Source organism: Staurois parvus, unplaced genomic scaffold, assembly GCF_062004578.1.
Source record: "Staurois parvus isolate SC_StPar_1 unplaced genomic scaffold, SC_StPar_1.0 ptg000634l, whole genome shotgun sequence".
NCBI classification, from domain to species: domain Eukaryota; kingdom Metazoa; phylum Chordata; class Amphibia; order Anura; family Ranidae; genus Staurois; species Staurois parvus.
This window is the reverse complement of record NW_028318430.1, coordinates 10,814,752-10,958,930: the sequence shown is the minus strand read 5'-3', so window position 1 is coordinate 10,958,930 and position 144,179 is coordinate 10,814,752. Positions and strand designations below refer to the sequence as shown.

Here is a 144,179-nt window from a genome sequence, read left to right as displayed (position 1 = left end):
AGTGACATAAAAGACACTCATTAATGACATGAAATACACTATGCACAAGATAGATGCTAAGACACAATAGCATCAGGAGAGTAGGTCTTCCTCAGCGGGCTAAGGGTACTGACCCTTCTGAATTTTCTGAACATTGACTAGTAGAAACACTTAACAGAGAACACCTCTCTCCCTTCTTTGCTATTGAACAGGCATTTACCCATCTACCCTCTACCCCCAGGAAACCCTCTGAAACCATTTCTCATTTGCCCACTGAACTACAGAGATAAAAAAAATATTCTTCGGATGGCCAGGGAACTGAAGGTACTTCAATGGAACTAAAGTCATGTGCTTGCCAGATTTTTCCCCTGAAGTTCAAAAGACAACTGAATTGTTCAGGCACGGTTACACCACTGCTTGTGAGGCCTCTGGTGGATGCAGACTCCCTAGCAAGCAGGCGCCCTGAGCAAAAAGCTGTCACCTTCAGCAGTGGTAGCAGTGAGTGGTTTGCCTTGGCCAAACACCCTTTTAATTTGGTCTTTCATTGAACCTCTGCAGAAGTAAAATATGGTATGGAGAACTGGTACATCATGTCTGCATGTAAAACAACATGCAAAGTGTTTGGGCTTTTGCAAGAAAATAAATTAATTAATTTTTAAAAATCAAGCTATGCGATATTCATCAAAATATCTGTTCCTGGATTCAATCACATTTTAATAATGTTTATGCCAGTATGTAATTGAGGATATTAGGCCAAAAATCCAATTCACAGAGCATCAACGTACAGCAAATATGTGCAGCCACAAGCAATTCACTGATCAAAACAGTGAGGGACATCAGAATGTATGTATATTGTAAATAAAATGAAATGGGAAATCCATTGAAGTGGGAAAAAGACTTGATTAAAGGAGTTTAGGGCAAATTCATTCATATGCTTTAAATTCCATAGAAATATTGGATGGGCATATAGCGGTGAATGAAGAGCAAATTTATCATTCTAGTTATTATCTACTAAAGAGTCTAAAGGGTACATCATAATATGTAGGATATATGGAAAGGGCACTCGTACACAGGGTGATCTTTGTTAGTGATACAACAGATTTGAGATGGTTATATTCAGAAAATGTTGATGAACTTGCTCCTGAGAACATCAAAGGGGCTTGAGATAAAGGTTAACATAAATTTTAATATTGAAAACTGTGCAGTAAATTAGAATAAAAAGAATACTTACATTTTTTCTAATATTAGGCCTGAGAGCAAAATTCAGTTTTCACAACTGCAAAAATAAAAGCAAATCTAATTGCAAAAAAAAAGTGCAAAAAAGGAATTTTAACTGCTGTTATGCAAAAGTTTTCAGTAGGCTGATATTAAACTGAACCAGGTTATGCACACTAACATTCTTATATGTTATACTGATATACTGTTATATGATATACTGCTATAGGGTGGCAGGGGTGCGCAAAATCACGGGTAGGGGGCGCCGCTATTCGCGGCCTTGGCTATCAATCACCAGGTCCCAGCTGGTGATTATTCGCTGGCACCCGATAATTGAGGAACATTACCGACTGAGGGAGAGAACTGTATGTAAACAATACAGTTCTCTTCCCGGTCAGCTCCTGCACACTGTTTTGCATGGCTCTGCATAGCATCGCAGAGCCATGCAAAACAGTGTGCTTACATTGAAGCACACACACAGCACACAGTAAAACAGCACACAGTTAACCCTTTGATTGCCCCAGATGTTAACCCCTTCCTGCCCAGTGCCATTAGTACAGTGTCAGTGCTTTTTATTAGCACTGATCACTGTATTGGTGTCACAGGGAATGTCAATGACACCAGGTCAGATCCCCCCCAGTATCAGAATGGCCGTCGCAATCCTGCGACGCTGTAAGTCACTGAGCGCCGCCATTACTAGTATAAATAAAAAATTAAAGCAAAAAAATCCCAGAATATATACTGCAATTTGTAAATGCTATAATTTGCACGTAAATCAATTACTTTACACATTTTTTTTAACAAAGACGTAGCAGAATACATTTTGGCCTATATTTATGATGAAATTTGTTTTTAAAAATTTTTTTACTGGACATGTTTAATAGCAAAATCTCAAAAATATTGTTTTTTTCTGAAAATTGTTGGACTTTTTTTTTTATAGCGCAAAAAATATAAAAACTCACAGGTGATCAAATATCACCAAAAAAGTTCTATTTGTGGGGAAAAAAAGGATGTAAATTTAATTTGGGTGCAGTGTTGCGTGACTGCGAAATTGTTAGCTAAAGTAACGCAGTGCCGTAACGCAAAAAATGGTCTGGTCAGGAAGGGGGGTAAATCCTCTGGAGGGCAAGTTAGAATCCAAATGAAATCCAACTTAAAGCCCCATTCAGACCTCTCGCAGTGAGAAAGAATGTTACAGCTTGCGAATTTTAAATCATGATTAGCACACAGAAACGTGTTGCGCATAGGGCAGCACATTCACTTCAATGGGCTTCCCTTTGCATGCTTGTCACCCAAATGAAGCTCCCGCTCTTTTTTGTGTGGCAAAGCACAATTTTTAACCACGTGTTCTGCCTCAATGGCTGTGCGACAATCATGGCAGAATCGCGCTGTGTTTGGAATGCCATTAAAGAATAATGGCACCCAAACGTGCATCACGCATTCTTGTGTGATTTGGAATCGTGGGCAGAACCGCAGCAATTCTGTCCATGATTTCAAATCTCCTTATGTGAATGGGGCCCTAGAGCCTCTTTTGTGATCTTTGAGCATCTTTGAAAATGAAAGTATTCAAATTACAAGCAGCTATAGAGATAGGTGAGGAGTTTTTTTTGTTATTTGTTAAGAATATGCTAATAGTGTTACTGGGATTAGGTACACTTTAAACTAGGTGCGGTTGCTTTTGCTTGTTTAATCTGAATATATATTTCATAATATATAACTAAGTTATGTTTTATGTCTGCCTAGAGTTCTGCTTTAACATCTACGGGATGACAAAAATATATGCATGCTTCACTAGAAAATATATGCAGCACATAAATATTGGTAGCATAAGGCCAAGTTAGGAAACAGCTCCAATGTATAACCCTCAGCTTGTTGGACAAGCCATATGTAAACTGTCCTGCTATTTCAGCTTTTAAATGCATCAAATTCCCTCTATACACTTAAAGCCCTTTGAATATTACCTTGGTATTTGAATTTCATAGTAAAGCACCATGAAATTGTTATTGTATTTAGCTTAGCAGGTACTTAGCTTAGATGGCACTGCCCTTAAAGCATTAACCATCAGAACAATTTCTACTGCTTATTATAAGCTTGGTAGCAGAGAACGTCGCATCCAAGTAATTTCAGCAACAAATACCACTAGACAGAGCTAGGATCATGCTGGAAAAATTGATTGTGCCAATGGTCACTTTTCAAATTCACAGCATTTTTGCACATTACTTGCCAAAGGAAATACAACGATATTTCAGAGGCTCTGCAGCTTGAAATTAACCTGGAACTATAGGCAACGGCATTATAGATGACATTGTTGACATCTCCTTTTAAAAATCATAGTTGCCTGGATGCCCTGGTACCCCTTTGTCTCAAAACTTTGAGGTTTGTTTAGTAAGGCAAATAGGCTGTTCATTTTGCAAGGGAACTTGCACTTTGAAAGGCGTTATTATCCACAGAGCTTAGTGCAGTGTTTCTGAACTTTTTATCAGCTGAGGCACCCTTTAAAATTATCGACAACCTCAAGGCACCGCATTCTAAACTTTAAAAAACTATTCTAATAGTTTTACATATTGTAGCAACATCCACACACAAAGGACATCCAACATTAGAGGTGGTTTATTCTTCCAAAGAAAATACACCTCTACACATCGGTACAGGCTAGTATTCTTTTCTCTCAATTTCTCTCTCTCACTCAGCTAATGTGATCCCAATGCTGGCAGATAGGGGCATGGAAGGACCAAACAAGGATGCTGTGCAGCAGCCTGATGTCCTCCTTATCAACCAACGACATCCTTGGTTGTTAGGACGCCGGCAGCTAGGAGGTTGCTATGGTGCACAATGAAAACCTGTGGCTTTGTGTGATTAAAAGGCAGACTTGATCCACCTGCTGGCTTTTATACAAATTGTGGGCACTTTTTAGGCATTTTGCCAAGGCGCCCCTGAAGAGATCTAAAGGCACCCCAGGGTGCCTGAGCACCCTGTTTGAAAAAGGCTGGCTTAGTGAACGCAGTGAAGTCTCAGTATGCAAAGAAAAAAAAAAAATGTTTGCTCACACATGATTGGATGACAGAATTCACCATTGTGTTACCACATTCACTAAGCTCTAGGGAACAAAATTCTTGTAAAGTGCAACTTTCCTTGCAGTGAACAGTCTATCTGACTTTATTAAATCAGCCATTGTGTGTCGCAGAATTAGAAAAAGTATGCATATTAGAACTGATATTTCTCCTATATTAATGACTTCAGAAATAATTAAAGTCATTGGGTCAGCATTTTGAGGTTAGCAGTGGCATGGCAGGTTTATTTTATAGAAAAAACTGCACCAAACCATTTGTATTCAACATGGTAGCAGAGGATAAATCAGTTATAATATTACAATAAATTATTAATATTAAATGTTTGGTTAAAACCAGCAAAAAATTGTGCTCCAGTAATGCAGCACAAGGATAGGCATAGAGAATAGTTTCAAGTTATTTTGTTGTATACAGGTGAAACTCGAAAAATTTGAATATCGTGCAAAAGTTCATTTATTTCAGTAATGCAACTTAAAAGGTGAAACTAATATATGAGTTAGACTCATTACATGCAAAGCAAGATAGTTCAAGCCGTGATTTGCCATAATTGTGATGATTATGGCTTACAGCTCATAAAAACCACAAATCCACAATCTCAGAAAATTAGAATATTGTGAAAAGGTGCAATATTCTAGGCTCAAAGTGTCCCACTCTAATCAGCTAATTAAGCCATAACACCTGCAAAGGGTTCCTGAGCCTTTAACTGGTCTCTCAGTCTGGTTCAGTAGGAATCACAATCATGGGAAAGACTGCTGACCTGACAGTTGTGCAGAAAACCATCATTGACACCCTCCATAAGGAGGGAAAGCCTCAAAAGGTAATTGCAAAAGAAGCTGGATGTTCCCAAAGTGCTGTATCAAAGCACATTAATAGAAAGTTATGTGGAAGGGAAAAGTGTGGAAGAAAAAGGTGCACAAGCAGCAGGGATGACCGCAGCCTGGAGAGGATTGTCAGGAAAAGGCCATTCAAAAGTGTTGGGGACTTTCACAAGGAGTGGACTGAGGCTGGAGTCAGTGCATCAAGAGCCACCACACACAGACGGATCCTGGACCTGGGCTTCAAATGTCGTATTCCTCTTGTCAAGCTGCTCCTGAACAACAAACAACGTCAAAAGCGTCTTACCTGGGCTAAAGAAAAACAGACCTGGTCTGTTGCTCAGTGGTCCAAAGTCCTCTTTTCTGATGAGAGCAACTTTTGCATCTCATTTGGAAACCAAGGACCCAGAGTATGGAGGAAGAATGGAGAGGCACACACTGCAAGATGCTTGAAGTCCAGTGTGAAGTTTCCACAGTCTGTGTTGATTTGGGGAGCCATGTCATCTGCTGGTGTTGGTCCACTGTGCTTCATTAAGTCCAGATTCAACGCAGCCGTCTACCAGGAGATTTTGGAGCACTTCATGCTTCCTTCCGCAGACGAGCTTTATGGGGATGCTGACTTCATTTTCCAGCAGGACTTGGCAGCTGCCCACACTGCCAAAAGCACCAAAACCTGGTTCAATGACTGTGGGATTACTGTGCTTGATTGGCCAGCAAACTCGCCTGACCTGAACCCCATAGAGAATCTATGGGGCATTGCCAAGAGAAAGATGAGAGACATGAGATCGAACAATGCAGAAGAGCTGAAGGCCGATATTGAAGCATCCTGGTCTTCCATAACACCTCAGCAGTGCCACAGGCTGATAGCTTTCATGCCACACCGCATTGAGGCAGTAATTGCTGCAAAAGGGGCCCAAACCAAGTACTGAGTACAGATGCATGCTTATACTTTTCAGAGGTCTGATATTGTTCTATGTACAATCCTTGTTTTATTGATTGCATGTAATATTCTAATTTTCTGAGATTGTGGATTTGGGGTTTTCATGAGCTGTAAGCCATAATCATCACAATTATGACAAATCACAGCTTGAACTATCTTGCTTTGCATGTAATAAGTCTATCTCATATATTAGTTTCACCTTTTAAGTTGCATAACTGAAATAAATGAACTTTTGCACGATATTCTAATTTTTCGAGTTTCACCTGTATAATGATTTTTAATCTTTTTCCAGTTTTTATACAATGAATTATTCTCTTTACTTGAACTAAAGTAATCAAAGTAACAGGGATCTTGTACACCTGGCACAAAAAGTTCAATTGCCATGTTTCAACTACCTTAAAGTCAAAATTTGCTCACTATGCATCACTATGCATTCCTCCATTGTGACAGGACCTGACTTGGATGACTGGCCATGACTGCATGGCAATTGCAGAAAAACTTAATGCAGCAGTATATTGCACTTGTATTGCTGGGTTTATATACACCTTAAAGTGCGTTCCTAAGTACAGCATCTTTTTAAAGTAGAATAATTAATATAACATAAGCTAACAGGAGTTTTGTTAAAAACGATCATTTAATGTAGTTTTTACAAACCTGTATTGCTCAGCAGTACCTACATGAGATTTAAATGGAATATTGTAAAAAAAATATTCTTTTAAAGTAGTCTTAGGGTAACAGATTTGGAAATCTGTAAATGTATGCATCGTAAATGTCACAATAAATTCATGCTAATAATCATTGTAATCTAGTTTAATATCTGAAGTTAAAAAGCGTAAATACCATAAAATTACTTTTGCCTTTAAAAGTTCACGCAACCAAAGCTGAAAGTCTGAAAGCTTTGAGCCCCACACTAAATTTTCAAAAAGTTCTCTTTTTACTTTTCCTGATATTAAAAAGTGAATTGGACTGAATATTGTGGTCAGTTAATGCTTTCAGAATATACCACTTATTTCAACAGGAAATCGAGGAAGCCAAAACTAAATTATAATGTGTCATTAAAGACAGGGTCAGGGAGGTCAGGACAGCGTGGGAGCTACATCTAGTGGAACGTGGGTCAAGAATCCCCAAGGTAACACATTGCTTTTATGTGTACTAACCAAAGGTGTTGGTTGGAATTTTACTGTAAATACTTCTGAAGAAATAACAGTGTTCTTATTATTTCGCTCAACTGACGACCAGCTTTACAGCATTTTGACCTTTATGTACTCCTTTATCTAAGATTCAGTTAATTGACGCACAGCTACTAGTCAAATCAGAAACTATTTTTCCTTGTTATAAGGAAAGTTTACATATCAATGGTTGCTTTGGGTTACTGCACATTATTGGTAGCTTCAAACACCAACTGATTGGACACTATTGTTGGGTTGAAGATGATAATTTATCAGTGCAAGTTGTTTCTCATATATTTTCAGTAAGCGATCATCTTGGAATCAGAATAGAGTTCATTTGGAGTTCATAATTACATTTTAGAATAAAAACCCAAAAACAGATAAGTACAGATAAGTACTGTTACAGCAAAACAATGTCTAGCAGATGCTAATCAGCTTTTTCAATGTGAGCGGTTGGCACATAAAGAGACGTAAGACTTTAATAGACACTGAGGATGCCACGTTTGGTATTTCTAATTGAATTATTCTGATCCACTTGAACATTCCAGCTATTGTAAAATGTGCTAAGTTTATTTTGTCTTCTGCAAATAGTCAGGGAATATATGCTTGTAGTAGCCTGACTTCACTCTCCTTTGTAATTATATGGTTTATACTACCCATAATATGAAAATGGTGAATGAACGACAAAGTCAGAGTTTTTTAGGATGCAGAAAAAACATTTTCCACTTTTAAATATTGCTTCAATTTTATTTAAAGCTAAACCCTAAGAAGATATGAAAGGCACAAACTGATGCAGTTATTTAAGCATTAATACATCATTAAATGGATGTTTTTAGTTGCAAGTAGTTTAAGTACCTGAATTTGGCATCAGCTGCTTACAGTCTCAGTTGTGCTCCAGTAAAGAAGCATGTTGATAGATCAGAGATCAGAGTGGCAGAGAGATATGCTCATTAATGTGTTGCTTCTCCTTTCACCATCCAGTCAAAGAGTGGGGGTGAGGAGCAAGCCTGAAACCTGTGGCATATTAAAAGTTATAGCAGCTCTGGTGGCTGCTATAGCTCCTGGGGGTGGAAAGGGCTTCTTTAGGGGGGGGTGCATGGGCAATTTAAATATAGAAAATCAGTGTGCATTATTATTAAGGATTAAAGAGGTTGCCGTAGACACTGGCCTTGCACCCTGTCACGTACCTGATAGGAGAATGAAATGATGAGGTCGGTCTCACTTGTGTCACTAGCCCTGACCCCGCTGGAAGTGGAACAGAGGGTGCCAAGGGACCAGGGGAACAAGAGTGCCAGCAAGTGTTGCCTGAAGAGCTTGCAGTTGTAGTACTGAAGAGACTGGCGAACTACAGGTTCAGGAATGGTAGCGATGTTTCAGAATCTCACCTGGGTTAAAAGGGCACTCCACTTGCACAACAGGTTCAGGATAAGTGACGTGTCAGATCTCCCAGGCGGGCACTCGAGCAGGACAGGAAGCTGGGATCGGAGACAGGAGCAAGGTCACAGGAATAGCTAAGGTCATCAACGGGCGGGCAGCGAGGTACCAAATCACGAGCAAGCCAAAGTCAGGAACAGAGCCAGGAACAGGAACTAGCAACAAGGCAGGAGTGGAATCAGAGTTCAGGTCAGGAACAAGCTGGGTCAGCAACAAGGGGATCATACAAGAATATAGCAGGACACAGGGAAACAGCTGAAGACCAGTCAGCACTAAGCACAGGCAGAAGCATCCTTTAAATAGTCTATCTGTTGTGTTTCTGTGCGCATGCGCACGTCTGGTCACTATTATGCAGAGGTTGCTGTGCGCATGCATACTTTTATTAGCCAGCTGTCTCACAGGAATTCCCTTATACACCCCTTGTGACATTTCCAATCAAGAAGAGCTGATGTCAGACTCAGAAGAGACTTTCAAATTCTTGTAGCTAGTCAGATATTCCCCATCGTAGGCTGTGTAGTAAAGGGAATTTGTTTAGCTATCTTATAAGTGTAGATTTATTGCCTATTTCCTACAGCTTTGAAAATCAAAGATATAAGTTGATTGGTTGATGTGCACGGCTGCTTCAGGCTGTAGCTGCTCCAGTCTTAGTAAATACCCCTGTGGCACCCTCCTAGCTAGGCTGCTAGGTAAATTTAGCTTTTGGATTCTTCTTTAGTCAAGGATTTTTTTTGCTCTGGTCTGTTCAGGATTTCACAGGCTGAGAGTTTGAAGGCTGGAAGAAGTTCCTAGAGCTTAGGGAGGGAAAATTCAAATAACCAGTCTGACTATTGATCAGGGCTTAGATAATCCCTGGGGAGGTTCGCCCAGATTGTGGTTGGGGAAGCTGATAGATAGTCTGAAGCCCTGGAAAGATTGTTTTCCCCAGCAAAGAGAGGTTCCCAGCTTTATAGGGGCTGTTGCCCCACTGAGCAAACCTTCAATGGTGCTACTGTTTTCTGAGGTCTCAAAGCAGGAGACTCAGAAGGGACTTGGAACTGGCTGCAGGACTGCACAAAAAGGATCTGCTCTTGAGAAAGATTTTTCTCACTCACAGGAAGGTGTCTGGTGAAACTGAAAGGCTACAGCTGTCTTGGGGACTTGTGAGTAATGGCCCTGTACTGATTCCTTGTGACTGTTTGCTTTTGAGATATAAATGCCTGATGTTTCTCCGACTGAGACTGCTCTCATATGGTCTAAGATAGTGGCCATTACCCTGTCCCCAGCAGGGGAAGAGTGCTTTTCCTGTACTGTAGAGTGTTCCTGAAGTTTCACTTATTACCTACAACTGTTCAAATGTGCAGGGATCCAGGTGCTAAAAAGACTTGCCTCATGGTTCCCAGCTATGAGGCCTTTAGACTGCTCAGTGTCCACAATTACTAAATAGAAAATTGCCTGTTAAAGAGACTGGCCTCATGGTCTTCAGCTGTAGTGCTTTAGACCACTCTGAGATTTTCCTTATGGTCTTTAGCTGTGAGGCCTTAAACTGTCCGATTTCTCAACAAGTGCTAAGGAGAAGATTGCATATAGCAAAGAGACTTTCCTTATGGTCCTCAGGTGCTCAGAAAGTTACCTCATGGTCTTCAGATGTGGGGAGTTCAGACTCAGGGAAAAAATAGTTCTTTAACTGTTATGTATTAAACATTTTGGAGTACCCCATGCCCACAACCAAGGGGGAAGTGCTACACCTCTCACTGTGTGCAGAATTACTAACAATTGTGTCATAAAATATTGTAAGGATCATTATTTTTGCTACTACAGATCTTGCTTTAGTTAACTTTATACTAGACCACCTCTTCCAGCACTTGCTTGCTGTGATGGTGGAAGAGATAGAAGGAATTAAAAATCACACTGAGTCTCTGAGATTTGACATACTGAACAATATTGGCAAACTACTGAAGACAAAGTAGTTAGCTGGAAAATGAAGGCCAAAGTTAATCACCTTACATGCTGCTCTTCTCAGACAACTTCTATCCAGAGCACTGCCTCCCAGTAGGATACTCACTTTGCAGACAGTATATCTTTTGAAAGTTTTCTTTTTGTCACATTTTTATTAGTGTCTGTGTCCTCATTGGGACAATTTACCATACTGTTTGTCATGGTCACCCTTGTGACTTAGAAAAAAAGGTTATCCCCAGAATAAGGTGAGTGAAAATCCTCTAATGGGAATATATGCTCTGTGGACAACTGTCTAATAGGTGAATACCCCTTACTTTTGGAGATTTTCTCTAGTTTCATGTTGTGTCTCTGGGACAAGACGTTAAGGGAAATTTAATGAATAGTACAGACACAGCACAAAATAAAGAATCAGGAGTTGTGCCTTTTTTGACTCCATCCAAAACAAAAGTTTTTGCTATACATAAGCTTTAAGATCAATAACAGCAGAGAGGTCACCAGGGGGACCCATCGAAATTTTGCTATGGAGCCTCATGAACTGCTGTTACACCCCTTCCAGTACGTGAAAGTGAATGTGCTGTAGAGAAAAAAATTGGTTCCCACCTCACCAGACAGAACTGTGCTGTGTGGAAGTTGTGTAAATATCAGGACTGAGTGGAGAGAAATGGAAATCCTTTGGCAGGTAGAACAGCTTTCATACATGTACAGTATTTTATCTGCGTATTTAGAGGCTTGTCTGGAATTTAGTTTTAAAGGGAAAATGTATAGAGTAAATTTGTGTGCCTGCAGGCAAAATCTGCAAAGCACGTAACCACTGTACAACTGATTTCAGAGAAAAAGAAGGTTCTTTGATAAAAAAAGGAATTTTGTGACTAAGATATCACATCTTTAAAGTCTCAAGAGTGTTTTCTTAGCAAATGTAAAAATATTGTATTTGTTCTTTTTTTTATTTACCTTGCTTGTGATTGGGTATTCTTTGCTAAGTGAATTTTCACCACATTCCCCAAGTTAAGGGAAAATTCCCTTGCAACGTGAAAATTCCATTGTAAAGTGAACAGCCTATTTGCCTTTGGTAAATAAACCCCAATGTGTTAATCCACTGATCTTTCTAAACTTCAACAAGTTATTTTTTTTCTACACACCAGTGATACTCAGGGGCGTATTTACCACAAGGCAAACAAGGGACTTGCCTAGGGTGACATTTTTAAGGGGTGCAGCACCTCCCCCCAGAAGAAGGGATGGAAGAAGGGACACGCGCACTATGGAAACCAGGTGGGATCCGAGAGAGGCTGCGGGCTGCTTGATGGTGTATGTAGAGCCTGACTCTCATTCCAGGGGATGTCTGGAGCTGTGAAGATAGATGGCTTTCTCTCTAGCGCCGGGGGTAGTGGAAGGTTCTCCCAGGTAGGTGGCAGGGGTGTTATTGGTCAATGTCAGGATCTCTCCGTGGGAGGGGGTGGGGGGGTGTTGATCATGTCCGTGGGGGCAGACAATTTTTGTGTTGCCTAGGGCAGCACAAAACCTAAATACACCACTGGTGATACTTGGATGCAAAATACTCTACTTACCAGAGAGATGTAGCCATAGAAATGCTATACACCAGGAAAACTTGGCACAAACACACTAGAGGATGGGAAAAAGTTTAATTATGTCAACCAAAAGCCAATGAGACTGGGAGGTCCTCCTGTCAGCTACTTAAAGCATATTGGGAATAGTCTAAACCATATCTCAATCTACAGTTAGCTACAATCAGTGTAGCCTGAGGACAGATTGGAAAATCTTTCACAAAAGAAATAGCAAACTCTACCATAAAAGCCCATTAGGGGTTGGAATATATCAGAGAAAGCTATCAGGTGGAGTGTCCTTTCTACTTGTTTCAATAAAGTTCAGTTGAGGAATTTGCAAAGTAGCGGTATGCAACCAAACTACTTAGAGTTAAGCATGCCATTCATAGTTATGCCATTTATCCTCATACAGCCCCTTACTTCACTAACCACATCCATATGCATATATTATAAATTACAGAATCACAGAGCTCTCATAAACATCCTTTTTCATTAAATTTACAAGACTGCCTAAGTCAATTCTTCATCAAAATCATTATATATATATATAGTATGTATAATTTTTACGTTTTACCATATACCATTAAAAATCTTTTATCTATTGGTAAGAGAGTTTGTCTATATTGCAATGCTGTTATCAGTCTGTTACAGGCCGGAGAAAGCATTTTATCACTTTCTTGTACACCTTTATTCAGAATGCAACATTATAACTCTTGTAAGGGGAAAACTCAACTTGTAGTGGCAACAGTAAAGCAGGCAGAAGACAGGAACAGTCTAAGCAGGTTTGTCAACAAACAAGCACACGTTCTGTACAGGGGGGCTTTGTACAGCAAGTCAACAGCATAATTAACAAAACATCTGCTTGTCTGAACTATCACTTAAACTAAGGTTAGTTCCACCCTCAGGGGCGGACTGACCATTTGGAAACTCGGGCACTGCCCGAGGGCCCAGGGTCAGTAGGGGGCCCCATGAGATGCCCCTGGTACCTTTTTCATAGGCTTTTTTGAGTTTGGGCAAGGACACAGGGGCCCCATGATCCCCTATTGCCTGGGGGCCCCATGAGTTGTCAGTCCGCCCCTGTCCACCCTTTTAGTGTTCCTTCAGCATTCAGCCTTTTCACACAGCAGTAGGATCCCACAGCAGAGAGAGAAAGCAAGAGTAACCTGAGGATCAATCACTTCACATATATATGCTCAGCCTTGTGCAGAACTAGAACTAATAACAAGGTCTAGCTACCAAGTAAGATGGAATGGTGGGATATTTCTACCCAAAACTCTTCTTTTCCAGTCTTAAATCTTGCTTTAGGAACTGTTCAGCACCTGCATAGTGAATTGTTTCGGTCTGTCCTGGAAGTGCTGCACAGAGATGAGCAAAATCTCCGTACTGCTTGCCTGGCTGTGTGGGCACTAACAGCTCCATATCCCCAGAGGTAAGTAGAGTGAGGCCCTGGAGAGGAGGAGAAGATGTATGGTGTTAGTTCACCTTTTCATTTTTTCTGAAAAGGTGGACTAATACTTTGAGTGCCTCTTCTCTAGATTGAATAAATGTAATCTTTGTAATCGTTCCCCATAACTGAGGTCCCTCAACATCTTTTTTAATTTTGTTGCCCTTCTCTTAATCCATTCTAGTTCCAGGATATTCTTTCTGTGGATTGGTGACCAAAACTGAACTGCCTATTAAAGATGAGGTTAAACCAGTTTTATAAAATGGCAGAATTATGGAGTTACCTCTTGAATATGTACCCCTTTTAATACTAATAGTATTTTGATAGTTTTGTTACCTGAAGATTTGCATTGTATGCTGTTGTTATGTCTGTGATCTACAAGGACCTCAAATCCTTTTCCATTACAGTTTCACCCAGAGGAGTCCCTCCCAAAAAGTATGTTGCATGCATATTTTTGGCCCTAAGTCCATAATGTTTTTCACAATAAACCTCATGCACCTACATACCCCCCTATATTTATCTATATCTTCCTGTAACAATGCTACATCTTTTGCAGAATGCATTTCTCTGCATGATATCACCATAAAAACTGAAAGTGAGCTTCTACTTTCAACCTAACCTTTAATATCATTAATAGACAAGTTAAATAGTATCAGCCCCAAGACAGATGCCTGGAGCACACGACTCACATCCTTAGTCCTTTAGTAAATGAATCATTGATCACCACTCTCTGGACATGTTCCTGTAACCAGATCTCTACCCATTTACATAGGATAGCACAAAGGAGATACAGTAACAACTAAATAAACAGACAAACACTCTGATCATTTTAATTCTTTAACCACTTCAATACCTAGCACTTACACCCCCTTAATGCCCAGGGCAATTTTCAGCTTTCAGCGCTGTCTCAATTTGAATGACAACTGTGCGTTCAAGCAATACTGTACCTATATGACATTTTCATAATTATTATCACACAAATAGAGCTTTTTTTTGGTGGTATTTAATCACTGCTGGGTTTTTTTTATTTTTTGCTAAATAAATGAAAAAAACATTTTGAAAAAAAAATTTTTTTCTTCATTTCTGGTATAAAATTTTGCAAATAAATAATTGTTCTTCATAAATTTAGGCTAAAATGCATTCTGTTACATTTCATTGGTGAAAATAACCAAAATCAGTGTTTATTATTTAGTCTGTAGGAAAGTCATAGAGTTCACAAACTATGGGATATACAGTATAACTGAAAATTGGTCAATCCTGATGTACTGAAATTTAAAAAATGTTTTTCACAATAGTTTTTTTTTTTGGTACTGTCACCAGTGCAGTACAGCAGCATTATTAAACTGGTGTGACAGTGATCAGGGACACTGGTGACAGTATGTAAAAAAAAACATATTTTTTTTTTGCAGGTTTAAATTTTTTTTAAAATATATTGTTTTCCTTTTTTAATTATTTTTATTAACACACTGTGACCAGAGCAATAAAGTGTTACCAAAGTAACATTGTACAACGTTTTTTTTTTTTTTTTTTAACGCATTATAATTCATATACCAGTGAATTTCACTGGTATAAGCAACCATTTTTACCAAATGAAATTGATTCACTGGATGTATATTGTTGTGATTAGCTGTGTTTGGCACCAGCTGATCACAGGGTACTGATGGACTGCTGTTGGCCCTGTCTGTACGATGTGATCACTGTGACCAATCACAGCTAGCAACACAATTGTACACAAAGAATGGCATGAGTCGAAGCCATTCATTGTTTACAATTGTCATGTGGTGTGCTGTGATTGGTCACAGCAATCAAATGGTACCAGCAGCTGCACGGTACGGTGATCTGTCATCAGCTGTGTCCAGTGGACCAATTGCGCTGCAGCATGGTCGTATGGCCACGTGTGCGGTGCGTTCCGGGAGATTGTCATATGATGCCCACCCGGAAAAACGAAAGTCACGCCCAACTGTCATTTTACAATAGGCTGGACAAGAAGTGGTTAATAATAAATTTCCTAGACCACAATGTTAATTTAAGGATACACCTCAAATAAAGGTAAACCTTAAATAAACCTTAATAAAAGGGTATCTTAAATAAAACATCAACACAAATAATCATTTAAATAATGATTGTATCCATATTGGCTCAAACCAATAAATAAACAAATCCATAAAAACAGTCATGTCCATTCAGATTGAGCTGCTTGACTAAACCCCCACTAAATCAACTCCATGATATAAACTTTTAATGCAAATGGGAAGGTGGGAGGGAGCCACGGACTGGTCCCCTTAGGGGTGCTGACTGAGTGGGATGCAGCTGGGTTTAAATAGAAGTGCCAGCACGGGAAGAGCAGAGCCCACTGAAACACACCAATCCCTAGCTGTTACTAAGCATTAATCATTCGAACAGTAGCCAGTAGCAACCTGTAACAGAGAGAGGGAGAGAGAGGAGAAGCACAAAAGTTCTTTAAGCCATCCCATGTGGGTCCCGAAGATGCTAGAGACCCTGTCATACTGTTTCTTCTACATTAAAAGATTTTATTTTGTAAATTATACATTAATGGTGTAGTGTTGAACACTTTAGCAAAATACAGATATAATACATCCGCTTAATCTATCTAAATTCTAATCACTTTCTCATAGAGAATCCAAGACAACAAACTCCAGGGCACTCTTGGCATATCATTCTTCTTTACAAAACAAAAGTGGCCTTGACTTTGTTTTTTTGGATTGCTGTATATGGCTACTTACTTAATTGGAGCACCAAAACTTGCTGCTGTGATTTCATAGAGGTCAGAAGTGTGGAATCCACAAGGGCAAACTTTTAATATGCACTTGTCTATGCTTACTTCAGCATTAAGGTGCTATGTAGATACATGCTATGCATCTACTTTACTCACTTCCTCATAGAATGATAAAAGGTTGGTCTGAAAAGAATGGTCCTTCATACATTATCACAAGTCTTTAGTGACACCTTTTAAATGCCATGAGGGCTTGTATATCTAGTCTGTGGAAACAACAAAGCTCTCCCGCAGTCATTCAATGAACAAAACTATGGACAGAACAACTAACTTCCACCATGAAAGATAAAATGAAGCTCATAAAGCAAGATGACACTATTGGGAACAGTTCTGACAATCTATTGAATATTTATAATACTAAAAACATTGGCTGCTATCTTGTCCTACATTTCCTTGGGCAAACTCCTGTGGACATTCTCTCTGTCCCGTTTTTTCCCTTTCCCATCCCCTATCCTACTAACCTCTTACATATAACTCTCCTTCTCTTATTATAGTTACTTCCCTCTCCTTATTTTGACCTTTAACCCATTTATAAATACTAAAATTTGGCTCCTAATGGAGTTACCTTTTTGCCTTTGTAGTGATCAAACTATGGCGCTTGATATTTAACATCATTTTCTATACCAAATGATATTTTTTCTGCCTATTGTTGCTACTTACCTTAAATACTTTTTCTATTTACATTATGAAAGCACCTCATTGTTATGCAAAGTTCTGATGTGAACTTCTAAATAAAGAATTGAAAAAAAAAATGTTCTTTCATAATCCATGTTGCTGTTTTACTAATGATACCATAATCACTAACACATTCTGAAATATAATTTCTTACTGGACCTTCAAACTTTTGTAATTATTTTTAATTAAAGCTGAATGGTCTTTAATTTTCTGGCATTTGTCTCAGTCCTGTTTTAATATTGGTACCACGTTTCCTTTATGCCAATCAGTTCGTACCATTCCAGACAGTAAGGTGTCCTTAAAAGCTATACTTTTTCTATGGATCACAGGATTTCAGTTTGTTCTGCAAACTCAGACTCTGGAAAGAACCCGCTGAGAGCCTGAGCCCGATGATCCCCCTTGAGTGAGCACTGGAGGGGCAGTGCAGAGAGCTGGTAACTAAAGTCACTGAAGTTAGAATTGGCGGGAGTCAGATGCAGCTTAAGGCTCACGGGTGTAAGCCATCCAGTTATAGCAATTTAGGCTCCATTCACACACACACATGGCATTTTTGCTGCGTTCGTGGAACATTTTTCCGCGTGGCAAACGTGCCGCGATTGTGCCAGCAAAATTGAGGGACGCGCGATGCCCAAAAAAGGTTCCAGAACCTTCCAGAACCTTTTTTGGGCATTGCGTGTCCCACGATTTTGCTTGTTGGCGGGATCGCGGCACCTTTGCCAGGTGGAAAAATGCAGCACGGGGCAAACACACCCTGTGTTTTTCGGTGCCATTGAATTGAATGGCACCTGAAAACACGATCACGCGCTTTCACACTTTTGCAGAGCATTTTCAAATCACAGGCAGAATCAGCCCATGATTTGAAAAACCCTAGTGTGACTGGAGCCTTATTCTCATTTAGTTTGTCTAATGTGGTTTGAACCTGGATTTCTGTCAGCTACAGAGGAACATCCAGCACATTGTTATTAGAAACACCATACTGACTATCAAATCTGACTTTTTCTTCTGTATAAAAACTGTTAATAATATATTTGAAGGACTTTTGGGGGATTTATTTTAATGAATGTAGCAGCATGTTCTTTGTATTCTATTTTAGCTGCCCTGTTTATTTAGCTATTTTTGCATCTCTTGTTGCATTTCATTGTAGCACTGAAATGAGAAGGGTGCCTCTTCCATTTTTCATTTTTTAAAGCCAGCCTTTTCTCCTTAATTTGCCTTTTTACACTAGAATTGAGTTACATATGCTTTAATTTTATTTTTGTTGGCCATTGGAATTCACTAGCAAATGCAGTTATTTAAAACACCCTTAAAATGCTTCTACATGCCTTCTGTGTTCTTTGTTAGGAATATTTGATCCCCATGCAGTAAAGAACGCAGTTTGGTAAAGTTAGCCTTTTTCAAATTTAGAGTTCTTGTTATACCATACTTATCGTAAGGCAAATTTATTTACATTACGATCACTATTATCCAAACTTGCACATCCGTAATGAGCTTTATGTTATTTGAAACAAATAGATTGAATATAGCATTTTTTTAGTTGGGGCTTCCACCATCTGACACATGCAATTGTCCTGCCTAAAGGTCAAGAAATAGTTATCCTTTGCTGAATGAGCAGTTCCATCAGCCCAATCAATATCAGGGTAATTGAAATGCACCATAATGATAACATTGCCCTATTTCCAAACCATTTCAGTCCATGGAAGGAGATGAATCTCTTCCTCATCTTTAATGTTAGGGTTCTTTTAACATACCCCCACATCACAACTCTCTTTAGTATAATGAGAGTATAAAGACAGTGTAAAGTATAATCACAACTCGATTCTTACTTTCAAATCACTCCTAGCATACAGACATATGTACCACCATTTTTTATTAATGCTTAAACCAAAGAAAAACACAAAATAGGCTCAAGGGACATTAGTTACCTTCAGTGTGATGTGTCCCCTGTGCTTCTGCTTTCTAGTAAGCTTCTTCCTCTGTCCCTCCCCCCATCACCCCAGCACCTCCATCTTTCAGTGCAGCAGGGGTTATTAGAACTCAGGCGCTGTATATAGGCCAAGAGTGCCCCACTATGCCTGCCCTTTATGATCAGTTCCTCTATTCATGGAAGCTGTACTAAAGCTTCATTGAATGAAGCACAATCTTTGATGGAGGGGGATCCTTCCAATCATCTGCCCATCTTCCATTCATAGATCATGTTTTCAGGTAAGCTTTAATCCTGTCCTTCACAAAGTCGATGTGATCCTCAAGTAACATGAGTTCTAAGTCTGCCAGCTCTTTTTTTAGTTTGGAGTAGAGAGGGACTAGAACAGCTCTCAATTTTTTTTTGCTGTCTGTGTCCCCATTAGGGAGATTCACCCTCTCTATTTGTCCTTAAATTCCACTCAACTATATATCTAGTGTCCTCTCTAACAACTGAAATTTTGTATCTGTATCTAAGCACCAAGTTGTTGGGGAGGCAGACTCAAATGGTAGTGGCAGAGGCATACCATGCACAAGGCAATGAAACTAAGGAATAGTCCAAACAGGTCTGACCTACACTTTTACTGAGCAAGACAGAAACCCATTTTTCATGATTTGTCATACCTGATCCAGAATCTCAGCCCAGGAAGCAGATGGATGATGGCTTAACAAAGCTAACAATGTCATTCTGAGATATCCATGAGAGATAATAACTATCTCTTAGCACCCACCTAGCACTGAGCATGAAAAAAATGATCTGCTACTGGGTGGGCACATAATTAGCTTGAGAAAGAAAATTTGCTCTTTCTTGCTAGTAAAAAAAAAGCTGAGCCCGATGTCCCAACATAAAAAGTTTAGAGAATATATTTAATAATGCTGATATAGGCCTTAATGATTCATCTGAAGTGTGAATTGAAATGATAGATCCACTTTAGGTAAACTGTTATGGTAAACTTTACAATCAGTGGAGGTACGTACAACAAAACACAAGGATAATACACAGACTGTGCTCAGCTTATTGTAAGCTATATCATTACCTTGTATTGTAATGTAAAAAAAAAATCTTTTTATAGTAAATGTACTGTACATATGTACTTATGGCAATCATGTCTGTAGGCATGCTATGTTTCCAGTTTAGAAGAAGCATAGCATAGTGTTTACGCCTAACTCCTACTGTGACCGTTAAATTTTGTGATTAGCTCCAAATTCATTTAAAGTCTCACTCTGGGCAGCAGAAAAAAATAACCTTGCAGAGGGGCCTCTCCACGTGGCAAGAGTTAAATGCTTGTTAAGTCTGGGGTTAGTGGAATAATCTGTAATACTTATCTTATTCCTCACTCCAGCAGGCTTCCATCACATTGTATAACTCGGTTTATTTTTTTCCTATTTCTTTCTTTCTTTCTTTCTTTCTTTCTTTCTTTCTTTCTTTCTTTCTTTCTTTCTTTCTTTCTTTCTTTCTTTCTTTCTTTCTTTCTTTCCTTTCTCCTTTTCTTCAAGATTGTTTGAATTAAATTATTGAAGTGTTCCTCCTTATACATTTGTTCCCTAGACCTATCACTATTTGTGTTGCTCATCTCTGGCCTTGTCAATATCTTTTTGTGAATGTGTTCTCCAGAATTGGCCACAGCATTTTAAATGAGGTCTAACTAAAAATCTATATAGAGGAATCAGGACCTTCTTCCTCATGCTGGTGACCATTATAGTAATGCAGTTGAGAATTCAATTTACCTTCCCCACTGCCAGGCCATGCAGTTTGCTCATTTATAATCATCTGAAATAAGTATCTCCAACATTGTTTTCTTTATAGCTCTGGCCAACACTTTACCCCGAATAATGTACTCTATTAGATAATTATTTCCCCTAAGTGCATTATTGTTCATTTAAAAATATTGAACTACAGTTTCCACTGCTTTAACCAATCTACTATCAATGCTAAATCATGCCAAACTCAATGCTCAATGTGTGAATGGGGTCTAAGATAGCATTGGAATGGCTAAGGGGTTATTGCTGTCTGTGTCACCACTAGGGAGATGCAATACTCTGTTTTTCCTAAAGAAGATTGTAACCAATATGGAAAAAGGGGAGACCCCAAAATTTTAGAGCTGTCTTGAGAAATCTGTTTCAGGAACAACTGTCTTAGAGGGAGATTTACTCTAACCTCCTGCTTCATCTCTGGGACAGAAAGTGAAGGGAAATTTCCACAAACAACCAGTAATAACAGTAATAACTGGCAGGTGTTTTAATCCTTACCTACTCAAGAGAAAACAAAACAATGTTTGGCTCTATTTATATACTTGGTTTGCAGTTTACAGTTCGCACATGATCATGAGCACTGAAGAAGCCTGCATGTAGCACTGAGGTTGAGCTCTGCAGTCACTTTTGCTCAAGGAGCTTAAAATTGAATGTCCCTAACTCTCATTCATGCATACACATACTAGGACCAATTTATCTACCAGCATGTATTTGGCTTAAGCCCCTGCAGTCATAGAGAGAACATCCAGGCAGGTAGAGTCATGGTTGGGATTTGAACTGACAGCCCTAGTGCTGCTAGGTGGACATGCTAAACACTTAGCCACTGTTTTGCCCAAGTAAGCCAGGTTTTCTGTCATACTATAATAATATAGTGCATGCATGCTTATATACCATATATACTGTAACATTAGATGTATTGTATATGCTTAGTAAGGATAAGTAAGTAATCATGGTATGTGAATTTTTTTATGCGATCATGCACTTGTTCAGTAATATATTTATTGAACGCAAGTACTTTGTGTGCATCTTACAATTTTCTTATTCTAGTTGTGTCCCATTTCAGGGCTGCAGTTCCTGAACCTTAGCAACTTTGATTAGTGAAGACATGAGCATATATGCATTGACCCATAAACACAGAAGCCATTGCATACATCCAGATAAGTGTCTTACCACGCAACTCTTGCTCTTTGTAAAGAACAACAAAGCACCCTCATTTTTTTTTCAGAATGCTAGGCCTCTAGCAGTTAGGAAGCTATAGCTAGTATTAGAAAAAGCATTTCTCTAAAGTCTAATGGTAAATTTACTAAAGAATTAGAGTGAAGGCTGGTGCATCGATTGTATGTGAACAAATACCACATGCTCACAGAATTCACTATGCACGTCATGAGCAATGCAAACAATCTGCAACTTTAATATGCAGAATTCACTAACAAGGTTGGTTTCTTATAGATTGTATGCTCCAGCATCCAAATATTTGCCAGCTAACACATGGTGTGCCAAAAATAGAATTGTGGCCTTCAATAATGTTTTTGGGTCCCACTGTTAGCATTTTACAACACCGTGTGTTGTGGTGTATATTACACAGCATTCTGTGAATTGACAATGGGAGAGAGGGGAGACTAAATAAGTATTGCTTCCCTGGCAGGGGACAAAAGGTCAGTGATAGATGTAACATCCGATGTTAATACAAGTGCCATTTTTTTTATATTATACATTTTTATTCAAAAGTTCAATACTTTCACTGAGGATAGGGAATAGGATAGGTATGGACAGAAGGGCTATCTGAGGGGGCCTCCAGGAAAGTTACAGAGGTCACTCCGGTGTAAATGGTAAAAATCTTGTCCCCAAAAGGCCTCAAATCAGGTCAGTCCCACCAAACATGGTTCATCGTACCCTGGTGGGTATACCAGCAACGGTCTGAGATGTTGGGGAAAAATTTGGGGAAGAAATGTAGACAGCAGAATCAACTGGTGAGTATTTTGTAATTGCGTTCCCGAGTAATGCTAGCTATGGAAAGTTTACATATTAAGATACATTACTTGGATTTGTCTTCCTCTGTGAAAGTGCCTCCCCCCCCCAGTTCCCTCCTCCAATCAGTGAAGTAGGGGGGAGTTTTCAGTAGATTGTAAATACGGTAGATCGTATATCATAGACACTGTATAAAATGGGGGTTCAGATTGTAGGCATAGGAATTCAAAGGAAAAGAGAAGCCGGTGTAATTCACATTGATGATGCAAGGAGGGATAAAATTCATGCAGATAAAAATACATTATCTGCTGATCTGTAGAATGTGATATGTCCTCAGAGAGTAAGGTCTGAGGATGCAGCCGGAGATGGTCTAGTAATATGAGATATTGCATATATGTAAGTGTTTTGTGTGTATTATTTATGAATAAAGCTAATATGGTTTTATGCTATGAGAGATTTTTCCTTCTTCAGACCTGGTGTTTTTAATTGGATGGTTATTGATGGGGAGTGCCAGTGTGTGACAGTTCTGGAGAGAAACCCGCTAAACTTGGATAAGTTGTGATTCCTGCAATCTGTACCCATATACACTTTTGCTGTTTTTTCACATTACCAGCAAGAGTGATTTAGTAGATTTGGTGATGGCAATTGCAATTGAAAGTGGAGCATGAAAAGAAGTGGGACTTTTTTGCACTGCAATTACAGAATTAAGAATTTTCCTTAATTTCCACTTAATTGAATTGAATTAGAGTAATATACATGTTTACTGATTCCTTAAATAATAGATGAATCTTATGAAAGGAAATACTGTATATCCTGAAAACTGTCACTGGGGGTGATATTGTTTAAATGGAAATGTAATAAAAGCAATCCCTGTCAATCCCTCCTCTGGCTTCCGCTCACCCAAGAAATTAAATTCGAAATACTAGCAATAACTTACAAAGCCATCCACAACTCTGCCCCGAATTACATCACTAATCTACTCTCCAAATACCAACCTAATTATTATCTACATTTCTCCCAAGACCTCCTGCTCTCTAGCTCCCTTGTCACCTTCCCCAATGCTCGCCTCCAAGACTTCTCCAGAGCCTCTCACATCCCATGGAACTCTCTACCCCAATCTGTCCGACTGTCTCCTGCTCTGTCCGCTTTTAGACGATCCCTGAAAATCCTTCTCTTGAGGGAAGCCTATCCTGCCCCCACCTAACAACTGTACCTTTATTCTCTCCATCAGGTCATCCCACACAGTTATTATCTTTTGTATCCCTTGACCCTTCCTTTTAGAAGCTAAACTCTAACAAGCGTGGCCCTCTGATTCTTCCTGTATAGAATTGTATTGTAACTGTGCTGTCTGCCCTCATCTTGTAAAGTGCTGTGCAAACTGTTGGCACTATATAAATCCTGTAAAATAATAAAAATAGTAAAATCACATCTTATATACGACAGCATTTGCTGGTGGACAAAGTCTGGCATATAGATATGTTTCATGAATGTATATTTAGTTGCTATTAGAAGAGAACAATAAATGCAGTATCACTGCAAACACCAATATTAGGTAACTTATATGAAAAATATAGAAAAAAAAAGACTTTTTGCTTTCCTAGATCGAAATAACTTCACAGCATACACTACATATATTTTATAGTCTTGAATAAAGGACTTTGGGCTCAATTCACTAACAGATTTTGTAAGCGATTTTTGTGTTTTTTGTGTTTTTTTAAATACTGTATGAGATAATAAAATAGCCAAATCATAAAAGTGAAATACTGAATACCAGGCAACTATTGCACATTTGTTATAATTGTCAGGTAAATACCACAAAAAAAAATATCATTAAAGCCAATTCAATAAAAAAATGCATTTGTTATTGATTGCATGTGTAGGCAGTCGAGATTTTTAAGTGTATGTGCTTAAATATATATATATATATTAATTCATCAAATATGAACCCCAATAAATGAATAGAAAAAAAATATAGATAAAAAATAAAATAAGAACAATCAATGTCAACATGCAATCATTTGCAATAAATAAATAAATATAAAGTGGTGCAATCAATATCAATGTGTTATCCTGTGCAATAAATTGTTACAATGTTGTGCCATCAATATCAATAAACAATCTTGTGCAAACAAAAATGTGTAAATCAGTCCATAAATAATCAATAGTCTCTCCACATGAAATTGCAGACCAATGTCCTTCTTTTGGTAAGTTAAATCTCTTATCTTCCACCCCAAACATGGATATACACCCAGTGGGACCTTCCACCAAAGTGCACTCACCAGATGGGATGGACCCCTTTCATTAAAAAGAAGGTCATTATGGGTGCTAGCAGCATTGCACAGGATCACTAGCTCCCCCAACATATCTTTATTTTATTGTAGTGTATACACACCACATAAGGGTTGGTAGCTTGAGACACACATTTTTGGGGGCATGTTTATTTTGGCACGGAGATTCTTTCTTTGCACAAAGTTGATATCTTAGGAATGTACAAAATAACAGTGAGGGGATCTCTGTGCTGGCCAGTAAGGTTCAATGGGGAAATGTTCTGCCCTGAGCTTAGGAACGTAAATAAGTTGTAACTGTGATAAAAAGTGATTGTAAAAGTATTTTGTTTTACTTTAAAATAAAAAAAGATGTTATAGTTACCTGCTCTGTGCAATGGTATTGCAAGCCAGCTTCTGAGGGGACACCTGTGCGGCCGTACTCCTGAGCTAGGCAGTGTGCTTCCATAGATACACACAGTGCAGCTCAACCACACCCCCTCTCTCCCCCCCAGGATTTGACTGACAGCATCAGAAGCCAACGGCTCCTCTCAGAGCCTTCTGTGAGAAGAGGAAGAGAGAACAGTCCTGCTGAAGATGGGATAGCACTGGATGGGTGGAGGCGTTAGGTAAATGTTTAGGGATGGGGGAGGGGAAACGGGCAGTGCAGCATTTTCTACCTTAAAGTGATACTAAAATCTTGTTTTTTTTAAACAAAACCTAAACATTTTATACTTACCTGCTGTGTCCAGCCTGGATCCTCCTCTTCTGGGTCCCCTGCCAGTGCTCCTGGACCATCCCTCCTGTCAGATGCCACCATAGCAAGCAGTTTGCTCTGGGGGCACTCGAGCAGGTGAGTCCCCGAGCCACGATTCTGTTTGTCCAGTCATACACAGAGCTGTGGCTTGGCCCCGCCCCTCCCTCTCTTGATTGGCTCACTAGCTGTGCCAGTGAGCCCCCACTGCTGCCTCAGCCAATCAGGAGTGAGAGTCCCTGGAGAACCGAGGCTCTTGTGAAAATGCTGGATAGGGATAGGGTTCAGGTAAGTGTGTGGGGGGGTGCTACACACAGATTGTTTACCTTCATACATACAATGCATAAAGGTAAAAAACCTTGAGCCTTTAGAATCACTTAAATGCATAGAATGCAAAAAAAAAAGTGTTAGATGTTAGAACCACTTGAAGACACACAAAGGATGTTTTAATAATAGTTTCTGAATATTTCTATTCATTGATTTACAGAATAATTTTCCTCTGGTACTGTGTTAGTCTGAAAAACAGACTTAAAAACATTAAATTTTGGTGCTAAATATTGTGAAACATAAATATTTAATAATTTGTTAAAAAATGCATGTCTTTTTAGCAAATTGACTACTTTTAAGATAAGTACCATATGAGTTATTTTAACACACAAATTTATGTAGGATTTATCTCTGAATGAATTGAGTCATTTATCTCTAGTCACATGGATCCATTGGGGCTGTTTGGCGGGTGCTTACAGGTTTGGTCTAATAAAGTACATGTTTAATTGCTTGTTTTTGAAATAATCGTATAGGGATACTCAGAATCAACGCTTTGATTTTTATTTTTTTTTATTACACTTAGATATAAAATAAAATATTGAGAACTGAAACAAATATCGATGGAGAGATGTTTAGTAACTTGCCCTATTTATGGAGATTTATAGTGGTTTAGAATAAATTAATTGCATTTTTTTTTATAAAAGATATATCGGAAAGCCACTATGTACATATAGCTCTTCTTATTGGCTTTTGTTTTTTTATTAGCTGGGTCACAAGACTAGCTGTGCAGAATCATAAATATGTCAGTTCATATTATTTCATCTTTAAGGCTTGGTTCACATATATGTATCTTGCCTTTGATGCTTTCTCCAGTGCCTTTTGCAGTTTGTTTTGCATTTTTCTACACACGTTTTTACCATGTTTTTGCCCCGTTTTGTATTTTATTCAGCTCTTTTTTTTTTGTTAAAGTTAATTTTTTTTTGTTGTTCGGCAGAATAAAAATGCATACACAAAACGCGGCAAAAATGCAGCAAAAACGCACTACCATACATTTCAGCAGCTACTCCATTCAACCTTTTGCTTTTAAAAAAGTCCCTGACCCTTTTCAAAAATGCAACAGCTCAAAAAGGTATAGATGTGAACATGTTTCATTGCAAACCATGTTAAATGGACTGTAGTGCGTTTCTACAAAAAGCACTAAAAATGTATAGGTGTGAACAGAGCCTTATTGTTTGTCTTAAGTTCAGTATATATCAACCAGTTATAAGTATTTATATTCAATAACTAATTGATTATCCCTGTTATTAGCTCCAATAATAAAGATAGGTTTTGCTATTGTGCAGTGAAAGTACAGTAGCTACCCATTAGAAAAGCAAATAGCATGTAAGACTAGGTTAACACTTATGCAGGTTGTGGCTGATGTGTTTTTAATGCTTTTAAAATTATTTTTATGTTTTTTTGAGATGTGCTTAAGCTCTTCCTGTCCAGCCCATTCTGATAAATGGCCGGATGGGAGTGTTGTCGATGGGGGGGGGGACATTTCTAAACATCCCTCCTGCATCCATTGCCTGTGCCGCTCCCCGGGAGCACAGATCAACGTACAGCACTGATGTGTGAGGTCCTGATTCATGTGATCAGTGATTGGCCAATCAGTGATCACATGAACAGTAGTAAACAAGATCTCACTTCCTGACATCATTGTTTACTACTTGTGAAATCTGTGAATGATCACAGAGGTCACATGGTACAAAGCTGTTCACAACAGCCTTGTACCATGTGACAAGCTGTGATCAATCACAGCTCTCACAGTATTTCTCAATGGATGCAGGAATGCAGCCAGAGAGAAGGTGAAATTATGGAATTTATGGGTGTAAAAGCAATCAGTTTAAAAAAAAAAATCTTCATCACCCCCCACACTATGGTGACACTGTACTATTAGGGTGACAGTATGTAAAAAAAAATAACTACATAAATACTGGTATGAAAAAAATTAATAAAAATGTAAAACATTTTTTTGAAAAATTATAAATTTTTTTTATAAACTGATTTGGGTTATTTTTCTTTTTACCAAAATGATAGCTGAATACATTTTGGACAAGATTTATGAAGAAAGATTATTTATTTGCAAAATTGTATAAGAAAAACACTTTTTTTTTACATTTTTGAACTTTTTCATTTATATAGCAAAAAATAAAAATCCCAGTGGTGAATAAATACCACCAAAAGAGAGTTTTATCTGTCTCAAAAATATGCTAACAATTTCATTTAGGTACAGTGTTGCATGACCGCGCAATTGTCATTCAAAATGTGATAGCGTTGAAAGCTGAAAATTGGCCTGGACAGGAAGGGGGTGAAAGTATGCGGACTTGAAGTGGTTAATTTTGCTAGGGGGAGGTATTTTGTGATCATGTACGAAACGCACCAAAACCGCATGTACATGCGTTTTTGATGTTCCATTGAAGTCTATCACACGCAAAACACAATGTGCTGCTGGAAAAAAAGTCCCTGGCTCTTTCAAAAATCCACACAGGCTCAAAATGCACAGATGAGTGAGCTAGATACATACTAAATCATGTTAAATATTATTATTATACAGGATTTATATAGCGCCAACAGTTTGCTCAGCGCTTTACAATATAACGGGAGACAATACAGCAACAATACAGAGGGATAGGAGGGCCCTGCTCCTTGGAGCTTACAATCTAGGAGAGAGGGGAATTGAACTATAGTGCTTTTCTGCCACCTGGAAAACACAACATGTGAACCTAGGGTAAACTAGCATTGTGCCTGGGATGTCCACATTTTGTGTTAGCAGTCTACTAAGTCCTCTTTAATCATATGTGGATTTTACTTAAAAAGGACAAAATTTACAATTAAAGCATCTTTTCGATTGATTGGAAGAGCTGCCATAAAAATGTTATTGAAAGTTAAGCAGCAAATTACATTTTTGATCAACCATCCATCTGGCCAAGAAGGCCACAAAGGACTGTGTTGGAGGATAAACCACCTGTGTACTACTATGAAGAGAAACCAAACACAACAAATAAACTCTCCAACCCTTCAAAGTAATAATCCATTGATCGGGGACTGGCATGAATGGTTCAGTATTCCCTGAATAGTTAATATTTCAGCATTGTTTGCAATATTTGTTATATGAAGTTCATGGCTAGGCATACACAGGCGAGTTTTGCTAGTTCATTCGTCCTGCTAAAATGGCTCCCAGTTGCCATGATTAATCATTAGTGATTGCTATACATGCAGCTGGAACATTTTGCTATCATTAGTGGTCAGTCACTACTACATGCTACACTCAATTGTTCCCAGTGTGTAGCAAGCGCTTGCAATTAATCGCAGGCCAATCATGGGTGATGATCGAACCAGAACAGATGACCTCTGTGAACCCAGCCTTTATCCCATAATTTACTTAATCTGACTCAAAACAGATCTCTTCATACATCATTAGAATGTTGCACTTTGTTGGCTAAGTAAATTAAGACCCACAGAATCATTATGAAAATATGTAGCCATGTTCACTATATTGGGCCTAGAAGCACTGCACATATTTAGCACTCAAAACAGCAAATAAAAACACAAAATACTATTATGTTGCAAACAGGGGCGGACTGACAACTCATGGGCCCCCGGGCAATAGGGGGTCATGGGGCCCCTGTGTCCTTGCCCAAACTCAAAAAAGCCTATGAAAAAGGTACCAGGGGCATCTCATAGGACCCCCTACTGACCCCGGGCCCTCAGGCAGTGCCCAAGTTTCCAAATGGTCAGTCCGCCCCAGTTGCAAAATAAACTAGGGGGAGATAGTATGTAAAGTCTGTGGCATGTAGCAAGCACATTCAAATACTTAGAAAGCCAGTCATACTATTAGTATATTCATTTACCTTCGTGGTGTGCTACAATCTACATGAAATCTGTATTAAACCCAAAATGTATTATATTGCAGCCTATTAATCCTTTAGATGTCGTGACTGTATCAGTTTTCATTTCGTTGGCTTTTTCCCCTCTGTTCTGTCCTGGTGATCTGGCCAGTAACACACCTTCTGTGTTTATTTATTTATTTATTACAGGTACTTATATAGCGCCATCAATTTACGCAGTGCTTTACATATATATTGTACATTCACATCACTCCCTAACCCTCAAGGGGCGTACAATCTAAGGTCCCTAATTCACATTCATACATACACATACTAGGGCCAATTTAGACAGGATCCAATTAACCTACCAGCATGTCTTTGGAGTGTGGGAGGAAACCGAAGTACCCGGAGGAAACCCACGCAGGCACAGGGAGAACATGAAAACTCCAGGCAGAGGGTGTCATGGTTGGGATTACATAGTTAAATAGTTAGTCTAGCTAAAAAAAGACAAATGTCCATCCAGTTCAACCATTAAAAAAAAAGAAGTTATAGTCCTACACCCACAGTTGATCCAGAGGAAGGCAAAAAAACCCCAGCAAAGCATGATCTAATTTGCTCCTGCAGGGGAAAAAATTATTTCCTGATCCCCCGAGAGGCAAGTGGATATTCCCTGGAACAACCTTACCTATAAATGTTAGTATCCAGTTATTTTCTCTATATCCAAGAAACAATCCAGGCCTTTTTTAAAGCAATCCACTGAGCTGGCCAGCACCAACTCTTGAGGGAGTCTACACCACATTTTCACAGCTCTCACTGTGAAGAAACCTTTTCCGTGTTTGGAGATTCAATTTCTTTTCCTCCAGACGTAAAGAGTGCCCCCTTGTTCTCTGTGTTGATCTCAGGGTGAATAAGTAATTCAAACCAACAACCCTAGTACTGCCAGGCGGAAGTGCTAACCATTTAGCCACTGTGTGTTAGTGACACCTCTGGATGAATGATCACAGGAGGCACAGCAGCATTGTCAGTCTGGGGGCAGGGTGTTAAATGGATTAGCAGATTTGAATATAATAACAAATTGAAACCAAACTCCAGATAACACTTTATAATCTGTTACAGCAACAGTTTTTTCCTTTTGGAATAAAGGTTTTTCATAAATAATAAAAGCTGATCATTTTAAGCACCCCTGCCAGGGGTAAATAGATTGTCTCATTCATGTAAACTGATACATTCTGCTGGGGAGCTTGAGCTTCTGAAATAAGGCAAACTTGCTGGCTGGATCACCATATGAAAATACAAGAAAGAAAGCCTAAAAAGGAAACAAATGCAGCCATCACATCTAAGACTCGGTATACTGCAACATAATAAATGTTTGCTTTTGGGTTTCATATTGCTTTAATGATGGCCAACAAGTCTGAAGCAGCTGTTTGACATTTGGAATATATTGCAGTACAATATTAGGGCTCCATCTGTGCTGTAAACCAGCGGTTCTAGAAGCACAGTTGTATATGGTACAAAAACCTTTTTTACATTCGCACCACTCCACCCTCTATACTATGATAACCTAACAATTCTTAAATGTGAAATGGGGTATGAAGATAGATACAATATATTTAAGTGTTCTTGCATGGCAAGACCACTTACTGTTATCTCACATATATATTCTTATTATTATAGCCAAATGTACCACCCTAACTCCTCCCACAGTTTTTACACTACATAGACAGTAATATACCGAAACGTGTGGATTGTTCCCGATTGGTGTGCTATTACTTTGTGGAACGTTTCACCGAATGGTTCACGAAATATCAGCGTTTTTGTGGTGAAATTGGTCCCATAGGAATGAATGGCGGAATGTTCAAAACTAGAGTGGGAGCTGACAAAAGCTAGAGTGTGAGCTAAAAAATCAGGACATGATTTCTAAACTGCCATCACGCCCTCATTTTCAAGCCCACCTACACAAATCTTATATCAGAACGTTCAGCTATCCCTGCTGCCACTAAAAATGTCCACAGCTAAGTCATAGTCCTGATAGTTTTCACAATATAACCATTTGTTTGCAACTCACCCTGCCCATTGACATTCATTGAAACTCCACTCTAGCCACCTCAAATTTGAAGGGCATTTTCTAAACTGCGACTGTGCCTTCATTTTTAATATTTCAGAGACATACCCTGCATCAAAATGTAGGCCTGGGTCTTCTGATTCTCACAATATAAAGCTCTTCACTGTAGGATTTATAGTTTTTAAAACTACGACCATTTGAAGACACCAGTGAAGTGAGCAATTTGGAGCAGTTTGTTTTTAACTGCTCTTCTCTGCCCTATTTGAAATCTAATTTTGAATATGTGACAGTTTGGCTTCTGGTTAAAGGTTTGGAAATAAGTTTTCTACAGTAGAGAGTATTTGAGGTGATAATGCTGCTAATGTTTTTATAAATGTATGTTTTAATGTAACTGTGAAGCACTTTGGGCAACAACATTGCAATTAAATGTGCTATATAAATAATTAAAAGTTGAAATTCATTTCTCACTCTATCAAGCTTGCCATGTACACTTTTTAATCACACATCAATCAATTGGTTAGTGTAATGTTTACTATCTTTACTCACTCCAAACACTCCACATAGTTACTCTGCCCACTCCATAAAGTTACTCTGCCCAGTCCAACCTTTTCACAGTTACTCCAGCCACTCCAACCACACAACAGTTACTCAAGTCACTCCACCCAGTTACTCCGCCCACTCCAGTTGTAGACTACTGGTGGAGGCCAGAAATTGTAGCTTTTCTAGTCTTCTTTAAAGTGATTGTAAAGTCTCAAGTTTTTTTAAAAGTAATGAACAGGTTTATACCTGCCCTGTACAATGGAACTGCACAGAGCAGCCTCCGAACCTTTTCTTCAGGGGTCCCCCACTGGCGCTCCTGGTTCCTCCTCTTCATGGTGCCACCATAGGACGCCACTTCTTATGGCACACCTGCTCGATTCCAAACCTGTGCCTGCCTGTGTCCATTGATGCAAAGCTTGGCTACTGCTCCACCACTATTTCATCACAGGATTTGACTGACAGCAGCAGGAACCAATGGTCCCGCTGCTCTCAGCAAAGCCTGTGAGAGCAGGGAGAAGAGAAGAGAGCTGCTGCAGATGGGCACTGCACTGGATCGTGTGAGGTACGTATAAGGGGGGTGAGGGGGTGATAGATTAACCTAAACATGTTTTACCCTAATGCAAGGAATGCATTAATGTAAAACATGTTTAGGCTTTACATCCACCTTAACCAGTTTATGACCGCCCACAATGTTCTGCGGACAGGCGGCTGCTGTAGGGAAAGCAACGTATAGGTATGCTTTCGGGCGAGCCATTTGCCAGCAGCTGCTGTGATTGTACACAGCGGGAACCTGTCAGCAAAGCAGGGATAAGAAACGTAGAGATCATTTAATAGAAGCAGTACACTTTACACATAGTTAGGCACAATCTAACCCTTTGATCACCCTAGAAGTTAATCCTTTTCCAGCAACTGTCATTAGTACAGTGACAGTGTATAGTATTATCACTGATAATGTCACTATTGGTGTCAGTGGCAGTTAGTCAGCTCCCCCCGCCCAGCGTCAGTTAGCATCAGATTGCCTGCTGCACTCCTGCAGTCCCATTATAAGTCGCTGATCACTGTCATTAGTAGTATAGAAAAGAATTCCAGTACATATACCATAGTTTGTTGGCGCTATAACTTTCACGCACACCAATCAATATACACCTATTTGGTTTTTTTTCAATCAAAGATATGTAGCAGAAAATTTTTTTGCCAAAATGTATTTGATATTTTATTATATAATGAGAAATTTGATTTTTTTTTATGGGATATGCTTTATAACAGAAAGTAAAAAATATAGTTGTTTTTTCTGTCAAAATATTTGGTCTAAAAACCCAGTGGTGATCAAATGCCACCAAAAGAAAGCTTTGTGCAAAAAAATGATATAAATTGTGTTTGGGTACAGTGTTGGATGACTTGTGCAATTACCAGTTAAAGTACCACAGTGCGGTATAACAAAAAAATGGCCTGGTCATGAAAGGGGTAAAACCTTCCAGAGTTGAAGTGGCTAAAGTAGACTGGTTAATAAAAAAAACACCAATAGTGCTGCAGATCTCAGCACTTAAATGTATGCATGCCTGTTTTGCCTTTTTTTTAATTGCAATTCCTCCTCTTAAAATGACCCCTTCCCTTGTTCCAGTCTTCACGTGGTTCTTTCCTCTTGCAGGGTCCCACGGAGTGACCTTTGTTTGCATGCTCCTAGCTGGATTCCTTGTGTCTATCCTAACACATAGTCCCAACCGCAAACCACTTCCCTGCTCCTTCCCTCCAACCCCTTCCAAGCAAGTGATTGAAGCCTGCACTGTCCCTGCTTCTCTGTGCATGTGAAGGGCACAAGGCATACAGTTCCCTTAATGGAAGTTCAAGTAAGTAGCGCTGTGGGACCTGAAGCCAGGAAAGGTGAGCATGGAAATTATGTAAGTGTTCGGGTGCACATGGATATATACGTACACTAGGCATGGTTGACCAAAGAACTTGAGTGCACGTGCTCAGCGTCATATCCAGAGGTTGTCTTTGAGAAATAGACGTATGAGTGCTGCCAGCATTGCTGCAGAGGTTGAAGGGGTGGGGGGTCAGCCTGTCAGTGCTCAGACCATACACCGCACACTGCATCAAATTGATCTGCATGGCTGTCATCCCAGAAGGAAGCCTCTTCTAAAGATGATGCACAAGAAAGCCCGCAGTTTGCTGAAGACAAGCAGACTAAGGACATGGATTAGTGGAACCATGTACTGTGGTCTGATGAGACCAAGATAAACTTATTTGGTTCAGATGGTGTCAAGCGTGTGCGGCAGCAACCAGGTGAGGAGTACAAAGACAAGTGTGTCTTGCCTACAGTCAAGCATGGTGGTGGGAGTGTCATGGTCTGGGGCTGCATGAGTGCTGCTAGCCCTGGGGAGCTACAGTTCATTGATGGAACCATGAATGCCAACATGTACTGTAACATACTGAAGCAGAGCATGATCCCCTCCCTTCAGAGACTGGGCCGCAGGGCAGTATTCCAACATGATAACGACCCCAAACACACCTCCTAGACTACCACTGCCTTGCTAAAGAAGCTGAGGGTAAAGGTAATGGACTGGCCAAGCATGTCTCCAGACCTAAACCCTATTGAGCATCTGTGGGGCATCCTCAAACAGAAGGTGGAAGAGCGCAAGGTCTCTAACATCCACCAGCTCCGTGATGTCGTCATGGAGGAGTGGAAGAGGACTCCAGTGGCAATCTGTAAAGCTCTGGTGAACTCCATGCCCAAGAGGGTTAAGGCAGTGCTGGAAAATAATGGTGGCCACACAAATATTGACACTTTGGGCCCAGTTTGGACATTTTCACTTAGGGGTGTACTCACTTTTGTTGCCAGCGGTTTAGACATTAATGGCTGTGTGTTGAGTTATTTTTAGGGGACAGCAAATTTACACTGTTATACAAGCTGTACACTCACTACTTTACATTGTAGCAAAGTGTCATTTCTTCAGTGTTGTCACATGAAAGGATATAATAAAATATTTACACAAATTTGAGGGGTGGACTCACTTCTGTGAGATACTGTATCTACTTGCTCGTACATCCCATTCGGTCAAGCAGATATACTGACAGATCTGCAGAAGACCTTCAGTGATCTGCTGGTCACTGGTGCAATGCTTTACAGGCTCCTGCAACAAAAAATAATAACTGCACATTTTTTTAAGTGCAAATAAATTATTTTTTGTCAAAAGGTGAACTTATCCTTTAGGTGGTGGTGATGTGATTCCTAGGGATGCTGAGACTTCCTTAAGAACCAGTGACAGTAGGAAGCTGTCAAATACAGAAGTGGTAAAAATACTGCTTCTGTGTATGATTTTTGGCTACCGTCGAGCAGGAGGTCGAATAGGCAAAAATCAGTTTATCCCTACTTTAGATTTACCTGCAACTCTGTAGAATAAGTATCTACCTAATTTATATACATCAGTAGGCCCTTGCACTACATAGTTGTTGAATAATCAAACAGAGATTATACAATCAAAATCTAATGTGTGTATGTCCAGTTTTAGTCATATTCACCATAGCACCACAGTGAAAACTAGTGGAAATATGAAAGGTAAGCAATCCCAGCAGAATAAACTGTCCACAAACTGGAGAGTTAAAACAGACCAATGCAGTACAGCAATTTAGCAGAGAGTTCTTTGGAAGGTTTAATAAGTTTTTATAAGTTAAACTACATAAATGTACACATTTAAACATCTTTTAATATTCACAACTGACAAACAGAGTTAGCAGTTCATTCCCCTGCTTTTCTGAATTCCAGATGGTACTAATTACTAAATCATTAGTGAATTGTAAAAAATAAAAACAAATCTTAAAATTGTTGCACATTTCAAAAAAATGTAACATGCTTGTATAAAGCAGTGGTTTGTACATCTTTCTCAGCAGAGTATCACTTACTGTACTTATTAGTCTTTGTTTGCATGTCCCCAAGGAACCTATAAAACTGCACAAGGAGATGGTTTGTAGATAATAAGGGATGAGACATTGCTACTAGATGTCAGGGCAGGAGCGGACTGACAACTCATGGGGCCCCCGGGCAATAGGGGATCATGGGGCCCCTGTGTCCTTGCCCAAACTCAAAAAAGCCTATGAAAAAGGTAGCAGGGGCATCTCATGGGGCCCCCTACTGACCCCGGGCCCTCGGGCAGTGCCTGAGTTTCCTGGTCAGTCCGCCCCTGTGTCAGGGTTTAGATATCTGTCAGGCCAAAAGAAAATATCCAAAGTATCATGCTTAACCTCATTGGATGCCTCAAGGTAAGGATAGTTTGTTTGGCAATTAGCCAATAATCTCTTTTTATTATGCTAGTGTTGGCTAAAACTGGACATAGATGGAGCGATTTTCTTTTCTGCAACCATGGGTTGCAGGAAAGGAAATTGCACAATTCTCCCATCAACACAGGCAGTGTTAAAGGAGGAATCCCTTTTTCAAAGCCGTTGTGTTCTCTTGGCGGTGGGGCGCCGGGAGAACATAGTGATTACTGCTAGCGGCTATAATAGCCACTAGCAATAATTGCAGCAAATAAAATCCGATAGGATGGTTGTCAGGGGTGTATTTACCACAAGGTAAACAAGGCAATTGCCTAGGGCAGCATTTTTCAGGGAGGCAGCAGCATTTTTCAAGGGGGCAGCACTGTCGACCTGAAAGAAGGAATGGAACAAGGTACACACGCAGCACGGAGACCAGGTGGGAGCTGAAGGCTGCTTGACAGTGTGTGCAGAGCCTGACTCTTGTTCCTGGGGATATCCGGAGCTGTGAAGGCGAGTGTCTTATCTCTTAGCAGGGTGGGTGGCGTGGGTTGCCAGTGTATGGGGGGCGGTGGTAGTGGAAGGCTCTCTCGGGTGGGGGTGGGGGCTGGGGTGTTGTTGGTCAATGTCAGGCTCTCTTTGTGGGGGAGGGGGGTGTTGGTCGGTGTCAGGGTCAGTGGGGGGGGCAATTTTTGTGTTGCCTAGGGCAGCATGAAACCCAAATACACTGCTGGTTGTACCTAGGTTGATTGATCAATCAACTTGGGTGCATTCAGCCTGCCCATACATGGTTCAAATCTTGGCCGGTCCTTGCTGAACCGACTGAGATTTGAACCGTCTATGGCCAGCTTTAGGTGTATAATAGCTAAAGATTAAATTAAACATGAGAATGTTAACTTCTTTGGGGTGTGAATAACAAAAAGGCTAATCATATAAAGATTTTTGTTCTTAAAATGTGCCAGGGTAAATTAGTTTCACTTTTCAGGAATCATAACTGGTTTCCTTAATTAGATTTCTGTAACTAGGCTGCTCTGTACATGTGTGTGGCTATTCGAAGGAGTCTTATCTTCTGTGTCAGATTTTTTTATTCATTTTACATTATGGAGATTGCAACAGGAGAAGTGAGACACCATTGTGGAAGGACAGCGATTCTGATGGTTGGTGTAACTTGAGTCCCCAGGAAATAACAAAAGCCTATAGGTAACTATGCTCAACTGTGACCAGCCATAAAAAATATCAGATGTGGAAAGGCTATACACACAAACATATTGCAAACAATAAGCAAATTATCCTTTTTTTATTAGTTAGTTCTGGCCAAGATAAAGATAATAGAGAATATAAGGTTAAATTCTTGGGACTGCATATAACAAAATGGCTGAGCCAGATAAAGATTTAACATTTTTTTTTTAGAAACATAGAAGAGTGTCAACATAAAAAAAACCCAAGTGGTTCATTGAGTGTGCTCCATTATTTTTATCTATAGATGTTTTTTTTTTCTTAAAATATACCAAGTCTAGAACAGTTAAAGGCTCATTCCATCCAAAAAGAATTATTCAGTTTTACTTTGCAGGAATCATAGCTATTTCCTTGAATTCAAGATTACTGTACCTAAGTTGCTCTGTACACATGTTGAAGGCATTCTACTTTCATATTGGATGCTGTTCACATTTACATTATGGAAAATGCAACAGGAGAAGAGAGATACCGTGGTCAAAGAACAGTGACTCAGAGGTTGGTGTAACTTGTGTTCCTGGGGAATATGAAAAGCCTATAGGTAAAAATGCTTAGCAGTGACCAGACATAGGAAACAGGGCTGCTGTTAGAATCAACGGGGCCCCATACAGCCAACCTGGCAGGTTCCAATGCAAAAAAACTCACAGTTTACTATGGTTCAGTTACGAATGAACACAGTGAGCGATTGGTACTGATCACTCATTGTGTTCATTCAGGAAAGGAAGGTGTTGGTAAATTTTGCATATTTACCAGACCTTTGCCCCGCTCTCCATCCTGAACGATCCTATTGTGTGATCGCAGCTGGGAAAGGAGTGGAGGCCTAGGAAGCAGGGGGAAACATATGGTTCAAAGGGAAGGTGAAGGGTTCGGCAAGGGGCAATTATTGGAACCGATCCCTGGTAAGGTTCTCTCTGCAGCAGCTGAAAGCCAGCAGGAGGGAGAGGAGAAGAAGCTAGCTTTCAGCTGCTGCAGAGAAAGCCATAAAGGGGATCGGTTCAAGCAATTCCCCCCCCCCTGCCATGCTGATCACCCTCCCACATCAAATTCACCCAGCTGCCTGGGCCCCCCTGCTGGCCTGGGTCTTATACAGGAGGACTGGTGGTAGCCCCTTATCCAAGACCCTGATAGGAAACATCAGGTATGGGAAGGCTGTAAGTACAAACACATTTCAACATTATGCACATGATGGAGTGTGATTTAAATATACTTACCTCCAGGGGCGGACTGACAACTCATGGGGCCCCCGGGCAATAGGGGATCATGGGGCCCCTGTGTCCTTGCCCAAACTCAAAAAATCCTATGAAAAAGGTATCAGGGGCATCTCATGGGGCCCTCTACTGACCACGGGCCCACGGTCAGTGCCTGAGTTTCCAAATGGTCAGTCCGCCCCTGTTTACCACTATTACAACTGTTTTCCTTTATTGCCATTATTAATTACAGAAAGGGTACCATGTATCTGCAGCAGATGTAGCTACAGATGTAAGTTTACAAGTATTATCAATAAGTTCTTCACCCCCCCCATTGGATACAGACTACATTCAAACAGTCACTGCGCAATCATTTTGGGACTGATCCCTCACCTTACATCTGATAATCTGAGCAATTTAAAGGAAATTGCCTATTGCCACAATTATTTGTATCTTATCAAGCGGCTCTATATTACAAGGACTTTTATTGAACGAGCACAAAGGCAAAGAAAGCCGTGGCATGTTGCCAAATAAAAGAGTGATGTTCTGGTGAATTTAGCCGAAATAAATTTACTGCAGTATAAAAGTGGGAAAGTGGGAGGTAAACCCCTTTGACCAATAAATCTCTTCTGCATGTGAAACCCTTATCTTGTCCCCTCCAATATATCCCACACTAGGAAGCCATCATCATTGGCTCTGGTTTGTTATTTGTAAACCTTGATCTTCTGCACTTGGTGTCCTAAATATGGATAATTAGCATCGGTTTATCACGTCTCTGCATATTTCCTCTGCTCTCCAAACATGCAATGCTTCTATTGGCTGCCATTCTGTCACAGAAGATTATGGAGACAGATTGCACAGAATGAATGTGCTAAACGAGATTAGAAAGGAGTAGAAATAGCAACTTGGCCAATAAATACCTCGTGAGAGCCTTATCATACAATTACACGTTGACTTGTTTCACACTCTCCCAGCCTCTTAATCCAGCACCCCACCACGTATGAAAATTCACTAATTTCTGAATTACTGCAGATCCGTGCGACTTGTCACTGAGAATATTTGGAAAAGGCAATATTGACACAAATGGAAAAATATACTATCTAGATTGCCATTCTGCTTAGGCTTTTGTGTGTTTTGAGTTCCACATAGAGGAAAACATTTGCATTTATATAAGTCGATACAGAGAATTACTGGTTAACAGCCTGTGCTGCGACATTGGTAAACAATTCATCACTTTACAAACAAGGCAGGTCTGTAGTACAAATAAACCGATGGCACATAAATAACGGCATTAACTGGATCATTAGTAATAAGCCCTTGAGGGGAAATAATGATATCCATGTACTGTAAAAGCTGGGATGGTAAATGTTCAATATAGCCAGGCTTGTTTAAAAAGCCAGTACAAAGAACAAGCATGTGAAGTAACCCCTAGCAACTATTCAGATTTCACTTTTCATCAGTTCAGAGAAGTTAAAAAGATGACAGACTGTTTAGCAGGTCATTATGGTTTAGTTTTGTACTGCTTGCTGCCTTGTTAAAGTGATATTAAAGGCAGATTTAAATTTTATGTTTAAAAATAACAAATGTCATACTTAGCTGTGCTGTGCAGTGGTTTTGCACAGGGCAGCCCCAATCCTCCTCTTCTCGGGTCTCCCGCTGGCACTCCTTGCCGCTCTTTCCTGCCTAGTGCCCCCATAGCAAGCAGCTTGCTAAGGGGGTACCCAAGCAGGCTCAGTTCTGAGCTGCTGCTCTGTGTGTCAATTTACACATGGAGCATGGCTCAGCTCTGCCACCACTTTCTCCTCTTTGGCTTTCTGGTTGTGATTGAGAGTAGCAGGAGCCAATGAGGAGAGAGAGATCGGGGGGACCTGGAGGAGCCGAGGCTCTTATGCACATTGCTGTATCAAGATGGGGCTCAGGTAAGTTTTAGGGGGGGCTGCTGCACACAGAAGGTTTTTATAGAACGTATAGAATACGTGATGGTAAAAAAGACTTTTACAACCACTTTAAAGCTGAGCACCAGGCATAACATTTTTTCATTTATATGTACTTCTCAATAGTTTTAAAGGATATAAATTGGCTTTGTGTGCACTAAATGCCTTTGAAAACCCTAGATACTACCTTGTAAAAGTAGCAATGACAGCATCACTGCGGTGTACATATTCTGTGCAGAGAGCAGAGATATGAGAGGAATCTAGCAGCTCCATCCTCTACTGGCTGCCTGCAGAAAACAACAAGAGGGGGCGGATACAAGACCTGTCATCCTGTACAAGGAGAGACAGCAGCAGTGATTGGTTTTTATTACAGGAAGTTCTGCACAAAGACAAATTTTCACACTGGATTACTGCATAGATCTGGAAGAAATACACAAAGCACACCAAGATTCAAGTAAGAATACACAGGCCTCTTGTACTTAGATAATATTTGCCTATCCTGGAGTTCAGCTTTAAAGGCATCAGGGCTTAATTAGTAGGCAAATCTTAGAGGGGAAAGTACATTAACCTCCCTAACGGTATTCCCGAGTGTAGCTCGGGGTAAAATGTCAGTACCAAAAGCGGTAACCCCGAGCTACACTCGGGCTTACCATGCGGCGCTGCATAGGGAGTTCCTGCAGCACTTACCTTGTCCTTCGCTCCCGCGATGTGTCCCCTGCAGCGTCCCCGGCCATCTCCTCCAGCTGATGCCGGCATCCGGCTTCTGTGTTCCGGTCCCTGTGACGCCGGGACGTTCGGGTGCCGCCGCCGGCGGCGGGAAATTTGAAAATTTAAAAAAAAATTTTTCAAAACGATTTTACATAGTAAAACATTGCTGTTTCAACCCATTTCACATACATTTTGTCCCTAGTGCTCTGTCCTGTCCCCTGTCTGCATTTTGAATGTTCTTTCTGCCTGGAAACTTAGAAAAGTCCATGGCGTCCAAAAAGCGTCCCTTTAGGTCAAAAGCGGGTTTAGACCAGCTAGAGAACAGCGATAGTAAATCAGAACCACTTGCAGAATTGAGTGATAATGATTCGTGGAGAAATTCGTCATCAGACACTGAAAACAATTTTGAGACTTTGCTCAGCAATGTGCGAACTTGGCGCTATATTTCAAATTTCAGTGTTTTTGGTTTGATTATATTATTGAATTAAATGTAATATTATTATATTATTATTTTTTATGATTATTTATTAAATTATAATTTATGATTTTGTGTTTCAAATTTTATCATACCCGGGGTGTTTAATAGACTCTTGTTCAGACAGATTTCAGTGAGTTATTCCTAAATATTACAGCCTACAATAAAAAACTACATATTTCCATGCAAAAAAATGGTACCGCTTTCAGCACCAAAAATCGGAAATAATCATACCGCTAGGGAGGTTACCTGCAACTGGTCTGAATTAAATTTTTACAGATAAATTCAGAAATTTGGGATCTGATCAGCTGCTACCAATAATTGCCCTGTTTTGTTCTGTACACAAAGTTTTAGAATAAGCTGTTCACAAAAAAAAAAAACTTGCTTTGATGGGGCCATAGACAGATAGATCTAGGATTTGCCCTTCTCCAAACAATGCCCTAGTTTCCACTACCACTACAGCTTTTTTTTTTTTTTCAGCTATATGAATTGCTAAGTTTAAAGTGTGTGAATTGAAAGATAATTGCCTTGTCCAAAGATAATTGATTCACCCAAAAGAAAAGGAAATAATTAAAAATCAGACATGCTGTATGTTTCAGTGTGTTACGAAATCCAAACTGATCCTAATTCTGAGTCAGACATGCAGTGTCCTGTATTTACCGGCTACCAAGAGAGGAGGAGGGACTGTGCTGAAGCAAAGTGGACAGGGCAGGGGCAAGGTTCCCCCAGAATGGGGAAAACATATACGCTGGAGCCACCCTCAGCCAACCTGTCTCTCTTAGTAGAGGCATTTGTTACATTTAGAGTTGTTAATAATGGTGCCTATGGCTAGAGCTAGACAGAAGATTTTTAGTAGCTCAAATATGCAACAAAAAAACATTACTTTTACTCTATAGGACTAGCAGTTAACTCCTAAAGACCATGGAGCAATGGTTCCCTATTGGAGAAACAACACATATAGAATGTAGTAGGGATTAATCTCACATGATTGCGCAATGCTGAAATCATGTTCAATCGATTGCTAATTCTACTGCATACTACTTGTGTATCTTTTTACTTCCAGAACTATATATTTTGCAATCAACTGCTACTCTTAGAGAATAAAAAAAATCACTTAAAATTTTAGCAACATAAAATCTTCAGGTTGGCTCTAGGCTAAGTGCTTATGTCCTGAGATCAACTCCTACTAAGGACTAACTGCATAAACACAGTTGTCCTTATTTGTCCTTCCACAATAAAAACATATAAGTAGAATAGTTAGCTACCTTCTGCCAAAATTAGCCCTATTGTGCCTATGTGCATTTGACTGTGGTAGAAATATTAGGTGTTAAGCACTACGTAAATGAGTAAAACACACAAACTGCATCTGCATTTCACTTGTGTGTGCATTGAGGAGCACCTGTTAGATCAATGCAAGAGAAACCACAACTGCAGTGTTTTTGGCAAAGAAGCACACTAAAACGCATATTATATGTCTTGTTATTCACTTTAGAGCAGACGTGTTGGCAGTACCTGTATGTGTGTCTAAGGCTGGCCAAAGATTATGCAGTTTTCTTTCCTTCAACTAGGGGTTGCAGGAAAGAAAATTGCTCAATTCCCCATCAACACTGACTGTGTTGATGGGGGAATCCCTCCTGCTGTGATATTGTATTCTGACATTGGTAGATTTCCTTGTGATCACTGCTGGCGGCTATAGCGGACAGCAGTGATGCTTGGAAAGAACCTGATGAGCTGGTTGTTCTAAAGTCGATCGAAAAATCAGCTTTAGTACAACCAGTCTGCCCATAGATGCATCGAAAATTAGCCAGCTCCTGCTGAACCGGACAAATTTTGATCCGTCTACGGCTAGCTTTAGTGTACCATTTTAAATGCATGCAACCATAATGCACATAGCACCATTTATTAACATTAATTGTAGTAACATATGATAAAGTGCACATTTTAATGCATATAATTGCAACACAAGAGTGTGAAGCCAGCCTAAAAGTATAGATTAAGGGGTATTCACAAAAGGTAAATAGACTGTTTACTTTACAAGTACAGTTTCACTCAGCTAGGGTATTAACTCCAGAGCTTAGTGAATGGTGAATGCGGTGAAGCTCTGTTGACTTCCATCATCCAATCAAAAAACTATATATTTTTTTCCTTGCACATGATTGGGTATTCTTTGCAAAGTGAAGCTTCATCACATTCACTAAACTCAGGGGCAAATTTCCTTGCAGTGTGCAGCTTCACTTACAAAGTGAACAGTGGTTTTGCCTTTAGTAAATCAACCCCTAATTATATATATAGTAAATGCACCCAGGTGTAATTCTGCCCAATCTGTGTGCACATATGCTTAAAAAAACAATTGATCTTAGTAAGGGTTAGGAAATGAGTCTCAAAAGTGTTCAGGAGCCAGGAAAATCTGTGTCAAAATACTAGAAGATCTCATCAGCTGAATAAAGCTGACCTGTAAGCTAAAGCAGTATAACTGACTAAATTCTGTATTATCTTCCTACTATCCACTAGCCGTGTCAGGCTGAGGATGGCAGGTTACACATGCTGATCCATTCATTGCTCAATTGCAATGCAAGTACTGCTGAGCTTACATGCTGTCAGGCACTGGGAGATGGAGGTGGAGGTGTTTAGGTTAAAAAAAAGCATAGAGAAAGTCTGATAATGTTAAGTTCAATCGGCAGTTAGAAGACCTCCCTGAGTAAGCAAATAATTATTTATTTATTTCAGGTACTTATATAGTGCCGTCAATTTACGCAGCACTTTTACATATATATTGTACATTCACATCAGTCCCTAACCCTCAAGGGGTGTACAGTCTAAGGTCTCTAATTTACATTCATCCATACAAATACTAGGGACAATTTAGACAGGATCCAATTAACCTACCAGCATGTCTTTGGTGTGTAGGAGGAAACCAGAGTACCCGGAGGAAACCCACACAGGCACAGAGAGAACATGCAAACTCCAGGCAGGTGGTGCTGTGGTTGGGATTCAAACCAACAACCCTAGTACTGCCAGGTGGAAGTGCTAACCACTAAGCCACTGTGCCGCCCAATAATAATAAGAGTTTATGGAGAGAACATAAAAGCCATTTGTAGATAAAGCAGTTTACTTATGTGTATTTGAACTGTAAATTTAGTTGTATGACTGGACTTAAAGCAATACCCCCCTTTCCCATAGAAATCAAAATAGCATGAGTTGGGGGAGCATTTCTACAGGTTTGGTCACACAACACTCATTTTGACATGGACAGATCAGAATTTTTTTTATTGAAGAGAGCTACCTGCATATCACCAGCCCTTGCCATAGACTATAAAGATCAATTAGACATAGTTGCACAATTGCAATGTATCAAAATGTCTATTGGGCCAGTCTTCTGTTTAACAGAGTACATCTAGTCATATGGTCACCCCAGGTTTGGACAATGGAGCAAAGAAGGAGAGCCACATGCAGACTGGTAACATTTTATAACCCCAAAAACAAACATTGTGAGATGTCGTGCCCTGTGCAAAAAAACACTAAATAGGCCACATTGGAAGACTATCATCTAATGTCAAATGGACCCCTTTATTTCCATACTGCTGAGTCCAAGACATTTTATCGTGTCATCTACATGTGAACTATTTGTTAGTCCTCACAATATCAAAACATACACAGCAAAATGTATCTTAACCAAAAGATAAAATGGGGTTTTGCAGTCTCTATATACTTGTGAAAGCAATAATCTGTACCATTAACCCTTTCCTCCATATTGTAAAACTATGCACTTTAGCATGACTGATGTCCACACTGAGTTAACAGCTCCAGCCTTTGCATCAGCAATGCAGGTTGATCATTAATATGGGAACCAACTGCTAACCTCAGGGGCTGGTATTTTAGCTTTTCTTTTCTAACTTTTCTTAGTGTGGGGAAGCAATGCAGCTTGTGTGGAGTGATTGTAAGAGTCTCTGCTGGAATTTGGCAGGCCAGAGGCTTGGAGAGCAGCCCCATGCTGACTCCTATTCACAGGGCCAGTTCTGTGTGAGCTTTGCAAGTTTCACTCAGCCGTGCACTCAATAGCCTCACAAAGCTGATTACAAGCTTCAGCGAATTCCTGAAGGAGCCAAAAGCGACGCAGGTGCAAACGAGCCGAGGGAGCCCGTGATCCCAGTGACAGAATGAGACAAGCTGGGAAAAGCTTGGACCACACAAATCCAGGCTTCTGCTCACCAGGCAGCAACAAACCTTGGGAACTTGAGGTCATTATCCATTCCATTCAGTAAGGACCAGCTTGTAAGTATCCAGTCTCTCATTGGGAGCTCCATCAGTTACCTCAACCAAGTGCATCTTGTACTTTGGGAGGAGGGGGGTACAGACTACATTCATTGCACCCAAGTATTGTCCCCCAACTAATCTGTATAACTTAGTTTATTATTTAAAGGTGTAATAGTGAGTAATCAAACATCTACCACATCTCTGTACTCTGAGCTGGTCATGTTTCCTGATATAAAATACAATTAAAAAGTGTCAGTAGTAGTTTAAAATATTCATTTACCTTGTAAAGTATTTAAAACACAAATTAAATTAAAATATATATATAAATCTCTAATTATATATCAGGCAAGGTTCTAAATTTAGTTTACAATACTTGACTGCAATGTTATATCTCTGCAGTATATAGCATATTTGATCACCATCCATTACAATATTATTTACTGATCATGTCATTAAATCCTGTGACCTTATAGTTTACCCCTTGTCATAAAGTTTATAGGCCAATTTACCAGCCCATGTGGACGATGTGAATGTAATTAAGTGCTGACTTCCACTTTGCCTCTGTGCTCTGTTTTCAGGAGAGGACACACTGGTATAAGTTGGGTTTGTCATTAACTGGTAATGTGCTTTGTTCTGCTGTCCAGTCATTGTTGCTCCCTACAGTCCTTCTCTTCTCCTTGGTGATGAATAGAGGAGCATGGGCAGTGGGGTGGTGGTGGGGGGTTACCTCTGTCTGCCCTTTAACTCCTTACAGTTTTCCTACTGAATAAAGTTGATACACTTAATATCAGGTTTGGAATACGAATGATTATATTTTTTCTTCTTGCACGTGATGGCTCTTTAATCTAATCTAAATTAGAAAGGAGGTAACAGTGATTAGTTCAAACAGGTATGACCTGTTGTGTAAGAAAGAAAGAAAGAAAGAAAGAAAGAAAGAAAGAAAGAAAGAAAGAGAAATTTACACAAGTTAATTACTAAAAGATGTATTTCATTGTGCTGTAATTGTGTATAAATTAAGCTTTCCATCTCCTGAAGTTAAATAGAAATTCTTTCTTGTTTTTTCCTGTTACATTGTATACACCATTTCACTGTTCTGTCTTACAATGCAATTAAAATTCTTTTGCCTGCAATTATCTGTTACTGGATAATAATGAAATACTCCTTGCTATATTTCCTTTTTGCATCTGCCACATTTAACCCAGGTCATCCTTTAACTGTATTTTATTTTTTGATTTATTTATTTTATAATAGTTAATTAGTGGAAACACTCATACAGATGAAATCCTGTAGCTAACACAAATTATCTATCTATCTATCTATCTATCTATCTATCTATCTATCTATCTATCTATCCCTCTATTTTTCCATGAAGTATACTGCACATCGGTCCCCAAACTTGCACGTGCCTGCTTTGCATAGTAATGACAGCAAGTATCTTAATCATATGTAAATTATATGCAATGTTAATAGTTTTAGCAGATTGTGAGATCCTCCCAGATCTGCTGCTAAAATGAGCATAATTAATAGAGCATCTCACAAAGACAATCCAATGCCTCCGTGTTTACCTTGGGAGATGACATACTGTGAGCTGCTTACTGTTTTAATCAGTCATACTCAGGCAAAAAACAAACATTATTTTGTTTAATAGCATCTCAAAATGGCTTCATTATGCCGTATCACTGCAATATTTTCTTTTATGCTTAGGAATAGACACAAGCAACAGTTACCTGTTAATGACTCACAGTTTGGTGTAAATATGTTTTTGTGGGACAAGAGTCATATTTATAATTAATTAAAATATGTGTTTGTGAACATGCGTGTGTGTGTAACCATGGCGAGTCCTAATCAAGGCTGAAATTTGGGCACAATACTCTGATGAAATGAAGTATTTATACTTGGTGCAATGATCACATTACATACAGTATTTACCAATGTAGGCAAAGACATTTATATAAATGAATAAAAAAGGGCATTTAACACAGGTCAACCAGAATTTTGAACCCACTATTAGATTTCTAAGTAATGGAATTTGGAAGCTTGTGTCTAACTTTCCTGGTACCTAGGAAGGCAAGAGGCCCTAGGCTCAATTTCCTAAGATGGTTTTAACTTTTATTATCACAAGATCATTTCATTGCATGAACTCTTCAGACTGTTGAAAGTAATATATTCATTTAAAAATAGTTTTTATCTCACAAAGTTATTTTATCGATCAAACTAACAGTTATCACACACCTAAAGCTATTTTTTTTTTAAGTAGTTATAATTTGGGTATTAATAATTTATTACAGGCATTTCAAACTAAGGTCCCTACCCCTCATACATACATACATACATACATACATACACACATACACACATGCACATACTAGGACTAATTTAGACATGAGCCATTTAACTTAACTGCGTGGCTTTGCAGTATGGGAGGAAATTGAAGACACAAGGGAGGGAGAACATGCAAGAGCTGCTAGCAACTAAGTCACTGTGCTGCCCGGGCAATTATTTCACTAGGCAGCAATTGTTTTGTGAATTGTCTTTTACATTGATTGATTGACTTTCTCATAACAGCCATTAACATAATGTTATTATAAAGCAAGTAGTAGTAAAATACATCTTTTTCTAGAACAGGCTAAATAATAAATGTTAAGCAGTTTGTGAATTTATGAGATATAAATCCAGAAAATAACAGATTAAAAAGTTTTGTGAATTAAGCCTCCTTTTTGAAAGAGGAGTTTTACCTTGCAGCCTGTGATTTATAGAATGACTGTAATACTAAATACATTTATAAATACTAATATATGCAATTTGATGATTAACAATAATCTGTTCAGTCATACTTCTGACCCTAAATCACCAATAACAAATTTTGCTTTATGGCTTCATTCACACATTTCCTGTATGTATGCACTTGCCCTCCACCTTATAGCAGAAGTACTGCTACAAGGTGGCAGGGCTGTGCAAAATCACGTATATATATATATATATATATATATATATATATACGTGTTTTGCATTTCTGGGTTGTGGGGTGTGTATTGATTTTGGCAGCTAGAGATGTCAATCATTGGGTCCCAGCCAGACTTGCCAATCATAGCAAAACCGACAGGGGAGAGACCTGTAATTAAACAACACAGGTCTCTCTCCAGTCATCATGGACATGCTGTTTTGTATCTCTCTGCACAGCACGTCTCCCTAGTAAAACACAACACAGTGCACACAGTAAAACACACATCACACAGTTAACCCTTTGATCGCCCCACATGTTAACTAACCCCTTCCTGACCAGTGTCATTAGTACAGAGTCATTTCTTTTATTAGCATTGATCACTGTATTAGGGTCACTGGGGATGTCAGTGGCAGTTAGTCAGTTTCTACCCAGTGTCAGAATGCCCAACACAGTCCTGCTATAAATTTCTGATCGCTGCCATAAAAAAAATAAAATCCAGTATATATTTGTAGATGTTATAACTTTCATGTAAACCAATTAATTTACATGTATTGGGATTTATTTTAGCAAAGACATGTAGCAGAATACATTTTAGCCTAAATTTATGAAGAAATCTGATTTTTAAAATTTTTTATTGAATATGTTTGATAGCAAAAAGTCAAAAATATTGTTTTTTTTTTCCAAAATTGTCGGACCTTTTTTTGTTTATAGCGAAAAAATACAAAAATGCAGAGATGATGAAATACCACCAAAAGAAAGCTCTATTTGTGGGAAAAAATGACATCAATTTAATTTATGTACAGTGTTGCATGAACAAGCAATTGTCAGTTAAAGTAACGCAGCGCCGTATTGCAAAAAATGGCCTGCTTAGGAAAGGGCGTACATCCTCTGGAAGGGAAGTGGTTACTACCTGTTATGCTATGATAGCCTATTCATTTTAATAGGCTGCCAATGCACCACAACAGACTAGAAAGCACACCTGCACCATTTTTCCAGAAGTGGTGCATCAATGGCACCACAGCACACTAACAAGTGCATGGTGCATTGTCATGTGTTGCAGTAATGCATAGGAGTAAAAAGCAGTTATACTTATCCAAAAAATTTTTTTTACAAAAAAGAAAGATTCACAATAGGCAGCATTCCCACCTATATACAGTATTCTGAATGTATAATCACATATACTTTGAATTACGACCCTCAAATTATGATGATCAGAGGACCTGTAGTTTGACTAAATGTTTTTACTTGGGATGGAGACTGTTGGCTCCCCATGAACACATCTTGTAAATATGAGATCAAGTGTATACTGTATACTGTGCACAGCCCTAAAAAAAAGGGTAGTGTGAAGGGGGTAGAGAACATGGCTGTGAGGGCCAGGGGGGGTGTGATGGGGCAGAGATAATTTACGTGTTTAGGGGCTAAATTAGGGGTGGAGTGGGGCAGGGTAGGGTTTAGGTGTGGCAACTCTTAGGGCCTTATTAGTAGCTCAGGACTTGAAATTCTGAGCCCTGTTGTATATATATATATATATATATATATATATATATATATATATATATTGGGATGCCTGCCTTTACACATGAGCTTTAATGGCATCCCAGTCTTAGTCCATAGGGTTCAATATTGCGTTTGCCCACCCATTGCAGCTATAACAGCTTCAACTCTTCTGGGAAGGCTGTCCACAAGGTTTAGGAGTGTGTCTATGGGAATGTTTGACCATTCTTCCAGAAACACATTTGTGAGGTCAGGCACTGATGTCGGATGAGAAGGTCTGGCTCACAGTCTCCGCTCTAATTCATCCCAAAGGTGTTCTGTCAGGTTGAGGTTAGGACTCTTTGAAGGCCAGTCAAGTTCCTCCACCCCAAACTCTCTCATCCATGTCTTTATGGACTTTGCTTTGTGCACTGGTGTGCAGTCATGTTGGAACAGGAAAGGGCCACCCCCAACTGTTCCCACAAAGGTAGGAGCATGAAATTGTCCAAACTGTCTTGGTCTGCTGATGCCTTAAAGTGGAGTTCCACCCAAAATGGGAAGTTCCACTTTAAAGATTCGTCCCCCACTCCCCATTAAAGATTGGCACCTTTGGGGAGTGGAGGGGAAAGGGGTACCCAAATTTGACAGGTAGCAGGACCCACTTCCGCCTAGGCGATCGGAAGCAGAAGTTGTCCTCCTACTACCCTCCCTCCCCGAAGTCTTGTGGGACACGTGACAGGTCCCAGAAGATGATGGGGCCATTAAGGAAGCACGCAGCACTACTCGCGCATGTGCAGTGGGCACCTGACTGTGAAGCCGCAAGCTGTCACAGCTGGGTGCCCACACTGAAGATGCCGGCACCTGGAATACAGGACAGCTGCTGAAATGAGCTGCGGCGGGGGCAACGTGGGATTGTGGGACAGGCGAGTGGCTGTTTTTTAAAAGTCAGCAGCTACAGTTTTTGTAGCTGCTGACTTCTATTTTTTTACAGAGTGAGTGGAACTCCACTTTAAGAGTTCCCTTCACTGGAACTAAGGAGCCAAGTCCAACCCCTGAAAAACAACCCCACACCATAATTCACCCTCCACCAAACTTTACACTTGGCCAAATGCAGTCAGGCAAGTGTCGCTCTCCTGCCAACCGCCAAACCCAGACACATCCATTAAATTGCCAGACAGTGAAGCATGATTCATCACTCCAGAGAACAAGCGGTGACGTGCTTTACACCACTGCATTGCACTTGGTGACTTAAGGCTTGGATGCAGCTGCTCGGCCATGGAAAACCATTCTATAAAGCTCTTTACGCACTGTTGTTGTGTTAATATGAATGCCACATGAAGTTTGGAGGTCTTTATCTATTGACTCTGCAGACAGTTGGCGACTTCTGCGCACTGTGTGCTTCAGCATGCGCTGACCTCGCTGTGTCATTTTATGTGGCCTACCACTTTGTGGCTGAGTTGCTGTTGTTCCCAATGGCATCCACTTTGTTATAATACCACAAACAGTTGACCATGGAATATTTAGTAGCAAAGAAATTTCATGGATGGACTTATTGCACAGGTGGCAACTTGTCATGGTACCACGCTTGATTTCACTGAGCTCCTGAGAGCAACCCATTCTTTCACAAATGTTTGAAGAAGCAGTCTGTATGCCTAGGTGCTTGATTTTCTACACCTGTGGTCATGGAGGTGATTGGAACACCTGAATCCAATGATTTGGAGGGGTGTCCCAATACTAGTATATAGTGTATATATACAGTATATGTACATATATATATACATATATGTACAGTATATATATATATATATATATGCAGTAGTTACAGTCATGTAAAAACAGTAGTCATTTAATGAAAATTGTTGACTTTTTCAACATATCTGAACAGACGTACATTAGATTTTGATTCAAATAGTGCCTACAGGTAAGTGTGATACACTTGGATAAATTACATTTTCATGTTTTTCATGATTTAATGTGTTACTAAACCCACAACAGTAAAATCAGTTTGTATATGTACTAAAGCATGCTTGTTATACTCACGGTGGAACCTAAGGGGCTAATCCTCTGCATTGTGCAAAAAGGCCGTTTGACCCTGTCTTCTCTGATCCTCCCCTTCTTCTACTGTCCCTAGTCCATCTACTGATAGTACAGAGCTCTTGGAGTCACTCTGCACATGCTCAGTTTAGTGCGTATTGCTAGACAGCTTTTTGTTTTCGTTGGAAGAGTGCATGTGATTGGCACAGGGCCAGTCAGCACTGTGCATCCAGAGGGTTAGGGGCCATGCAGCCTCATTTGACAGTCAGAGGAGAATGAAAGCTCCTCTTTCAAGATTAACCAGTGCTCGGCCGAACACTGATAGAAGTCACAAGACTGCTATATGCTATTGCTGAGAAAAGGTATTTAGCAGTTTTTATTTACTACAATAAGTGCATTTCTATGTAGTGTGTACTGTGGGAAACAAGATATAGTGAATGCAGGGTCCTGGGTTTAGTAATATCTTAAATTACATTTGCTGCCACTTCAAATCCATGAAATCAGGTGTTCCCAAATAGGTGCCAATGATTAGAACCTCCATAGGGAGTATGCAGGTGGAACCTGTCTTATTTAAACCTCTAATATCCAGGGTCTGGTGTTCTCTTTGCTATTGATATGTGTTATGTCATCATGCCAAGATCAAAAGAGCTCAATAACACCCTCAGAAAGAAAGCTGTGGATGCCCATGAGTCTAGTATGGGTTTTAAAACGATCACCATATGTTTTGAAATCAATCATTCTCTACTAAGGAAAAACATCTACAAGTGGCATAGATCTCAAATGGCTTAATTTGTCCAGGACTGGCCATCTCCGAAAAAGCAGCCCAAGAGCTGACCCTAAAAGAAGTCTCCAAGAACCCCAACATTTAATTGTGTGGTGTTCAAATAACTGTTGCAACAATTGGGGTCAAAGTGCATATATCTACAATCAGAAAGAGATTGCATTAGAGACTCCTTAGGAAAAAGCCTTGCTGTTCAAAAAGAGTATACGAGCAAGACTACAGTTTTCACTGAACATATAGGCAAAGACCAGCACTTCAGGAACAGAGACTGGTCACATGTTAACAACAAACCAAAGACATCATTTCAGGAGATAAAGCTCACAATAACTGTGAAACATTCCTTAAATTCTTAGGACTGAATCCTTAAATCCTTAGGTCCTAGTCACATCTGTGAGGTGGAATTAAGAAAATTGCTGTAACTTTGATCTGCTGTCATGAAAATGCATGTTATATAGATTTCAATAGTAACATACCTAAAATGCACCTAAAATGCATATAAACTGAACTTTTACTTTGATACAACTATAAACCTATGTTAACAATCTTGATGGTATAGATAGTGTAGAAAGTGTAGATAGAATGAAATACTTACCCTTCTCTCGGTTCCTTCTTTTGCCATTCAAAAAAACGAAGCTTGGGTGCCAATTCCTTCTACTGTCTATTAGCAAAGACAAAGGATGCCTCTTATTATCATTTGATTCTCCACTGCTACAGAGTGAAAAAGCAGCAATATATAGGCCCCCTAGCTGCATATACATTTCGTTTGAACCCCAGCAGAATATACATCTTTCTCTGTCCTCAGAATTATATAAATCATTCCCCATATAGAGCTGTACTCCAAGAACCCCATGGAGGCTGTCATAAGTAAAGTATGTAAGTATGTAAAGTAAGTAAAGCTTACCTATAAGAATGAATACTGCCCTCAGTGCGCATACACAGTATGAAGGGGAGCAAGACTGGGGGAAGATAGTATTTTCACTGGTGAGCTGCAGTTAGGATGATTGTGGATATTTGCTGATGAGGAAGGTGAAATTTATATATATACTGTATATAGAGAGAAACAGAGGATATACAGGTATCATTATTGTTGGAATGCTGTACATGATATACTTTAACAGGTTGTATAATATGTGCAACAAATTTTTGCTAACTGTTGCTGATATCAATGTATCTCTAAATTTGATGTGAATGTACAGTATGTAAAGCACTGTGTAAATTGCTGGCACTTTAAAATAACCTGTTATAATAATAATTTGAACCCTGGCATGGTAACACCCATGATTTGATCGCTTCTATAACTCTTTATTCATCTATCTCAGCAAGATATTTTATACAACTTTGAGGTCCATTTCAAAATAGAAAGTTGTTATAATAAAAAGTAACTTGACTTTCACCACCAAATTTACATGCATATTATATAGTAATACCTATAGGACATTCATTCACAGTGCCTGAATCTTTTTAGGTGCACATGATTGTACGTATCGAAGTATTATTAATATTGCATCATGTGAATGTATTTGTCAGTTGCCTGCTAGTTGCAGCCTTGGCAGTAAGGTGCAGCCCTCTGATGTTCTTTTGTCTGATAACTAATTCAAGTTAATGCGATCTTTATGTAAAACTAACAGCGGATAATTGTCTATTTTCTCGCCAACAATCTCCATCACAATCACTTATCTAGAAACCTGCGGCTGTATTAATCGTTATATTCCCGGAGAGAAGCGTCTCTTGAATTTATCAGTAAACACACACTAAAGGCAAGAGGTTGGAGGAAGCACTGATGTCCCCCTTGTGTCCCCATACTGTGCCAGTAAAGGGATCCTGAGAAAGGATCTGGCAAGCTGCCCAATATACCAGGGGGCTGAGGTGCTGCCAAGACTTAACTGCTGCGTGTCACTGTCTCCTGAGCATTTACTTGTCATTAAACTTTGGGCATATACAAAGTAGTCAGGCACATACACATGTGTATATATATATATATATATAGAGAGAGAGAGAGAGAGAGAGAGAGAGAGAGAGAGAGAGATACCCCTTCTAGAAATATACCTTATAAACGATTATATTTGTGCATCAAAAGACAACAGTATTGGTAATTTCAGGAATCTTTTTGTTGCTTTCCAAAATAGTATATATATATATATATATATATATATATATATACACTCCACTTTATTAGGTACACCTGTTCAATTGCTTGGTAACACAAATCGCTAATCAGCCAATCTCATGACAACTTGCTGAAGTCCAAACCGAGCATCAGAATGAGGAAGAAATAGGATTTAAGTGACTTTGAACATGGCATGGTTGTTGGTGCAGACGGGCTGGTCTGAGTATTTCAAAAACTGCTGATCTACTGGGATTTTCAAGCAAAACCATCTCTAGGGTTTACAGAGAATGGCCCAAAAAAGAGATAATATCCAGTGAGCGGCAGTTGTGTGGACAAAAATGCCTTGTTGATGTCAGAGGTCAGAGGAGAATGGACAGACTGGTTGGTGCAATATTCAGATGGTAGGGTCAGAATTTGACATAAACAACATGAAAGCATGGATCCTTCCTGCCTGATATCAGCGGTGGTGGTGGTGTAATGATGTAGGGCAGGGATGGGCAACTGTGGCCCTCCAGCTGTTGTAGAACTACAAATCCCATGAGACATTGCAAAACTGACAGTTACAAGCATGACTCCCAAAGGCAGAGGCATGATGGGACTTGTAGTTCACCAACAGCTGGAGGGCCACAGTTGCCCACCCCTGGTGTAGGGGATATTTTCTTGGCAATAGCAAGATGCACTTAATAAAGTGGCCAGTGAGTGTACAGTGGGGATCGAAAGTTTGGGTACCCTAGCTAAAAATTTGTATTAATGTGCATAAAGAAGCCAAGGAAAGATGGAAAAATCTCCAAAAGGCATCAAATTACAGATTAGACATTCTTATAATATGTCAACAAAAGTTAGATTTTATTCCCATCATTTACACTTTCAAAATAACAGAAAACAAAAAAATGGCGTCTGCAAAAGTTTGGGCACCCTGCAGAGTTAATATCTTGTACTGCCCCCTTTGGCAAGAATCACAGCTTGTAAACGCTTTTTGTAGCCAGCCAAGTCTTTCAATTCTTGTTTGAGGTATCTTTGCCCATTCTTCCTTACAAAAGTCTTTCAGTTCTTTGAGATTTCTGGGCTGTCTGTCACGCACTGCTCTTTTAAGGTCTATCCATAGATTTTCAATTATGTTGAGGTCAGGAGAACCTTCAGTTTACGCCTCTTGATGTAATCCCCCGTGGATTTCGAGGTGTGTTTAGCATCATTATCCAATTGTAGAAGCCATCCTCTCTTTAACTTCAGCTTTTTCACAGATGGCATCAAGTTACCATCCAAATTTGCTGAAATTTTATTGAATCCATTTTTCCTTCTACTCGTGAGATGTTCCCTGTGCCTTTGGCTGCAACACAACCCCAAAGCATGATTGATCCAACCCCATGCTTAACAGTTGGACAGAGGTTCTTTTCATTAAATTCTGTGCCCCTTCTTCTCCAAACGTACCTTTGCTCATTCCGGCCAAAAAGTTCAATTTTAACCTCATCGGTCCACAGAACTTGTTTCCAAAATGCATCAGGCTTGTCTATATGTTCATTTGCAAAGTTCAAACAATGATTTTTGTGGTGAGGACGTAGAAGAGGTTTTCTTCTGATGACTCTTCCATGAAGACCATATTTGTACAAGTATCTCTTTATAGTGGAATAGTGTACCACAACTCCAGTGTCTGCCAGATCTTTCTAGCGGGATCGTGCAGTCAAACGTGGGTTTTGAATTGTTTTTCTCACAATCCCGCCAGCTGTTCTGTCTGATATTTTTCTTGGTCTTCTAGATCTTGCTTTAACCTCCCTGGCGGTTTTCCCGAGTGTAGCTCGGGGTAGAATTTCTATACCACAAGCGGTAACCCCGAGCTACACTCGGGCTTACCATGCAGCGTTCTCTGGGGGTCCCTGCAGCACTTACCTTGTCCTTCGTTCCCACGAAGGACAAGGCGGCGGGAAATTTAAAAAATTTAAAAAATGTCATTTTTTTTTTTCAATTTTAAATAGTAAAACATTGCTGTTTCATCCCATTTCACATACATATTGTCCCTAGTGCTTTGCCCTGTGCCCTGCCTGCATTTTGTCTGTTCTTTCTGCCTGGAAACTTAGACAAGTCCATGGCGTCCAAAAAGCGTCCCTTTACGTCAAAAGCGGTTTTAGACCGGCTAGAGAACAGCGATAGTAAATCAGAACCACTTACAGAATTGAGTGATAATGATTTGTGGGGAAATTTTCCTAAAAATTACAGCCTACAATAAAAAACTATTTCCATGCGAAAAAATGGTACCGCTTTCAGCACAAAAAATCAGAAGGAATTATACCGCCAAGGAGGTTAACTTCCACTGTTCCTGATGACTGCCATTTCTTAATTACATTCCGAACAGAGGATATTGACATCTGAAAACGCTTTGCTATCTTCTTATAGCCTTCTCCAGCTTTGTGAGCGTCAACTATTTTCAGTTTCAGTTTTCTAGACAACTGCTTAGAAGAACCCATGGTGCTGATTGTTGGGGCAAGGTCAGAGGAGTCTGGGCATTTAAAACCTTTGAGAATGACATCACCCGGTCTTCCCAGACGATGATTGAGAACAATCCATGACACTGGCAGGTCCCAGCTTGGCAAAGGGGGCAGTGCATGCTATAAATTCTGCAGGGTGCCCAAACTTTTGCAGACGCCATTTTTTTGTTTTCTGTTATTTTGAAAGTGTAAATGATGGAAATAAAATCTAACTTTTGTTGACATATTATAAGAATGTCTAATCTGTAATTTGATGCCTTTTGAAGATTTTTCCATCTTTCCTTGGCTTCTTTATGCACATTAATACAATTTTTTAGCTGGGGTGCCCAAACTTTCGATCCCCACTGTATATATACTGCTCAAAAAATTTAAAAAGAGCACTTTGAAACACATCAGATCTCAATGGGGAAAAATTTAATGCTGGATATCTACCGTATTTGCCGGCGTATAAGACGACTTTTTACCCCTTGAAAATCTTCTCAAAAGTCGGGGGTCGTCTTATACGCCGGTATACGGCATACTGACACTTTTTAGGGGGGCGGCGCGTTGCCGCCGCCGCCCCCCCTTCCCCCCAATGGAAGGGACACTAAGTACAGGGGTGGGCAGCGGCTGTTTCTTACCTGGTTCTGGTCCCACGACGATCCGGTCCAGGAAGCGCGGCTGTGCCTTCAGTTCGGCCACTGGATGTTCCTGCGGCTGCTCGGCTCCGCCTCCTCACCAGTGATTGGCCGCCAGAACTGTAGCTCAGGAAAGGCACACAGGCGGCCAATCACCGGCGAGGGGGTGGAGCCGAGCGGCCCCGCGAAAATCGAGTGCAGGACCAGCAGGTAAGTGGTCAGTGTAGATGTGCTGCTGCAACCACATATGCTGGCTGCAGCAGCACCATACGAGAACAGGGTCAGCAAGTGTCAGTGGGAGGAATAGTGCCCCATCATTGGTGTCACTGATACCAATGATGGGGCACTATTCCTCCCACTGACACCAACGATGGGGCACTATTCCTCCCCCCCACTGACATCAACGATGGGGCACTATTCCCCCCCCCCACTGACACCAATGATGGGGCACTATTCCACCCCCCACTGACACCAATGATGGGACACCATTCCTCCCACTGACACCAATGTTGGGACACCATTCCTCCCACTGACACCAATGATGGGGCACTATTCCCCCCACTGATACCAATGATGGGGCACTATTCCCCCCACTGATACTAATGATGGGGCACTATTCCTGCCACTGATACCAATGATGGGGCACTATTCCCCCCACTGATACTAATGATGGGGCACTATTCCTCCCACTGACACCAATGATGGGGCACTATTCCTCCCACTGATACTAATGATGGGGCACTATTCCTGCCACTAATGCCAATGATGGGGCACTATTCCTGCCACTGATACCAATGATGGGGCACTATTCCTGCCACTGATACCAATGATGGGGCACTATTCCTCCCACTGATACCAATGATGGGGCACTATTCCTGCCACTGATACCAATGATGGGGCACTATTCCTGCCACTGATACCAATGATGGGGCACTATTCCTGCCACTGATACCAATGATGGGGCACTATTCCTGCCACTGATACCAATGATGGGGCACTATTCCTGCCACTGGTGTGCATTGGAAGAGGGGTAGTCTTATACGGCGAGTATAGCTCAAACACTAAATTTTAGCAGGAAAAGTAGGGGGGTCGTCTTATACGCCCAGTCGTCTTATACGCCGGCAAATACGGTATACTGTTATGGACTGGGTAATGTGTTAGGAACATAAGGATGCCGCATCACTTGATGGAAATGAAAATGATCAACCTACAGAGGACTGAATTCAAAGACACCCCGAAAATGAAAGTGAAAAATTATGCAGCAGGCTAGCCCATTTTGCTGAAATTTCATTGCAACAACTCAAAATGGTACTCAGTAGCTTTTATGGCCCCCCACATGCTTGCATGTATGCCTGAAAATGTCTGGCCATGCTCCTAATGAGACGACGGATAGGGGTTTATTTACTAAAGCTGGAGTGTCCACAATCAGACTCCCTTCTGCATAGAAACCAATCAGCTTCTAACCTCAGCTTGTTCAATGAAGCTTTGGCAATAAAACCTGGAAGCTGATTGGTTTCTATGCAGAAGGGAGTCTGATTTTGGACTCTCCAGCTTTAGTAAATAAACCCATAGTGTCCTGGGGTATTTCCTTCCAGATCTGGACCAGGGCATTACTGAGCTACTGGACAGTCTGAGGTGCAACCTGGTGGTGTCGGATGGACCAAAACATGATATCCTAGAGGTGTTCTATTGGATGTAGGTCAGGCGAGTGTGGGGGCCATTCGATGGTATCAATTCCTTCATCCTCCAGGAACTGCCTGCATAGTGTCACCACATGAGGCCAGACATTAATGTGCACCAGGAGGAACCCAGGACCCACTGCACCAGTGTAGGGTCTGGCAATGGGTCCAAGGATTTCATCCCCATACCTAATGGCAGTCAGGATTCCATTGTCTAGGCTGTAGAGGTCTGTGTGTCCCACCATGGATATGCCTCCCTAGACCATCACTGACCCACCACCAAAACGATCATGCCAAACGATGTTACAGGCAGCATATGTTCTCCATGGCTTCTTCAGACCCTTCCACCTCTGTCACATGTGCTCAGGGTGAACCTGCTCTCATCTGTGCAAAGCTCAGGGTGCCAGTGGGGGACCTGTCAGTTCTGGTGTTTAATGGCAAATGCCAATTGACCTCTATGGTACAGGGCAGTGAGCACAACACCCACTAGGATGTCGGGCCCTCAGGCCATCCTCATGAAGTCTGTTTCTGATTGGTCAGAAACATTCACATCAGTGGCTTGCTGGAGGTCATTTTGGGCTCTGGTATTGCTCATCCTGTTCCTCCTTGCACAAAGGAGCAGATATCGGTCCCGCTGATGGGTTAAGGACTTTCTACAGCCTGTCCAGCTCTCCTAGAGTAACTGCCTGTCTCCTGGAATCTCCTCCATGCTCTTGAGACTGTTCTGGGAGACACAGTAAACCTTCTGGCAATGGCACGTATTGATGTGCCATCCTGGAGGAGTTGGACTGCCTGTGCAACCTCTGTAAGGTCCAGGTATCACCTCATGCTACAAGTAGTGAAACTGACCCTAGCCAAATCTAGTGAAAAACAGACAGAAAAGATGAGTGGGGAAAAAAATGTCAGTGGCCTCCACCTGTTCCTGTTTTGGGGGGTCAGCTAAATTGCCATAAAATCAATGTAATAGTTTTGATTCCATGTACAGCAAACAAATGAACGTGAAGGACCTAGCTAAGCTTTTTTATTAAATAAAAATCAACCTATCTTTTTATCTACCTTTCTTTCTATTGTAGCCCTCTTTTGGGATGGGGGGGGGGGGTTATGGGGAATGGTCCTCGCTAAGCAGGATATTGTGCTACACCTGTAGGTAAATAAGAAAACCCATAACCTTTGCTATGTGGAAGAGTGGGTTTGAAAAAAAAAGTTGGCAGCACCTCCACCCAACACAGGAATTGAAGGTGAAGCAACATACCATGCCAAAAAGTAGCCAATGCATTTTGGGAGTCGAAGAGCCAAGGGCTTACTTATCAACAATGTGAACAAACTAGAACAAACCAGAAGTGTTGGCTGCCAAACAAGCTGCTGACAAGGCCTCTGCTTGTAATTTACACTGGAAAAATTACTATTGAAGGTCCAGGTCACTTCTGGTTTGTTCAGATTGTTGTCAATTAAGCCCTGATTGCAGGGGCACTCTTGGACCACTGTACCACATTGGCTATTTTTTGGATTGTACCCCTGACGTTTATTGGAAGAAAGTTGTTATCTTGACTTCTTGACCGGTGGTGTGGCACTTCAGTTTCATTTTTTGTTACATTACACTACAAGCCAAGGACAATGTAGAGATACTGTGAGGTGTGGAAGCTGCTGTGTAGAAGCTGCCTGCCCAGAAACCAGATCATTTACATAAACATTAGTACTTTAAGATAACAATACCAGAGTGGTAAGTCTACAGGTCCAGTCCTATATTTCCAATTTCCTCAACTGTCCATCCAGGATAGGTCATCTGTAAGCAAAGGAGATATGCTTCCTGCCAACATAATCAGTAATCTAAACAAAGCAATTGAGAGCAGAACTACTGCAACCAGCATATAACATTCCCCATAGGCATTTAAATGCACACCAGTACAGAAATAATACATGCTTTATATAAGAAGAGATTAAAAACAGTACACACTGTACATCCAATTGATGGCATTTGTGAGGTCAGGCACTGATGTCGGATGAGAAGACCTGGCTCGCAGTTTCCGCTCTAATTCATCCCAAAGGTGTTCTATCGAGTTGAGGTCAGGACTCTGAAGGCCAGTCAAGTTCCTCCACACCAAACTTTCTCATCCATGTCTTTATGGACCTTGCTTTTTGAACTGGTGCGCAGTCATGTTGGAACAGGAAGGGGCCATCCCCAAACTGTTCCCAGTTAGTTGGGAGCGTAAAAATTGTCCAAAATGTCTTGGTATGCTGACGCCTTAAGAGTTCCCTTCACTGAAACAAAGGGGGCAAGCCCAACCCCTGAAAAAGCAACCCCACACCATAAAACCCCCTCCACCAAACTTTACACTTGGCACAATGCAGTCAGGCAAGTACTGTTCTGTTAGCAACCGTCAAACTCAGACACCCCCATCATATTGCCAGACAGAGAAGTGTGATTCATCACTCCAGAGAGCACATCTTCACTGATCTAGAGTCCAGTGGCAGCGTGCTTTACACCACTGCAACCAATGCTTTGCATTACACTTGGTGATGTAAGGCTTGGATGCAGCTGCTCTGCCAAGGAAACAAATTCCATGACACTCTGGGTTGGTCTGTGTATTTAAAAACTGCTGTTTTACTGGTATTTTCATGCACAACCATCTCTAGGGAAATCAAGACATGAATTGCACTCCAGGCCAACAGAACAGTCTTTTTGCTACCCGATCAGGTTGTGATGTTGTGACTCATCTCTGAAAGACTTCAGGACCCTGAGAGCACTCGCTGAGGACCGTTTATTGCATATTTTCACTTTTGCAGTCAAATTTGAGAAAACCTTGCTATATCTCTGTTATGTGTTCCAATTTGCACAGCATACCTAAAAATAAATATATAAATACATCCTTACCAATTAGATGTTACTAATGAGAAGGTGTCATGGATGCTTCTAAGAATTTTTAGACAGTCTCATGTTGTCTTTGTCCTCACACAGAAGGAGCAATGCCTAATTAATTAATACAGGAGGGTGCTTTCTAAAATATTAACCCCTTATTAGGATAGACAGTGTTCAAATCAAGCTGATAATAAATAACTGCAAATAAAGTACAGAAAGTTTTAGTTATGTTAAACATTACTATACAGCCCCCTCCCAAACAATACAAAGCAAGGGAGCATGCAAGAATTTTTAAGCAGGTAAAAGCACTTAAAGTAAACTACTTTTTTTAAGTTATGCTATGCTAAAGGGAACATGTAACATACACTGGGGAAAATAATTATTTGACCATCTGCAAATTTTGTAAGTTTGCCCACTTACAAAGAAATGAAGGGTCTATAATTTGTATCATAGTGTATTTTAAATGATAGAGACAGAATATCAAACAAAAATCCAGAAAGAACACATGATGCAAATGTTATAAACTGTGTTGCAGTTCAGCGAGTAAAATAAGTATTTGAACCCCAAGCATAACATGAATTAGTACTTGGTAGAGAAACCCTTGTCGGCAAGCACAGAGGTAAGACATTTCTTGTAGTTGTTTACCAGGTTTGCACACAACTCAGGAGGGATTTTTGTCCACTCTTCTTTACAGATCTTCTCTAAATCTTTGAGGTTTCTTGGCTGTTGCTTGGTATGGAGACTGGCTAGGCCACTCCATGACCTTAATGTGCTTCTTCATGAGCCACTCCTTTGTTGCCTTGGCGGTATGTTTTGGGTCATTGTCATGCTGGAAGACCCATCCACGTCCCATCTTCAGTGTTCCGAATGAGGGAAGAAGGTTCTCATCCAAGATTTTACAATACATGGTCCCATCCATTGGCCCCTCAATGCAGCAAAGTCGGCCTGTACCTTTAGCAGAGAAACAGCCCCAAAGCATAATGTTTCCACCTCCTTGCTTGACTGTAGGGATGGTGTTCTTGGGGTCATAGTCAGCATTTTTCTTCCTGATCTCTCTTGGCTGATCCCTCACTGTTCTCATGATCATCCTTACCCCATGAGACGAAATCTTGCATGGAGCTGTAGAATAAGGGAGATTCATGGTTATTTTTTATTTCTTCCATTTGCAAATAATCGCTCCAACAGTTGTCTCCTGCTTACCAAGCTTCTTGCTGATGGTCTTGTAGCCCATTCCAGCCTTGTGCAGGTCTACAACCTTGTCCATGACGTCCTTTGACAGCTCGTTTGTCTTTGGCCCATGGTGGTGAGGTTTGAATGGAAGAAAGAGATTCTGTGGACGAGTTTTTCTTACATTGACAGGACTAATCTGTGTACCACATGAGCACATAGCCAGTCTGTGGGAGCCAGAATATCGTGTTTTTTTTCTGGATTTTCGGTTGATATTCTGTCTCTATCATTTAAATTACACCTACTGTATGGTAAAAATTATAAACCCTTCATTTCTTTGTGAGTGGGCAAACGTGCAAAATCTGCAGCGGATCAAATAATTATTTTCCCCACTGTATATAAAGTAGGTGTTATCCCATTTTTGCTGCATAGGTGGAGATACACTTTAAGAGTCCTGTGACTGACAGTTCTGGCAGCTATTGGGCAGTGTCCATGTTAACATGAGGCAACTTTGGCACTGTAAAAAGGATCTTCCCACACTACAGAGCAGAAGATAGAGGAATTGGGACCTGGCCTGCCATGTAAATGCAAATTTAGATAGGTATTTGGAGCTTTAAATCTTTCGTTGCCAGGAACCTATGCTCCACTTTTAAAACCAGGTGGCCAGGCCATTTTTGTAATTTTTCCATTGCTTTTTTATTTTTCCTTTACAGTTTTCAAATTTTGTTAAAGCCCCCCCCCTCCCACCATATATTTTCTGAAAGCAAATGACCAGTAGAATAAAAAGAAGTTGCTACTGAATTTTAGGACCCCGTAATATCTGCGCAAATGTTTATCAAAACAATATTTTTTGCAAAAAATACACTAAAATCGTTATTAGCAGATACAAACAATTTTTACAAAATTCCTGCTAAATTTCTACTAAATATAAAAGCTTAAACTGTATTGAGTTAATAAATAACAAATATTTGTAAATTTTAAATTGTGCCTTTTTACAAAATAGAGAAAACCGAACGTATGTAAAAATGTACATAACCATATTTCTCAAATAATCTAGAAATTTTCATTTTTCACTTACAGCTTTCAGAATTTGTAAAAGACCCCCCAAACCATACATTTTCTGAAATCACATGACCAGTAGAATAAAAAGAAGTTGCTACTGATTTTTAAGACTCAGCGATATTTGCGCTAATGTTTAGCAAAACAATATTTTTGTAAAACATACACTAAAATAATTTTTTGCAGATACAAACACGTCAATATTCCTGCTAAATTCCTACTAAACAAAAAACTTAACCTGTGCTGAGTTAATAAATAACAAATATTTGTAAATTTTAAAATGCTCCTTTTTGGGAAATGGTGAAAATTGAACATACACAAAAATTTGTCTAAAAATCTGGAGGTTTTAATTTTTCACTTACAGCTTTTTAGAGTTTGTAAAAGATGGCAGAAGGGTAAGGAAGGAGAGCTGGCTAGCAGCGCTGCATGGGGGGGCTACAGGAGATCAGGGGTACCATCGGTGATGGGGGAGGACAGGGTGGTATGCACTTAAGGGTCAGTCACAGCAAGAGGGATTAGTTAACCCTTCAGGCTGTGGCTCCCATGCAATTACAGGCAGGAGAGGCAGAGGAAGGAAGCCAGTAATTGCATGGGAGCCACAGAGGATCGGTGCTGGGGGTATAGGAGCGTTAGAGGAGGAGAAATTGTGCTGGAGGACACAGATAAGGGTGTGGAAGGGGTCAGTATGGGGGGGGGAGGGGTTGCAGCTAAGAAGCTAGGAAGAAGTGGAAGAGAAAAGGCAGTGGGTTAGAGTCACAGCAGCAGATTTGGGGGGGGGGGGGTGTCATATTTTATGTTAATAGCGCTGATCAATGGGTTGCTTGCCGCTAATCAGAGCTGTTATTTTGTTTAGCAAAGTCTGCTGAACATTTTTACCATAAGTTCATGGTCACTGAAGTGACAATGAGCTTGTAGCAGAAGCAGGAATGTGAGGAATGTCAGGACCTGGCAAGCTAGAAGCAGTACTGTAGGCTCATGCGCAGTATGGACCTGGCAGTGAGAAAGGGTTAAGCTAGATTTTTAAAATAAGAATGTATGATTAGCTAGGGGCAGGTAGGGAAATAATTTTTTTTATTAACTGGAGGTGAGCTTTAAATGTGCTTAAAAAAATGCAAAACTACATTTACAACTGTCTGTATTCCAAGTTGCGGTACATGTAAAAGATATTTAAATGCAGTAGTACCATTCAATACGTCGGTATATGAAGCATGGTTTTATTTTTACAAAGATGTTCATATAAATCCTACAGGGTCCTTAGAATTCACCTGTAAAATTTGTATTTCCACAATTCCTAATCAAAACATCAGTTAACAATGCATACTATCATCATAGTTAAAATGTAGTTTGCTGTAATGGCAGTTGAATGTGAAATTTAACTTATTTAGTATGAAACAAATCTCCAAATATTGTTTCTATTTTGTCATATTAGCCAATCTTATACTGGAACAAATTAAGCATTGTAGCACCACCATTCAAAGAAGAAAGGACTTAAACAAATAGAATATATATTTGTGTGGTGATAAAGAATGACAAATAGATAGAGAGATAGATAGATAGATAGATAGATAGATAGATAGATAGATAGATAGATAGAGAGAGAGAGATAGATAGATAGATAGATTGACAAAGCAGCATTCTTGTTTTTATTAACAAGATATGAACTTTAAATGTATTCTTTTAAAAAAATGTAAAGATACATTCATATCTGTCTTTATTTCTGGTTGGAGCACATGCACAAGATATTTAGATGTGGTAGTACCATTGAATTCATCAGTACATTAGGTATGGTTTTATTTTTACAAGGATGTTCACATAAATCCCTCAGGGCCCTTAGAATTTACCTGTAAAAATCACATCTCCACAATTCCCAGTCAAAACATCAGCAATAATAATGAAGAATCAGTTAAAGTGTACTTTGCTGTAATGGCTGTTTGAATGTGAGATTTGACTTTTATTTAATATGAAACAAATCCCTAAATTATTTTTTTCTGTTTTGTCACATTAGCCAATCTTCTAGAACAAATTGAACATTGTAGCACCACCATTCTGATGAGAAAGGACTGAAATAAATAGAATTTTATTTTTGTGATGGTAGAGGATGTAACACCAATAGATAGATAGATAAATAGATAGAATGGTAGACAGACAAAGCAGCTAACTTTCTTAGTAGCCACTTATGTGACTGTGGTGATGATGGTCAGAGTTGGGATGTCAGGGGGTGCATTTGGCTTCAATGCATCCCCCCAAAATAAATTGTGTGTATACCTACATATTCTTAATATGAATACAGAAATTTTATATTTTTCTTCCAGGGTAATAGTGCTCAACCTTCAGCTTAACATTTACCCCCTCTGGTCAGTATGATGCCAACTCTCACAGTGGTGAGTGTTTTTTGAGGTTTTAGGAATGGGATGCCAAAATACATCTAAGAATCTGGTGCACTTTTTAATAAAGATGCCACCCAACCAAGTTAAATACTTTCTCAGAGAGTATGCTAGGGATCACCTAAGGACAACCAGGGTTGATTCAGATCACTGGTCTAGTTTGCATACCCATTTATCCATGGGATCATTGGCTATAGTTTTATGGACCTTGAAACAGTTGCGATATGCTAGGATTATCCTGTCCAGCTTCTATATTCTATTCTATATTATTAATAACTTATATAATTAAATTCTTTCCAAATGAGTTACCAAAGTAAATCATGCTATGATAGAGCAGCAAGGTAGTACCCTAATGTAGAAGGAAAAGAACCTGCACCTTTCCAGAGGAGTTAACAAAATGGGTAATACCAAGGTACTAATGGGTTATACCCAGTTCAAAGCACAGGTTTACTTAAAGTGGTTGTAAAACTTCACATATACCATTGAAGTGACTAGCCTCAGGTGATACACAGAGATTAAATAAATCCTCCTTCATAAGTTGTACCTGCTTATGTGCAGTCTCCTCTCTTCTACCTCCATTCACAGTGAAGAATTTATAAAACTTGTCTGAGCTACCAGAAAACGGGGTGGGGAGCTGAAATTTCACACTGCAGAGCTCAGTGAGGAGAGCTCTGAGAGCTGGAGGGAAGGTACAAACCCCCTTCACACAACACACAGGATCGGAGCTGAGGCTGTCAATCACAGGTGAGATGGAGGTCCCTCCCCATCACCATTTTTCTCTTGGTGTCAGGAAAGCTTGTCAGAAGTGACTCATGCAAATAGCAGAGGAATGAAGCAGCAGACAGAAATGACATTTAGTGCTCTTAAAGTGGTTGTAAACCTCAGTCATGAAATCTGAACAGAGCACAGCTATCTGTAGTGTTTACTTGTCTCTCTTCAAAGCTCTAAGTGTCCTTTCTCCTTGTTTCTTCATTCTTCTGTTATCAGCATGTGTCACTGAGAAGTTTTCCCGATACAGGAGATACATTTGTGTAGGGGGGAGAGCTCGGCAGACAGCTTATCTATTCAGAACACAGCTCCTGTGTGCTTTGTGGAGGGGAATGTGTCATTTTCCTCCAACCAGCTCTAACTGCAGCTCCCTGCCCCCTCCTCTGTGATACTGAGAAATGCAGAATGATTTTACCTAAAATCAGCACATTTAAAGGGATGTACAAAAGAGAAGACTGCAAATAAACAAATAAAACCTATGTAGGAGGATTTGTTTCACCTCTGTGTATCATGTGACGTAAATCACTTCATTGTATATTTGAGAGGGTTTACAACCACTTTAATTGAGACAAGTACACACTATAGAGGGATGTGCTTTGTTCATATTTCATGTCTGAGGTTTACAGCCACTTTAATTAAATGCACAGGTTACAACAAAACAGCTCACATTATAGTGTCATGGATCACTACATATTAGCATCTACTGCATGTTTGTCCACTGAAGTAAAAGTAAGGTGCTACAACCCAATAGGATGAGGAGATATTCCAGAGCTGCCAGGTACAGAATGGCAGTTGCACAGCTGCAAAAACAATCAAGAAGAAAGATAATCCGCAACTCCTTGCTTGTTGTTAAAGATCTTGTTGTGAACAAGGTCCACAAGACTGAAGCCCGTTAACATCTGCTGTCTGGATATTGTGTCTTTTATGGAGAATCAATACATTTTGAAGATGTTTAAGAGCAAGCAAGGAGTTGCAGATCATCTTTCTTCATTTTCTTATATCTAACCTTCTGTTTACTAGCTATTGCATAGGAGCTACTGCTGTCAAGTCATCACTGATCTCCGAAGCTACAGCCTTTTTTCCTTATTTTTAGTTGGTGATCTGGCCAGTAAATCTGTTATTTTTTTTTTACTTTGTTTAACAGATCAAACTGTCCAGCAAAACTGGTATTTAGAGGTTTGAGACAAACCATTTACCACTAACAGGGGGTGCTTGCAATGATCAGCTTTTATTCATTTATGAAAACCTTTATCCCAAAAGGAAAAAAATGTTGCTGCAACTGCTTAAAAAGTATTGGCTGGAGTTCAACTTTAATTTGCTAGTTAGGGTTACCTAAGTCTGTGAGTGCATACAACACTACCATCTCCCCAGTTTGACTATGTTACTGTTCAAAGGTGGCTCCATTGCTCCTCCAGTAGAGACAGACTAATGTGTTACTGGTTGGATCACCAAGTAAAATAAGGAAAAAGACACTTTAATGATTGTAAGCTGAAATATTCAATTTTTTTAGTTTTTGGGGTTTAATACTGCTTTAAATTTCACAGCAGAAGCTTCTGAAGTCCAGGTTTTTCTCTAGGTAACACAGCTTACCTGACTTACCCCAATAGGAATGTAGTGAACCATAACACCTGATAGATGTTCCAAACCTTTTCCATGCTATACAGAATTCCAGGAAAGTTTTTAAATTTTAACAGAAGTTCTGCTTGGGTTAATGTGAATGTATAGCCAAACACTTTTTTTCTGATTTCGATTTTAGAATCACTGTTGTCCTTTCTGGGGAGATTCACTGTCTCTCTTTTTATTCACGACTATTGTCACGATGACAGAAAGCTACAGGGAAACAAAATTTTACAGCTGTCACCAGAACAGGGCAGGATGGCAAATCTTCCAAATGTCAGCAAATTAATTAAAGTGTTAATTTTAAAATTAAAATAACAAACATGTTATACTCACCTGCTCTCTGCAGTGGTATTGCACAGAACAGACTGATCGGTTTTTTTTGGGTCCCCCTGGTGGCAATCTTGGCTCCTCCTCTTGTTCGTTTGTCCCCATAGCAAACCATGTGTTATAGGGGCACAAGGTGTCCACTTGCTCCCAAGCTGTGTGTCCACCGAGCACACAGCATGACTTAGGCCCACCCCCCTCAATTCCTCTTCACTGCATTTTAGTGACAGCAGCAGGAGTCAATGGAGCTGCTGCTCAAGTCCCTGTGTGAAGAGGAAGAGAGTGGAGAAGAGATGCAGCCATGCACAGTGCTGGATCTCTTCTCTCCTCTCTTCTCCTTCACACAGGGAAGAGGCAGGACAGAGAAATAGAAAACATTTTTTTACCGTAATGCAAAAAGGGAGTTCCTTTAATTTGTAAAGATATCCTCTCAGATTTAATTAATTTATAGTTTATTTTTTAATGTTCCAAACTAATCTTTTTGGTCGCTTATTTTGCATAATTTCTAAGATTTTCCAAACTGGTATTTTTGGGGTTGTTCAATGTGGAGGCCTACTTCTGATGTTTAGAGCGCAGTTAACATTGGCTTGGTGGGCCCCGGCTGGTTAATCTCACTTCCTTTCTGCTGTGACTGTTCCAGTTATTGGAGTGCAATCAATTAAGGAAGGAGGGTCCCTTTCCCAATTTATTAGGTGCAATGTTGTGTGCTGACCACAGACCTGATGACGTCTTTGAGTGACAAAATGCGTCGGGTGGAGCCTCGACGTGTGACATGTGATGTCACTATGCACCGCTACGGACCGCAGACATTTTGATGGATGGAAATTTTGTACTGATATGCCGGTTTTTATCCTGTTAATTGTAAGTGCAGTATTTTAAATAAATAAATTAAGTGTATTTTTTACATATTTCCCCTATGAGCTGTTATTCATTCCCTCTCACGTATTTACTGTGTGGAGAGTCATCTGCCATCTGAGAGCTATATGATTTGGAGGATATCCTGTATACTGCCTGAATTTTCTGGGGATCTATCTGCTAGCCCTTGTTACATCAGCTGAGCCTGATAACTGCGCTATTTGACCAATCCTTTGGGTGGTCAAATTCTCTGGTAAGAGGCTGTGTGATTGGGTGGAAGGTGAAGGACTTTTTCTATCCTTTGGTCTCTGGCTTCAATTAAAGCACCAGCATTTCCAGATTAGGTGGACTTTTTTATATGTTAATTTGTGTTAATTGTATCTAATTTCTCACCTTTGGTGATTGATTGGTTGTAAATAAGTGTTTTATATTATCAATTTAAGCACTACACTGACAGTTTTATATCTATAAACCTGTGTTTGGGACACCAGAGTGTGGTTATTAAAGAATAGGGGCCTGGGGTTGGTTAAGAGTTGTTTGTTAAAGGGGGAGTTTTAAGAGGACATTTTTGAGAGGAATTACTGCCACCATCCAAGAGTCGGCTTGGAATGACTCACTCTGAGGAAGGGGTGAGAGGTAACTCTTTGCTGAATTTCTGCAGACATGCATGCACAAGTATAAATGCCAGTGCAATAAAGCATTGGTGTTTATGAGAGCGAGGCCACATACACCAAGTCACTTGTATGCAAAAACAAAAAAGGATACAAACAAAGGACATCTCTGAAGATAAATATGGTAAACAGGTAAGATAAATAGAGGATTTACTGTTTGCCTATGTTCACTGACTCACCAAGTACAGTCATGGCCGAAATTGTTGGCACCCTTGATATTTCTCCAGGAAATCATGTATTTCTCACGAAACGTATTGCATTAACACATGTTTTGCTATACACATGTTTATTCCCTTTGTGTGTATTGGGACAAAACAAAAAAAGGGAGGAAAGAAAGCAAATTCGACATAATGTCACACAAACCTCCAAAAATGGGCTGGACAAAAGTATTGGCACCCTTTCACAACTGCGGATAAATAAGAATGTTACAAGCATGTGATGCTCCTGTAAACTCACCTGGGGCAAGTAACAGGTGTGGGCAATATAGAAATCACACCTGAAAGCAGATAAAAAGGAGAGACGTTCACTTAACCTTTGCATTGTGTGTCTGTCTGTGCCACACTAAGCATGGACAACAGAAAGAGGAGACGAGAACTGTCTGAGGACCTGAGAACCAAAATTGTGGCAAAATATCAACAATCTCAAGGTTACAAGTCCATCTCCAGAGAACTAGATTTGCCTTTGTCCACAGTGCGCAACATTATCAAGAAGTTTGCAACCCATGGCACTGTAGCTAATCTCCCTGGTCGTGGACGGATGAGGAAAATTGATGAAAGATTGCAACGCAGAATAGTCCGGATGGTGGATAAGCAGCCCCAAACATGTTCCAAAGACATTCAAGCTGTCCTGCAGGCTCAGGGAGCATCAGTGTCAGCGCGAACTATCCGTCGACATTTAAATGAAATGAAACGCTATGGCAGGAGACCCAGGAGGACCCCACTGCTGACACAGAGACATAAAAAAGCAAGACTACAGTTTGCCAAAATGTACTTGAGTAAGCCAAAAGCCTTCTGGGAAAACGTCTTGTGGACAGATGAGACCAAGATAGAGCTTTTCGGTAAAGCACATCATTCTACTGTTTACCGAAAACGGAATGAGGCCTACAAAGAACAAAACACAGTACCTACGGTAAAATATGGTGGAGGTTCAATGATGTTTTGGGGTTGTTTTGCTGCCTCTGGCACTGGGTGCCTTGACTGTGTGCAAGGCATCATGAAATCTGAGGATTACCAAAGGATTTTGGGTCGCACTGTAGGGCCCAGTGTCAGAAAGCTGGGTTTGCGTCCAAGATCCTGGGTCTTCCAGCAGGACAATGACCCCAAACATACGTCAAAAAGCACTCAGAAATGGATGGCAAAGAAGCGCTGGAGAGTTCTGAAGTGGCCAGCAATGAGCCCAGATCTAAATCCCATTGAACACCTGTGGAGAGATCTTAAAATTGCTGTTGGGAAAAGGTGTCCTTCCAATAAGAGAGACCTGGAGCTGTTTGCAAAGGAAGAGTGGTCCAAAATTCCGGGTGAGAGGTGTCAGAAGCTTATTGATGGTTATAGGAAGCGACTGATTTCAGTTATGTTTTCCAAAGGGTGTGCAACCAAATATTAAGTTAAGGGTGCCAATACTTTTGTCCAGCCCATTTTTGGGGTTTTGTGTGACATTATGTCATATTTGCTTTTCTGCCTCTGTTTTATATTTGTTCCAATACATACAAAGGGAATAAACATGTGTATAGCAAAACATGTGTTAATGCAATACCTTTTTTGTGTGAAATACTTGATTTTCAGGAAAAATATCAAGGGTGCCAACAATTTCGGCCATGACTGTATGATCAATGTGGTCCCAAACCAAACATATGCAAAAACTGGGCTAAAAGAAACCCAAAGGAAACAAGCAGCATAAACAACAAATGATTTATTTACCAAATTAGAAAAAACAAAAGCAGAAATTGGCATTAAAAACACACACACATATCCACTTCCCCAACATTAAAAAGCTCTCTTAATGTTGGAGAGGTGGAGGTGTGTGATTGTTTTTGAATTTTTGCTTTTATTATTTTTAATTTGGTAAATAAAACCTTTGGTATTTATAGTGCTTGGTCCTTTGAGTAATGATACCTGTTCTGTCTCTCCAATCTAAGCATTGAAAAAGTGATCTCTGTAACTTACAGTTACAGTCATGGCCGAAATTGTTGGCACCCTTGATATTTCTCCAGGAAATCATGTATTTCTCACGAAACGTATTGCATTAACACATGTTTTGCTATACACATGTTTATTCCCTTTGTGTGTATTGGGACAAAACAAAAAAAGGGAGGAAAGAAAGCAAATTCGACATAATGTCACACAAACCTCCAAAAATGGGCTGGACAAAAGTATTGGCACCCTTTCACAACTGCGGATAAATAAGAATGTTACAAGCACGTGATGCTCCTGTAAACTCACCTGGGGCAAGTAACAGGTGTGGGCAATATAGAAATCACACCTGAAAGCAGATAAAAAGGAGAGACGTTCACTTAACCTTTGCATTGTGTGTCTGTCTGTGCCACACTAAGCATGGACAACAGAAAGAGGAGACGAGAACTGTCTGAGGACCTGAGAACCAAAATTGTGGCAAAATATCAACAATCTCAAGGTTACAAGTCCATCTCCAGAGAACTAGATTTGCCTTTGTCCACAGTGCGCAACATTATCAAGAAGTTTGCAACCCATGGCACTGTAGCTAATCTCCCTGGTCGTGGACGGATGAGGAAAATTGATGAAAGATTGCAACGCAGAATAGTCCGGATGGTGGATAAGCAGCCCCAAACATGTTCCAAAGACATTCAAGCTGTCCTGCAGGCTCAGGGAGCATCAGTGTCAGCGCGAACTATCCGTCGACATTTAAATGAAATGAAACGCTATGGCAGGAGACCCAGGAGGACCCCACTGCTGACACAGAGACATAAAAAAGCAAGACTACAGTTTGCCAAAATGTACTTGAGTAAGCCAAAAGCCTTCTGGGAAAACGTCTTGTGGACAGATGAGACCAAGATAGAGCTTTTCGGTAAAGCACATCATTCTACTGTTTACCGAAAACGGAATGAGGCCTACAAAGAACAAAACACAGTACCTACGGTAAAATATGGTGGAGGTTCAATGATGTTTTTGGGTTGTTTTGCTGCCTCTGGCACTGGGTGCCTTGACTGTGTGCAAGGCATCATGAAATCTGAGGATTACCAAAGGATTTTGGGTCGCACTGTAGGGCCCAGTGTCAGAAAGCTGGGTTTGCGTCCAAGATCCTGGGTCTTCCAGCAGGACAATGACCCCAAACATACGTCAAAAAGCACTCAGAAATGGATGGCAAAGAAGCGCTGGAGAGTTCTGAAGTGGCCAGCAATGAGCCCAGATCTAAATCCCATTGAACACCTGTGGAGAGATCTTAAAATTGCTGTTGGGAAAAGGTGTCCTTCCAATAAGAGAGACCTGGAGCTGTTTGCAAAGGAAGAGTGGTCCAAAATTCCGGGTGAGAGGTGTCAGAAGCTTATTGATGGTTATAGGAAGCGACTGATTTCAGTTATGTTTTCCAAAGGGTGTGCAACCAAATATTAAGTTAAGGGTGCCAATACTTTTGTCCAGCCCATTTTTGGGGTTTTGTGTGACATTATGTCATATTTGCTTTTCTGCCTCTGTTTTATATTTGTTCCAATACATACAAAGGGAATAAACATGTGTATAGCAAAACATGTGTTAATGCAATACCTTTTTTGTGTGAAATACTTGATTTTCAGGAAAAATATCAAGGGTGCCAACAATTTCGGCCATGACTGTATAATGAGATAGCAGTCTTAGTTGAATAACACAGGCAGTGACTCGATCAGATGACACCTTGTAGATCTTGTGAAGTTTATTCCATAAACTGAGAGAATCTTACAACACTGAACATCGGATAGGTTAAAAGATCATAATGTGAAAGATCATGACATGAGGCTAAAAGCTACAATGCCTTACTGGGAAAAAGGGTGGGCTATCTATACAGCATTAACTAAACCAGAGGAAAGGGAGGAGCAGAGAAAAAATATAGAGAACACTTAAAGGCATATGACAGTCATGTGAAACATGACAGTACCTTTGGGTTTCTTTTAGCCTGGTTTTTGCAATCACTGGTATGGCAGAATGTACAGTGGGGCAAAAAAGTATTTAGTCAGCCACCAATTTTGCAAGTTCTCCCACTTAAAAAGATGAGAGAGGCCTGTAATTGGCATCATAGGTAGACCTCAACTATGAGAGACAAAATGAGAAAAAAAAATCCAGACAATCACATTGGCTGATTTGGAAAGAATTTATTTGCAAATTATGGTGGAAAATAAGTATTTGGTCACCTACAAACAAGCAAGATTTCTGGCTCTCACAGACCTGTACCTTCTGCATGGAGGAATGGGCCAACATACCAGCGACAGTGTGTGCCAACCTTGTGAAGACTTACAGGAAACGTTTGACCTCTGTCATTGCCAACAAAGGATATATAACAAAGTATTGAGATGAACTTTTCATATTGACCAAATACTTATTTTCCACCATAATTTGCAAATAAATTCTTTCCAAATCAGCCAATGTGATTGTCTGGATTTTTTTTCTCATTTTGTCTCTCATAGTTGAGGTCTACCTATGATGCCAATTACAGGCCTCTCTCATCTTTTTAAGTGCGAGAACTTGCACAATTGGCGGCTGACTAAATACTTTTTTGCCCCACTGTACATGGCACATACTGCTCCCTGGGTGTTGGAAAGTGCTGGGAATTTACACTAGGCATTAATAAATGTCTGTTAGAGTTCCATGTTCATGAATTCTTACAGTTTCTCTTTAATACAAGTAGGGAAACTTTCAACCCACTGAATCTCCTTACCTTAGCCAGGCTTTTTGTTGGTAAAAGGGTAATGAAGCAGTCTAAAGATGAATCATAAAGCTTATGGGGCAGAAGCTGTGCTAATATACAGTGCCTTGAAAAAGTATTCATACCTCTTGAAATGTTACAATCAAAAACGTAAAAGTATTTTATTGGGATTTTATGTGACAGACCATCACAAAGTGGCACATAATTGTGAAATGGAAGGAAAATGATAAATGGTTTTCAAATTTTTTTACAAATAAATATGTAAAAAGTGTAGTGTGCATTTGTCTCCAGCCCCCCGGAGTCAATACTTTGTAGAACCACCTTTCACTGCAATTACAGCTGCAAGTCTTTTTGGGGAAGTCTCTACCAGCTTTGCACATCTAACTGCAATTGAAATTTTCAAGGGATATGAATACTTTTTCAAGGCACTGTAAACAATTGCAGAAAATTCTCAGTGGTTTTAGATTTTTCAGAATATGAAAAATAAGGTTCCATTTTTATTTAAAACACTTTTAAACGAAGGGAGTAAGTAGCTAGCACTTCAGACTTACAGGGCTGGATATAGTATCTGCATAATGTGTGCGTTCTCCTGATGTTTCCATAGGCTTTCTCTAGATACTCAAGTTTCCTTCTGTAACAAATTGGTAGGTAACACCATCCTGTGTTTGTATAACTTTGCTATAGATATTAGAATGTTCAGGGTCAGGGAATGACATGAATGGCTGTGTGTACAACCCAAGTTATATGTCAATGATATATAAATAATGAACATTAAAGTGTTACTAACACAACAGTAAAATCAGTCTTTATATGCAGTAAAGCATGCTTGTTATACTCACTGTGGAACATAAGGGGATAATTCTCTTCATTGTGTAAAAAGACTGTTTGATCCTGACTTCTCTGATCCTTCCCTTAGTCCACTGTCCCTCTGTTATCTCCTGATAAGACACATTTGTGGAGACACTCTGCATATGCTCAGTTTGGTGTGTATTGCTACAGATATTTTGTTCTTGGGAGAGTGCATGTGATCAGCAAAGGGCCAATCAGCACTGCCCAGACAGAGGTCTGGGGTTTTGCATCCTCCCATAGCAGAAAGAAAACTCCTCCTACAAGCTTTAACCAGTGCTCTGTTGAACACTTATAGAAGTCACAAGATTGCTATATACTGGTGATGAGAAAAGGTATTTAGCAGTTTATATTTACTAAAATAATTAAATTTTCATGTTGTGTGTACTTTGGGAGACCAGATATAGTGAATGCAGGGTCCTGGGTTTAGTAACATTTTAACAGTATTATCAGAAATAGTGATGGAAGAGAACTACTGTATGTATTGTGGAGTGGAATCATTGAATCCAGTGAATTTGCAAGTGAGGCAATCTATTCTACTCCTACTTTATAAAGCAATTTCAGGTAACAAATGAGACTAATCATGTGCTAATGCAATCCTGCAAAATCTGAAATGCTACTAAATAATATATTTGACTGGATTTATTTTCACAAGTGGAAGCGCAGATGAAAACTTTGTAAACAAAGTCATGCAACCACTATGATTTCTATTATTGGGAATAACAACAAGTACATTAGTCCAACGTGGTCCAGGAGAAAAGATTCTTCCTTTTTCAGGGTGGAGGAAAAATTGACTGAGATTCCCAGGGCAGCAATGAGGTCAGTTTTTCCTCCGCCCTAAAGAAGGGAGAGCCTTTTCTCCTGGACCACATTGGATTGATGTATTTGTCATTGTTCTCAACAAATGCCTCTTAATCTACCATCAAACTTTCATTCTTTTAGACATTGGGAGCTCCTTCTTTCCTATTATTGCAAGGCCAGCATAATTACACAATCAGATAATGTTTTGATCTTATTAAGAATAAGCTTCATAAGATCTTACAATGATGTATCATTTGATAATTGTACAGTCTGTCAGGAAGAGTTTACTGGCACATGTTTCTCTTTTACGGATAAAAATGGCACTTTAAGGTAGATCAGGTGCTGTGTTTTTGTAGCCACTACAATAAACATATAATAATCCCCCTTTCATCCCCTCAATATCTACTATTAAACCTTGTGTTAGGGATCCTGTCGCCGTGCAGCGGTGTGAGTGCGCAGGTGCGGGAGCGTGCGGCCGCGCATGTGCAGTAGCGCAGAAAACTCGCGCATGCGCAGTAAGCGCACATGTCACATCAGGCAGGCTATTTAAACCTGCTTAGTAGTAAAATCATTGCCTTCTGGTCTACAACGTTTCTGAACATATTCCTGATCCTGATACCTGTATTCTGCATTACCTGACTAAGAAAGAACTCTGCCTGCACTGACCCCGGCTATCCCTGACCATTCGCTTGCCTGCTCCTTTTGTCCTTTATCTGCCCGCTTGATATTGACCCGGCTTGTCTGACTCTGCTACATTATCCTGCCTGCACCTGCACCTGACCTGCATCTTGTCGGCTACCATACTCACCTGCCGCTGCACCCACGGTTCTGCATCTGTCCTGCATCCGGGTCACCGCCATACCTGTCTGCTGCTGCATCCACGCACCAGTGCCTGGTCCCAAATCCGCATCCTGACTGCCGCCATACCTGCTTGCTGCTGCACCTACGTCCCTACACCCGCACCTGGCTTGTGTTCGGATCTCCTGGGTCCCCAGCTACCTGCCGTCAGCTTCAGATCCACACGGCACTCCTGCCACTCCTGGCTCTGCGTCCTCTGTTCCCACTGTCAGGGGCTCCGAGCGGGAGTTGTAAGAGGACGCCATCTCTCCACGTCAGGCTCCCCAACCAGGTACGTGACACCTTGATTATGTTAAATGCATTAGTGGGGGTGGTCCTAGGGCAGGAACTGTCTTTACCATGTTTGTAGATGTGTTACAATAAACATGGACATGTGTGATTAATTCAGTGTGTGACAACCCTATCTTTTTGCATCAGAAGCCATTGTTGTTGTGGTGGTCTGGTGCTGCTGGTGCAGCCACTGCATCATGGGCAATATGCATGTGTATCCAGGGGCGGACTGACAACTCATGGGGCTCCCGGGCAATAGGGGATCATGGGGCCCCTGTGTCCTTGCCCAAACTCAAAAAAAACTATGAAAAAGGTACCAGGGGCATCTCATGGGCCCCCTACTACATGTGAGTGACATTTTCTTCTCCCACTCTAGCAGCTGCAGAAGAGACACCTGCCTGGTCAAGGATCATATTGGAGACAGCAGGTGGGGTTAGAAGAATTACCCTGAAATTGAATCATATACGTAACCCTATTCAGCATGGTCCCAAGCTGACCTCCTGACTCCCTTCCCACTTAATGTGCTATGAGGTAAGCCCCTCAAACTCCCTGTCAGACTTCCCTCCCTTCTGCATGACGCTGCATAGGTTACAGTAGATGCAGATAGAGAATCATGTGTGGGTAATGTACATGGGCATAGGATGCAGACTACAACAGTGCTATTGGCAGCAGATGTAGTAAAAAAAAAATGCCACACTGCAGAGCCTTGCTGCCTATTCAAGTGGTCACATACTCATCTGATGCTACCCAGTTTCTATCAAACACCTGACCAGATACCTGAACTCTTAAATTTTAAATATTTTAGGAAGAAATAGGGACCTGATGATGAGAAGGGGTTCATGAAATGTGGTGTTGTGGTTTTGACATGTTTTTGGGCACTCTGTGATATTGGTAGTAAGGTACTGCACGAAAAGAAGCTCATAAGCTATACTATAAAACTGGCAAGTTTGCCTGAGCCTAATTTTTTTAAAAGTACAGTTTTCTATAACTTCAGATCTGTTAAGGCTCCTGGTCAATTTATGTCTGTTACCGCCAGGGTTTTTTTCAGACGGAATGCAGGGGAACACAGTTCCGTCACCTACAGCACTGAATGTATGTAATGGCAAGGGGTGCTGGGGTATGCTGGGGTGTGCTGAAGGGTCTATTGATACTAACTGCTGGGGATCTATTGTTGCTGGAGAGGATTTATTTCTGTGGGGGGGGGGGGGTTAAATTGTTGCTGGGTAAGTATATTATTGCTGGTGGATGATCTATTGTTGCGGGGGGGGGGTGGTCTTATGTTGCTGGGGGTCAATTGCTGCTGTAAGAGATCTACTGTTGAGGGAGGAGTCTATTTGTGCTGACTGCTGGAGTTTCTATTGATGCAAGCTGAAAGCATATCTGTTGTGCTGCTTGGTATATATTGTTGCTGGAGGGTATTTTGTAGCGTAAACTAGCTATAATGTTTCTACAGTAGATATAATGAATTAGATTGTGGCAATGCTACTGCTATATTTAAGCTAAGCAGTAATGTAAAATGTAAAAATATATTAAACATGCAAAGTATGTGATGCCAGAGTACAATATTGCTGAGGCTGTCCATGAGAATTGTACTGTTCCAAAACACCACATACAGCTTATTGGGCATCTCCCAAGCACATATATGAAAGGATTGACTATGTTCCCATGTCGCCCTCTAAGTTCCATAAATTGGAGGATGCTTTCCTTGCTGAAAAGTTTTTTTATATACTGTATATTTTTGCATTGGTCGTGTCAGTGCCCAGCCTTCCTCTTCCCACATTTGTTTGACTTGCCTATTAGCCTTGAAAATGTCCAGAACTGTTTTTATTTACCTCCTGCCCCGTCCAACTGTTGACTTCAGGGGGGTTCTGATTAAAGTTTGCAATTTCAGGAATTTACAATGGGTTAGAGAAACCAAACCTAGAATTTGGTTCTACTCCAAACTCCCCCTGAATTAAGTAGTGATCAAGAAACCCATCTGCTGTTTATTAAGGCAGTATAACTTTGTATGGTTACTTTCATTTCCCCACTGTACTTTTAATCACTTGCCCTCTTGAGGATTTACCCCCCTTCCTGACCAGGCCATTTTTTGCATTACGGCGCTGCGTTACTTTAACTGACAATTGCGCGGTCATGCAATGGTGCAGCCAAATGAAATTTACGTTCTTTTTTTTCCCACGAATTGAGCTTTCTTTTGGTGGTATTTAATCACCTGTGTGTTTTTTATTTTTTGTGCTATGAAAAAAAAGGCTGACAATTTTGAGAAAAAAAACTATATTTTTGACTTTTTTAAATTAAACATGTCCAGTAAAAAAATTTTAAAAATCAAATTTCTTCATAAATTTAGGCCAAATTGTATTCTGCTACATGTCTTTGCTAAAAAAAATCCCAATACGTGTAAATTAACTGGTTTGTGTGAATGTTTTAGCCTTTAAAAATGGCGGTATAGATATTGGATTTTTTTTTTATTACTAGTAATGACAGCGATCAGCGACTTATAACGGGACTGCAGCGGGCATTCTGACACTGGGGGGAACTGACTCAGTGACACCAATACAGTGATCAGTGCTAAAATATAAGCACTGACACTGTACTTATGGCGCTGGGGAGGAAGGGGTTAACATGAGGGTTAACTGGGAGTGTTTTACATAGGGGGCTGTGTCAGCGTGCTTCATTGTAAGCACACTGCTTTGGATGGCTGTGCTGTGCACCGCCATCCAAAGCAGTGTGCCAGAGCTGACAGGGAGGAGAACTGTTAGTAAATAAAACAGTTCTCCTCCCCATCGGAGATCATCGGAAATCACCAGGCGCCGGTGAGTAATTACCAGCTGGGACCCAGTGATTGACAAGCGTGGCGCAGGTAGGCCATGTACGCCCCCTACCGGAAATGAAAAATCACATATATATATATACGTGATTTTGCGCACCCTTGCCACCCTGTAGCAGTATTTCTGCTATAGGGCGAACGGGAAGCAGTTAAGGAAATTAAATCTTCTGTCAACCTCTCACAGTTCTCCATATAGCTGGATTGGGCAGAACTGTGGAATACTGCTACTTCACAGGTTTTCTATTGAGGAGAATTAGTGGAAAAAAAAGAGAGATTTAGGAGAGTTCACTGTAACCATGGCTATGGTTACAGTGCAGGACAATTTGTGAAAGACAGTGAGAAGTAACAAATCAATATTCAGTGTAGAATTTTATGCAAAAAAAAAAGGGGTACAGGAAGAATGAGACAAGACAATAATAATCTGCCAGAAGGCCAAATGTACTATCCTGTGTCATGGTGACCATTACAGGGTAATTGGAGTCCTGTCAGGGAACTGAAGAAGTGCTGTAATGGGTCAAGAGCCTGTGACCAACTCAAGGCTTGGCCCAAGAGATATTTAACCATTGAAAACCTTGTAACATCAGGAACTGGTAGCAAAATAAGAACAGATTGGGGTGTATGGGTATCGTGGCATAGCTGTCTCCAATTAACACATATTTAGAATTCCAAAATTCACTTACTGGTTTAAGCTTGAGGAAATTGTTACAGGTTACGTTCAACACCAAACAAGGAAAACCTTTAAGGAAAAAAAAAGGTTAGTTTAGAGTCAGGGTCACAAGTGCAGCAGGCAGGGTCTAAACATGGTTCCACAAACATGGATAAGGTCTAGAATGGGAGTTGCCAACCTCAGATCTAGGGCTCATTTGGGTTCCTCAGGATAGCACAGCATAGCAGATCTGCAGTCTTAACTTGCAAAGCTCGAGACTATGTATTCCCTCTGGCACTCAAATGTTTATCTGGCTACATGTGGGTAAATGGTTAACAAAGCTTATTGTGTGGCATGCCACTGATCATTTGGAAAATCTTTTCCTTTTCTTCATGAAAGTGGAAATGGCATAATACAAATCATGGCTTTCTGGATGCTAGGCTATGTACAGTATGCGCAATGTTTGGTGGACTCTGTCCAGGCAAGAGTTCTGCAGTGTCAGGTCTTTCGTGTACATTGTTTAAGATCACTTTAAAGCTCATCATACAAGGATCAAAATTCGTCTTGTTTATCAGGAACCAAATAAATTTCCATGTATGTGTGGTCACTGTCATTAAAGAGAACTTGATCTACTGATTGACTTCTGTTCAACCACCCTGGTTTTTTTTTTGCTTAATCAGCGCCACACATTTTTTTTCCCCCAGCCACACATTTTTTATAGGCTGCAGTGCTGATCTGTGTATTCTGATGGTGGGGGAGTCTCCCCACTGTCAGAATACAATGGCATACCACAAAGGATTTCCCCATCCACCTCAAATGTGTGGCTGGGGGACTAAGGTCAATTTTTTTTTGTTCAACTAGCTGGTTGAATGAAAAAAGATGACCCATGGATGGACAGCTTAACAGTGTCAACTAGGTCAGGGCCCCTGATAGCTTAAGGAAGACCTCTTATGTGCAAGTTGTTATGTCAAAATCTGTTTTGTTGGTGCTCTATTTTGAACATGAGGAATCTGAGGAGGGTGCTGTATGTTAATATTTTTGCTGTGACTGTTGATTTGCCTGAGCATGAATTGTCTGGATGATTTTAATTCAATTATAAACACTTCTCAATGAGAACACCTCACATTTTAGTGTTATTGCATGATCTTCTCAAACAGGTTAGATAGGGTGTGAATATTAGAAAGTGGGTGGTGTGGCCTACCTATTTCTTTTTCCTCCCCGCAGTCAGATCCATGATTAGAGATGTATGGGCTAGTAGCATGGGCTGCCATTCCTTCTTCCTGGACTTCAAGACTGTGCCCTGGGAAAGCTGTCTGGGCATCTTCTGTGCTTCCTCACCTGTCTCTGTTTTCTGCTTCCATCAGACGCCAATATAATTCGTTGGCCTTGTCATCCAGTCAAGCATTTCCCCGTGCTGACCCCTGGTGCCAATAGATTTGAAATTAGTTGCTATTACTGCATAGAGGGGCATTGTGGGATTCCTCTGTGCAATGGGCCAGATGAAAGAATGGAAGATTACAGTGATTGCAACTTTCCACTCCTTCATTCGGCAATGCCCTTTTTCTTGTCCCCAATACTTGCAGGTGTCAATGGGGATAGATGGAGTGGGGGTGTGCAGTGGTATGTTGTTCTTCAGTGTCTCTCATGTTATAAAGTTACATCCTAATGTAGGATCACTCTATGCAATATCTATCGCTGTCTTAAATGTGACATAAGCAAACTATTGTCAGTGAGACATTTTGGCATTTTAACAACAATAAACCCACTTTATAACATTATACCACTTTGCCCTCATTACTAGGAATTTGGTATTGTTCAAACTTCTGATTTTTTTAAATTCTTGCACTCCATTCCACTAAATGTTTACTGCAGTATTGGGTGACCTTGTCCTTGAAACGTATTGCAATATATCTATTTTATTTACTTTAGTCAACTTAGCAGAAGCTCAGGAAAACCGACACAAAAATATATTAAAAAATATAGTTTATCAATAAATGCAAGACAAGATCCTCTTTTAATCAGTAAACCTTTATGACTATTAGGCTTTTTGTTCTTTATCAAATACCTTTGCCAGAAATTAACATATTTGTCACAATGTAGAACCCCAATAATTGACCTGCTTACTCAATAGATTGGGAAGACAAACATGTACCAGCAATAAAGTCTGTGAATACTACAGTCCATAAACCTTTTTTTTCCTTTCATGAAACATATCTAATACATACAGAATTTTATTTTGGCCTTAATAATACCCAAAGCAGTGTCAGTGCCATTGGGTGAAATAAATAAACAAAGAGCACTTCAGGAACTTAATAAGATGACTGATGCTTACTAGTTGCTCTTCCCTGGATGAAGAGTTCCCAGAATTGTTTTCATGTTTCTAGACTTGCTAAAGCAGAACCGCCCCACTTCATCTCTCACCTGAGGCTTGTCATCCCTGCCATATTTAAGTGATCAGAGGACAATGGGTGTCCCATAAGCAGACCAAGCAGGGCATTCAGGCAGAACAGACTATGTAAATGGGATGGGAAAGCAAAGCAATGGAGAACACTGGTTTCTATTGTCCTGGAGATTTCAAAGGGAAACCCAGCTGCAGCAATTCGGATGTCTAGAGCCTTAGTCGGCCTCAAAACTGTCACTGTGATGCAATGTGTCACGTCAAAAACTTTACTATCAGAATTCATTGTTACGCCCTTCAGTAGTATTTACCATGAGGTTTACTCAGGCAGCATATGGAGACACAATACTTGTGTCTAAGCTCAAAGTTTTCATGATGCACCAATGGTTACAAATTACTTCCGTGAATCTCTGATAGAAATTGATTTTCTATTACAAGTGAATGACAGCTTTCAAGAGCTTTGATTTAGGAATTATACAAGTTACAATATTAGCTTGCTAAAATGTTATCCTATAGGCTGCTTGAGCCGTAAATGGTACTGTTGAAAAAAAAATAAAGCAGCAGATTTGTAAGTATAACCTGTTTATCCCTTTAATATTGCACCCTAAAACTGTAACATGATTCCATTGTATAATTTCTCATTCTTCTTTAAACCTGTTTGTTCCTTTGTGTTTGCACATTACACAGAAGTTTGAGCATCTAGAATTAATCTTATGTCATGGGGCAATGATGCTAATAAAAGAATCAGAAATCAGTAACAAACATTTCAATTAATGCACCAGTTTTCATTTATGTGACTGTCAGGCACTTAGCATTTTTGGTAATACAGCTTGCCAAAATAGCAATAACATTTTATATCATGGTTAACCTTATGATAATATAGAAGATGTGCCAAACTAAATAAGGGAACTGCCATTTCTGATCTCCAACATAAAAACCTAGTTCCCTGGCTACCATGTTGGTTCTCTGATGTCAATATAATTTGAGTCACTGACCTTAAAGGGTAGCTCCACTTCCATGGGGAAAAAATAGCAAATACAAAAATAATAATATAGCGTATACAATTGTGACACAAGTCAGATTGTAATTGAATGTTTTTTCCCTTAAATGTTCAGTGCTATAACATTTTGTAAAATGCAATGCAATATGGCTGCCTGGAGGCATTCTGTGTAATAGAAGAAAGGAGAGAGTGGAACGTACCTCCATAGTGTAGCATGCATAAGGAAGTTTAATGGACAAAGTAAAATCAATAGTTGCACTCACAAACAACTGTGGAGTAAAGAGGCTTCTCAGGTGGCTTGGAGGATAAGTCCAGAGTAGGTGTCACAGTTATCCCAGATCCCCGACTTGGCTACTGGCTGGGGAAAGCATTGGCTGAAGTTGAAATGATACTGTCAGCAGCGATGGATGAAGCTGTTGCAGGATCTGGAGTCATAGAGCCAAAAGCCTCACGATGTCATTACTGTGTACCCCAAAATACAGGATTGCATTTTGAAACATTCCTGCTTTATAAAGAAGCAGGATTGCTTTGAAATGTGTTCCTGTGTTCTGGGATCAGGGATAATTCATACACTGACTCTAGACTTATCCTCCAAGCCACCTGACAAGCCTTTATACCCCACAGTTGTTTGTGAGTGCAACTATTGGTTTTATTTTGACAATTAAACTTCCTTGTGCATGCTACACTATGTGGTGTGTGCTCCTCTCTCTCTCCTTTCTTGTTTTACACACATTTGCAGTGTCAGTCCACACAGCTCAGCAGCAGCACCATCTTAGTTATAGCAGCTTTTAGACTGTTTTTTATTCTGGAATACCCACTTTTAGATGTTTTTATATCCATATTGCTTTTTCACTGTTTGCACAGTATATTTTTTATAATTTATTAGATGTATATTGTACTCTTGGAATGATTGATTTATTCTCAGCCTTATTTTTAAGATTTCATTTTTTTTTTAAATTTATATCAATCAAGTGCCGCGCTTCACCTATAATTTAAACCAAATCAACCATCACTGTCAAGTGACATAAACGTCTCTTAATATGTTTTCATGTGCTGATAGTCCTAAATAGTTGTATATCTTCACAGATGTTTTAATTCCAAAATACTTCTTTGAATACCCCGTGCTTCTATATACTGCAAACCAATAAGTGTGTGTATTCGCTTTCACCGACTGTGCTCTCACCTGATGTATATTACCAAACTGCTAGGTGAGGCCGTAAATGGCATGTGTCCCTTATGTGGACTGATGTCTTGTGTTCAATGGGCAAGAGTCTTCTCCACTCTTTTATCTTTTCTCCTCCATCAAATGTGCACCGAAAAGAAATGACCAAAACATAGTGCTTTATCCCTACAAAACATTTATTGATAAAGCAATATCCAGTATTCCACTAACATGTGTGATGTATTAAAGCGCATTTTATAAAGTAACTCCAATATGATCCCCCTGATGAAGCCGCATGACCTGATGGCGTAACGCGTAGGGGATGGGCTTTGGAGTTACAACGCTCGTAGGACAGGAGAATGAGATAAAGCTGGCTGCACACAAGCGGTTGGAGGATCCGTACCATTAGAAATATAACATTGGAGTTACTTTATAAGACGCGCTTTATACATCACACCTGTGAGTGGAATACTGGATATTGTTTTATCAATAAATGATTTGTAAGGAAAAAAGCACTCTTTTGGTCATCTCTTTTTGGTGCACATTTGAGGAGAGCTAAGAGAGTGGAGGAGAATCATGCCCATTGGACATAAGACATTAGTCCATATAAGGGACACATGCCAATTATGATTGATTGATACTTACAGTGAGGAACACAAGCATTTGAACACCCTGCGATTTTGCAATTTCTTCCACTTAGAAATCATGGAGGGGTCTGAAATTCACATTGTAGGCGCATTCCCACTCTGAGAGACAGAATTAAAAAAAAAAATCAGGAAATCACATTGTATGATTTTTAAAGAATTTATTTATCTTGCACTGCTGAACATAAGTATTTGAACACCTGGGAAAATCAGTGTCAATATTTGGTACAGAAGCCTTTGTTTGCAATTACAGAGGTCAAACGTTTCCTGTAGTTCTTGCCCTAGCTTAATGACTTCTCCCAGAGCTAACTGGAGCCAGGAGTGAGCCAACCTTGACTCCAATCATTGTGATGATATTGGATGTGTTGCTGACAGCTGTCCTGCCCTTAAAAAACACACACCTGTTTTGGGTTTACTGGTTTCAAGAAGCACTGCCTGATGTGAACCATGCCTCACAGAAAAGAGCTCTCAGAAGACCTACGATCAAGAATTGTTGACTTGCATGAAGCTGGAAAGGGTTACAAAAGTATCTCCAAAAGCCTTGATGTTCATGTGTCCACGGTAAGACAGACTGTCTACAAATGGAGAAAGTTTAGCACTGTTGCTACTCTCCCTAGGCGTGGTTGTCCTGTAAAAATTACTGCAAGAGCACAGCGCAGAATGCTGCATGAGGTAAAGAAGAATCCCAGAGTGTCAGCTAAAGACCTACAGAAATCTCTGACACATGCTAACATTTTTGTTGACATATCTACAATAAGGAAAACATTAAACAAGAATGGAGTACATGGGAGGACACCACGGAGGAAGCCATTGCTGTCCAAAAAAAATATTGCAGCACGTTTGAAGTTTGCAAAAGAGCACCTGGATGTTTCACAGCACTACTGGCAAAATATACTGTGGACAGATGAAACCAAGATTGAGTTGTTTGGGAAGAACACACAGCACTATGTTTGGAGAAAAAAAGGCACAGCACACCAACATCAAAACCTCATCCCCACTGTAAAACATGGCGGAGGTTGCATCATGGTTTGAGGCTGCTTTGCTGCCTCAGGGCCTGGACGGATTGTTGTCATTGATGGGAAAATGAATTCCAGAGTTTATCAAGACATTTTGCAGGAAAACGTACGACCATCTGTCCGCCAACTGAAGCTCCACAGAGGATGGATGATGCAACAGTACAATGACCCAAAGCATACAAGTAATTCAACAAAACAATGGCTGCAACAGCACAGAATACGCCTTCTGGAGTGGCCCAGTCAGAGTCCTGACCTCAACCCAATTTAAATGCTGTGGCATGACCTTAAGAGAGCGATTCACACCAGACATCCCAAGAATATTGCTACACTGAAACAGTTTTGTGAAGAGGAGTGGTCCAAAATTACTCCATATCGTTGTGCAGGTCTGATCTGCAACTACAGGAAACGTTTGGTTGAGGTTATTGCTGCCAAAGGAGGGTCAACCAGTTATTAAGTCCAAAGGTTCACATACTTTTTCCTCCCTGCACTGTGAATGTTTACATGTTATGTGCAATTAAACCATGGCAACATCTAATGTTTGTGTAGTATTATGTTCAGCAGACTGTGTTCTTCTATTGTTGTGACTTAGATGACGTTCAGAGCACATTTTATGCCCAATTCATGCAAAACTCCACGTAATCCCAAGGGGTTCACATACTTTTTCTTGCAACTGTAGCTAATGCCTTTGCTGATTTTTGCCAATCCCTCTACAATCTAAAAGATGCTCCACAACCTTCCCCAGAAGCCATACAAACCTTCTTACACTCAGTTAAAATCCCGACCCTATCTACAACTCAATTACAAAATATCTCAGAATCCTTCCATCCAACAGAAATCGAATCGGTAATATGAGCACTACCCCTTAACAAATCGCCTGGTAGCGATGGCTTCACAAACAAATATTATAAAGAATTTCCCACTATTCTTGCTCCACACTCAACTAAACTCTTCAACTCCGCTGACTCATCGGGTCAAATACCAAAAGAGATGTTACAATCTATTATCACGACAATTCCAAAACCAGGTAAAGATCCGCAATTAGTGCAAAATTACAGATCCATGTCCCTAATCAATACAGACATTAAACTATATGCCAAAATATTAGCCGGAAGATTACTTCCATTGATCCAAACCCTAATACACCCAGACCAGGTAGTCTTCATACCAGGCTGCCAGGCTCCTGATGCCACTAGACACTTGATCTCCCTAATCCACAACCTACAGGATTGTTGAACGCCTTCTCTGCTCCTATCCTTGGAAGCGGAGAAGGCGTTCGACAGAATTCACTGGGGATTTATGCGAACAGTCTTACAAAAGCTTGGTATAGTGGGATGGTATCAGGTACCTGGTGATGGAGGCCAATGTAGAGAGAGCGCTTCCCTTGCGGCTAAGTTGCAGACTCCCCTGAGAGTGGGACAGTGGGAGTCAGGCCCAAAGTGGCACAGGTCGCCTGTAGGAGTGCTTGTTGGTGGTGCACCCAGGAGCACAGCTGATGCATGGAGATGAGGTCTGCAGACAGATGGCACCTGTGCGAGGTATGCAAGCCCTTCCGGGAATAGAGGATTACTGGATAGCCAGTTCAAGTCAAAGTCAGGTACCAGGTGGGAATAAGAGCAGACGTAGTCAGATGGGATAGCCGAGCTCATACACAGAGGAGCGAGAGAGAGAGAGAGTATCCGTTAGCCAAGCCGAGGTCAGATCAGGGGTAAAGCAGAGTAGACAGGTCCAAGAGCAAGCCGAGTCGGTATCAGGAAGTCACAGGCGGCAATAACACAGGAAACAGGAACCAGGAACAAGGTACGGGGAGCTAGAGATGATCCAGCAACTTGAGGGAGTGAAGAGCCTCCTTATAAAGGCCGTTTGGCAGCAAAACTGGGCCTGATGCGTGTATTTCTGCGGCCATGTAGGGTACTGGTGGAAATGCCCGGTCTTCCAGGACTTCTGCCGTGGATAGGACCCTGACAGATGGATTCAAACGGTCATCATGTCACTTTACTCCTCCCCTTACAGACGCCATGCTTTCAAGACATTTGACATCACAAATGGCACCCGACAAGGATGCCCACTGTCCTCAATAATATTTGCCTTACTCATTGAACCCTTAGCCATAAAAATCCAGGATGACCCACATTGCTAAGGTATTACCTTCCACGGTACTGAACATAGAATTAGTATTTTTGCTGACGACATCATATTAATGATTACTAACCCCACCCGCTCATTGCATAGAATCAGAGAAATTCTAAACTTATATACGGATGTATCATGCTACAAACTCAACGAAAATAAATCTTTAATCTTAAACTTGCATACACAAAAAAGCTCCCAAAATATTATCTCTAAACAATACCCCTTTATCTGCACTACTCAATCTATTCCCTACTTAAGAATCAATATCTCAGCTTCAACCTCACTCCTCTATGACTCAAATCACAAAGCATTTTTACATTCTCTCCCTCAAGAACTCCAATCATTTTGAACATTTGGATTATCTAAACTGGGGCTCATAGCCACCCTAAATTTTTTGTTTTACCCAAACTCCTCTATATTTTCAGAACTCTCCCAATACCTGTCCCTATACAATTTTTCAACTCAGCACAAAGGCAACTCTCATGTTTACTATGGGAATTGAAAAGACCTAGATGCACAAACAACCTCTTAAGCCGCCCCTACCATAGTGGAGGAGCCAACCTCCCACATTTATACAATTACTACCTAGCGGCTCTCCTTAACCAGGTTTACAATTGGTGGCACCCTACTAGGGAAAAAACGTGGACTAATATGGAACTTGAAATGTTCCACCCATTCACACCACAGTCTTTTTTACTTCTGCAATCTATCTCTGGCAAATGATCCCCACACACACACCCTTGCATCAGGGCCTCCTAGATGCCTGGCTAGCCCTTTGAACGCATTCAATCAAAACAAATTTCCACACCCCTCCAAGTCCTTCACTTCCTAATCCCCGACATCACCTTGACAAATTGGGAAAATACAGGCATTCACTCCTTGCTTGACTTATACGGAGAACAGGATTTGGCTTCCTTCCATTATCTGCAGAACAAATACTCTTTACCAACAAGTGAGAGGTTTAACCTCTTCACGCCGAGCACACGCAAATGTGCGGCCTCTCGGCATCTGGGCCTTGATGCCGAGAAGTCCCACATTTGTGGGCAATTAAAAAAAAACACATGTACTCCCAGCACCCTGCACGCTCCCAGCACACATGTCCGGTACTCACGGAAAGGTCCCGATCTCCTCTTTTGATCGAGACCTTTCCCGAACATGTGACCGCCGTGACAGCGAATCAAGGTGGTCACATAACCCTAAAACCCCGCCCACCTCCTGGCTTCTGCAACCCTTCAAGGACCGGGAGGCACCGGCACCAAGGGGTTAATTACTTCCGAATCATTCATTGTCTAAATAGAGAACAAATTCCCTGCATTGTAAATGTACCTCTACAACTGCACCTCTTCCTTGACAATACCAAATACCCAGGCAAAGGAATATCTTTATTTTACGCATTATTGACAGATCTATCATCCCACTCCAAAACATCCTCTCTAAAAAATTGGGAATTCCATCTGCCCCAACCCATCTCAGAACAGATGTGGCATACTACCTTTAAAAGAACATACAAAGCGTCCCACTGTGCATCCCACTGGGAATCATATCTTAAGTTATTGCACCAGTGGTACCTGACCCCCAAATGCCTATCCAAATTGTATCCCACCCACTCTCCACTGTGTTGGAGACTATGTGGAGAAATAGGCTCCCTTTATCACATAATGTGGTCCTGTAAGTCAATCATATAATTCTGAAATAATATTTTCAAAGTGATTTCTGAAATATTAGGTAACATAGTGAAACCAGACCCAACTTTAGCTCTGTTCCATATTGGTCTGTATAGGTTTCCCCTAGATACATGGGTAGTGATCATCCACATTCTATATGCAGCAAAGAACAATATAACCAGACTATGGAAATCGATGATAACACCATCTCTATCTAGAGTGATTCAAGATCTAAATACCCAATGTGATATGGAAAGAAGATTCTCAATTTCCCATTCCCCCAACCTCAAATTTCGTACCTCTTGGGCGTCATGGTTGGGTAACACTAGATGTAAAGTTAAAATCTGATAGTTCCAATAACTGGAGTATAACTGGAATAAAGTGTTATTCCCACCCTTCTCTTCCCGTCTCCTTCCCCACCCTTCCCTATATCCTTCCCATTTTCCCTATGGTTCTCAGTATACACGATTATAGTAATAATACCTTGTCTAACAGATTTCCTTTTTAGACCAAAATTGTTCTGATTGTATAATGACTGATGCTTCAATTTGCCTGTACAACTGTGAACCTTCTCTTGTTTACTACCTGAAAATTCAATAAAAATAAGTTGAATATAAAAATATGGGGAACTAATATCTTACTAACGTTTGATAATGTCGGAAGCACTCTCCAATGCATAGGCCTGGTTGGGAGGGACATTAGGGACAATGAAAATTGGTGTCTCTCTTAATTCCCCCTCTGTTGCATACCTTACATTTTTTTCGGCGTCTTCTTCCTGTTTCTGATGGAGAAATATTCTCAGGTAAATGGCGTTCATGAAGTTCTTACACAATCAGAGCGAATGCTTTGTGGTTGAGATCCTTGCTGATAGATTAGGGCAGTGACGACATATTCTATAAATTTGAGGAAGATGGTAGGTCTTTCCATTGACTTTTGATAGGTGATGTATGCATTAAAAATGGCCATGTGGAAAAAGTATATTGCAACTTTTTTGTACCAGTAGAGGGACTTCCTTGTTGATAAATAGGGCTGCAGCATCTGATTGTTTAAATCCCCACCCCCCCCATGAATTGATTATAATTGTGGATACACTCCGGTTTTTGGATGGGACCTTGTCTTCTATGAATTTCTACCATGGTGTCATTATGGATAGTGGACAGGGCATAAACATCTCTTCTATCCCTCCACTTCACGGCCAACACTTCCTCATTCCTCAGACTTGCAGATTCCCCTCTTTGTAGACTTGTGTTCACTAAATTTTGTGGGAAGCCCTTCCTGTTTGTTCGGGTGGTACTGCAGGCCATCGTTTTCTCAAGGTACAGGTGGTGGAAAAGGGGCAGGCTTGTGTAATAATTTCTAGGTAGATGTGATACCCCTTTTGGAAAAGTGGAAAGGCCAGGTCCCAGACAATTTTTCCACTTGTGCCAATGTAGGTTGGGCACCCAGGGGGCTGGAGCTGGGAGTCATTGCCTTCATACACACGAAAGGCATGCACATATTCTGTGGCACTTTCACAGAGCTTGTTGAGCTTCAGTCCATACCTGGCCCTTTTACTGGGAATATATTGCTTGAATCCCAGCTGGCCAGTAAAGTGGACAAGAGAATCGTCCACACAGATATTTTGGTCAGGGACATAAAGTTAAAACAATATTTTGGAAAAACAATTAATTAGCGGGTGAATTTTATACAGTTTGTCATAGCCAGGCTGATCTCTGGGAGGGCACTGGGAATTATCACTGAAATGCAGGAAGAGCATTATCATGTCATAGTGAGACCTGGACATTACAGATGAAAAGATGGAAATGTGATGGATGGGGTGATGGATAGGCTGGTTGGACCAATATGAATGTAATTGATTTTTTTGTAAGCCCCATGTTGACCGTAAGGCCCAAAAACAATTTAAACGTCTCCATCTCCACTCAAATGGATGGGCATAGCATGAATTGGGGTTGTCTGCGATATATTGTTGGGCAAATAGGTTAGTCTGATCTACAATTAATTGAAGGAAATTATCAAGGAAAAATAAATGTAAAAAATCAATTGGGGAAAAATTTTCTGTGGCTGCACGCCTGGTTGTGCGGTAAAAGGGTGGATTGTAACTGATCCGGAGCTGTAAGGCAGCTACAAAGGGTTTGCCAGAGCATCTGGGAGGTATTTTTGGGCCCTGACTCTTGGGGGTTGATTTACAAAAGCTGGAGAGTGCAGAATCAGGCTCACTTCTGCATAGACACCAATCAGCTTCTAACCTCAGCTTCTCCAATTAAGTTTGGCAGTAAAACCTGGAAGCTGATTGGTTTCTGTGCAGACGTGAGCCTGATGTTGCACTCTCCAGCTTTAGTAAATAAACCCCTTGGGGTCTGGCGTGATATTCCAGTGCTGGTACTGGGCCTTTCATCCTGGGGACTAGCCCTGTTGGCGTTTGCTGATTGACCATTTGGGTATATTGGCATTGGTACGTTGGTGCTGCTTGTGGTTGCCTGCTCTTCAGGGAGTCTTACTCTTTTAGGAAGGACTGCTTCCTCTTCCGATTCAGTCATCGATACACTGCTTTCTATTGGCTTGTATTCCGAATCGGAATCGGACGGTGAGAGCTCCCCGCTACTCTCATCTGTTATGCTGAGGATTTGGAAAGCCTCACTAGTGTAATTTTTTTTTATATCTTGGCTGTATGACAGGCAACTGTGATGGGTAAATAAATATTAGCAGCTGACAAGAGCAGACCTGCCACAAAAGCAGTATATAACGAATCCCATTTGAAGTAATAATTCACTATTATAGTGGATGCAATTATTTTGAAAAAAAAATGGCTGAATAGGTATTAATAACCTTTACGATAGAGCTTATACAAAAAAGAAAAAAAGTGCCATAAAGAAAGGGTGTATCCACCCATTTAAATGCATTTCCCTTACTCACCACTATTAGAATGTGGATTCTTAAACCAAACAACATGTAAATAAATATTAGCAGCTGACAAGAGCAGACCTGCCACAAAAGCAGTATATAACGAATCCCATGCGGAGTAATAATTCACTATTATAGTGGATGCAATTATTTTGAAAAAAAATGGCTGAACAGGTATTAATAACCTTTAAGATAGAGCTTATACAAAAATGAAAAAAAGTGCTATAAGGACTGGGTGTATCCACCCATTTAAATTTATTTCCCCGACTCACCACTATTAGGGTGTGGATTCTTTTTCTTTTTTGTATAAGCTCTATCTTAAAGGTTATTAATACCTGTTCAGCCATTTTTTTTCAAAATAATTGCATCCACTATAATAGTGAATTATTACTCCGCATGGGATTCGTTATATACTGCTTTCGTGGCAGGTCTGCTCTTGTCAGCTGCTAATATTTATTTACATGTTGTTTGGTTTAAGAATCCACATTCTAATAGTGGTGAGTAAGGGAAATGCATTTAAATGGGTGGATACACCCGGTCTTTATGGCACTTTTTTTCTTTTTTGTATAAGCTCTATCTTAAAGGTTATTAATACCTGTTCAGCCATTTTTTTTCAAAATAATTGCATCCACTATAATAGTGAATTATTACTCTGCATGGGATTCGCTATATACCGCTTTAGTGGCAGGTCTGCTCTTGTCAGATGCTAATATTTATTTACATGTTGTTTGGTTTAAGAATCTACACCCTAATAGTGCCTTATGGCACTTTTTTTCTTTTTTGTATAATCTCTATCTTAAAGGTTATTAATACCTGTTCACCCATTTTTTTTTCAAAATAATTGCATCCACTATAATAGTGAATTGTTATTCCGCATGGGATTCGTTATATACCGCTTTTGTGGCAGGTCTGCTCTTGTCAGATGCTAATATTTATTTACATGTTGTTTGGTTTATGAATCCACACCCTAATAGTGGTGACTCGGGGAAATGCATTTAAATGGGTGGATACACCCGCTCCTTATGGCACTTTTTTTCTTTTTTGTATAATCTCTATCTTAAAGGTTATTAATACCTGTTCACCCATTTTTTTTTCAAAATAATTGCATCCACTATAATAGTGAATTGTTACTCCGCATGGGATTCGTTATATACCGCTTTTGTGGCAGGTCTGCTCTTGTCAGATGCTAATATTTATTTACATGTTGTTTGGTTTATGAATCCACACCCTAATAGTGGTGACTCGGGGAAATGCATTTAAATGGGTGGATACACCCGCTCCTTATGGCACTTTTTTTCTTTTTTGTATAAACTGTGATGGGTACACTGCTGATGGGTGACAGTGATGGTGGCTCTGTTATAGGTACTGTGATTAGGCTGCGTTGATGACAGGTACACTGATAGGCTGCACAGGTGTATGCGCTGAAAGGTAACTGATAGGCTTCCCTATGGATGTGCTGACAGGTACACTGATGGGCTGTACTGACAGGTATGCTGATGGGCTGCACGAAAGGTACACTGATGGGCTGTGCTGACAGGTACGCTAATGGGCTGTGCTCAGGGGCGGACTGACAACTCATGGGGCCCCCAGCAATAGGAACTCATGGGGCCCCTGTCTCCTCACCCACACTCAAACCACACCCAAAAAAGCCCATGAAAGGTACCAGGGGCATCTCATTGGGCCCCCTACTGACCCCGGCCCTCGGGCAGTGCCTGAGTGGCTAAATGGTCAGTCCGCCCCTGGCTGTGCTGACAGGCTTCACGACAGGTACACTGATGGGCTGTGCTAGCAGGTATGGGATGGGTTGTGCTGACAAGTATGCTGACGGGCTGTACTGACAGGTACACTGACGGGCTGCACGACAGGTACACTCATGGGCTGTGCTGACAGGTACGTGATGGGCTGTATGACAGGTACACTGACAGACTGGCGACAGGTACGCTGATTGACTGGCGACAGGTACTAGGAATGCTCATGGGCTGGTGACAGGTACGCTGATGGGCTGGCGACAGGTACGCTGATGGGCTGGTGACAGGTAGGCTGATGGGCTGGCGACAGGTACACTGATGGGTTGGTGACAGGTACACTGATGGGCAGCTGTGACAGGTACACTGATTGGCAGCTGCGACAGGTACATTGATGGACAGCTCTGACAGGCAATTAGGGCAGTGTGGTGCACAATACTGAATGCGGTAACTCACTGTTCCCCTTCTCCTCCTGACACACGGATCCTGTGAGAAGCAGTAACAGCAAGTTACCGCTGTTTTTTTATACTTGTAATTGGCTGTGATAGGACACGTTGGCTGTTTACCTGCATCAGGGACGTGCTGTGTCCATAGAACACAGCCGATGAAAGATTGGCGCGCTGCGCTCCGCAGGGGTGCGCTATAGGAGGCCATATGGTGTCCTCTCGGAGGGACGAGCTGTTCGCCCAGCCACCATTGTGCCATAGACAGGAACAGGAATAAGCTAAAATTACTTAATTAACACCTTCCTGCCTGGCCTATAGCAGATTGACAGCCGGGCAGGACACTCGCCGTTGTGACTGGGTGTCATATGATGACCTGTCAAAACGAGCCGCTCACGTGGCCGCGGGGCCACGCAGCAACACGATCTGTCACCCCCTGTGTCCACGGGACACAGCCGATGACATATCACTACACCGGCCTGTTGCCAGTGTCATGTGACCACTGTGACCAATCACAGCAGATCACATGTCAATTGTTTACAATGGATGGCTTCCTGTCATGCCATCCATTGTATACAATTATGTTGTTAGCTGTGACTGATCAAAGCAGTCACATGATACAGACAGGACCATTCACAACCCATCTGTATCATGTGATCAGCTTTGCCCAATCACAGCTAATCACAACAAAAGACTGAATGAATCAGTTTCATTCAGTAACAATGATTGCAAATATCAATGAAATACATTGGTATTAGCAATCATAATGTGTTAAAAAAAATCCTGATCACTTGCCCAGAGTAGTTCAATGTTACTCTGGTAACATTATATTGCTTTGGTCACAGTGCGCTGAAAAATGAAATAGTAAAAAAAAGAAAAGATGTAATAAAAAATAAAAAAAATAATGGAAACATTTGAAAAAAAAATACAAATTCAATTATCATTATTTTCACCAAAGAAATGTAGCACAATACATGTTGACCTAAATGTATAAAGAAATGTTATCTATTTGCAAAATTTTATAACAGAAATGAAGAAAAGTGTGTTTTTTTTCAAAAATTTCAGGTATTTTTTGTTTTATTTAGCAAAAAATAAAAAAACTCAGTGGTGATTAAATACCACCAAAAGAAAGCTCTATTTGTGTGAAAAAAAGATAAAAATTTCATATGGGTGCAGTGTTGCATGGCGCAATTGTCATTCAAAGTGTGACAGTGCTGAAAGCTGAAAATTGGCTTGGGCAGGAAGGGGGTATAAGTGCCTGATATTGAAGTGGTTAAGAAATGAGTAATGAACAAGGTGGCAAACCCCCCATGATTTGTTTTGCTGGCAAAACATGAAAAATGTACTGACAGTGCACATTTTTTGCTGATGCGCATATAAAAAAATATCACCAGGCTGTAATAGGACATCAACTTCCAGAGTGTCAGTAGGAGGCTACGTCCAACGCGTTTCATCAACAAAAGATGTCTTCCAGGGCAGATGCACAGTGTTTTTATTTATGTGAGTGAATTTCTTTGATAAAATAAATGTTATAGAGGTTTTATTTACACTATGGAGAGGCACCTGTTTGTTTCCTTTGAATGAGTTTTTATTATTGGAAATCAGGACATGGCTGTTTACTGAGCGGCTTTCCTGGTGGTTAGAGAAGATGTATGGAAGGCTCCACTGATGTATATAGAAACTGCTGACCATTCTTATTAAGGGGGTCATAGAGAATTGGTCAGCGTGCATCCTACTATCACTCTGGGTGAAGGTGCATGTTGGTGGCATCACTGACACAACATTGCTGGATGAGGCACAAGTTTATTTGCTTTGCACATTTATGGGACTTATGTGAATGTAAGCAATTAGCACAGTAATACCCTAAAGTGTAAACAAAACTCAACTCATATACCACTGTTGCCACTAAACATCAGTAGTGCTCTTCCCCACACCATACATGTATATAGTTATATAAAAGATATAGAACAATAATCCTAGACACGGGTGGACTGACCATTTGAGCACTTGGGCACTGCCCGAGGGCCTGGGGTCAGTAGAGGGCCCCATAAAATACCCCTGGTACCTTTTTATATGCCTTTTTGGGTGTGTTTTGAAGGTGGGCAAGGACACAGGGGCCCCATGATCCCCAATTGCCCGGGGGCCCCATGAGTTGTCAGTCCGCCCCTGCCTAGACATCAATTGTGAATAACAAAAAGTCCATAAACATATGTATAGTCCATCACCAAAAATAAAATGAATAAATAATGTAATAATCCGTTTAAAAATGTCAATTCTTCAACATAGTGATAGAATCTTGTGTAATCTGTCTTAATCATCCAATCCTTTAATGGTTACCTCTCCCATCACCCAGTGCAATATATAAACTCACCATTGCAATTGGACCTCAATCTAAATCAAGGTCGCAGAGGCACAATTTCACAAATCATCAGGAATGTTTAAAGCATTCCACTTGCTTCTTCTCCACTTCCAGTTTACAAGCACAGGTGCATGTAATCTATCTATTTAGTCGTATCCGACCCTTGATGATTGCATGGACCGTCACTCGTAAGTGACTTTTTCCATGAATTCTCTTAGCAATTATTTTGCAGGGTAGGTTGTCAGGTCTTTCCCCAACCCCTACCATGCCGGAGATCCTGCATGTCCAGGGATGAAACTAGGACAATTTAAACAAGAGCCAATTAACCTACCCGCATGTCTTTGGAGTGTGGGAGGAAACCGGAGTACCCGGAGGAAACCCACATGAACACAGGGAGAACATGCAAACTCCATGCAGGAGGTGCCATGGTTGGGAATTGAACCCATGACCCAATTACTGCAAGGCAGAAGTGCTAACCACTAAGCCACTGTGCCGCCCATGGTGCATGTAAACAAACATAAAAATAATAGTGCTCTCTGTACCCAAAGGATCTACTAATATTTATCCAAAAAATGCTCTCACGTTACTTTTATGCATGCATGCAATCAGATATGTGCACCAAGGATTAGGAATAGTGCAAACCTATATATGTATGGTCTGCTATCACTAGCTCCTCACCTCCTATATAGGACCCCAATATATACCAAGGTCACATGAGCTTGTAGTAACTCCTCCGCCACCAGGTCTCATCCACTTTCCAATACTCTCCTCCTCCTGCAGTTTGAATCAAAGGCAAATACAGAAATAGGGCTGATAGTGCTCTCTGATAAAAACACTCTTTATTAAAACCATCCAAAATACTAATCCCATTATATGAGCACCCGCAGTGCTACAATATACACCATGAAACCATACAAGGGATCATTCACAGTTGGCATTCAACACCCAGGACCATACACATTTTACAAAAGGTTTCTGCGTGGCTCCTCCCCTATACTCGTTACACCCTATGGGCTTCTTCAGTAGGTGTGGGGCCATGCTGCCACACTGCAATTTATAGCCTTCATCCTAAGGACCATTTATGTGACTCCCATTGTAGACATGGTTGCAAAACCATAAGTGATGCGATTGCAACCTGAAATGACGTATGGTCACAATCACGAAGCCAGAAGTGAAGCGATTGCTTCACCAAGCCTCATCCTGACACCAGAAGTGATGGGTATATTTCTCCCCCCTGGTGGCCACCGATACACAGGACACAATAACATTAGAATCCAGAGACTGGAAATGACACAATCTGGGGCACAATGACCTCCCACCCATAAGAATGGGAAATCTAAATAACAACAAACATTCGCCTCATTACTAAAAAAAAATTAAGTTAAAACGCCTACAAGGTAAGAAATAAATAAAAAGTATATAAAAGAATCCCAGGCACTGGAAGTGACACAACCATGCCCTCAAATGCCAACAGAGGGGGGCTAGATACACCTCACTTCTGCCCTGGATACATAAAACAATCCCATGTAGAACACCAATATACACATCATAAATAATATCAACAATATAAATATGACCCCTCTTATCATTGGGTCTGTATTAATACGACCCATCCTTCCGTCGGGTCTACACTATTCATAATAACTAAATGTCAGCAATATAAAAATAAATATGAATATAAATCTAAATATATATGTCTGAAGAAGGCTCATAAATGGAGGAAACATTAATTATACTGGCCTGAAAAAATAATAAACTCATAATGGAGGGAATGTAGTGCTCATACCGGAAAAAAATTAACATCTGAAAATATAAATACCAGACAGAAGGGACTAAACAGTACTAATAAAACAATTTAAAAAATCAATGTTCAATCCCCCACAGGGAAAAAGGTATTCAATTAATATTTCCAATATGATTCTCTTTGACTAAGCCTCCTAAGGAAATTGCCACTCCTCCAATGCTTATCTACCCTTTCCACTATGCAAAATTGGAGCCCCTTGGGGTCTCTGTTATGATATTCCCTAAAATGTCTAGAGACAGAATGCGATTTTAACCCTTTCTTGATATTATTAATATCTAATGTCTAATGTTATCCTAAACTTATTCTGATTCTACATGCCACGAAAAGACAATATTACGATCGTTCATCAATCTTCCTCATGTAACATGTCAGGGAATCACCCCCCCTCCCATATAAAGAATAAGTTGTCTATATACCTCCTGTAACACTTTAGTTCTCTAGGTTTATACTTTAATATCCTTTCTGCCTCCTAGTGTGCCAAAAATCTGCATAAATCTGGTAAAGATGATGATAGTACCAAAAATCCTGTATAAGTTTCATATGCTCCCCGTGCATCTACCAGGGTCTTTCTTTGGGATAATAAAGAAGATGATGCTCATGTTCATATGGGCAAATAAGAAACCAAGAATTAGCTATGAGGTGTTGTCTAGGACAAAAGGGAATGGGGGTTTGGGTTTGCATAATTTTAGGAAATATTATTTAGTGGTAATATTATCATGAATAGTGGATTTGACATATAGGGCACAAGGGAAAGGTTGGGTAAACATGGAAGGGATTTTTAGTAAGGCACAGTTAGGGAAGATTGTCTGGATACCAAATAAATTACGTATATTGGATGTGAATATTAGTCCATTGACAAAGATTGTTTTAAGTGTTTGGGATATAATATAAAAGCAAAAGGGATAAAAATATAAATGAGTATTGATCCCCTTGGTGAGAACAGAGTATTTTCCCCCAGGGAAGGACAACATTAAAGATAAAAATGCACATTTGAAGGATATATTAAATAAAGGGAAATTGCACACTGCTCATGATTTAAAGAAGAAAAAAGATTTATTTTTCACATTAGATGAGTGGCGTCAATTAGGTAATTTTGTTGCAAGGCTCCGACAACCACTGAGGATGCTGGAGGGTCTGTATCCATTTGAAAAATTGTTGAACGTAAATATAGTTCCAAAACAAGTCACCTCTAAGATCTATAAGATTCTTATAGATATGGAAGGAGCTGATCCTCCCTTGTTCTTGGAAAAATGGGAAAAGGAACTTGGAACAGAATTGAATGAGCAACAAAAGAATAAAATATTTAAACTATTACATGAGGTAATGAATATGAGCACAGTGAAAATTAATTACAAATGTCTGGCGAGATGGTATATTACACCGAGTGTGGCACATAAACAACAAGTAGATGTTTCACCTTTATGTTGGAGAGGTTGTGGGAATAAGGGAGCAATGGCACATATATGGTGGGATTGCCTGAAAATACAGGACTATTGGAAAGAAATAATCCAATATATACAGGAAATAAGTGGGATCACCATACAGAAAGAACCGTGGATATGTTTATTTTATAACTTCGATCCTTCAGTGAAACTGCATAAAAACTGAGTATATCATTTAATCAGTGCGGCTAAGGGCGTGATTCCCAAGTTTTGGCAAACGCCAGAGCCACCAAGAATAAATGATTGGATAAATAGAGTTGAAAATATCTATAGGATGGAGGAGTTATATCATATAGAGGATGATAAAATAGAAAAATTCAGGAAAATGAGTAGCACGCTCTTTGAAACGTTTGCAAAAAATGTTGGAGCCGGAAAGAGCTTAAAGCAGAGCTCCACCCAAAAGGGGAAGTTCCGCTTTAAGGACTGCTCCCCCACTCCCCATTAAGGATTGGCACCTTTGGGGAGCGGGTGCCCGAATTTGACAGGTACCCGCTCCCACTTCCAGGCCAATTGCCTAGGCGATTGGAAGCGGAAGGTGTCCTCCCTCCCTCTTTGTGGTCTTTTGGGACACGTGACAGGTCCCAGAAGACTACAGGACCATTCACACATGCGCAGTAGGTACCTGGCTGTGAAGCCGCAAGCTATCACAGCCCACACTGAAGATGCCGGCCTCCTGGAATACAGGACGGCCGATGAAACGAGCTCCAGGGGACCGATGGACAGATAAGTGGCTGTTTTTTAAAAGTCAGCAGCTACAGTTTTTGTAGCTGATGGCTTTTATTTTTTGATAGGTTGAGTGGAACTCCGCTTTAAATCATTAAGGGGTGGGTCTGATAGCCTAGATAGCCCAGAAAGAAAGGGGAGTCCACCTTGTGGCCAGACAGGATTTCTTCTGGTGTGCTAATCTCTGTAGGTGTCTAAAGGTCAGGCCGGGGGTAAAGTCAGGGTTTCCAGCAATTGGAGTCATTGGTGAAGGGTTGTAGCTGATGACTTTTATTTTTTGATAGGTTGAGTAGAACTCCGCTTTAAAGTCAGGGTTTCCAGAAATTGGAGTCATTAGCAAGGGTTGTGGCAACAAGGACATCATCCAAAAGACCAACCTCACTATCTCTAGGGTGGCCCCAATCAGGGGGTGGGTATGCATGTATCCAGGAAATGAAGCAGCAACCCAAGATGATGACAAAAGAGAGATGGAAGTGTCCTCGATCTCCATGGCTACCCATTGTTTTAGATCCGCATTGCAATGATAATCCATGACCCTCGAAAGGTGTACAGCTCTATAGTATATGAGGACATCGGGAAAGCCAATGCCCCCTCTCGCCTTTGGCAGAGAGAGAAGCTGTAGGCTTATACGTGGAGATTTGTGAAACCATACATAGTCCCTGAATAGGGAATGCAGTTTCTTGAAAAAAACTATGGGAATACGAATGGGCATGGCTTGTAAAATATAGAGGTTCTGCGGAAGAACAGTCATTTTTAAGGCATTGCATCACCAAACTCAAGTCAAAGCCAGGGAATTCCAATTCTGAAGGTCAATCAGCAGTGGTAGCAGGTTTGCCGAGTATAAAAAAGCAAGACCAGAAGTAATGTTTATGCCCAGATATTGTATAGATTTGTCCTCCCACTGAAAGGTGAAAGAGGAGCAGAGGCTATGGGCCTTGGAATCCGCAATTGTTACATTCAACGCCGCTGATCTAGATAGTATTTTAATGTTTTCATCTTCAAAATACAGGGGGTGGTGGTTTTCAAATTCATGTTGCCCCTTTAAATAGATCTTAGGGCATCATTTTTTGTAATGGGCAAGGTGTAACTGGAAATCATAGAACTTCATAGAAAAATTTAGAAGGAGCCCTTACCAGTTCACAAAGAACCTCTTCTCTGGCCATAACTCTCTGTGGTACCTGACAGTGTTGCCACTGATATCACAGCAACATAGGTTCAGATCAATGACCAGTAGCAGCAGAGCAGTTTGTGCAGCCTGTACACAGATAGGTGTGGGTGCTGATTAAAGAGGTCACCAGGGGACAGGCTCTAGTGTCTGCATCATTAGCAATTGAGCCATGGAGAAGGTAACATAAGAATAACATCATGCCTCCTAACGTCCTAAAAACAGAAACAGGGAAACATATTATTAATAAAATATTTAAAGGACAAATTTATCCCAGAAGAAAATCCCCCCAACCACACTGAGAGCAGCCTACCTGGGATAATAATTACCATCCTCTTTGTAATCTTTTCTATAATATAGTCCTAGCGAGCTTGTTTTCATACTATGCATGCATGTCGTGGCCCCATTAATTCCCATGGATAGCCAGTCTTATGGGGCCTCCATTAGTCCCCTTAAATATGGCTTAAAGCCACCTCATCACTTCTAAACTGTTTGGAAGGTGTGGCCCCCTTCCCTGTTGTGATAGCAAAACAAAATGTAATTTAGAAAAATGAAAGAAATGTTAAAAAAATACAGTTTATTAGGACAAAACAAATATACTCCAAAAAAATGCCACAAAAATGTACAAAAGCGATGATTGCATAACGCATATTAGGTATGGAATGAAAATAATAATTCTAGGGCCATCATTTATGGTTAAGGGGAACTACATTTGACACTTTTTTGGGGTGAGTGGATACCTGTTATTGACAGGTACCCACTACCAATTCCACAGCCTTCTGGGACACTTCACAGGTCCCAGAAGACTGTGGGACCATTCACAAAGCACAGCAAGCTTCTTGCATCCGCAGTAGGAAACCGGCTGTGAAGTTTTCCTTGCCGGCCCCTGCACCTGAAGCCGATTGAAAAATTGGCTCAGATGAGCACATCCATGGATCCCTGCACAGGTAAGAGTCCTTAAACTAACAGGATTGGTAGCTGCTGGAGTTCCGCTTTAACTCCTTACTGATGAGCTGTAAAGACTTTTAAAGTGTCTCGTATGGACAATTTTGTGCACTATTTTTTTTTGCTCTCTCAAGGACACACAATTTTGATGTTTTACATTTTTAGTATCTATTTACCCAACACAATCTCACCTTTTATATTTTACCATAAAAATTATATTATGTTTGCCTGCACAAAAATTAATTTGAGTGTATTTTTTCTGAAAATATAGGATTTGAGAATCAGTTGCAGTAACAGTGAGAGATATAAAAAAAAATTTAATTACCATCAAATTGTTCAATAGAACCTTAATTTCAGAAAATATGTAAGGTTTTAGGAGTAATCTTAAGTCTAAAAATGGGCACTTTAACTTGTGCAATTTTTTTTTAAATGGCTTTGGTAGAGAAATTGTTAATCCCTACACTATCAACAGGTTATAGAGTCCAGGGTTTTGTAAAATAATATGATCTTTAAGAAGATTATATTTTTAGAATCAAACTACAAACAAATTGTTCACCAAGCAAGCCATGACATAGGAATACAAGTGTTTGGTAAAGCCAAAATGTAGTAGTTTGGGTTTTGGATGCAGATATGGGGTTATGATTTTTTCACCACATTTAGAACTTTGAAAATAAACCTGCTGTTCCATTAGTTGTACATTGTACATAAAACGTTTTACAAGTATGAGTGTTTTTTACATGTATCAAGAGGTATCAAGCTCACTAACATAGTCAGCTCTGTTTCTACAACAAAAAAACAACATAGGAATTTGTGGAAAGCAAAAATACATGTATGAGTGATTTTTTATGTTGCTGATTTTTGATGCATGACACTTAGCAGATACGCTTCCATTTATGGCTGAAGGCTTGTGAACACATCACAGTCACACTGTTATGAGATTGTTTAACATCCAGCTCCAAACCCATGGTCATTTTTATAGACTTGCCATTCCCCTGCAACTGTAACAACCGTCAGTCTTCTGGAAAGGTTTCTAGAAGGTATTAAAATGTATCTTTGCGAATTTGCACCATTTAACCAAAGGAGTTTTTCAGAGGTCAGATACAGAGGTTGGATGAAAATATATCCTCACAGTCTCCATTCAAATTCATCCCATACACAAGATCAGGACTCCGTGCTGACAAGTTTCTCCACCCCAAGCATATCAGACATGTCAATGCATTGCAACGTAGTGCTGTGCATAGAGTTGAATGAATAAAAGTGTTTTAACAAATAAAAAATAAAAAATAAAGCACTGCGATGCATTGTAACAACACACTGCAGTGCACATGCACAACGCATACCAGTGTGTACTTTTTGCATAATAAAACACATATTTTCTGATGTGAATGGACCTTTACTGTGTTAGTACATAACCAAAGTGTGTCTAATGCACATGTATAAGTTGTGTGTTAATGTAATGTACAACACTGTGCAAAAGGCAGGTGTGAAGAAATGCTGTAAAACAACAATGCTTTAAAAAATATATATTTTACTTGTTAAGTTGTATCAATTTACAAAATACAAAGTGAGCGAATAGAAGAAAAATCTAAATCAAAGCAATATTTGGTATGACTACCCTTTTGATTCAAACCAGCATCAGTTCAGCGTTTTTGAAGAAGCACAAACAAATGGGAATGTTGAGGACTGTAGATGCAGCGGTCGGTCAAGGAAACTCAATGCAGCAGATGAAAGACACATTATGCTAACTTCCCTTCGACATCAGAAGATGTCCAGCAGTGCCATCAGCACAGAACTGGTGGAAACCAGTGGGACCCAGGTACTGTCTAGAGAAGTTTGGCCAGAAGTGGTCTTCATGGAAGAACTGCGGTCAAAAAGCCATAACTCCAATGTGAAAGCAAGGCTAAGCGACTCAACTGTGCATGAAAACATAGGAACTGTCAGGAGGCAGTTTATTCACTGAAGGGCTAGAGAGTGGTACAATAATGAGTGTCCGCAGGAAACAGTGAAGCATGATGTAGGTTCCTTGCAAGTTTGAGGCTGGATTTCTGCACATAGAGTTAGAGATTTGGTCAGGATCAATGGTGTCCTCAATGCTAAGAAATACAGGCAGATACTTATCCATCATGCCATACTATCAAGGAGGCATGTGATTGGTTACAAATTTAATCTGCAGCAGGACAAAAACCCCAAACACACATGTCTTTAAGAACTATCTTCGAGTAAAGATGATCACAGTGTCCTGGAATCATGGAGTCTGTCTGGGATTACATTAAGAAAAAGGATCTGAGGCAGCCTACATCCACAGAAGACCTGTGGTTAGTTCTCCAAGGTGTTTGGTCCAAGCTACCTGCCAAATTTGTTCAAAAACTTTGCGCAAGTGTACCTAGAAGATTGATGCTGTTTTGAAGGCAAAGGGTGGTCACACCAAATATTAATTTTATTTGGATTTTTCTTCTGTTCATTTACTTTTCAATTTGTTAATTGATAAAAATAAACTAATAACACTTCTATTTCTGAAAGTATTTTTTCACAACTGCCTATAACGTTTGCACAGTATTGTATGTGTGTTGGGAGGGGTGTTTTATTTCTTTTTTTTAAAGATTTTTTCATTTTGTTTTTTACAAGTGGGGCTTTGGGGAAATATTAGGGGTCTAGACAGACCTCTTATGTTTTCCCTTTGGGTGGAGGAAAAGATCAAGGACACAGTCTCCTTTTCTTCTGCCACCTGGCACTTATTACTGAACACAGAAGTACTCAGAACTAAGCATTTCCCTGTTCATTCACAAACTGAAGATATAGTAAACATGTTGTTCTTGTTTACCAATCCCTTCAGTTGTGAATGAGCACCAGAATGTTTAGTTCTGAGAGACATCCAGTTCTTCCACCTGTGTGTTTGCAATACGATCTATTCCATAACTGCGGTTTCTGCCAATACAGGTTGGGGGGAAGCAGCACGGATTGAAAGCCACACAGGAGACCGTGGATTGTGAAAGAGATCAGATTGTTGGCACACAGTGGGGAGGATCAGTGGCAGTCAGTCCACACTGTGGAGCAGTGGAGATTACATTTTTAATCAATGGCTGTGATCAGAGGTTTGACAACTATTGATTATAGCTATTCATTAATTAGCAGAGTCTAGTGGATGCTTCTGCTATATGTTCATGCTCACTGAAGTGGCCATGGGCTTATAGCCTAAGGGAATGCCAAGGATGTAAGGGTTACTGATCTGGTCAGCTGCAAGCAATTTTGTTTAAAAAAAAAATTACATCCATGGTAGTGAAAGTGTTCAAGTACAGTATATACAAATCCAAAACTGTGTTTAGTTTTAAATGGAAAAAAACTGTTAAAATCACCGTCAGTTTTTTTTTTATTTCTGTCTGTTTTCCAGTGGAGTGATTTCCCTTTACTTCTTGTCTCAAAGACACAAACAGTAAGTGAGAAAATTCTCTGTAATGTGAGGGGCAATTCACTCTCATAAAATACTCGCTCACACTCTAGACAACTGCACATATTTGGATTTTCCCTAATTTTTAGTATCAGTGACAATGGTTTTAGAGAAATTAAAGGTGAACCTCCCAAGCAAAAACAATTACAACAACATACAGAGTCACTAACCCTTCTCCACTGTATCTAATTTTTTAACATAAGGTTTAACTTTAGTCGCAATTTAACCAATTGCCTAAAAGTCCCTTTTACCCCCTTCCTGCCCAGGTCAATTTTCACCATTGTTGCACTTTCAATGACAATTGCGCGGTCATGCAACACTGTACCTTAACACTTTATTTATCATTTTTTTAGACAAATAGAGCTTTCTTTTGCTAATATTTAATCACCACTGGGGTATTTATTAATTGCTAAACAAACGAAGAAAAAACAAAAGTTTTGAAAAAAAAAGCTTTCCTTAGGTTCTGTTATAAAGTTTTGCACATAAGTGATTTTCCTCCTTCACTGATATGCACTGATGTGGCTGAACTGATGGACACTGAAAAGCAGCACTTATGGGCATTGATAGGCAGCACTAAGGGGCACTGATAGGCGACACTAGTGGGCACTGACAGCCAGCAATGATAGGCACTGACAGCCAGCACTGAGGACGCACTGATAGGTACTGATAGCCAGCACTGATGGGCACTGATAACCAGCACTGAAGGCACTGATAGCTAGCACTAATGGGTAGTGATACAAATCACTGATACGCACTGATGGGCCCTGATACAAAGCACTTATAAGCACTGATACAAAGCACTTATAAGCACTGATGGGCACTGATACAAAGCACTGAAGGGGCTACACTGATCATCAGGGCACTAGTGTCCCCCCTTAGAAATGCTGCTTCCCAGCTCTCCTCTCCTCACATGCTGTAAGCACCTAGGGGGTGTGGTTCTGGAAGGATGTCCATGGACACCCTCCTAGAAATAGACGAACGCACTGTAGCCGTCTTTTGACTGTAGCGTGGTCCGGAACTGGTTAAATAGAAAACAAAAACATAGCAAAAGTGTTTATAAAAACATAAGCACATGAACATAGAAGTACTGTCTATAACATTTTTACAAGAGATGTGCACAACAGAAACATTTGTTTTGTTTCAGTTTCATTCATTAAACAAATAATTTTGTTTCATCATAATGGTTATGTTAAAATGATTCATTTTCGGAACTATTCATTATTTTGTGAGAGTATATAGTCATTGTTCCAAATTGATTTGTATTTTTGGAAGTTCTGTTATTGTTTTGTTATTTTGGAAGATTAGCTATATTAGCTATATAAATATTGGCTATATATTATTACTAATTCATTAATATGTATTCTTTCATTATGTTATTAAAGTGGAACTTTAGTCAGAAAATTAAATCCTGCTAGATCACTTCAGACTGGCACATTTTGCAGGTATAGCTATGTAGAAATATGAGAATAAGTGCCTATATTGTTTAAAATTCAGTGGTGTACTGTCTCACCCTGCTCTGCACATGCTCAGTTGCTCTCCATTTTTAGGTACTGTGCTGAATTTGTAGAGACCAATCTGCTGACAGGCCAAAGATTTAATGCTGCTCAGGTCTCTGGGCTTCAACAAAATAGCAGCCTCCAGCAAGAAGAAACAGGAGCAAGGCTGGAGGCAATTTACACACTAATTTTGATAGCGTATTTATGAATGTGGAATGTGTGTTTCTTGCTAAAGAACATTATTTTTTATCAAGTTGTTATGAGTACAGTTGTACTTTAAGTTAAATAAATTCCCAACTGACTTTGTTTGTTGAGCCATGCAGGTACAAATTAAATGAATGGTCTCTGAAGTTCAACCCCAATACAAAAAGAATCTCATTAGAATATTCATGTTACTCTCATTAAAGTAAAAGCTAATAGATCCAAATCAATTTGGATCATATATTATGTTGTTACGTTATTTTGGATACTTCAGACATTAACAAAAGGCCCAAACTATCGCATCATGTCATCCAAATTAAACAAATAAATACGAATTAATTTGTTATAATTTATTTCAGATTAGTTGAAATTTGTTACTATTGTGATTTGGAGATTAAGGTACATCCAAGTCTCCAAATAATGCAAATTTGGTCCAAATTTCGATTCGTAATGAAACAAACACACATGTTGAATATTTACATTCGTTATGTAACCTGTGCCAGAGACATTACACTTAGAATCCAAATGAAAGTTTATGAATGGCCTTGAACTGTTTAATAAGGATGGTAAAGAAAGTAATATGAAAAATAAATAGAAAGTCAAGCAATGTGTAAATTGTATGTGTGAATATGTCATTATTCATACTTAAAGTGGACCTTCTCCCTCGTTTAAAACTGTCACCAATACCTTGATTATTTACTGCACATTGAACATATTTTAAATGATGAATACTTGCCCATTGTGCCCCCTATTGCCGAAAAGGAATGCGCCTCTTCAACCGAAACCAGGCCTTCATCTTCCTTATAGATGTCATCGGTGGCTGTCTTCTTTTTCTATGTTTTGACTGCCAGCCACTGATGATGTCAGTGCCAGATCTAAAAAATACATAGCATGAGATCTGGCAATGTTATTGTTTATATGTTACTGTGGCCATGGCAACCAACATAAGAGACATTACAAAACCAGACGTTCACATTGTTGAAGCCATGGAAAATTATAAACAATAACAATAAAAAAAAGTCCTTGATCCCCGAGATCTTCTGAGTTTTCACAAAATCTTTTTAGATCTCACAGTTTAGAAACAAGATCTCTTTGGAAGGCACTGGTGACCTAGTCTTCCCAGGGAGCAATCTGTAAGGCTGGGGCTACGTCACCAGTGCCTCGAGAAGCCAAGAAGTGGGATTACATTACTACTAATTTTTTTTATTTTGACCAATCACTGTAAGATCATTTCCCATCAACATGCAGAGCTGTATGTTGATGTGATTTTTAGTAAAGGGGGAAAGGTCCACTTTAGCTTTTTAAACCATATAAATGAACACCAGTTACAAAGCCAATCCTCCCCATTCCATGCATTGAAGTTCAGGATAATTATATACGTAATCAATCTATTACATGTGTATATATAACATTATATGCATTTGTCCCTGTTGTTTTGTAAATGATAAAAAACATAGCTAAATCCATTTATTTCTTTTTGTTGTAGGTGGAAAAAAATGTGGACCTTCTGATCAACATAAATGTTGTAACTACAAATGAGACATCTGCAGTACTATCAAATCTAAAGCTACGTTGTAGGTTTTTTAGATTCAAGGGTGCTTTGCAGGTGATTTTGCTGTATTGCAGTGTAGTTTTATATGCATTTTAAAACATTCTACAGGTTAATTCTTTATTTTGTGAACCGAACCCTGGGATGAAAACACATGTGAAATATACATAATTAATGCCTTTTATGTGTTAAGTGTTTGCATCCTGTATTACTGAAACCAGTTGAGGTTGTGTTTCAGCCAACATGGAGGTAAAGGGCTAGAAGCCAAAAATTTTGAGTACTGGGGGGTAATTACACTTATCTGATGTGAGTGTTTAATATATTTTTACAATGGATTTTATTGCTTATATGAAGATCAAAGGCATTTTCTCTGATCAGCAATAATGTGAGCTCCAAAAAAATCCATGCCAACTTTTACATTTTTTTTACTTGCTGCCTGTAAAATAAAGAGAAAAGATTAGTTACCCTTATGTTAATGACAACCTGACTCACCACACTCACAGACCAAACTATACTGTCAACTATGCCTTTAAGCTTTGCCCACTTCAGATATACCTCACCCAATTATAATGCAATCCCTCCTTTTGGCCAATGCCAATGTTCAGTTTTCCACAAACCTAAAGAAGGCCATCGTAGGTATTTTTTGTTATCATTTAGGAATTAAAAAGAAATTTCCTAGCTTAGACAACAGTTCAAAGATGACAGACTTCTAACCATATCTCTTTCTTTCCAAAAGTAGAAGAAAAAAAATTGACTAGAGCTAGGCCTTAAATCCTTGAGGAAAAAATGTAATGTGCAATTAAAATTCATCCACTATGCACTTCGTAATATTTCAATCTAAAATAAAAATAACATTATAAAGTATAAAAAAATATGTAAAATCAACCTCTTTTCAAGTTACATTACCTGACCTAAATACCTATATGTGAACTGTTTTGTTTGCCTAAATATTTGTACCTTTTTATTTGCATACTTAGCCAGTATGGTGGCCATATTCATTGCTGTGGCTTGCAGCTTCCTTAGTTACCAGCCTGTATATTGGACTGTTGGGTTCCACTTTGTGCTTCCCTTTCCCTGATAGGTGTCTAAACTCTTTTCTCTTTAGCTGCAACTACCTAAAATATACGTACCTAAAATATACGTACAGCTTATGGAGCTCAACAGTTCTTGAATGACTCGCCTACTACTTTTGATCTGAATTCAGTTAAGCAAGAGTTTTTTCCAAAACAATATAAATATAGTTATCAAATAACTAGCTTTATTTTTATACATAGCCTGTATTTTTATCTGCAATAAATAAAATACAGTAAATAAAAAATGAATTGCTTTGTGTAAAATGTATTTGCATTAATAGAAATAAAGTATTGGTTAAAATATAAATGTCACACAAAAGTCTCTGCTTATAGGGAGCTTTCAAGAAAAATGGATATCTGTTTCTGGCACCTCTCTGTACACAACACATAGTGATCTCCTCTTCTCCAAACTCTCAGATTTTATCAGTACAGAATGCTTCATTTGGATTTCATCTATAAAATGCCAGCAGCTTTTAAAACGTGTTATGTAGGCAAAATACAATTGTCCTCCAAAAAAAGTGTCCTATTGCTATTTACATTTCTGTTACTACACGAATGGCCCCAAATGGTTGACAATGCCAAGGTCAAATTGAAGATTTTGAGGGGCAACCTAATGTTAATGTGCTAATAGCGAGTGAGCTAGGTCAAGAACAGGAAGTATGCAGAGGAAAAGGGAGTATTTTAAAATTATTTCAGCTTTTTTTAAAGTTTTATAGATTTAGGAAGCAGCTAGAACCAATGGGCCATTTTTGCTGTCTGTGTCTGTAGAGAAACTATGCCTTCACTTTCAGTCCCCCTGACAATTGTCACAGGTACTTAAATTGAGGTAAACCTTGTAAATGTAAGTACAAATTGCAATAGAAGGTCAAAAAAGATTCCAACATTTTCCCTTTAACCTTTTGAAAAAGCCTGGGGAGCATGGAGCTTTGTATGCTTGATACTTGTATAGGATTTGTTCTTTTGAAGAGGACCACATTCTTTTTTTTTTTTTTTTTAATTTAAATATTTATTAATTTTTCATATTATTACAAAAATCCATAAGAAGAGACACAATACATATAAATATCCATACATTTCTACTCTGTCCCTTCTATTTACCTCTTTTCTATTCCCTTCCCTCCCTCCCCACCATTTCCCCTCTTCTCCCCCCCCCTACCCTCTGCAAGATCTCAAACCTCTCTAGGCCCAGTAACTTCGGATAACTTCCTAGATTAGAGTTTTCTATATTTCTCTTTCATTTCCGATTTTTCCCATTTTTCCCATCGTGAATAGTATATTTTCATCCTATCTTCCTGAATATGATAAGATTTTTCCATTCTGCTAATCTGGTTTACCCTATTGATCCAATCCTCCTCCGTTGGTATCTCAACCTTCCGCCAATACTTGGGGATCAACCCTTTTGCAGCACTTAAATAGTGCCATATACCTGATTCCTTATATTTATTCACTGTTGTTTCAACACTATGTAGGAGACAAATGGTTGGGTCTAGTCCTATGTCATTTCCAGTTATTTTTTCTATTAATTTGACTATTGTCTTCCAGTAAACCTGAATTTTTGGACATTGCCACCATATGTGAAACATCGTGCCCTCTTCCCCACATCCTCTCCAACACATGTTTGAATTCTCCCCCCTCATCCTGTGCTCAGTGCTCGGTGTAATATGCCATCGTGTCAAACATTTATAGTTAATCTCAACATCTCTCATACTAACATTCTCGTGAACCAGTCTAAATATCTTATTCTGTTGATCTTCATCTATCACCACCTCCATATCTCTTTCCCAATTTGTTATAAAAATTAACTTTGTGTCTGTGTCTAGTTCTGTGAGTATTCTATACATTTTTGTAACTCCGTGTTTCCCGTCTCTACGTGTTTCTAATAGCCTTTCAAACATGTTCCATTCCTTTTTTAATCTCAAGGGTTTTGGGAGAGTTCCTATAAAACATTTTAATTGATGATATTTCCACTCATCTATTTTACTAAACATATCTCCTACCATCTCTTTTAATTCTCTAAATATTCTCAATTCCCCCTCTACCAATACATCTCTCAGTTGGATATCTTCCTTTTTAATCCATCTCCCTGATATCTCATCTTTTCCCGGAGGGAAGAATTCCGTGTTTGCAAGAGGCATTAATATAGAGTTGAATTCCCATTTCATGTGTTTATGTAAGTTGTCCCATATCCTTAAAACAGTTAAAGTGTAAGTGCTTGTGCCCTCTTTGGTTCTCCTATAGTGTGCTGGAACCCATATCATCTTGCTCAGATTAATTCCACTCATATCATTCTCTATTTTTACCCAACTTTTCCCCTTATGATTAAAAGTCCAATCATAAATTCTTGCTAACATTACTGCTTTATAATATCTCTTGACATCAGGTAGTCCCATCCCCCCTTTCTCTTTAGTCCTACTTAGTGTTTCATATGATACTCTTGGTTTTTTATTCCTCCAAATATATCTTGTTAACATTTTTCTCATTATCTTAAAAAACACCTCTGGGAGTTTGATCGGGATCATTTGAAATCTATAGAGTATTTTAGGTATAATTACCATTTTAATTAGGTTCATACGTCCTAACCATGATGGATTTCCTCCTTCTAATCTTTTTAGTTCGTCCTTAATCTCATTTATCAGAGAAATATAGTTTAATCTATACAGTTGTTTATATGAGGTAGCGAGTTTTATGCCTAGGTATTTTATATCTTTTTCTCTCCAAATAAAGGGGAATTCTTTTTGTAGCCTTTCTTTTTCGCTCTTTGGTATATTAATATTCAAGATCTCAGTTTTTGTTGGATTAATTTTTAGATTAGATAATTCCCCATATTCCTTCAGAATCTTCATTATATTTGGTAATGTTATTCGGGGGTTGCCTACATAAAACAGTAGGTCGTCCGCAAAGGCCGCTACTTTATGTTCTATATTTTCTATCTGGATTCCCTTTACCGCTCCACTATTCCTTATTATTGACAGCAGGGGTTCCAATGTCAATACATACAGCAAGGGGGACAATGGACATCCCTGTCTTGTTCCATTGGACATCCCAATGGATTCCGACCTCTCCCCATTTACCGTAATGATTGCGGTGGGCTCCTTATATAGTTTACCTATCCATTCTCGCATTCTCTCTCCAATCCCCAACCCTTCCAAGTTGTCTATCATAAAGCCCCAGTCCACTCTATCAAACGCCTTTTCGGCATCGATCGACAAGAGCACCACCGGGGCTTTCCCTTTTCTACTTTTCTGGATAAGCATCAGAGTTCTCAAACCATTGTCTCTACCCTCTCTCCCCTGGACAAAGCCCACCTGGTCTCCATGGATCCAATCGGGCATTAGATCTTTCAGCCTGTTTGCTAGGACCTTTGCGTACAACTTAGTATCTGTGTTTAATAGGGAAATGGGTCTGTAGCTAGAGCACTGAGAGGGATCTTTTCCCTCCTTGTGGATGAGAACTACATGGGCCTGAAGGGATTCCCTCCTCACCTCCATCCCGTCTCCCAAGTCATTCATATATTTCTTTAACTTTGGTAACAGTACTTCACTAAATTTTTTATAATACTTAACGGTATAACCATCCGGGCCTGGGCTTTTCCCTCCCCCTGTACTTCTCAATGCCACTTCTATTTCTTCCTGAGAGATTTCTACCTCCAGGGAGTTCAGTTGTGTTTCACTAAGCTTTGGCAATCCCGCATTTTTTAAATATATCCTCCTTTTTTCATTAATACCTTCTCTAATTTCTTTTGATGTTCCTTGGGGGCTGATGTTATACAACTTTCTATAATACTCCGTGAATACTTTTATGATTTCTTTAGTTGAGTGGGCTATCTCCCCCTTAGGGCTTTTTATCTTTTCTATATAATTTCTGTTTTTTTTCTTATTCAGGGCTCTCATTAAGTATTTTCCTGGTCTATCACCCCATCTATATCTTTCACTTAATACTTTATTATATACTCTTCTCCTCTCCTCATCCATCAATCTCTCTAATTCATCTTTTTTATCCCTTAACTTCTGTCTTGTTTCTATTGTTATTTTTTTCTTGTGTATATACTCCAATTCCAGGATTTCCTTTAAGAGTCCACTAACCCTCTCTCTTCTTTCCTTTTTTTTCCTTGCTCCCATCGCAATCAGGATTCCTCTTATATATACCTTATGACTTTCCCATACTGTAGCTGTCGATACTTCCTGCGTTTCATTCTCCTGGAAGTATACCTTAATCTCTTCACTGATCCTCTGCACAATATCCTCATCAAAGAGTAAAGCCTCATTTAACCTCCAACCTAAACCTCCCGTCCACCTTTTTCCCCATCCCATTTTCATCACAACTGGGGCATGGTCCGAAAAAGTTCTTGTCTCTATTTCTATTTTAACCAACATTTCAATGAGTTGATGATCTATTAAGATGTAATCCAGTCTCGAATACATCTCGTGTGCATTAGAGAAGAAGGTATAGTCTCTGTCCTTCATATGCATTATTCTCCAGGTGTCCACCAGTTGGTATTCGTGGATCACCTTCCTCAAAGCTCTCAGGGACCTACCCCCTTCTCTCTGCACAAGGGAGGTTACATCCATCTGTGGGTCCATACAGAGGTTTAAATCTCCTGCTATTATCAAACGCCCTTTTTTAAAATCGATCAATTTTTTTAACAGACCCTTTAGAAAGATCTCAGGTTTCTTATTGGGGCAATATATATTGGCTAGTGTGCATTCAATTCCCTGTAGTTTACCTTTCAAAAACAGGAATCTCCCTTCCGGGTCAGTCCTTCTATCTTCCAGCTCAAACCTCATATTTTTTGCCAATCCTATTGCCACCCCCTTTGCTCTTTTAGTTGGAGAGTCGGCATAATACCATGTAGGATAATATTTGGATTTTAGTTTCACAGTAGATTCTATCTCAAAGTGTGTCTCCTGCAAAAATACCACTGACGTTGCCCTATGATGTAGCTCTTTAAACAACTTGAATCTTTTCCCAGGGCAATTTAACCCATTCACATTATATGTTATAAACTGTATTTCATCCATCCTTCTTAATTTTTATTATCTCTCTTCTAATTCGTCTCCTCCTATTAGGCCCAAATGACTTGCAGAATATTAGCCCCACCCCCCCCCCCTTCCCCCCTCCTACCACCCCTCCCACCCTCTCTTTTTTTTCCCCTTCCCATTTTTAGGCGTATAAGCTGCCTACAAATCATTTGTGGATCCATTTCCACCATTGATTAAAATTTAGGGCGTAAGCTCCACCTATGTACGGCTCACCTCATCTCCGAGCCACCCGATTCCCTCTCTCTATAGTCTAGACTCAGCGAGAGTCTTTACTCTTTACCTCCCACCCTTAACCGTATCCTCTAAACGGTTCACGACCTCCTGAGGAGGAAGGCCAGTGGCGAGAGAGTGGAGAGAGAAAAAAAAAAAAAAAAAAAAAAAAAAAAAAACTCAGTCTCTACTTAATTCTCCCTCCCCCCTTCCCCCCACGTGCTGCCAGTCCTCTTTTCTTGCATTAATTATATTTCCTTTGTCTTCTTTTTCTTCTTCCCACCCAGCTATCTCCATTCTATGCAAGTCCAGTCTATCGCAAAAATCTCTTAAATCTTCCGGAAATCGCAAATACGCTGTAACCCCATTTTTCCAGCCAGTTAGAAATGCTGAGGAACCCCATCTATACTGCACATTCTGTTTTCTCATCTGCTCCAACAGGGGTTTCAGGGATCTCCTTCTCCTTAGGGTCTCTACTGTTAAGTCCGCATAAATTTGGATACTCAAGTCTCCGAACTTAATTAATGATCTTCCCTTGGTCTTCTTCCAGATCTCCTCTTTGACCCCAAATTTTTGGAACTGGACAATTATGTCCCTCGGTCTTTCCTTCTCGGTAGCCTGATTGAACTTTCCTATTCTAAATACTCCGTCTAACTTGATCCCATCTGTTTCAGGTCTATCTCTTATGGAGTTTAGAATTTTTTTAACTAGTTCGTATAATGTTTCCCCTTTAGCAGTCTCTGGGATTCCTCGTAATCTAAGATTACACCTTCTTTCTTTATTTTCTTGAACTTCCATCCTATAGATCATTTTTTTCTGGTTATTTTCTAATTGGCTTATTTTTTTCCTTAGATTATCTATGTTCTGGGCCTGGGTTTTAACTTTCTCCTCCGTTTCTTCCATTCTTGCTAGCAGATGTCCTAAATCGTTTCGAATAGCTGTCATTTCATGTTTTATCGTTTTTTCCAGATTTTGAAACATTTCAGTCATCTCCTTCTTATTTGGTACCTGTAGTTCACCTTCAGATCCTTTCCTTCCCAGGCCATCCACTATTTGCTGGCTACTGCTGCTATTCAAGCCCATTGATAATCTAGGACTACTTCCTGAACTAGTGTCCATTTCCCCCTTTGTACCTTGGGCCCTTTCTGGCGTAGTATTTCCATATGATGTATATTTCTTTATTGTTCCTGTTTGGGACCCTTTGGGCCCTGCTCCCTTGGGACCTTTATTCTTCATATCCTTTAAATATCTTGGTAGGCTTGCAATTTTTCCTATAACCTTTACTCTCCTAGGGCACCTGGGCCTCCTCTCTTCTTATCTTCAAACCCCTGGGAATCCTCCCCCTCCTTCACCCCTTAGTAGCCTAAATCACTCAGGGGTTCACCACACAATAAGCTCCCAGCATTTTTCACTCACCCTTCCCTTCTCAGGACGGTGACTCCATACTTGTGTGGGAGGTCTTCACTGCTGCTCAGTCCTGGGGGGGGATTCCTCAGGGTTTCCGATACTGTTTTTCTTTCTTTCCTCCTCCTTTCTCGGTCCTTAGAAGTCGACTCAGGGAAGGAGGGTGGTTCGTGTGGTATTTATGGTTCTCCCTGCCCCAGGGTCAAACAGCCGTCCAGGGGGTACAGGCAGCTATACGCCGGCAACACCCTGTCACATCAGGGCGCCAGCCAGCATCCACTTTCCCTCCAGGGGTCCTCCGTAGCTGGCCCCTTACTCCTGCAGCATCTCTCCTCCTCTAGCCGCACGGGTTTTCACTCATGTGGTGCCAGGGGAGCCGACCTGTCACTACCTCTCCACGAGGGAACCGGCCGGCGTCTCTACTTCCCAGTCGTCCTTTGCGGCTCACGCCTCCCAGCTTCGTTTCCCCGGCAACCCGGCATCTGCGCTGGATCTCCCCAGCAAGTTCACCTCCCGGATGTCCGTACACGCTCCGCTCTCTGCTTCTGCCGCTCGCTCCCCAGGTCCCTCCACAATCAGGTAGGGCTTCACTTCATGAGGGTCTCGGGGTGGTCGGGAATGAGATTATCGGAGAGCACTCACATCGTGCTCTCCGACGCCGCCATGTCTAGGCTCCGCCCTCGTACATCCTTGCTTGTGTGAAGAGGACCACATTCTAATGTGGACTTGACTTGGAAGCATATTTATGCAGTGTATAGCAGATAGTGCTTGTGGTCTGTTTGACAAGATATCACTAAAGAGTTTCAGGCACTCTTACCTAATAGGATGCACAATGGAATAGCTATAAAAATTTGAGGAGCTTGGCATCTGAGATGATCAATGAATGAAGGACCTTATGAAAGGGTAAAGACAAGGTGACTGTCAGGGCTCCCGGTATGAGCAGAGGTGTGTGGACTGACACAGGGAAACGCAGGCTTCAGGAGTGATGTATAAGAATATAATTTATTAGGAACTACACATGTATACAGCGCACAGTACAAACAAAACCAAACCTCCAACTAATGCCAGTATGTTCAGGAACACAGACAGGTGTAGTCAGGCTGGAGAGGTAGAGTGGTCAGGCAGGCCGGGTCAGGAACAATCGGGCAGACAAGGTACAAATGGAGCAGACAGGAGAAGGTCAGGAATAGCCGAGGTCAGTGCAGGTGGAGTTCAATCAGTGTCAGAGACAAGCAGGGGAAACAGGCAGGCAGGCAGACGACAGGACCAGGTACAGGGGCTCATGGGAAACAAACACCAAGGCACTGACTGCAGGTCTGGCCATTGCTTAAATACACCTCCTGCAATCAGCTTCAGGTGATGGCTTGATTGCAGGAGCGAGATTCTGGCTGCTGAGAGCACCCGCTGGCCAGCACTGGTACTGTAGCCCACAAGGCAGGTGAGCCCCAGCACCACCCGTGCTGAGCCCATTCCTGACAGTGACTACCAGCATATATAGGGGGCAATTCATGTATGAGGATGTTTTGTGGGGATCAGGTTTTAGAAATAAATATATAAATATGTGTAGCACTACTCCCATAGGAGCCGAAGGAATACTTTTCAGGTCTTCCCCAATAGCTTTGCACTCCAGCTAGGCACTTCACATGTTTCTACAATGACCAGTATAGGGATGTTGCTTTTGTTGTTTTTATTTTTGGAGCTAGGGATCAGGGAATTAGGTGGTATACTCCAAAAACAAAACTATGTACAGATGAGGACATTAGGTATTCTTTAAGAAAAGCTATGACAAAGTTCCATGCTTTAAACAAACAGTAGACTTCAGCTTTATGGCAAAAGTAATAGTAGTAGTAGCAAACTAGAGTAGATTCCCTTTAGGTAGGAGATTAAATGGACATAGCTCTTCAGAACACCAGCCATTGTCACCTTTAGCTAGACCCGCAGCTGACTCCCTAGCACCAGAGGGGATTAAGTAGTACACAGTCTCTAAGATCCTTTAGTGATGTCTGTACTCACGAGGCCCAAAAGCAGCTGGTTGCCTTCCTCCATGATACAGACCAGATCTTCAGTAGATGCCCCCTCAGCCAGCTTTAGCAAAACCCGAGTCTCAGTACTCAAGCCCTCAGGTCACCCACCCTAGGCCCACGCCAGTAGATCCAGCAGCATTGCCTGGGATGGTAGCAAGCCCTCTCTTTGCTGGAACAATCCTATACAGGAATGACCCAGAATTCACTATTCACATTGAATATATACATTTATCCAGCATTCCATCAAAGTCTCTCTCTCTGGGATAGGCCAGGGCTGTCTCAAGATTCTTGCTGCCATTGGCATAGCTCCACACCTATCATCTAGAAACTTCTCAAGCTTTCTGGAAGCAGAGGGAGCTATCAGGCTGGCAGCAGCTGAACAGCTGAGCAGACCTAACTAGCAGAACACAGCAACACTGATTACAATGTGCAAGTTATGCTTTTACCTAACAACAATTACAACCACAGTCTACAGTGTGACAACTAAATTTACCTGTCAAAATATGAACTAAATCTTATCAATCTAAACCTAGCACCTATCTAGGAGGATGCTACATGTGTATGAATTAAATGCTATTTTATTGTTATTCTTGAGAACTTGGCTGATGATGGTATATGTATTTGTATATGTTTTGATTGGGGGTGGAGCCAGCACACAGATAGCATGGTCGCTTAACCAACAGCTCCAGGCATCCAGCAGTAATCTCGGGGTGCAGCAAGCCACCGACCCACTCAATCTCTTACCCAGTTAGCGGGACAACACCAGCACACCCCAACATAGATGGCTCCAAAGAGGAAAACCCCACATAACCCACATAAATTAACGACTTTCTTCCAGCAGCTATCGGTGAGGAGCAGGCAAGATGGCACCAGAATGGCTGCACTGCAGACACACTCCTCTCCCTTAGAGCATGGCCCAGTGAGACAGGGAGATTCTGAGAGCAGCCCAAGCCTCACCACTGATCTCACCCCCGACCTCCACACTGGTATCTGGATGCCCAGCTATGTCTAAACAATGTCTGGGGGATTCTGCTACCTCTGCAGCCAAGGTAAGCCCCTGTAGCTTCTCCTCAGACAACACAAGGGATCTGCACGCCTCCATAGCTGCCTTCCTTACACTGAACCAGCCAGTTATGGACACAACTTTAAAAGAAATGCTTATCTCCCTGCTTTCCTCCCTTCATAGTGATTTAATGTCACTCATTCAACAATTTTCTACAGAAGTACATACAGCACCCTGGGATATAGGATTGAACATGTTGAATATGTTTTGACTGTGTGTGTGTGGGGGGGGGAATGTGGTGAACACTAAATATTGACTAGAACTGGTTTTGTATATGTACTGTAATAGTTTATACGTGTTTGCACTTAGAAACATCTTTGAAGGAGAAAGATTAAAAGTATAAGTAATACAATTTGTAATTGCAGTTGGCTGGTGGGAAATCTGGAAAAATAAAATGTTTTTACATTAAATTTTTTAATTGCAATATTAATTAATTGCCAAATGACATTTCTTCGTGGAGAATCAAGTACAGTGGCTGTCATTGCTATGCTGCTGAACACACTAGTGATTACATGATCAACTATTGCTGTTATTATGTCCATAGATGATTGACAGAAATTATATCTGCCTTCTTCCTCCCTTCCATGAAAGATCAGACAGTGTTTAAACATATCAGTAGGTGACACTCCCAAGAGAAATGTCAGCCTCAGAGAATGGGAAACTCACTTTTAAAGTGAAGAAGCAAAATATTTCACAATCAGTGGCAGTAAACTGTTTAAAAACAGCCTGCAAAGACTACCCAATCATTTCAATAAAAAGTAAAAAAAACCACATAATTTTTGTTTGCATATGATTGAATGATTGAAGACAGCCTCAGCCACCTAATTCACTAAACTAGGAGAAAATTCACATACATTTGTGGATGAGTTGAAGTTGTTCAGGCTTGTATCAATTAACCATATGCAAGAAACATGCTGTTTTTTAAATTAGTCCTTGAAAATGATTGGGTATTCTTTGCAAGGTGAATTTCATTTTGTTTCACCTCATTCACTAAGATAAGGGAAAATTCACTTTGCAAAGGGAAAATTCCCTTGAAAGTGAACATGCTCTACTCCTTTAGTAAATCAATACCACCATCAAAAATGTGTTAAATCATGACAGACACAACTGAGGGGGAAGTTGGATAGGAGCAGGAAAAGTGAAGTATGGGTGCTTTCATGAACAACAAACAATAGGTTAAAAAAAGAAATAGAGAAATAAATTAAGACAGGAGAGTGGTAGACCAACAAAGCCTCTTACCCCTGCCTAATCATAAAACCATGGACCTGAAGCTGAGGTGGTTCCAGGGCTGCCTAGTGCCTAACATGGCATTTTAATTAGAAAGGAGACTCTTAAAATTGTATGTTTTGGTTGAGCTTTTTAAACTCCATCCTGTAAAACCGGGTGTATCTAAAAGCATCTAATCAGCCCTTGAGAGACAGAGTGAGATTTTTTAAGAGCATAATATTGTCCATTCTTGCAAACCATTGGCTTAGCGTAGATAGGTTGTGTTTCAGGCTCCTGGGATGCAGGCCTTGGCCACCTTGAGGACATGGATCAATGAGTATTTCTAGTATCTTTTCCTTGACAAATGAGTAATGTAAGCAATATTGCTGCCTTGTGCTTGTGAGGCAAGCATAATTTTGAAGTTAAAAATGAAAGCCTTGTCCCAATCTACTGAGTAAGAAGCGTATCCCAGTTCCTGCTCCCAGTCCTGGACATAGAAGGGCCGATTGAGAAATGTGGATTGCTGGCTGATTTTGTTGTAGAGAGACCACTGTTTTTACACAATCTCTGTCACCCTAGACCACAAAGTCTAGAATGGGGCAATCCCACAAAGTGTGGATTAGACTGACTCATTAAGACTTACAGTGCCAACAATGGTTAGTGTTTGTGTCCTTAAAGGACAGACACATTTCTACACCATCTAGACAAGATCTTATATTTAGTTTTTTATATATTTGTTTTCTATTGATATTTTATGGGTGAAGTGGATTATTCTATCCTGCTGTTTTCAGCAAGTGGAGGTTAAGAACCCTCTTCCTTTTCTGGATGAAAGAGGGCTTTAGAAGTCCTAGAAAGGTTTGTATAGAATAAGGAGAAAATAAGTTCAGTCCTTTACATATTTCTTCCAGTAAGCAAGGAGTCAACTGAACACATATTAGGGAAGTGAGCATAAGAAATGTAGATACTAATTACAGTTCCACAAACCCAGATTACGGACTTCTGTTGTTGAATGGAGCGAATCTAGGTTACTCCTGCCTTTAGCATGCTAAAATTGTTTTTTACTGGAAGATTGTTGAGGCAGCCTGGGATAGGTGCCAATTGAAATGAGTATGCAACCATTCCCCTAGACTTAAAACATGTAACCAAAGAAAATAAATATGCTATTGCGCTGACTAGACCCCAGCCGTTATTTAATGGGTCACATAAGAAGGCCAGGAGAATGATAGGGAACACTAGGTGAAGTGGATGCAATTCCTCTCAGATTAGGTCTTGAAATCATAATGCACATATATAAAACAAACAAAAAAGGGCACCTCCTTCTAGGTGTAGAGATTTATTGAAAATAATAAAAGATATTAAAAATGCACTCACTAATTAAAGGTGGATCAAGGCTTGTCATAAACCCATATAGTCCTTCATAGGATCACCATGAGGCTGCAAAGTTCAGCAGACAAACGACTGGCTGAAGCAGAGTTTGGCTGGGAAGCTGTTGGTGGAAGTGCAGCTGTCAGTCTTCTGAGTGTAGCTCCAATCAGCAACTCTCTTGGCTGGGTGATGATGATAGGAAGCGGAGGGGGTGTGGCTACATGTTTCAGGGCAACAGGACTGTCCTTTTATCAAATCTGGTAAAAAGGTTGTCCCAGGATAGGAAGTCAGGGGAAAACTCTCTAACAGTTAGAACCTCTGTCAGCTTTTTATTGTTTTCTGTTTACCATAAAGTGAGAAGAAATGGATGGCAGTAAAACTTGACAGGGGTTCCAGGTTCTCCCCATTCTATCCAAAACACAAATAAAATGTTTTATATACACACTTTAAGGAAGGGTTAGGATAGCTTTATTCAGCCTGGGGGAATATCCTGTTCAAATAAATTTGTAGAATAGCAACAGGGAAGACTATGCAATTACAGAATAAGTTTAAGGTACCATGTTGCTGTCAGGGCTCCCGGGTAATGACCAGAGGTATGTGACTGACGCAGGGAAACGCAGACTTCAGATATGTTATAAACAATGTAATTTATTAACACTAACCATACAAACATAAACGCAGTGCAATACTAAAACATAACACAGTGCAAACAAACCAAACCAACCACCCACAGATAACAGTACATACAATGCAAGCGTCGTCAGGCAGGCCGGGTCAATATCAATCGGGCAGGTAGGTACAGGGGGAGCAAGCGGAGAATGGTCGGGGTCACAAGCCAGGTTCAGCAGGTAGCGGGCAGCGTGGTACAGAGGGTCAGGCAGAGGAGAATGGTCAGACAAGCCAGGGATCAGGAGCAGGAGAATGGTCAGACAAGCCAGGGATCAGAGCAGGGTCAGCAGAGAATCAGACAGGAACAGGGAGCAGGAACAGGATACAGGGCCCAGGAGAAACACACACCAAGGCAGAGTCTGCAGGTCTGAATGTCCCTTAAATACACCAGTATAATTAGTTCCAGGTGTTTGACTGGCTGCAAGGTTGAGTCTCTGATTGCTGGGAGCACCCGCTGGCCAGCCCTGGTACTGCAGCTCATAAGGCAGGTGAGTCCCACTATTGCTGGCCAGTCCATTCCTGACAGTTGCTATTTAGTCAGGTCTTGTTTTATTTTTGTGACTAAACAATAGAATTAAAGTAAAAAATTTGGGCCGTCTGCAGGAATCAGCATTACAATATATTTTGGTCCCTTGTAGTCTTCTTTAAAGGATTTAAGTGGTTCTAGCAGGGAGGTTGAAATGGATTCATTTAGAGCCTTGAATTCTATATTTTGAAAATGGATTAGGGAGCCAAACTCTTACAACCCCCTATAGCATATTTTAAGGTTTCAACTATTAATTCAATCAACAACCTAACTAACTAATGACTAAAGATAAAACCTCCAAACAGTTATGGCTTTTCTATTAGTGATTATTACAGCTGTAGATTCTCAATGTCTTAGTAGGTGGTCAAACAGAATGAAAGACTATCACCCAGGATGACATTGTTTGCAGAGACACATGGGAAGGCCTTATATACAAAACTTGTCTAATTGAAATATGTCAGCAGTCTCCAATTACCACTGATCACTGAGAAACCCAACCCCAAAAAAAGGCAATCAGGACTAGGATAGTGTTGGCTTTCAAGGTTTGTACTTTTTGGTATATTTCATGGGAGTGAAACAAAGGAGATGGCCAAAAGATTCAGCAAGAAGAGCAGTTTGTTATGGTTGTACAGATGGTAAGGTGGCTCCGTGCCAAATCAGAAGTTATTAAAACCGTGAGTCAGAAGCATTTTGTCCTCTATCAGCCTTACAGCTGTGTAAAGTCCCATTCAGAGGAAGACAGTTAGAGATCTTTCATTACTTGTCTTACTGATAATTGTTGGCAAACACCTCCCCATCCTGTCTCCTCTCAATGACTGGAGGTACCAGCATGGATATACTGTACAAAAGATTGTCTTTGGCAATCAGTCTGAGATAATTTCTGATTAGGCAAGCTCAGAGTGTAGTTGGAGGTAGGGTTAGAGCAGTCCAAGAGATAGTTCTGTTTAGGTGATGTTCATTGAAAACAAGTATAGACATCAGGAACTCAGGGGGACTGGAGGTCAAGATTTTAGATGGATATGAAGCTTGAATTGATTCCCTGCTTGCTCATGTCTGAGCCAGTGCCAGTCACTGTGATGTGTGGACTCTCAAGATCTAGCATTGACTCCATTAGGGTCTTAAATTTAAGAGTTACTCCTCGGGTGTAGACAGCCAATCTCAAATTTGGATAAAATCTGTTTTAAAAAGTAAACATGTTCAACAAGTTGAACATCTTTTAACCCAGCAGAGGATCAACCCTGGATGAGTGAGTGGGTAAATCTGTGAGGTGCAAGCCCCAGGGACGGGGTGAGTTTTGCAGCTTGAGCTACTTTTATATTTCTTGGTCATGTTGGAGACTAAGATTTTATTTTTTTTCTGGATATTGTGCTTTACATCCAGAATGTTTGGAAACAGTTATTGGATAGTTTATGGTAGTCAAGGGAATTCTATAACATTTTTCTATACTTGTCCTTGCTGCCCTCTTTGCTAAATTAAATGTAAAACAGTCCAAAATTCCTCAAATTTATAACACAAATTTGATAGTCTGGGAAAATCTTCTTCCATCTACTATACGGAACTGTACACTATAGGGTTGACTTATTAAATTAATCTAGGTTGTTTTCATTTTGCAAGGGAATTTGCACTTTGCAAAAGTATTTTCACTTAGCTTAGGGAAAGTGGTGAAAATGTACTTTTTAAAAAATACTCAGTCACATGCAAGGAAACTAAAAAAAAGTGTTTTTTCTTGCACTTGATTGTATGATGGAAGTCAGCAGACCTTAACCTCATTCATTAAGTTAAGGCTAAATTCACTTGTAAAGTGAATCACTTTTTAGCCTTAAGTATTAACCACCCCTATGTCTCTCAGCTTTGAATACACATTTAAATAGTGACTCAATGTTGAAAGATGGTTCATTTATTACATGCAATCATAGGGAGTGGCTGGTGAGAGAAACAGGTAAGGTAAAGCTGGGTACACGGAGTCTGAATATTGGCAGGTTCAGCAGGAACCAACCAACATTCGGACCATACGTACAGCTGTCCTTCCAACAGAAGCTGGTCTGAGGACTGGCTTTTGTCAAAGAGACATGCTAGAAAACCAGCATCCAAACAGTGCTCGCAGCCAATGGCTGCGAGAACGGATTAGTCTGTTCCCTGTCAGAACAAAAAGGCACAGTGGGAGAGATTGCTGCACTAACATTACTTGTTTTGTAGAGTGATCTCTCAAGTTTTTTTCATTCAGCCCGTTGGGTTCAACCAAAAAAAAAAAACGTAATGTGTGTACCAGGCTTAACTGAGTTACAACTTTCTAGTTGGGGCCCATTGTTATGCAAAACAGCTGCTTCAAGCTAGCCAACAGAACAATTACATGTTTTAAAATTGGATATAATAAACAAATTTCCTGGTTAAAAAAATGAAATAAAATGCTCCTATGTTCACTCAGCTCAATTAAAAAAGCATACACTGACCCTCATAAGATGATCTGTTGCTTGTTAACTTTCATTGTACTCATGGTGTTCTCACTGCTTAATGATACAAGGAAGGATGTTCATTTACATGGTGCAACTTTCTTATTAAGCAAAATGCCATGGCCTTGGAATGATATGTATTTTAGTTTGCTGGTTTATCCATATTTATGAAGATGATCTAGACTTATTTACTACATTTTAATAATGCATCCTTCAAGATAATGGCTCATAACTTGCTTTACAAGTTAATACCTCTTTCTAATAGAGTAGCACATTTTACAGAGAGACTGTGCGAAACACGAAAGGAATAGCAGCCATTATATCCTTTATAGTCGTGTCAAATTAACTGCTCTAATTATAACGTTGCTTCTCTCATTTGTTCCTGCAGAACTAGATCTTCTTTGTCACTCACATAAAGTACTGTAACATAGAAGTCTAGTCAGACCACAATCCCACAAGCTGTTTTAAATAATAATGCTAATAGGCTGAAAGTATTTTTAATACTATTTAATACTATAACTCATGAATATGTTATTGAAAGAAATTAGATATAGAAACTACTAATGACTGCACAAATATGACAGCATCCCCTTTACACATCTTACACATATGTCAGGATGTATGTGTAGCACAAACCGAGTATGCTGCATTTATAGTCTATGTTCTAGTGATCATCTAAACACTAGAAATTAACTAATTTGCATATGACCAAATTCAACTGTCCATCCTGCCATTCAGGTGAAGTTGTGCTATCACACAACTTTCATAGAAAATATTGCAGTTGCAGAGCTTTGCTGGACACTTTTAGTGACGCTCAGGGCTATCACAGTGACAGTGCTTTGGGAACTGTTGTGCTCTAAATTAGTACCATAATGACTTAATTGTTATTCAACACACTCAAGGAGAGTACATTTAGCAATTTCCTGTGTTCACTAGCAATTTAGTAAATTTTCTATCTTCTCAACATGCAATAAGGGCAGACAATAAGCACACAATGGAAGACTGCATTGTAATCTGCTGTGCTCTAGATCAGTGCCATAATGACATCATAATTATGATTCAACACATCCAAAGACAACACATTCAGTCATCCTGTTCTCATTAGTAACTACTATAGGTCTTCTTCCTTCCCAACATTCAAAACCGCTGATATAATGCACACACTACTTCACAAACACAACAAAGTAACAGCAAAAGTAAGGGCAGATCTGTTTGTAAAGCTAGCCATAGACGGTTCGAATGCCGGCCAGTAAAGCAGGGCCTGACCAAGATTCAAACTATGAATGGGTAGGCTGAATGTAGCAAAGTTGATCGATCGATCAACCTGGGTACAACCAGCCTGTCTGATTTTACATGAGATTATTGTTATCGTCTCTTATAGCCACTAGCAGTAATCACTGTGTTCTCCCGGAGAGGACGGCTCCCCCCACCAGCAGAACACAATAGCTCCATGGGAGGGATTTACCCATCAATACTGACAATGTTGTTGGGGGAATTAAGCAATTTTCGCTCCTGCAACTCATGGTTGCAGGAAAGAAAATCACTCATTGACAGTCAGAGCCAAAGGCCAATCTAAACTATAAGTTCTTCTGAAAAAGTGGCTAGCTTGTATTTACTCTTGCTTTGTTATTATAGAGACTCCCACACTAACCATTGCTTCAACTAAAATCCAAGTGTATTTTTAAAAATGTAACCTTTGGTTTACACCTGCAGGTTTTTTAGTGCGTTTTACAGAAACGCTGTACAGTCCATTTAACATGGTTTCCTATGGCTCTAGTTCACATCTGTGCATTTTGAGCCAGTGTGTTTTTTGGAAATGGCCAGGGACTTTTTATCCCCACAGCAGATTGTGTTTTGCTTGTAATAGACTTCAATGGACCCACACCAAAAATGCAAGTGTTGCAGTTTTGATGCATTTTTGGGTTCTTTTTTTTGGCTAATAAGAAAGTATGACAGTTCTGTTCATAGTGCGACTTTGATGTGACTTTACACTCTTTGGCACTCAAATAGCATGGTAGTAGCATCAAAGTCGCACTACATGAACATATACTTTTCTATTAGCCCAAAAATGCAAAATGCATCAAAAACACATGTGTAAAAGCACAAAACGCACCGCAAAACACAACGGAACAGATGTGAACCTAGCCTTAAACAACATTTTTACATCAGAGTGTTTTGTCTTTTTGTATGTTGGTCATTAAATGAGCTTCAGTGTTATCCTTGATTGAATTTAAACATTATGTCACTTTTGGGTTTACTAACGCTGGAGATTGCAAAATCTGATTGGTTTCTATGCCGAAGTGAGCCTAAATTTGCACTCTCCAGCTTTAGTAGATAAATCCTATTGTGTCTCACATACATGGTGGAGACTAAGTTTATGAGGGGGCTTCTCTTGCACCTCCTGTCCAGCATCCCAGGAAGTGGTAACAGGGAATGTGAGAACACGGAGTTGCATAAGCACCAGTGTTACAAGCAGTAGCAGTTCTAGTTTGCTATCAGGTGAGTTGGCCAGATGACTTGAGACCACTCAACAGTAATCAGAAGCAGGAACACTGTGGTACTAAAACAAGTGACAGGAAAGTAGCCCAAACACAAGCTGAGGTCAGTAACACCTGGCAGGCAGGGTACCAAGTTGGTAGAGAGAAACAAGTAAGGTACATAAGCTGAGGCTGGAACTGCTGGATAGCAAGGTATTAAATCAGGGAGTAGAAACTGCATCAAGGATGTAAGCCAAGGTCAATGACTGCTGGTAGAGATACAAGGCAATAAGTTGAGACAAATAGGCAGGCCAAGGTCACAATTAGAGATGAGCGAATTATTCAAAAATTCGATTCGGCTGATTCGCCGAATTCGCGGAATAAATTCGATTCGAGGCGAATATATTCGCTGCGAATTTAACATGTAAAAAGGGTGTTTCTAGGCTTCAGAGAGCCTTTATATTAGTGCAGAACACTGTACCTTTAATTTAAATGCCCTTGGAGTCTGCTGGGGAAGAGAAATAATACTGTCAGTCAGTATGACATGCAGATGAGTGCCGTCGATCTTAGAATCACCGCACACTTCACTCATTTGGGCAGTCACGGGGCCAAAACCAGAGTGTGGAGCCACAGTGTGGCGGTGGAGGCAGCAGCAATGGGAGGCCATACAGCACCCTATGACAAAATGGAACCCACCAGCAGTGTGAGGAGACCTGAAAGTGGCACATGGCAGAGTGTGGCGATGGAGACAGCAGCAATGGGAGGCCGTACAGGGACCCATGACACACTCTGGACCTGGCAGCAGCATGAGGAGGCGGTACAGGGGCCCATGACAGATTACAGGCCTGGCAGCAGCATGAGGAGTCGGTACGGGGGCCCATGGCAGATTACGGGCCTGGCAGCAGCAATGGGAGGCCATACAGCACCCTATGACAAAATGGAACCCACCAGCAGTGTGAGGAGACCTGAAAGTGGCACATGGCAGAGTGTGGCGATGGAGACAGCAGCAATGGGAGGCCGTACAGGGACCCATGACACACTCTGGACCTGGCAGCAGCATGAGGAGGCGGTACAGGGGCCCATGACAGATTACGGGCCTGGCAGCAGCATGAGGAGTCGGTACGGGGGCCCATGGCAGATTACGGGCCTGGCAGCAGCAATGGGAGGCCATACAGCACCCTATGACAAAATGGAACCCACCAGCAGTGTGAGGAGACCTGAAAGTGGCATATGGCAGAGTGTGGCGATGGAGACAGCAGCAATGGGAGGCCGTACAGGGACCCATGACACACTCTGGACCTGGCAGCAGCATGAGGAGGCGGTACAGGGGCCCATGACAGATTACGGGCCTGGCAGCAGCATAAGGAGTCGGTACGGGGGCCCATGGCAGATTACGGGCCTGGCAGCAGCAATGGGAGGCCATACAGCACCCTATGACAAAATGGAACCCACCAGCAGTGTGAGGAGACCTGAAAGTGGCATATGGCAGAGTGTGGCGATGGAGACAGCAGCAATGGGAGGCCGTACAGGGACCCATGACACACTCTGGACCTGGCAGCAGCATGAGGAGGCGGTACAGGGGCCCATGACAGATTACGGGCCTGGCAGCAGCATGAGGAGTCGGTACGGGGGCCCATGGCAGATTACGGGCCTGGCAGCAGCAATGGGAGGCCATACAGCACCCTATGACAAAATGGAACCCACCAGCAGTGTGAGGAGACCTGAAAGTGGCACATGGCAGAGTGTGGCGATGAAGTCAGCAGCAATGGGAGGCCATACAGGGACCCATGACACACTCTGGACCTGGCAGCAGCAAGAGGAGGCGGTACAGGGGCCCATGGCAGAGTGGCGAAGCGTAAGCAGCTTAAATTGAAAATAATAACATGTTTGGGGCATGATTCATGGCGGATTTAGTCAGTTGTGTCAGGAACTGGTGGTTTGAAATCCAGACTAATCCACGCCTGATTCATTTTCACAAACGTGAGTCTCTCCACACTTTGGGTGGACAGTTGTGTCCTCCGCGGAGTTACAATACCTCCTGCCGCACTAAACACGCGCTCCGATGCCACGCTACTGGCCGGGCATGACAGCCTTTCAATTGCAAATTCAGCTAGTTGGGGCCAAAGGTCAAGTTTCGTTGCCCAGTAGTCAAGGGGATTGTCTACCTCGGTTGGCAGGGTGCTGTCCAAGTAGGCCCGAGCCTGTTGTTTGAGGTCCTGCTCCAGGTCCACCTGATGCTGCTGCTGCTGCGGCTGGATAGTAGTTTCCTCACTGCGCTGGTGAAGAAAGCTACTCATCATCGACTGCAGACTGAGGCAGCCGCTGCTGGTGGAGCTGCCACTGCTCCTACCACCCCACCCCTCCCCTGCTGCCATGGCAGCGGAACGCGAGCGCACAGGGCCCACAGTGTCTGAGGATGGACGTTGGCGCAGAAAGGCAGAGACCAACTGACTACATAGGTGGTTTTTATAGTACTTTATTTTGGCCTCCCTCTCAGCAGGTGTGAAAAAGGCCACCATTTTTGAACGGTAGCGAGGGTCCAACAAGGTGGACAGCCAAAAGTCATCCCTCTGTCTGATGGTTATTATTCGGCTGTCGCTACGCAAGCAACCGAGCATGCTATGGGCCATTTGTGCCAAGGAATGCGAGGGACTCCCTGCCTCCATCTCCACAGCATACTGCCACGGTGCGTCTGGGTCCTCTGTCTCCTCCTCCTCCTCTACCAGATGCTCCTGCTCCTCCACTCCTGTCCGCTGAGTGGAAAAACCACCCATTTCACTCAATAATTCCTGAGCACCAATGTCCTCCTCTACCTCCTCCTCTTCTTCCAGTCCTGCCCCCACAGGGGTCATGTGGCGTTGAGATCTGTGCGCCACGTCTACCGCACCCTGACCAGCCATTGTTAACAGCATTTGTTCCAGGACGTGCAACAGAGGAATGACGTCGTTCATCCCATAGTCCTGCCGACTCACGAATAGCGTGGCCTCCTCAAAGGGCCTGAGCAAGCGGCAGGTGTCACGCATGAGCTGCCAATGGCTGACATCTAAGTTACACAGGGGAATACCTTTATCCGCTTGTAACACCAGGAAATCGGTGATGGCCTTTCGCTGTTCGTAAAGACGGTCTAACATATGTAGGGTTGAATTCCACCTTGTTGCAACGTCGCAGATCAGGCGATGCTGTGGAATTCCGTTCTGCCGCTGCAGCTCAAGGAGGGTGTGCTTTGCGGTGTAGGAATGGCTGAAATGCATGCAAAGTTTACGTGACATTTTAAGGATGTCTTGCAGTGGGATGGTGGATTTTAGGAACCGCTTGACAACCAGATTGAACACGTGAGCCATGCATGGCGCATGGCACAACCTTCCTTGACGCAGAGCAGACACCATGTTCTTTCCGTTGTCGGTCAACATGGTTCCGATTTTCAGTTTGCGTGGAGACAGCCATCTGTCGATTTCTCTGTTCATTACACTCAGAAGTTCCTCCCCTGTGTGACTACGTTCGCCAAGGCATACCAGGTGCAGCACAGCGTGACACCGTTGCGCCCTGCACATGTGATATGCCGGTCGGGTAATGGGACTTGGCACGGGGGTGGCGGCTGAGGACACGGCGGAAGAAGAGGTGGTAGAGGCGGACATCTTTGCTGGACCAAGGACGTGCAAACGTGGAGGCAAAAGCGGCGTGACCTGTCCAAGTTGCTGGTGCGGCTGTGCCGGCACCACGTTCACCCAGTGGGCCGTAAATGACATGTACTGTCCCTGACCGTAGTTACAGCTCCACACGTCGGCGCTGCCGTGCACTTTGGCAGAGACCGACATGCTCAAAGACTGGCCCACCATCTCTTCTACATGTGAATGCAGGGCTGGCACTGCCTTTTTGGCGAAGAAATGCCGGCTTGGCACTCTCCACCGCGGCTCGGCACAAGCCATCATTTCTCGGAAAGGTGCTGAGTCCACCACTTGGAAAGGGAGGGACTGCAGCACCAGCAACTTGGACAGGAGGACGTTCAGCTTCTGCACCGTCGGGTGCGTGCTCGCAAACTGTTGTCTCTTGGAAACGGATTCCAAGAAAGACTGTTGACGGAATCCGTGAAGAGGAGTAGCAGGAGAAGGAGCATCTGAACGAGCGGAAGATGCCAACGAGCGACAACTCCCCTCAGCAGAGGTGTTGGAGCCTTGACTGGCTGATAGAGGGCGATTGACGTCGGGTGACGGAGCAAGTAACGGAGCGGGTGATGGAGCGGGGGCTGGGGCAGGCAGAACCGCCGTATCTTTATCACGGTTTTCCCAGGCCACCGAATGGCGACGCTGCATATGCTGACGCAACGCTGTAGTCCCAACATGGGCCCCCTGGCCACGCTTGACTTTCTGGCCACATAGTCGACATACGGCTACGTTTACTTCCTCGGGCGGCTTGACGAAAAATTGCCACACCGCCGAGTAGGAAACTTTGCCCCCGCTACTCCTCACTGGCTGACTGCTACTTCCTCCGTGCACACCGGCACCACTACTGGCCGTGGTGGTAGGCTGCAGTGGAGCTGGTGCTCTACTCCGTGGCCGTTTGCCTCCACTGACACTGCTGCAACCCTGCTGCCTCCTGGGCAACCCACCGACTGTTTTGCTCGCTGGCAAGCTGGCACCCTCTTCTCCTGATGATGCGGAAGCAATAGCCTGATGACGACGAGGCTGCCAAGTGCGATCAGCCTCATCATCATCAATTAGGGTCTCCGCGTCACTACTAGCCCCCTCGGCTGCGTGTGGGTCAGGAGACAGACCTGTCTCTAGACCGGCTACCGAGCCGCTCTCCTCGCCAGTACTTCTTCGCCTGGCTGCTGAAGAGGCGGATGTCTCCCCCCGTTCCTGACCGCCCTCTGTTAGCTCTTCCTCACTGTACAGTGGGGCTGAGCCCACAGCATGCGATACTTCGCTTGGTGAGGGAACACCAAAGGACAGGGGCAGGTAGAGGACACGTGATTTCAGTGGGCTTGCTCCCGGGCCATGCCAACTAACGGTTGTGTCTGACGTACCCACCGACCGTTGGCTGTAGGTGTCAGAGGTGACCTGGGAAGAGGAAGACGACTGAGTCAACCAATCGATGACGGCAGGGTTGTCGGTGGAGACACGACCGCTGGATGACACCGGGAGCACTGGCCTCTGGCTGCGACTAGTGCTGCCTCGACCCCTTCCTCTGCTGCCACGTCTGCTCGCTCCTGAAACATTGCCTCCTCTGCCACTCCTCTGCGTGTTGTCTGACATACTCTTTAATTCAATAGTGGTTGTGAAGCAGAAAGTAACGATTCTGTGTCCCTGAGTAACAATTCTGTGTCCCCGAGTAACGATTCTGTGTCCCTGAGTAACAATTCTGGGTCCCCGAGTAACGATTCTGTGTCCTTGAGTAACGATTCTGTGTCCCTGAGTAACGATTCTGTGTCCCTGAGTAACGATTCTGTGTCCCTCAGTAACGATTCTGTGTCCCTGAGTAACGATTCTGTGTCCCTGAGTAACGATTCTGTGTCCCTGAGTAACGATTCTGTGTCCCTGAGTAACGATTCTGTGTCCCTCAGTAACGATTCTGTGTCCCTGAGTAACGATTCTGTGTCCCTCAGTAACGATTCTGTGTCCCTGAGTAACGATTCTGTGTCCCTGAGTAACGATTCTGTGTCCCTGAGTAACGATTCTGTGTCCCTGAGTAACGATTCTGTGTCCCTCAGTAACAATTCTGTGTCCCTGAGTAACAATTCTGTGTCCCTGAGTAACGATTCTGTGTCCCTGAGTAACGATTCTGTGTCCCTCAGTAACGATTCTGTGTCCCTGAGTAACGATTCTGTGTCCCTGAGTAACGATTCTGTGTCCCCGAGTAACGATTCTGTGTCCCCGAGTAACGATTCTGTGTCCCTGAAAAACGATTCTGTGTCCCTCAGTAACGATTCTGTGTCCCCGAGTAACGATTCTGTGTCCCTGAGTAACGATTCTGTGTCCCTGAGTACCGATTCTGTGTCCCTGAGTAACGATTCTGTGTCCCTGAGTAACGATTCTGTGTCCCTCAGTAACGATTCTGTGTCCCTGAGTAACGATTCTGTGTCCCTCAGTAACGATTCTGTGTCCCTGAGTAACGATTCTGTGTCCCTGAGTAACAATTCTGTGTCCCTGAGTAACGATTCTGTGTCCCTCAGTAACGATTCTGTGTCCCTGAGTAACGATTCTGTATCCCTGAGTAACGATTCTGTGTCCCTGAGTAACGATTCTGTGTCCCTGAGTAACGATTCTGTGTCCCTCAGTAACGATTCTGTGTCCCTGAGTAACGATTCTGTGTCCCTCAGTAACGATTCTGTGTCCCTGAATAACAATTCTGTGTCCTTGAGTAACGATTCTGTGTCCCTGAGTAACGATTCTGTGTCCCTCAGTAACAATTCTGTGTCCCTGAGTAACAATTCTGTGTCCCTGAGTAACAATTCTGTGTCCCTGAGTAACGATTCTGTGTCCCTCAGTAACGATTCTGTGTCCCTGAGTAACAATTCTGTGTCCCTGAGTAACGATTCTGTGTCCCTGAGTAACGATTCTGTGTCCCTGAGTAACAATTCTGTGTCTGTCCCTGAGTAACGATTCTGTGTCCCTGAGTAACAATTCTGTGTCCCTGAGTAATGATTCTGTGTCCCTGAGTAACGATTCTGTGTCCCTCAGTAACGATTCTGTGTCCCTGAGTAACAATTCTGTGTCCCTCAGTAACGATTCTGTGTCCCTGAGTAACAATTCTGTGTCCCTGAGTAACGATTCTGTGTCCCTGAGTAACAATTCTGTGTCCCTGAGTAACGATTCTGTGTCCCTCAGTAACAATTCTGTGTCCCTGAGTAACGATTCTGTGTCCCTGAGTAACAATTCTGTGTCCCTGAGTAACAATTCTGTGTCCCTGAGTAACGATTCTGTGTCCCTGAGTAACAATTCTGTGTTTCTGAGTAACAATTCTGTGTCCCTGAGTAACAATTCTGTGTCCCTGAGTAACGATTCTGTGTCCCTGAGTAATGATTCTGTTTCCCTGAGTAACGATTCTGTGTCTCTCAGTAACGATTCTGTGTCCCTGAGTAACGATTCTGTGTCCCTGAGTAACGATTCTGTGTCCCTGAGTAACAATTCGGTGTCCCTGAGTAACGATTCTGTGTCCCTCAGTAACAATTCTGTGTCCCTGAGTAACAATTCTGTGTCCCTGAGTAACGATTCTGTGTCCCTCAGTAACAATTCTGTGTCCCTGAGTAACAATTCTGTGTCCCTGAGTAACGATTCTGTGTCCCTGAGTAACGATTCTGTGTCCCTGAGTAACAATTCTGTGTCCCTGAGTAACAATTCTGTGTCTGTCCCTGAGCAACGATTCTGTGTCCCTGAGTAACAATTCTGTGTCCCTGAGTAACAATTCTGTGTCCCTGAGTAACGATTCTGTCTCCCTGAGTAACGATTCTGTGTTCCTGAGTAACGATTCTGTGGCCCTAAAGTCTCTGTGGCCCTAACTCTGTCCATAATACAGACAAGTCTGTCTCTCTTGAATGACCGGAGGCTAATGGAGAATTCTAAGATGGCCGCAATTTATAGCTCCACCATTACACAGTGCTGGCTGGCTGGCTGCTGATTGACTAATGCGATCACATGTCATGAATGAATGCATTATGGGTCAGCGCGCCTTGTCTGCGCGCCTTCCCAGAGATCCCCGCTCCGTCGCCACACATGTCGCCGCCATTTTTGGGAAAATTCGATTCGCGCATCCGAAGTTTGCTAATTTTCGGATTCGGCGCAAATCGAATTTTTCCTGATCTTCGAAACGAATTCCACTTCGCCATGTTCGATTCGCTCATCTCTAGTCACAATGGGTAGACAAAGGTCCAGAGGTAGGTCAGAAGGCAAGCTGGGTCATACACAGGAAATCAAAAATAGTAGGTCAGGCTGCAGTTAAGCAGGAACTAGCTGAATTCCACTCAGTAGTCTTTTTATGCAGCGCTTGAGCTTATACAGGCCATTGGACACCAACAGCAATGCCAAGCATGCACATCCAGTGGTCACTCTTTGCACAGGGCCATTTGCGGTAATATGTGCACATGCATATGTCAGCACTGAGTTTTCTGGTGCTAGAACAAATTGGGCCTTCCTTACAACCTGATTTTTTAAATTAACTGTCATGCTCTGAATTGCAGAGACAGGACAAAAGGGAAGTATTGGGGGTGGAGTGAGGGATCATTGAGGCAAATGCCCTTAGTAGTCTTGCACTTCAGTAACTTTGAGGCTGTTGAGGAATCAGCTTGTGGAGGCTTGCTTCTTATAAAGTATTTTAGTCTGCTACAAGCCTGCTGGTCTTCCTGCTTGTTACTTAACCAGTGACATTTTTATTTCTTCTATTATTTCTCGTCTATGCAAGTTTTGAATTTTTATTGACACCTTCTGGGTTTATAATAACAACTTTTTCCCCTTTCTTTTACTGTATGGGAGTTCACTGTGTTTATAGAATTTTATATTACACATTTTTAAATATTATCCTTGTACAGTTTCACAGAACCATATGATCAATTGGCAGGGCACTTTAAGGGTCTATAACATTACAATATTTTTTCTAGAAGACAGGCTGGGTCTTTCATAAAATCTCTGAATATTTCTTGATTTTAATTATGTTCCATGGTTCTCTTACACAGTAGCTCTTTTTATATAATTTTTTTTTAACCACTTAAAGACTGCCCATCAATGTACTGTGTGGCAACTACAGGACCAGCGACGTTTCCGTATGTCGCTGTGTTTTTCCTGATTTGGAGAGAGCATGCCTTTATTTGCTGCAGGACATGTTTGTCAGCAGGTCCTGGTCAATGATTTTTGGCCAGGACTCTGCTGATCTCCTGCAAGGAATGGAGAAGTGCATGCACAGGATCTAGCTGGATCTTTTGTCCCTGGAAAGTTTTCGTTCCAGGGAGAGAAGAAACACACCACACGTGAGTAAAAGCAGCGCATTTGCACACACACGATAGTTAGATACATATCAACCCCTTGATTGCCAATTTATTTACCCCTTTGATTGCCCCAGATGTCAACCCCTTCGTGCCCAGTGTCAGTAGTAGTGTCAGTGTTATTTATTAGCACTGATCACTGTATTACTGTCACTGGAGATGTCAGTAATGGTTAGTCAGTTCACACCCAGTGTCAGTTTGTGTCAGACTGACAGCCACAGTCCTACTAAAAGTCGCTGATTTTTTTTTTCTTTTTATTAAAGACATAGCAGAATACATTTTGGCCTAAATGTATGAAGAAATTTTATTTTTTTGTGTTGGCTGGTAATCTCCACTCTGTAGGTGGGTAGAGCTGGTAGTCACAGTCCTCAGAACAGAGCACAGGAGCAACTTGGCACCAGACTAGAAGATAAAGCAGGACCAGGAGACAGGCAGCATACATCAGTCAGCAGTGACTGGGCAGCGAGCAACTGAATCGGCAGGCAGAACATGTCCAGGGGACAGGCCAAGGTCAGTAGCAGCCAGGCAGCTCAGTACTGAAACAGTAGGCATAGGCAGGTCCAGTAAACAGGCCAAGATCAGAGTAATCAGGTGAACAGAGTTTAAGCAGGAGCTGAAGCGAAGTCCAAAAGGCAAGCCGAGTCATACACAGGTAAGCAGATACAGCGGATCAGGTCACAGGAACAAGATGAAGACCATTCAGCAACAGCTCATAATGGCAGACCAGTTTAAATAGGCCATTGGGCGCCAAGTGTGCATGCTAATTGGAATGCGTGTGAGCCCATTTTCATGTGCGCACAAATGTGCGTGTGATGAACTGGAACAGCACATCTTTTGCTTCTTCACTCGTAAATATGAGCACGTGAGCAATGCATACGAATATGAGCATAATTCTTTACTGGTTCTCTGGTGCTAGAAATTCAGTTTCTCTTACAGCACTGTTATTTTGTGATTTATTTCAGACAGATATCTGAATGACAGGCATTGTTGTCAAGATTGAGTCGTTTGTGTGGTTTGCTTTTTGAAACCAGGAATGGAGTCTGGATAGAGAATGAAGGGATGGGTTCCCTGGACACCACACTGTACCTGCCCACTCCTGGTTTTCTGTCCAGGAAGAATCCAAATGGTGTTGTAGTAATATAGATAGGGTATCTCTGTAACTAAAACACTGGAAATACAAATATTCCAGGGCACTCCGTACAGCAATGAGACCAAGTTAAATGGGGGGTGAAGTCACCAAAGCATAAGTCCTAGATATCACCCGCACATCCTGTTTACATAAACAGGCAGGACACTTTAATATTACCAACAGAAAGCAGTGATGTTTCATGGTCATAAGGGCCTCAAGGTTCTTGGACTGGGCTAACATACTAGGGCACACATGCAAAGCAAAGAGGTTACCTGTGTGTAGTCATACTGGACATGCCCAATGTGTCAAAAGAAAGTTGCTGTACTGAATTTAGTTGAATATAAAGGAGGGTATGACTGCCTGAGATACTTGGTGAATGAACTGCCTTTTTTCACCCCCCCCCCCACACACACACAAAATTGGTTAGGAATTGTTTATTAGTAAAGTGATTATTGGTGGCAATTTTATTTATTGATATGCATTAACCTCCCTGGTGGTATTCCCGAGTGTAGCTCGGGGTAAAATTTCAGTACCACAAGCGGTATCCCCGAGCTACACTCGGGCTTATCATGCGGCATCGCTCAGGGATTCCCTGCAGCGCTTACCTTGTCCTTTGCTCCCGTGTCCCGTGCAGCGACCCCGGCCATCTCCTCCGGCCGATGTGATCCTGTCCCAGTGACGTCGGGACGTATGGCCACCGGAACCAACAGCAAATTTGAAAGTTTTAAAAAATTAAATTTTTTTTTAAAACGATTATTACATAGCAAAACATTGCTGTTTCAAAGCATTTCACATACATTTTGTCCCTACTGCTTTGTCCTGTGCCCTGCCGGCATTTTGACTGTTCTTTCTGCCTGGAAACTGGGAAAAGTCCATGGCGTCCAAAAAGCGTCCATTTAGGTC

At 41.0% G+C, this 144,179-nt stretch overlaps 1 long non-coding RNA gene across 1 annotated transcript; it reads left to right on the top strand.

Moving 5' to 3' along the window:
• The first annotated feature begins 46,226 nt into the window (after positions 1-46,226).
• On the top strand, positions 46,227-114,992 carry LOC149449269 (uncharacterized). The gene is made up of 3 exons (XR_016315435.1): positions 46,227-46,522; positions 80,342-80,496; positions 113,608-114,992. It is a non-coding gene; the product is annotated as an uncharacterized LOC149449269 (long non-coding RNA).
• The last annotated feature ends 29,187 nt before the right edge of the window (positions 114,993-144,179 follow it).